Source organism: Sesamum indicum, linkage group LG13 (genome assembly GCF_026168435.1).
Source record: "Sesamum indicum cultivar Baizhima isolate 11 linkage group LG13, ASM2616843v1, whole genome shotgun sequence".
NCBI lineage: Eukaryota > Viridiplantae > Streptophyta > Magnoliopsida > Lamiales > Pedaliaceae > Sesamum > Sesamum indicum.
In genome coordinates, this window is record NC_142669.1 from 19185956 (window position 1) to 19324843 (window position 138888).

Here is a 138888-nt window from a genome sequence, read left to right on the forward strand (position 1 = left end):
ATCAAACGAGTCTGATCACGATGATGATGATGATAAAAAGGGCTTCCGGGGGTTTGATCGTATGACGGGGATCATCGCAGGTATGCTCATACAGTTGTTTGGAGATGAAGATATTGATCAGACGACGGCCAATGCTGCAAACCACTCCAATATCTCCATCAACAAGAAGAGAAAGATTCCTAATTGCATTGAAATTTCGTTAGAAGAGAGAAGCTTGAAGAAGCGCAGGTATAGGAGTATTCATAATCTCTACTTGGCTACAAACCCAATAAATTTCTTGCAAGGGAAGAAATAATATAGCTAGTTTCATGTAAGAAACTAACTCTAGCTTGTTCTCTTAATTAGTTGTTTGGATGGCCAACATGAAATTTGCTGCGTGGTTTTTAAGGTTCTAATGGACGCATTTCATCTTGTTTTGCTTTTGTTCATCTGTTCTGGGCTTATTCTAATGATGGTATAAAACGACTTGAGGGTGTTTGCAATAACTTTTATTTTTGTGATTAAGACGTACTAAAAGTTCAAAGTGTTTGAAAACAAAAGTTAAAAGTGAAAAAAGTTAGAAATGTTTGAAAAACCAACTTAATATTTACAATTTTCTCAAAAAAATTATAGGGAGCTCTTTAGAACTTTTGAATTAAATCAACTTAATTTTAGTAGTTCAAAAGCAAAATTTGTAAAATAAAAATACTCTTTTCATTTCATTTTCAGTAATAAGTTTATAATTGCTTATTTTAAGCCCTTCCAAACACCCCCTTAACATAAATAGAGTAGATAGTGAATTAAGCAGCCTCCTGCTGATTTTATCTAGTGCTTGCAATTTTTACTGCCTCATAACAGACATCTGTCTGGGTGTGGTTTCAATGTGCACGTGAGCTTTGGGCCTTCTGTTGAAGCTGCCTTTTTTGGCACTTCAATTACAATTTCACAACATTGGATTCTACATGTTGATTTCTATGTACTTTCCAATCGGCAGTTAGTAAACTATCAAAAACGGCCTCTTATTTCTATGGAATTTTATATTGCCATGGAGAAACAAGGAACTCGTTTTCATCTCCAAGACAGGAGTGCTAGGGAATCACTTAAACGCCAAGGTTGAGTCACGACAAGAGTTCCTCGGGAGCTAACAAATCTATTTCATCTTTTAGCTGCAGGACTAAGCAATCCAAAGTCTCAAATATTTGCAACCCTTCAGAAAGTAAACGAACGAAATTTGCCATCAACTTGTATGACACTTTGCCCAGGGGATTTGTCACCTGTTTGCTCTTTATTTTCTTATACGCATTACAGCAACCCCGTTCCAGTCTCTTGCTGATGCATATATATTAGCCATTTCTACGTAAGGAGCCGCAGCATGTGGTTCTAGTTGAAGAAGATGGTATGCTGCATGCTCAGCAATCTCTAAGTTGTGATGAATTTTGCAGGCACTGAGCAAAGTACCCCAAATCCCAGAATCTGGTTTGATGGGCATGTCTTGAATAAACTCCAATGCTTCTTTCAGCTTTCCTCGATGTCCAAGGAGGTCAGTTATGCAAGCGTAATGATCAAGTCCGGGATCTATGCTATATGTATTACTCATCAAATTGAAAACTTCCCATCCTTTCTCCAACAGACCAGCATGAGTGCAGCAGGCTTGAAACCCAAACAAAATGATCCAACGCTGCTTGAAACTTCCCATTGACCTGGAGTTTACAAGAACATGATACTATAATTTCAGCACATTGAACTGGGCGTCGATGGTTCCTAAAAAGAATGCTAAGGAGAAAAGATTCACAGCAAGAAGCTAGCACTGTCAACTGGCACAGCAGACGGCACCAAGTTACTAGAAGATGTAGTAGTAGTGGCAGAACAGTTAAATGCATGGTAAATAGATCAGACCAGAAAGCCACATACCTTTTAAGCTGAAATTGTGTCATGTTGAAATGTAAATTGCCAACATAAAGCTTCCTATCTGTTGCACCATATCGTCCAGCAACTCCTGCACCACCAGCAGAAGTATTTGATTGAACAAGATTCTTTTCTGCCTCTGAAGGTTTTACCATTACAGGTTGTCCAAGGAATAGGGGCCGGATAGAGCTATAGCCATTGGTACGGACATGGCACCATAAAATTCAATTACCTATCATCAGTGTACACAGGTTCAATCACAATAGAACACAAGACCAAAGAATCATAATGTTGTCCAGAGTTTTAGATCGATTGGAGAGATCCACTGTTTCCTTGATAATAATAGGTTTGATATAGCTCGAGAGAATATATTGAATTAACTTGGGAAAAACCTTAGTGTATGAAAACATTGCTTGCTAGATTAATTTGTGAATTTTGCATTCATTGGATCAATTAAGTAGACCAATAGCCTTCGCATCTTTCTCACTCCTAAATCTTTTCCAACACATTCTTTTAGCTTATTTTCGTTAGTAATTATTTTTAGTAATAGTAGTAGTAGTCTATCACCTGCTTTACGAATCATCCAGATAATTGTAGATTATCATAATTTTGGTAATTATTTCGTTTAAATTATCGTGGGAACGATATTTATTATACTACTTGATAGATAGTGCACTTGCTAATGACCGACACATATTTTAGCAATCAAGCATCAATGACTCAAGCTACCTAACATACTCACACATAGCATGAGAGGATATCCCTCACCTGATGCAAACTCACTATGTTTACTGCAAATTACCTAAATTGGAAGCATTTCCAGTCCTTTAACTCCTTGGGCTTGTCGAATTTCTGTGGATTGAATTAAGGAAAATTGGCTCTTGCTAAATTTATCAGTCATGTCATTCTGAGGTTGAGCTCTGTTTCCAGCAGCTCAACTCCGCTCCTTTTCAATAGCCATCCAAAACAGAAGCAGTAACCGGAAACAAGAAGCCATTTTTCACGTTGCTTTGGACCCAGGAAGCTAAGTGAGAGTGTGGAACTGATTCATTTCCATATATATACTAGGTTGAGCGGTTGCTTATGGAATACTTCCCAAGTGGGACTTGCAGTTCTTTACTTTGTAATCTTACTTTGGGTGATCGGATGGAGAAAAAATCATATCAGTTAACACTTATATTTCATATGAAACTCCACCCTGGTTCCTTCTTTGTTACTCCTGTTTCCTTCATTGAACCTCTGATTTTCAGAACATGTTCCCACTCTCCTGCTTCAGCCCACATATTTGAAACTGAAACATATGTTCCAGCACCAGAGGGCTGCAATTCCTTAATCTTCTCAGCAGCTAGCTTTCCAACCTCATGATTACCATGCACTTTGCAAGCAGCAAGTAGAGTTTCCCACACTAAAGTATTAGGTTCTATAGGCATGTTGACAATAAACCTTTGAGCCTCTTCTAGTCTTCCTGCACGGCCAAGAAGATCCACCATACACATGTAATGCTTGTAACCAGGCTCAATTCCATAGTCTCTGATCATTGAATTTAGATGAAGATACCCTTCTCCAACCAAACCAGTGTGACTACAGGCGGATAGAACACCAACAAAAGTAACATCATCAGGCTCTATTCCTGATTTCTTCATAAGGTCAAATAATTGTAAGGCCTCCAATCCTTTTCCATGATGTGCATAGCTAGTGATCATCGTTGTCCAGCTAACTAAATCAGGATATTTAATCTGCTGAAACACTTTACTGCAATCACCAATACTTCCACATTTTGAATACATCATGATAAGTGAACTTCCTATGGAAGCTTCTAATTCTATACCCTTTTTAATGATATATGCGTGCAACAGAGTACCAATGCCTGGTGTACTTAAAATTGCAAGAGCCCCAAGCACCGACGAGATTGTGAAGGCATCAACTGTAATAATACCAGACAGAAGCATGTCGTGGAAAAGCTGAAGAGCCTCCTCAATGTACCCCCTTTGGGCAAATCCTGAAATTAGAGAGGACCAAGAAACCTGGTCCTTGAAAGGCATTGCGTGAAAAACTATCTTGGCTGAATTGAGATCACCACATTTTGAATACATATTCACAAGTGCATCATCGATGATGGTATGCTTGGCAAACCCACATCGAAGAGCAAATCCATGAATTTCTCTACCTAGCTTCAAGGAATGAAGAGCAGAACATGAATTTAGAATAGTAGCTAGAATTTTTTCGTCAGGAACCAAATTCTCAAATTCCATCTGTCTAAACATTTGAACAGCCTTATCTGCACACCCATGTTCTGCAAGACCGGCAATCATAGAGGTCCATGAAATATTGTCTTTCGTTTCAAGTTGCTCAAATGCTTTTAAAGACTCCTCCAAGTCACCACATTTTGAATACATAGTGAAAATTGAACTGCCAACAGAAACTTCAGACACCATACCCACTTTCAGAGCAAATCCATGTACTTGTCTCCCTAGAATTAAGCTGTCGATTAGGCTTAAGATACTGGAAGCAATGAATTTATCGGGTGTAATACCTTCTTTTAGCATTCTTTCAAACAAAGTGATTGCTTTTTCATAATTTCCACTATGAACAAATGCAGAAATCATATTAGCCCAGACACCTACTTGTTTCAGGTCCTGAGCCTCTGCAAATGCTATTTCAGATAAGTCAATGGCACCAATTTTTGAGTATGTGTTTATTAGAGATGCTTTTACTACTGGGTTCAAATGGAGCCCAATCTTGAAAATCCAACAATGGACCTGTAGTGCGTCTTTAAACATAGAAGGATTTGCACAGGCTGCAAGAACACTTGAGACTGTCAAGGTGTTTATCTCCTCTCCTGTCTTACGCATGTCCTTAAGGACCCCAAGAGCAGAAGCTGAATCACCCTTCTGAACAAACCCAGAGATGATGGAAGTCCAAGAGACAACATTGCGCACCGGCATTAGCCTAAATTGCTTAATAGCATCAGACATAGCCCCAGATTTGGCATATAAATCAACAACAGCAGTTCCCACAAAAACATCTGCTCCGGCACCACCTTTGATCACCTGTCCATGAATACTTTTACCCAATTCAAGCTCCTTAACTGCAGCACATGCAGTCAAAACACTCGAAAATGTAAAAGCATTTGGGGTCATGGAGCCTTGGCGGAACATTTGGCTGAAAATTCCCAAAGCAACCCAATTATCCTTATTCTTGACTGCTCCAGATACTACAGCATTCCAACAAACCACATTCTTGCAGTGAACATCATACAATACCCTCAAAGCATCCTCAACCCTACAACTCCTTGAGAACAAATCAATCATTCCAGCCCTCACATACCCGTTTGTAAAGAACCCGTTTTTCAGAACGAACCCATAAACCTGCTTCCCACTTGTTATATGCTCCAAAGAACCACAAGCAGACAGAACACTGCCATAAGTAAACTCATCCATACCCACTCCCATTTTATGCATTCGGCAATAAACTTGCCACGCGTCATCGAAAAGGAAGTTTTTATTACACCCCAAAATCATCAAATTCCACGTTACTACATTCCGTAATGGAATTTCCTCAAACAGCTTAAATGCATAATCCATGTGACAGAACTCCGAGTAAGCATCAAGCAAATTGTTTGCAGCGTAAATGTCAGAGTATATTACGCCGCATCTCAGTAGAAGGGCATGCGCTGCTTTGCTTTCTATGAATGTCAATCCTCTCAAATTTGAGGGGTTGCTGACCAAGTGAAGTGCTTCGAGCTTTCCCTGATTTTCACCATATTCAACTGCCGGGCCTTCGAGCAATGCAGCGGAGGACGTGAATTTGCGGCATACACACACTAATTTCTGGTGCTTTAAGGTGCGGATCATGATGCCATTCATTTGGATTCTCGATGAAAGATATTATGGGAGACGAAAATTTGAAATTCAGGTTCTTGTAGACTTCAACGGGTTAAAATTCAACTTTAAAAATCAACTTCTTGAAGTGACTGAGAAAAACAGCCGACTTTTTTGGAATATTTAGGGGAGCAGAAGCCGCGGAGGGTTGAATTGATGTTTCCATGATAAACTAAGGCAGCTGCTCATGGAAAAGTGGATTTATAGCAATGGATCCAGCTGTTGAATCGAGAGCTTGGATCCCTTCTCACCTCCTTTACTAGAAATCGTCGTTATTTTTCACGCTAAAGTTCATGTGTTTTTCATAAACGTGCCAATTATGTATCAGATTTTTTGCCAAACTACAAAGTTCAAAATTTTTAAGAAAATTTTAAAATTATAAGAGTACTAATCCTGTAAAAAAGTACACTCCATGCTAAATCAATAATGATTTATGATGGTGTCTTCTGATACACATAACATATAAGCTACATTCCAATGAATATTGAAAATGCGTGGGGAGATTTGATCGAATTCACTCGGTGGTCGAAGTTTTGATCCGCGATCCGACCTCGGCTCCCGAAACGCGATCCCTGAGAACAAAAGAAACGGTTAAGCCGGCCGGGTGTAGTCCCGGCTATGGCTCTCCGACGCTCAAGTCAGTCCCTAGATCAGAGATATCCGTTGATAGTGAATAGAATGCGTCTGTTAGCAAGTGAAAAACTTCCCTTCTCAGGCCTTCATTTGCTGTTCTTATATGTCTCCAAAAGATATTTTTGGTGAGTGCCAATATCCGGGTCTGAGAGCTCAAGTTATGCCCAAAATCGTAGCTAACCACTGTTATGGCAGCCGTAAATTTCTCCATTTGAGCATTATGTGGGATCCTGGAATCTTTCCATAGAGGTTCCCCAATTAATGTGAGGGGCATATTCGTCCAAAGATAAAAAACCCCCTCATCAAATATCTTGCTTAAAAATAAAATACGTGGTGTTAGTGGTTCTCCTTATGACAATGTTTTTTGACAACACAAGTAAGTATTATTTGGTAGATGCGGCTTTCGCAAACTACCAATATTTCCTGACTCTTTATCGAGAAACAATGTATCACCTACCTGAGTAGAAGGGACATGGTCGTCGATATCATATCCCACAGGACATATTTAACCATGCACATTCAAGGTTGTGAAATGTAATTGAATGATATTTCGGTGTAATGAAAAAACGTTTCCAATACTACAGTAGGGGATGCCGAGCTACCTTCAAAATCACCAGATCAATATAGTAATTGCATGTTGCACACTTCATAACTTCATCTGTAGATATAGCAACGATGACATCATATTCAACAAACTGGATGAAGACACTCCTCTTGACATAGATTCATTTTACCATATAGGACATCCAACCGCTTCTGAGTTAGTAGCTCAACGCACCCTTCGAGATAGCATAGCGATGCAAATATGGGCAGTCCACCATCCGAACTAGGAATGAAAGTATTGAACACAGTTGATTCATATCTAAACTATTAAAACCTTTTCCGATTTTCACTTTGGATCAAATTATTACGTTATAAGATTATTTAGTAGTAATCAAGAGTAGAATGTATGACAGTTCTAAAAATTTATGACATAGTAATTCAAGCAAAATGAGATTTTCTACATTTGCAACCCTCCATGTGATACGATGTTGCACATTACGATTTTCTAACCATAATTCTGTGCAGCCATGACATATCCCATATATCTGGAGAGTGTTGAATTTCCATAGGAGGACCACTGGACTTTAAATATTGAGCAACATTTCATGTGGATGGTATTGGACGACAACACCCGAACGTCGATGAGAGATGATACACGTGCGGAGGCATACATTGGTCATTGGGCACGTGCATTACAAAGATATTTTGGATATCCCTATACCTGAAACCAGGTCCGTGATAAATTCTACGAGCTTAAAAGTCGATTTCGCCAGTTTTACGACATCACTTAGATACTAGGGATTTATTATGATATTGAAATACTTGTTATGGTGTTTCCCTCCGAACTACGACCACGTACGTCATGGGTGCGTCATGTTATTTCGAATATGATGACATCCACTTAACAATTGCCATTTCAAATTACATATATTAATTTGTAACGCAATCAAATCTTCCATTGGGCCAGCATTTCTCATTGGCTAGACGGTACTATCAGTACCTAGAGCCACATTATCCCATCATGCTAGAGGTGAGGGGCCCAATCATGTTGCCGAGTGTCCTACTGAGGCCTAGGGTGATGCACTGAATAGCGAGAGTAGTAACATCCGTGCATATTTTACTGAGAGGAGGGGAGGATGCACCGATTGTCATATCGGATTCTACTACCCAATTGGTGCAGACGCGTACACACATCGCTAGTTGGGATGTAGTGGAACATGTAGTGTGAGGTGATGGTGGCCCATTGTTGGTACGCAGTACCTCATTAGCCTCACGTTGCAATCTCGACATGGGATCGAAAGTGGGGGAGATTGGATCGTGGACTGACTACATTCGTTGATTTGGCGTGCAGTCTGATCAAGATGCCCGGACGTATAGTGAGGGAGACAACATAGCGCGCTCACGCCAACCACAAGGACTTCCACCACAGCGGCATGACGGTCCTTAGAAATACAATGGCCGAATATGAAAATTTTGAGTCAAATACTAATTTAATCAGTAAAAATGGAACAACTACTCGAGCATTTTGTGAGTGTCAAACGCATTCGTTTCTTATATGTCGTGCAAATGTGCAATTAGAATTAGACAACCTTAGAAATTGACAGCCTTATATGGTATGAGTAAAAATATTCACTCTGTTCTGTTTTAAACTAATCAATACTAATTCACTCAACTTTAACTATTTAAATATTTTGGACTCAATATATCATTCTCTACTTGAACGAAATATTTGAAAAATTTTGGACAATATACCATTACTACATGCATGGTGCAAACTGTTTATTGTTCGATTTATCAAATAAATATTTTCACCACGAATATAAACACCAATGAAATCATTTTCAACACACCGATGTAGTGCATGTACTTATTTATTAAATTTATAATTATTATTTAATATAAACAAATAAATTCCACACCAAAGCAAATGAGATTTATTTGTTTTTTTAAAAATTATTTGTATTATATGTATCATATATTATTTAACATATAATATATGTAAAATCTCATCAATAATTACTACTAAAGTATAATTATAAACTTATGGAACCATTGATATTAAACATATTTACTATCATTGCTACTTAGTAAAAATATTTAAAAATTTTCTACCTCACTGAAATACTTTAGTAGTTTGGTATGTTGAGGACAATATACCATTACTATATACCTAATTTGTATTTTTTGTTACTTTAATTATCTATTAAAATTTATCAGTTTGAATATAAAAGTCTAACGAATGTATTTTCAACACATTACTATAGTGCATTTAACTCTTAATTACAAATTTTTTCAACTTAGACTATTTAATCTTTTGCACTGAAATTTTTTTCTATTTTAATGAAATATTTGAGAAATTTGAAAATTGAGGACAATATACCAACAATACATACTTAATTCTAATATTTTTATTTGAATTTTATCTATTATATTTTTTTAGTCTAAATATTAAGTGTAACAAAATTATTTTGGAGACAATACTACAATGCATTTAATTATTCATTCAAATTATAATTATTATTTAAAATATAAAAGAAATTCCTCAACAAAGAAAATTACTTAACATATATATATATATATTATATTTCACTATAAACAAAATACTATATACATACACATTGATATTAATAAATATATATTCAAAGACATGATTTGACAATGAGTAGTTACTCCTGTCTCTCAAATCCCAACATCAAACCTACACCACTTATTTTAAACTATTTTATATTATATCAAAACACAAATCCAAACATACAATCTACTCAAACACATATTACTTATTTCTATTTTTTTTTCTCTATCTCCAAAACACTCAAAATACTAATCCAAATGTTATGTAAATAAAGGGCGTTTTGATTTCTAATAGATCATCATATTAAAATTTTTGACAAAAACAATGATAAAAGAATTGATCACTATATTTGATTTTATTTTTGACTTATTTTGGTGTGTTTTGTGGAGATAGAGAGAGAAAAATAAAGATAAATAAGGATGCGTTAGAGATAGTGATTATGTTTGGATTTATTTTTGGATAAAATAAATATGGTATATTTGATGTTGTTCAGTGAGAGACAAAAACTAATGTCCATTGTCAAATCATGCCTCTTTTATATATATCTTTATATATATATATGAGTATGTATATAATTTTTTAGTTGTAGGGCCTATAATTAGTATAGACTTATTTGGACAAAATATAAATGAGGCATTATTTTAAAAAATTTCAAAACACTATTAGAATTTCCAAAACAAATCAAGTCAAACATTTATCATGTCTTGGCCCATCTTTGAGATGGATCAAAAATGAAACCAAACACTATGGATATTTGTTAAAATCCAAACAATATAAAGCAATATGGGCCCTGAGAATAAAATTATTTTGGTCTGATGAAAGGCCCTAATCGGGCCTCAAGATGGCCCACCTTTTGATCTCAGCCCTTTTTGTCTCAAAAGGCCCAAGAGCCCACCCAATAAACTGCCGAGTGTAACGCCAAATGCAATTTACATTCCCATCCTTTGCCATTGTGTGCACTTCTCCTCCCCAAAACCCTAAAGATAATCTCAGCGAGCTAGGGTTCCGATAAGATAATCCAATAGCTTCCAGTGTCCTGCGCTGACGCATCATTTTCTGTAGCTTCTAATCTCGGAATTGAATGGATTTCGACGAGTACGATTACCTCGAGAAGGCCGTGGAAGAAACCAACGGCCCGTCGAAGAAGGAAACTCCGGACAAGGAGAAGGATAGAGAGAAGAGCGAGAAGGGGTACAGAAGAAGAGATAGGAGCGACGACGATGAATTTGATGAAGAAGAGAAGGAGAGGAAGAGCAGCAGCAAGAAATCGCGGAGTGAAGAAAACGGGCGCGATAGGGAGAAGGAGAGGGATCGGGATAGGGATAGAGAGAGGGAGAGGGATAGGGACAGGGATAGAGATAGGGATAGGGATAGGGAGAGGAGCTCCAGGCATCGGAGTCGAGAGCGGGATTCTGATAGGGAGAGACGCAGCTCGAGGGATAAGGAGAAGGAGAGGGATAGAGAGAGGGAAAGGGATAAGGACAAGGATAGAGAGAGGAGAGAGAGGGATAGAGAGAAGGAGAGGGAGAGAGAGAGGAGAGAGAGGGATAAGGAAAAGGAGAAGGAGAGGGAGAAGGAGCGAGAGAGGGAGAGGAGGAGTAGGAGCCGATCGAGGCTGGACCGTGAAAGAGAGAGGGAATTGATGAGAGAAAGGGAGCGTGAAGAGAGCAGGTGATGTCAAGCACCTTTGTTTCCTTATTGAAACTTTATTTTTTCTGTCTATACTGCATAGCCTGAGCAAAAATTATTTTACTTCATGCTTGGTTTGCACTTGATCGCCTATGAAGTTTGATATCTAATGCGAACCTCAAAATAATATTTGGAAGTTGATTTGCACTAATATCCTTAAATGAGTGGGGTGGCACTTCTTGTTTTTTGTTTTTGTTTTGCTCTGTGCAAAGTTTTAAGGGTTTATATTGGTGTAAGAAAGTGTCATTCAGTTGGAAGCTATTGATGGCTGTCTCTTTTTTTGTTTTTCCCCTTCTCTAAGGTCGTTCATATTGTACTATAATAAACTTCGGATTTGCCCTCTAAATTTTCTCTGGTTTTGAGATACAAGTACGATGCTTCATTTAAATTTGACCTGAGTGTATGTTCTATCACCTTGGTCTTGTCGGTAGAGTTGAAGCATGAAGGAAATGCATAAAAAGGGTCTAAGTGCAGAAAAAGTGTAAGTTTATACTTGGAGGATATAGTATTCTAACTTGGGTTGAAATCGTAGATGGATGTTTGCACATCTTAATGGGCTAATAATGCGGAAACCCCTTGATGGCTTCTCCATGGAAGAAAGTGGATTTCCACATATTGAGTTTGATAAGGTCTGTCGTGTTTCTTTGTTATAGGCTTTTTGAGTTGGCTCACTCTTCCATCCTTCTAATGTTTTTGCATGGCTGGATTTAAGGTTACTTTCTTACCTCTGAGCTGAGATGTTGACCAATGGTGTATTCGATTTTTAGGTCGGCAACGCTTGTGGTGAAGCTGTATCAGTTTTCCAACATTTTCTTCACTTCCAAGACGAAAATGCTTTAGCTCCATAATTGTGGCCTTCCCTCTGCTTTGAACAGGGATCTTAAATAGCAAATGTTTTATATGTGGGGCCCAAATATAAGATATTGTGATTAGGTTTAGTGTTTAACTTGACCTTGAAATTGCAATACAGTTAATAATGCATATTAATTCATGAATTTACAGGGGAAAAAATTGAAGATGTCCAAATTTTGCTTGCTGGTCTTTTGAAATGTGGAATGGAGATTGGCTTCCCAAATTTCCCCTAGCTGTAACATCAAGAGAGACTTTCTCCCTACAGTCACTTTTAGTATAGATGATGAAGGACTTTTTAATGTGTGCAGCATAGGTTCAGAGCTGTAGTTTAAAATTCATGTAAAGGTGTTCCTTGGTAACAAATGATGGCCAAAGGCTATATATTTTACTTTTTGTAGGCAACTAGAATACTAGATTATAAAGCTTGAGGACAGTCTGGTATACTTCACCAACTGGATTTCGAAATAATTGGTCATTTATAGATAACATCAATTTTGTTGCTCATGTTCACTAGGTATTCTTATTGTTTGTGGTCCAGCTAGTATTTTGGTTTTCGTTGCTCAATGGTTATAATATATGTCTGTGACTGGTGATAACTATTAAGGGCTTGTTGTGACCGATATAAATGTATATATGCAAGTATCTTTTCTTGTTTTACTTGTGATTAAATCCACTGTTCTGGTTTAGGATTAGCCTTGTAATTGGGCCCAAACAAGGTGCTGGCAGGAGTTTGTGGGGGTGAAAGTACATGAACTCCGGGGGAGTATGAGAAGGGGTTTGAGATTATATATCGTACAAGTTACAACAAGTCTCTAGCAGACTGATAAGGCTGCATTTATTGCAATGCCACCTGTTCCTACCATTGGATTTGTTCTTATTTTACTTTGAGTTATGTATGCAGGAGATTTAAGGATAAAAAGGAAGCCGTGGAGCCTGAAGCTGATCCAGAAAGGGACCAGAGAACTGTTTTTGCATATCAAGTATGAGTTTGAACCTTAGATGCCTGTATTCAGTGATCCTCTAAAACTTGAACTTTTTGAAGTCCTACATCTCTAACAACATGATTCACTAATTTTTGTTTATTGCAGATGCCACTTAAGGCTACGGAGAGAGATGTTTTTGAATTCTTTTCACAAGCTGGAAAGGTTGGTGGTGATTATTTTCCTTTGTTGATTTACTTCATCTTTTTAATTCACCTTTTCTTCATTTTGCATCTTCAGGTAAGGGATGTAAAACTCATTATGGATAGGAACTCGAGGCGATCAAAAGGAGTTGGGTATGTTTCTTTGTGCTTACCTTCCTCGACCGCCCTCCCCCCCCCCCCCCACATAAAAAAAAGGAAGAAGAAATAAAGGAGAGAAAGAATTGATTGCTTTATCGTTCCACATTATCTCTGTTTGGTATTCATGAAATTATGTTTTAGGTTCAATGCATTTATTTTCGAATTAGGATGAGGTTGTCGGTGCAAATATATCTTCCAGATCTGGGCTGGCTTTCATTGCTGTAGCTTCTATATCGTTTAACAGTGGTATGATACATCTCATGGAGATAATGAGGTTATAGATTAGTGTCTTACTGTGATCAAATCCTGGTGTTCATCTGCTTACTATGATAAAGTCAAGGTGGAAATTGATGTCTAAATGTCCTCCAGATCCCTCGATGCAGGATATTTCTCAGCTGATGTATTAATTGTGGGAAATTTGTGACTTGACGACTGTTGATCTGCTTCATTTTGCTAGAAAGCCAGTGTGACGTTATGTGTTAGGATTTTATGGGCTTTCTGTAACCCTAGTCTTGCTGTATGATTTTTTGGTGTTCTGTTCTATTGTGATTGAACCTGTGTACACTATTACAGGTATATTGAATTTTATGATGCCATGTCTGTACCAATGGCTATAGCTCTATCCGGCCACCTATTCCTCGGACAACCTGTAATGGTAAAACCTTCAGAGGCAGAAAAGAATCTTGTTCAATCAAATACTTCCGCTGGTGGTGCAGGAGTTGCTGGACCATATGGTGCAACAGATAGGAAGCTTTATGTTGGCAATTTACATTTCAACATGACAGAATTTCAGCTTAAACAGGTATGGGACTTTTTGGTCTGATCTATTTAGCATGCATTTAACTGTTCTGCCATTACTACTACATCTTCTAGTAAGTTGGTGCATTCTGCTGTTCCAGTTGACAGTGCTAGCTTCTTGCCGTGAAGCTTTTCTCCTTAGCATTCATTTTAGGAATCATTGACTCCCAGTTCAATGTGCTGGAATTATAGCATCGTGTTCTTGTGAACTCAAGTTCATTATGATATAATGGTGGATGTTAATTTTTTTTGGGAGTGGGTGTTGAGGCTGTAATTAGTATCGTTATTGTTTTTTCACGGTGGTTTATACTTTATTGTTTTTCTTGGTGTCATTTGCCTTTGAAGAATTGGTTCGACGGCATCATGCTTTGGCAGTAGCAAGTTAATTGCTGAACCTTCTGTATAATTATGTCTGAGAACCATGAGTCGTAGGATTGTTACTTATTGCTTGGGGTGTTTGTTTTGTTCTTTAATTACCGGTTTGGGGAATTATCAATTGATCTGTTCATTAGGTTGCCATAAATGAGGGGCAATATGTATTTTATCCTTTGATTACCTCTTCATTCGCTACTAGCCACAGTGCATTATATGGCTTGAAATTATTTTCATTTACTATGCAGCTTGTCAAATTTATCATATGAGATTAGGCTATTGATTTCTTATTTGTTATTGTTAGTGTACTATATTATTTGTGTTTTTATGTTATTTTTAGCTTCAAATGTTCGAAAGTTAACTTTGATACTTCTCTAGATTTTTGAAGCGTTTGGTCCAGTTGAACTTGTCCAACTTCCTACAGATCCAGAGACGGGACATTGCAAAGGGTTTGGGTTTGTTCAAGTCAGTATTTTCTGAATGTTAATTGTTTCAATAGTTATAAATATTTCAATCTCAAGGAGTCTTGCTTTTCGCTTTCTGACCCTAGAAACTTTATATTTAATAAACATCATTGCAGTTTGCACAACTTGAACATGCAAAGGCAGCACAAAGTTTGAATGGGAAATTGGAAATTGCTGGTCGGACCATTAAGGTATTGTGCTCTGGTTTACAACTGAGCTCTCCTATTCCTGAAAATGGTTTCTCTTGCTTTCTGATCCATAAGTTGCATTATTACAACTTCTGCGTGCGGTTTTATTATCTTGACTTTCCACTTTATGTTTTGACTTCAGGTTTCCTCTGTTACTGATCATGTTGGAGTACAAGATTCAGGGGCAAAAACTGCAGATTTTGATGATGATGATGGAGGCGGTTTGGTGAGTAAAACTTTTGAATTGCATTACTAGGTTAATCAGCTATAATTATTGTTTAAACTGTGATTATTTATGTCGCAGGGGCAGTAATTGCTTTGTAAAATGTTTAGTTGTTGGTTACATGATTTAGGGGGTGTTTCCAAAAACTTGTGCTTGTAGAGAAGTGATTTTTGTGGAATAAAGTGGGAAGTTATAGCACAATCAGAATCAAAAGTGGGTAATGATTGTAAAAAAAGTGAAAAACATATAAAAGTTAAAATTGGATAATGGTCGGGGGAAAAAGCAATTCTAAACAAGCTTAATGATTAAAGACTGTTTTGTCTGTATGTGTTAAATAGCCTATTTTCACTTAATATTTGCATTTGTCTTTTGTCAATAGCAATTATTTTATCTCATAAAATCATAAATTTTATTTCAATTAGTATATTTTATATTTAATCTTTTACATATATTTGTCATTTGTATTGTTAAAATATTGAATACTAAAGAAAAACTGAATATTTAATTCGATAATGCTTCTACTAAATAATATAATTGTTCATTCAAACACAATAAATAAACTTGCATGATTGCCAAAATAATATTTATTTTATTAATTAATTATAGCAATTCAATTTATGATACAGGAAAATATCAGATGATATAGCAATTATAATATAAAATCCTAAGACATTAAAATGTGAGTGTAAATTTTATTATTGTTAATTTTTTTGAAAACTCTATATCAGCCTCAGATGTGTAATTTGGGAAATAAATTGGAAAAGGTAAATTTGAATTAAGATTATTGTAATAAGGGTAATATAGCCCAAATAAAAAGTTTGAATTTATTTACAAAAAGGCCGAAGCATCTAGAAGCACTTGAGGGAGCGCTTTTTTGGTAGTCCCAGAATCAGAAGTTGGCATCCGAAACCCCGAAGCTACAAAGCTGAAAAGTACTTTTCCGATGCGCTAGAAAACACTCTCATAGAGTCCTGATATCTGCTGGGTTGAGTTTTTTAATTGTTTCAACCACCAACATGGCTAAATGATCGTCTTCGTTTCATCTATTCTTATGACAAGAAGTTTCTTCAGTCATTCACAATTGGTGTCAATATAAGCATAAAATCTTGACTAAGAGGACAGGCGTGACAGTGGTCAATGGCGTGGATGGCAGTCCAACTAGGTTGCTGAACTCTGAATATAAGATTGACATTTGATCCTGATTCAATTCATTGATGACTTTTCTTTGAGAGGAGTTTATTGGTTTCTTTAATATGTACTTTATTGTGTCATTATATTTCTCATGTCCGTTTCAGCACACACGTTTTTGGGACTGGCTTGTCAGATTAGAGACCTTTTAACTTGTCCTATTCCATGGTAATTGGCGACTGTTAAAACTGAAGCATGAGTGTGATTGCAGAAGTTAAGTTTAGAGTGTATTACAAATTTTTAGCGCTGATCCTCTTCTGGAGGAAAGTTGCTTGTTTTCTCGTATGGTCATGTTCAAGCAAACACAAAGTAGCCTGTAGATTTGAAGGTAGTGGGTTTTTTTGCTTCTTTATGGAGTGGAATGTGGTAGAATGAGAACCATTACATTATTGTTTCTTCTTTTCCCCATTGTTGAGACTAAAATACCCAAGCATAGAATATTCATCATTTATTATTTCTTTTTAATAATGTCTCATCTAATAATGTTCTGCCTCTTCTCATCTAATAATTGTCTGCAACCTTTGCAGGCTTTAAATGCTCAGTCAAGAGCAATGCTCATGGCAAAGCTGGATCGCAGTGGTATAGCTTCAAGGTCTGTATGTAGGATCTTATTAGATCAATAGTTTTCTCATGGTTGGATCATAGTAGTCATAGGTACATGCTGAAGGCGCGGCCTCTTTGCCATTTAGAGTTTGTGGCGAAGGGGCTTTGTCCTAGCGCTGCCCTGCCATGCACTTGGTCGCAATCTGGGCTGTTGCCCAGGTGCGCTTCTTACACTTTGGCAATGGTGCGCGTGCCTCTTGGACTTCGGTGACTCTTCGACTTCAGCACTGCTTTTGCTCTGGACCTTCTCGGTTACAGAATCTGTTTTCTTTCTTCTCATTCTTCCTCAACAGTTTAATGCATTAATTTCTAAAATCTGGAAAATTTAGAGCAAGTATTATATATTTTAATTTCTTACAAATAGTAGAAATTTGTTTCTTTAAGGCTTTAACATTAGTTTTTTTTAAACGTTCAATTTGTTGTTTAACCTTTATATTAACTTCTTTTACATTATTCTCATTGAAAAATATTTAATATACAAACATACAAATTATTTTGGTGCATTAGCGCCGTCCTTCGAAAAGGTGCGTACTGCACTGTTTGTGGCTTCAGGAGCCCTTGCCATCATGGATCCAGGAACCCTTTGCGTCATGGTGCGCCATGAGTCATTGACTACTATGGGGTTGCATCATGAATGCAGAGAATGCAGAGAATGATAGGATGATCTTTTGTGCAGTGTTGTAGGGCCACTTGGAGTGCCTGCGCTGAATGGATCAGTTCCTTCACAACAAGCTATTGCTATGCCCATTAACCCAACATCAGTCCTTCCAACTCCAGTTCTTCCGGCACAGGTTGTTTCCATGGCTCCAGAACCTATTGGAACCCCCAGTGAATGTTTATTGTTAAAGAATATGTTTGATCCGACCACTGAGGTTAGTGTTTTCTGCTTGTTGGTGCTCGCAATGGGAGGAAAGCTATTTTTCTCCTTTCTCTTCCCCTTTAGTTACATTTCTATAAAACATTGCAGACGGATCCAGAGTTTGATCTAGACATTAGAGATGATGTACAAGAAGAATGTTCCAAGTATGGCCGGGTGAAGCATATCCATGTTGACAAGTAAGGCTATATCCTTTTGGCTGTTTTTGTTAAATTGATATATGAGGATCATTGTACTGGGTCCCATTAATATCTAATTACCATTGGGTAACCCTCAAACAATCCACCCAGCAAGAAAAATACAAAATAATCTAATTTCCTATCAGATTATGACTTTTTAACCTCTGAATTACAGTTGATTAAGCTTTTCGATTTTCCTATCTTCGATGGTTAATCATGGCACGCTAACTATATTTGTTTGTTTGACATGGATGCATTATCTTTCCCTCTCGTCAATGATTCTTCAATGTTATGCTAATAAACTAAATATATAAAATAGGAAACCTTAATTAAATCCTCATAAAAGTGCAGAACTTCATGGTGACGTCCAAATCTTTATTCTACTGAATTCCAGGAACAGCGCTGGCTATGTATATTTGAGGTTCGAAAGTGTGGAAGCAGCATCACGTGCTCAACAAGCAATGCACAAAAGATGGTTTGCTCGTAGATTGATCTCCGCTATATTCTTGGTATTGTACTTCTGTGACTCCCTTTCTCCCTGATAGATATTTGACTAGGATATAAATTGCTAGTGTCTATTTGCAACTAGATTCAGGTGAGTACAGAGATTTGGTTAATGTATCACGAACGCAGCCATATTGATGGCACGAGTCTTATGGATGAGATGTCCTAGTTGTCATGTCCCAAGATCTGCTACACTAATAAAGACACTAAGCAACAGTTAAATTATGTATTGCAAAACTTCTAGAAAATAAACTCCTTCACCTCATTTTGTGCACTGTTCTCTAAGCAACAGTTAGATTATGAATTGCAAACTTCTAGAAAATAAACTCCACCTTATTTTGTGCACTGTTCTCGATTTGCAAGCAAGTTATTAACTTCTTGGCTCATTTGCTATCCCCTATTTATATGCTTTTACTTGTACATCTTCAAAGGAATTTTTAAAGTGTGATTTCTTTCTTTCTGGAAAAATTGAAAATATGGTCTTAGTGAAAAGAATTTTTGTTTGTCAGATTTTTAGTTGGTAACATCTGTTGAGCGTCGACTGTGTCCCTGATGTTTGTTTCTTGCAGCAACCTTACGAGTATGATGCCAAATTCAAAGGCACAGCCTGAACGAGGTCTCCTGCAGACAAAGCATGAAAGGTCAGTGGCGCCTCTGCCAGGGAATGACTCCGCTTCTAGTTGGATTGTCTGGAAATCTTTAGCAGTAGTATGAATGTATTGAGTAAATGTTGAATTCTCAAGTGTTTGTAATTGTGTCAAACTATTTTGTAGTTTGAAATTTCAATGATGCTTGGAGGTTTGTTGCAGTCCTTATATGGATCGGTACTATTATTATATCTGCACCTTTATGGTGATTATATTCAAATTTCCTGTACTACCTTCGTCTACGATATATTAATAGAGGCTCCCTTGGTTGTGGGTGTATCGTCTACTGAGAAAGTGTGAAACTGGGGTATACAACACATGTAATGAGAAGATTCAATTGGAAGCCTGAGAATCCGCACTTGTACGTTTTAGTCGTATTTTGAGGAGTGGCTGTATATTGTGTATGGTACCTTCGCTGTAGAGGAATTTTATGACATCCATTTGGGCAGATGTGTAAACAACGAATGATTGGATGAGGATATTAAATGTTTAATGATATTTCGACCCACCATACAGTAAGGTCTGAGGGTTTGATAATAAAAGTTGGTTTGAATTTGTTTTGTTAAATTTAATAAATTAATTTTTTTTGTTTGATAAATTTTTAAATTTTACTTGATTCTGATTCGATTAATGAAAAAAGAATAACAAATATTTAAAAATATTAAATTATTGATCTTAATTTATATTTGATTCAATTAAAATTTATTTGACCTTGGATTAGAATATTTATCAATTATATTCAAATATAAAATTTTAAGTTCCATAACAATTTAAACAATTTTGACCATTCTTCTCATTCGTGTGTGGGTATTTTATTTATGTGAGACAGTTGGATAGATGTGTAAAACTATTACAACTGTTGCATCTCGTATTTGGAGTAGCAGCGCAGTATTGGTAAATAGCAGAAGCGCAATTAAAGAAAAAGAAACAAAGTAGAAGAGCGCGCACCAAAAATGGGTGATGGTGATGTGATGGTTTTAGGTCATAGGTACGGTGTCAGTCTCCGCATTGTGAGCAGATTAGTTGGCTGTCCACGTTGTCTCCTTAAGTGATGAAAATCATTGTTCAGTGGTCCAAGAACAATGAGACATGGTATCATCCGCAGCTATTCCGATTCTGGAACGAGTTTGAGCTGCTGCTTGAAATTCCAGCATAAGGCGAGCGGTCAACCATGGCGACGCTCAAAACGTCCTCCTTTTTCGCCAAATGAAACAACAGTCTCATGCAAAAGCATGTGCGAAACTCTCAGACCTCAGATTCTTGATAATAATCCATGCCACGTTCTCCTATATGTCACAGATTGAACGCAGAAGAAGAAAGAGATGGAAAAGAGGTGATGAAAGGTAACAGAAATCTGGATAAAATTTTCATTAACCTCAAAATGTATTACAACCCCATTAATATCCAGCAAAGTTTGAACAAAGGATCAGAAAATAACAATTCCCAAAATAGACATAAAAGCCTCGGATTGGTTTTTCTTCAAGAGCTGGAACTCTAGACACAGCTGCATACGGAGTGTCTTTGTCTCCAGTTCTCTGCCTGCCGCGTGTCCTCGCGTCGTTATCCCAGCTGCTCCCCCAAAATGTCACTTTCTTTCCCCAAATTACAGCTCGTTAGGTTCAAGACCCAAATTTGGCTTCAACAACATCGTTTTTGTGTTCTCATTCAGTTTGGCCCCCAATCTTATCATAACCCTTGACCAAACAGCTGAGATTTTCCTTTTCCATCCAACGATCAGTTAATAGAGCGTGTTTTCCCCTGAAATCATTACATTCCCTTCATCCTTTTTTTGAGCTTTGTCCCTAAGGATCAAAGCCTGGAAATTTTGAGGCAACAACATGATAATCCTCCCAAGTTGCATGGTCTGGAGAAGCATGAGACCACTGAATCAAAACATGATAAACACCAACATTGTTTCTGGGTATTAGTCTTCTTGCTAGGATGGCCACCGGGTAAACTTTGAAGATTTCATCTTCAAAGTAAGTTTACAGAGGGAAAGTACTTGGCTCCTATCTTCTTTTTCAGTAGGAGACATGGAAGACAAGATGTATTTTTGTTTCAGGAGGTAAAGCAAGCTTGTAGGCAACCTTTCCTACCTTCTCTATTACCTTATAAGAGCCAAAATACTTAGTTGACAGCTTCAGTTGCTTCATAAGAGCTGTGGTGGTTTTTTTGTAAGGCTGCAGCTCTAGGAACACCTCATCTCCTACTTCAAACACCCTCTCAAATCTCTTCTTGTCTATGTAAAGCTTCATCCTCTTTTGGGCAAGATGTAAGTTCTCCTTTAGCAGCTAAATCAGCTTGATCTCTCTTGCATCAGCTCCTCTACGTCACTATGGTGGTTCTAAGTAAGGGCCAATGGACAGTTGATGTGGGGGATATCCAGACAAGGCTTGGAAGGGGGTAGCCTTTAACCCAGAATGAAAACGTGTTGAATCAGAACTCAACAAGGGTCAACCATTGTGCCCAACTTTTTGGTTTTTGATGAAACATACACCTCAAGTAATTCTACAAACATTGATTAACCCCGTTCTATTTGCCCATCACTTTGTGGATGGTAAGCTGAGGACATATTCAATGACACACCAGACAAAGAAAATAACTCCGTTCAGAATTTCTTAGTGAATATCTCATCTCTGTCTGTGACAATGCTGATAGGGAGGCCATGCAATTTGTAAATATTATCAAACAACACCTTAGCAACAGAGATTGTAGTGTACGGATGTTTGAGGGGTAAAAAGTGAGAATACTTTGTCAGCGATCCACAACCACCAGGATAGTATCTTTCCCTTCTAAGTTAGGCAATCCTTCAACAAAGTCCATGGATATATATGACGAAGCCTGAAATGGGATTGGTAGTGGCTGCAACAAACTAGGATAAGGGTTATTATCATGTTTTGACCTTTGGCAAACATCACACTCCTTCACCCAAGTTTGAACCTCCTCCTTCAGTGTAGGCTAATAAAAAAGAGATTTGACCATTTGATAAGTTCCATTCATCCCAAAATGTCCTCCAAGAGCTGAATAATGTAAGGATTGGATAATTTTTTTTCCTGATGTCTTCATGACCACCCACACATATTTTGTCTCCCCTCTTTAGCATGCTTGAATTGTAGCTATAATCTGGATAAGACTGAGTATCTACAACTTTAGCTTGGATGATGGTCTGGAACAAAGTGTTCCTCATAGCTACTTTGCAATTCCTACACCCATAAGGGTACCTGAGAAGTGGTGATATTGGACTGAGTCTCAACTCTGTCATGATCCATTCCGGACAGTGCATCAACAACTCTGTTCTCATTCCCTTTTTTGTATTGAACTTCATAATTGAGGCCTAATAATTTTGTCATCCATTTGTCATGCAGCATGGAGTCAACCCTTTGATCAAGTATATGTTTTAAACTCCTTTGGTCAGTTCTGATAGTTCTCTTGTACGTAGTGCCTCCACTTAGTGACAACAAGGAACAATGTAAGGAATTCCTTTTCATAAGCAGACAAACCCATGTTCTTGGCTGCTAGGGTGTTATCGAGGTAAGCAATAGGCCTATCCCCTTGCATGAGCACAACTCCTATTCCCTTTTTATAAACTTTCTGTAATATCCCCTAGGATTTGACAGTAGTGCTATCCCTCTTTCTTTGATTATGTGCCGAGATATTCTACTTGCAGCTGAGCAAAGGAACATTTACTCATTTTAGCATAAAATTTGTGTTTCCTCAGTAATTCAAGTACCTTCCTCAAGTGCTGTAAATGTGTCCCCCAATCCTTTATATATCAATATATCATCAAAGAAGACCAATGCAAATTTCTTGAGTTAAGGCTCAAACACTTGATTCATGAGTGCTTGAAAAGTAGAAGTTGCATTACACAATCCAAAAGGCATAACCAGAAATTCATAGTGACCCAATGTGGGTGATAAGCTAGTTTTTGGTATATCCTCCTTTTTCATTCTAATTTGGAAGAAACCATACCTCAAATCTATTTTTGAGAAATACTTGGAGCCATGCAACTAATCGAACATTTCATCTATAACAGGTATAGGGAAATTGTGTTTGACAATAAGTTTATTGAGATACCTGTAGTCAACGCATAGTCTCCATTCTCCATCTTTCTTTTTCACTAACAAAACTGGTGATGCAAAAGAGCTTTGGCTACCTCTAGTGACCACTCTCCAATAGACCTCTAACTATATCTCAAACTCAGTTTTCTACCCATAAGCATACCTATAAAGATGTTGCTTCTTGGGTATAACATCAGGTATGAGATCAATGCTATGTTCAATAGCTCTCTTAGGGTGTAAAGTGTGAGGTTCTTGATAAGTATCTTCAAATTGCTGGAGTATGGCAAGTATGTTTGGGTCCTTTTCTTCCTGGTTCTCCTTTTTGCTAATTGAAAACAACTGACCATCAAACTCATAAGCTTCTTTTCTCAAAAGTTTGCTTAGTGAATAAGCTGAATTAGCCCTAGGGTCTGTCTTGTTAGGAAGAGCCTTTAGAATTACCTCCTTCCCTAATTGATTAATGGTGACTTGCTATTGATGAAAATCCAGCTTCATAGGATTATTAGCACTAAGCCAATCACAACCCAAAACAAAACCACATCCCTATAACTTCAAAACTTTGACTGGATGAGAGAATTGATGCCCTTGTATCTCATTACATAGTTTAGGGTAGTGAAGGCTGCTCAACACCTTACTGCCATCTGCTACTCTCACCTCCATATGTGTGGTGTGCTCTACCTTGCATCCCGTGACTCCCACCACTTTCTCATCAATAAAATAGTGGGTGCTGCACTATCAATGAGTATGTGAACCTCCTTGCCATTTCTTCAAAAGCTGGAACTCCAAACACAGCTGTATACGATGCGTTTTTGTCTCCTATTCTTTGCCTACCACGTGTCCTCGCATCGTTGTCCCAGCTGGTCCCCCATACGAGTGTAAATGAGCGAGCTCGAGCTTGACTTTGAGTGATTTGGCACGAGCTTGAGCTCAACGAGCTCTCATAATTCGAGCTCAAGCTCGAGCTCGAATCTTACCTGATGAGCTCTAGTTCGATCTGACGAACTCGAGTTAATTTTTATTATTATTGATGGGTATGGCCCAAAAACGATTGGTCCAAGAAGAAATGTTAAACCTGAGTCAGGTCTGCCAGCCCAGGAGAAAGTCGGCTCGCTCAGGGTTGCTGGGATTAGCCCAATAAGGAAGCACCCTGCAACATGGTTCGGCCCAAAAGGGAAACCCAATAGGCTCAACCTAAGAGGGAAGCCCACTAGACTCAGCCCAAGAGGGAGCCCCCCACACCAGAGTCTGTCCAAGGATAAAGCCTGCCTCATCAAAGGTTGGCCCAAAAAGGAAGCCCAGTACGAAGGCCTGGTGAGCTCAGCCCGAGGGATGGAAGGTGCCCTAAAAAAACTGGACTCCTCACCTGAAGAGGACTCCTTGCGAGGCAAGAGTCTTCACGAATAAGGGGCCCTTCCTCATCCAAAGACTTACTGCTCAAGGAGCGGATAAGGTACGACCTTATCCATCATAATCCTGCCTTCCTTGCCAGACACGCAGCTCCATAGAGTCCCTGCGAAGAGGGTTTCCTCCTCTATAAATATGGAGGGTACCCATTAGCAGATTCCCCCTTCCACCTTCGAAAAACTCTCTCACTGCTACTCTGTTATTCTAAAATTTGTGTCTTGCTTACGAAGTTCTTATTTCTCTCACAATTTGTCGTTATAATCGATCTTTATATTTATTTATTCTTAAATCCAGGACTAACTTAATCATCAGAGTGCAAATGTGTTGTTTAACAGGTCCTTTTTCTAAAGAGCTTTCACTCAATTAGCCCAAATTCGATATCAGGATCCAAAGCCTTGCAGGTTGTTGCGGGAGCATCCCTAGCACCAGTAGGAGGGCCAGCCCCAGTTTTGCCCGCTCCAATGGTCCCCTCAGGTAATGGATCCATTGGTTGACCCTCCAAGGCGAAGCACCTCCTCGGACACTACATCAGGCGAACTTTCCTTAGCCTTGCTTGGCGCAATTCAATAAGTAGTTACAGTGGCCATTCAGGAGCAGATGGCGATATTGGTTCCTGCCCGCTTAGCCCTTGTGGTGGAACCAGGCATCCCCATTAAAAAAAAAAAAAAAATCCTTCACTAGAGGGGCACCCTGTTAGAAAATAAACCCTGCTCCCAAGCAAGCATCCTTCACGGAATAAGCTTTGCCCCTAAGCAAGCATCCCCCTCAGCAAATAAATCTTTACGTACCTGCTTCCCTCAAGGAATATTTTTTATTTTAATAATTTTAGAGATTTATTTTAACCCCTTCAATGTGTTAACAATTCTTGTAATCCTTCAAGGATTATGAATTATAACTTACTTATTTTCTAGTTTTTTTGAAATACTTTTATAAACTAAATAGACAATTTTTTTTATAACTTTTCAAAATTTTCATCCACTTCATCCTTTTTTCAAATAAAAAATACAATAAGAATAAAGTGAAGTGGACAATCCGGGCCTCTCTTTAAGGATCATATAATTTATCACCTCAAAATTATTGATAAATTTTCAAACAACAATACAATATTCATAATCATATTCAAACCAACAATACAATATTCATAGTCATACAATGTTTGGAAATAGCAGAAAGACTGTTATTCCTTGTTTGGATTAATAGATTTGAAACCAATAATTTCAAATACTCATTTAAGACTAATTTGTTGAGTTATCATTGTGGATTTACAATCCATCTCTAATATATAATTATTTGAAATCTAAAGTTACTCTTTTACCACTCTGCCATGGTAGTTTGATCTTCCTTGATCTTCAAATGTAAGTTGTAAGGACATACAAAAAGGGTCCTACTCAAACTACTCTCTTCCGAGAAACGCTAAACAAATTTTACCAACAAAAGAATTGAAGGAACCAAATTCAGACAAGCATCAATGAGTCAGTTCCGGCGGCTACCTATCTACAAAGCTCTTGTGGTGGAGTAATGTTTATGTTCTTCCTACCTTAGGGACATCCAATGAGAGCAAAAATGTTTCCAGAAAAATGTCTGGCAAATAATATTAATCATCACAGTCGAGGCCGCAGATTTCGAGTATTGGACCGTCTCTGGAAACAAACGGGTTGACTCGTACCCATACAAGGGTCATGATGGATGCAAGTAGAATCGACCAGATCACAATTACGGTTGGCACTCTGTCTTGCTTCCCTGTCAAACCCTTGAGGAATGGGTAGAGGTGCATGATGACCCAAATGGCAAAGAATAGTTTACCAAACAATGGACCCCAAGAATCGTACCCGTTATTAACAGCATCTGCAATGCCAACCACGACCCCAACGATGTTTATTATGAGCAATGTCGTTGGGGGAATCAACAACGTTGTCCACTTGATGACATATAGCTCGGAAAATTCTCCATCGTCGCCTCCTTTTGAGGTAACTGTGAAACTTGTGCTGACACCGGCAAGAACCTTGAGTAGTCCTTGGAGGAGAGCAAAGAGGTGTGAGGAAACACCTCCAATAACCCAGAATTGTTCGTTCCTCCACCAGTCGTCAATTCCGACACCACCCCATTGCATTTCAAGGATACCGGTTGCGGCAATGGAGATGAAAAGGGCCATGAATATGATGCTTGCATAATTACTAATCTGTCAGTTGTGAATTTGGATGATGCATTATTAGGTAAAGCCTTTAGAAACAAAAAGTGACGTTCAATAATGCTATGGTATCACATACCTCAGGGACAATAAATTTCCCAGTTAGCAGGCAGATAGCAGGCAATGTACAGTATACGAGCAATGGAATGGAAGTCCAGGGATATACAACAGAATTTATATAAGAAAATCGTTCCAACCACTTCAATCCACCTCCATACCCATACCAGATTGGGCAATGTTTGCTTAGAAAAATCTCCACTGATCCAAGAGCCCAACGAAGAACCTGATGAAGACGATCTGAGAGGTTAATAGGAGCTGATCCCTTAAATGCAGGCCTCTTAGGTATGCAATAAACGGACCGCCAGCCGTGGCAGTGCATTTTGAACCCCGTCAATATATCTTCTGTGACGGAGCCATATATCCAGCCAACCTGGTTTAGCACTCAAACTTTTAGAAGGTGGCTAGAAAAATCATAGATTAAAGTAATGTAAAGCACACGACCAAACAGCTGGTTTACCTCCTTTCCCCATTCGGTCTTGTCTTCATAACCACAGCTGATAAGATGCATGGCCTCTTTCAAGGGTGATGTTAAACTCACTTTGTCAGGAATGCCACCATTTTCTTGTAGGGTTGAAGCCACAAATACGGGCGACTGCCCAAACCTCTTCTCGAGTTTCTCTTGGGAGACAGGAGGTGAGCTGACAATATTTGTCTCTGCAAATGAAGAAATGTAACTGATCTCAGTCAGATGTTAAGGGTGTTTTTGCTTACTCTTGTTTCTTTCTTTGGTGTAAAGACAGTAAATTTTTGGTTTTCTCAAACAAAAGTTTTACCTTTTTCTATTCCTTCTTCAATGGTTTCAAGAGCATGTATCTGCTTGGAGGCCTCTCTGTGCTTTGACTTCTTTTTCTTATCTTTCTTTGTTTTTTCTCCTTTCTTCTTTCTAGAACCACAACACAAACAGCACCATTTTGGCCAGCAGTTACAGGTCTTGCTAGGTGGCTTCTTCCTAGCCGGAGCATCATATCCGTAGAGAGCTTGCCTTCTAAAGACACATCCAGTTCCAACATATATAGGTCCTTGAAGACCATCCAAACCCTTCATATTGATCTGTTTAAAGTTAAAGATGTCATTTCCTGCACAACGATGAGGAGATAAAACCAGCAAATGTGAAATGAAACCACACATACATCAAAAAACACAACGTTACGGTTAGAGTATCGATCATGACGATCGATCCCATCAAATCTTTGTGGGAACTGCACGTAGCATACTTTCTTCCCTGAAGTAGGATCCATCATGAAACACATAGCTTCTCTCAGCGCCTTGCTGTTGTTTATGTAGTGATCACAGTCGACATTCAGAAGATACGGAGCATTCGACAGAACAGCAGAAACCCGGACCTTAACATTTTGCAGATAATATATAATGAGCTAAAGTGAAGTTGAATTCAAATGGAGGCCCTAAGGAAGGCGGGGTTGGGGGGGTGACAGGAAGGACTTTCAAGGGAATATACTGTCCAATCAATACTTACCAGAGCATTCATCGCTCCAGCTTTCTTGTGGTGCTCAAAGCCGGGTCTCTTTTCACGGGAAACATAAACCAGGCGAGGCAGTTCATTTCCATCAACATCACGAAGACCATCATGACCTAGGAATACCTGTTTTCACAACTCGGGAAATCAGAACCGAATGAACTAGAAAGATGGTAAGAAACTACAGTTATCCAAATGGGACTACACTACAAGCTTAATTGGACAAATTGCATGCAATCATCAAGAGAAGTATGACTAACCTGGATCATACCAGGGTGGTCCCTAACATTGTTTCCTGGCCAGGGGGTTCCATCCTGCATTGTCCAGCCATCCTCAGGAACCTTTTGTGCCATGGCCACCAAACGGTTGACCCGAACTTTGAACTCATCATATTCTCTCTGTAACCCAGCAAACAAAAATATTAATAACTCGCAGCCAAAGGCAATTTGCGACATATAGGTTATCTCCCAATCTTTCTTCTGCACATAATATGTTCTTTTTGTGGGTTTTTGTATATCCGAAGAAATCAGAATACATGATACAGACCTTCATTTCACGCCTTTCCCTCACGAATGCCGGATGAAATTTGTTTTTCAAATAGTCCATTTTCTGCAAAAAATACCATTCTGGAGCTCGAGGTTCAATGTTGAACTTCTTACAGAATGGAACCCATTTTCGAGCAAATTCAGATGTCTCTGAAAGTGCTTCAAAAGTAAGCATGGCTGCACCATCATCTGACACATAGCATGAGACTTTGTCAACTGGATAATCCACGGCAAGGATGGAGAGAACTGTGTTTGCAGTAATCAATGGAGGTTCTTTCATGGGATCAACTGTACTGACAAAGATGTCTACCTCTGCCAATTCAGATGGCTTTCCTTCTCTTTCATACCTAAAACGTGAAAGCAACACTAAGAGTCATTGAATAGTCAGTAAATGACTTGAACTATATCTCATAGACGGTCAAAAATTCAAAGCAAGTGACTACAATAAACTCTTTTTTTTTTTCAAGGTGTGAATCCATGGATATGGAGTAGTACAGAGAATTGACATTTTGATCCACAGAGAGCGAGCGAGCGAGAGAGAGAGAGAGAGAGAAAGATGGTTCTGATGAACATAAGATTCACAAATTAAACTGGTAGAGTGGCTTGAGTCCAGCTAATCACCATTTACAAGTTTCAGAAAAGAGATTAAAAGGCAATATACCTAAGGGAAAGCCGATCAAGGTATGTTTCTCGCTCAATCGGATACCATTTTGGAAACTGATCGAGTATCCATGATACAGCAAACCATATTTCACAAATAACTGATGTCATCCACAAGCCATATGCATTGGGAACTGGATGGAGAATCCTATAGTGAAAAAAGAAGCCAAGAACCACAAGACGGAGTATAATTATCAATCTGTATGGGCTTATCTTGCTTGAAGATATGGGTAATTTCCTTGACAGTGGTTGCCTCCCTTCATCCATCCTACCAGGATTTGAAAAGAGACAAATGAGCTGGAAATCATAGAAAAGAAAAGAAAAGCTAGTGCCACATACCATTCAGATTGTGAAACAGAAACACAAAATACAACTACACGCAGGCAACTCGATACGATCATAAAGTTTTGGCATGAAAAGAAGTCTTCTACAAACATCTTAAAGCTTATACCACAATTTATGAGCATAAAAGTTATCAACCATAGGGTAAATTCCAGGAATACACACCAAATGAAGTCACAATCTCATATAAAAGTATCTTCCCGATGGTGGCAAACGATCATGTGTCGTTCAATACCAAGCAGTTGCTCTTATTTATGTGTAAGTTAGTCTCCTTACTACATTAATTTATGAGATTAGGTTTATTTCCAATAGCTCATTAGTTTACTTAGTCCACTGAGCATGTTCATATCCATTTATTGTTTTGTATCTTTTGTTTGATGTTATTTACATCTAATCCAGTTAAAAATTTCTGTTGAGAGCAGAATACTAGCATTCCCGTTAACTTTTTTCCTAAAAGAACTAATTCTACCGCATCATAATCAGGTTTCCGTGACTTAAATTTACTACAACTACTACTGTGCACTCCGGTCCTCAACAACAAAGCATTGTGCCACATCAAGAATTTTGGAACTGTGATTGAAGTATAAGAGACATTTGATGTCAAGTTACGAGCAACTTGACTTATGATTTCCATTGTGAGATTAAATATGGTCATGTCATGTCATGACCATGTGAAGCAAGCTCCTTTCTTTAGAAAGCCATTTACAGATCATTATGGAGGCCATCACTTACATTGGCAAATCAGGGTCCAGTTCACCATCATTATCCCCTTGATGCTTGACCACTTGAAGTTTGTCATTTTGCCTTTTTCTCCACTCCTCCATCCGTTCCTTCCATGCAATACTTCCATAGCCATATAATGCAATGTCTTTCTCAGGAACCATAGATCGGGGTTGCACTGTACATCAAAGTACACCTATTAAAAGCTGTGTTCAAATTAGAAAACAGTCTAAAAGACAGAGCTGCCACAGAAACAGCATACAAGGTGCTGATGTCCCAGCAAGAATCTGATGAATCCCATTCCCTTGACTGGCAAATGGAGGTACTATGATAGCATGTTGGTCATAAGAAATCTGAACATCCTAGAAATAATCAGAAGACAAGGAAGTTAGAGACTATGCGGCAAAAAGATACACACATCACAAAGAGTTAACAAGTGCGCAAGTGGGAGAGAGAGAGGGAGAAGGATAATTCTTGTCTTACCTCTTCACCATACGTCAAGAGAGGGAATTCAAGACCTTGCGAAGAATCATTCTTTGAGCTTGTGGCCGATCCAATTGAACCAGCATGACCACCACGGCCAGAGGGTATTGCACCTATACCTTGTGTGAAGCTGGAAGCCTCAATGTTTCCATAATCAAACTCATGTTCTAAATCGTCAATTTCATCTTCTTCCTCGTCACCCTCTACTCTAGGACTACCTGCAATATAGATGCATCTTTCAATACATTCACCCAGCAAACCAAAGTCTCGGGTGTTTAACCATGAGCATTTTTATACAATTAAGAACACTGTCAAACTCACCTTTGATGCGCTTGTATCTGGTTTTGCACTGAGGACAAGCTTGACTTCCCTCCTTCCTCTCATACTCATAGCAAATTCTACAGACAGGGAAAGCGCATTCGTTGCATGCAACAAAGAGTTCCCCATCCACAGTTATCTCCACTTCATCCCCACAAATTTGGCATGTTTGTCCACTTAGTTCTTGAACAGACTTGATCTAGAGAATAACAAAACATCACGAGTCTCATTTCCATTAGCTTCTCAACCACGAGTCATACAACAAACAATGTGGATTTTGTTCTCCATCATATAGAAATAAGATGATGATAATTTCATCACAGACTTCATGCATAAAAATCAAGGAAACCATTTAAGTTAATATATCAACAAATATATATAATATAAATAAACAAACATCGAATTTGACAATCTCAACCCTAAAACTCTAGCCATAAGCAGAGATATCAAATACAACTCCTTAATTAGATAAATCAAAATAATGAACAAGGAAGTACTCCACAGTTTATCTACAGTACTTATATTGGTAGTCAGAATGCCAGATAAAGAAGACAGGAACAAGGAAAAGCAAAAACTAAGAAACCTGAAACTAGAACCAACATGAGAGCGATTTGGAAGCTTACCTTTTCGGTTTCATCAGCATTAATGAGCACAAACTCATTTCTATTGTGAGAACCAGCAACAAGCCTGCCTCCTGTATTCATCACCTTCCACTAAGAAAAATCCAGCAAAAAATCCCAACTTTTTTGAATCCCACAAACAATCCCACCTCAAGTTTCTACTGCATTCAACGAAACTGGATGGGCTTAAAGGCCAATACTTTGAGGCAAAAATAAATTCTTCAATTCATACAGAAAAACCCACTTAGGGTAAGTCTTGAAATGAAGAACAACAGCAGCAATGGCTTAAAAAAGCCAACAGTCTTTGCAGAAAATCAGAACTCTTCTACTCATAGTAAACTAATCAAGATTTAACCCTCCGTCAATGCACATAAACAGCTCTAACTATCCAGCTTCCAGTCCCAGAAATCTCCACCAGATACACAAAACCCAGCTCAAGATTGAACCTTTCACTCCAATGCCTGAAGAAAGAAGCCAGGTTTTACGCTAAAAACTGTCTTGGAGCACCGAGTGTAAACCCCATTACAAGACACCAGCCACACCAAATTGCCAGAATGAAAAAGCACTCTGTTAGAGAAAAGAAGAAAATGAGAAGAAATGAATACAATATTCTGGAAAGTCGAGAAATCCAAAAGGTGTTTTCGTTTCTTGAAAATGTCGAGGAACTTAATAAATGAAGATGTATGGATATTTGATCATATTTCACCACAAGCTAATGCTCACTTTAATATGGCTGGGCTAAATGGACTTTTTAGAGGACTCTTGTTTGATTGATTGAGACAGAGAGAGAGAGAGAGAGAGAAGAGAGGGAGATGAAATTGCTGTTTACAAATAAGAGAAAACGCAAAGGCAAAGGTAGGTGGAGTTGGGTTGTATTAGATGGTTAATTTATGCATCAAAACTAACAAAATATCTGTAACAGTAATGTGGAAACGGGAAATTCTGAATTCTGTGTGTGTGTGGAAAGAATGGGCCCAAAATGCGGTGATGGAGGTGGGGGCTGTTAGCTTTACGCTGTCCCTACTGTGGTTGGTATAGTAATAAAAGCCATATGTATATATAATAATTGTTGTGTATGTACATACATGTAATGAAAGAGAGAGAGAGAGAAGAGAGATTGAAAAACAAGAACAACGGGCCTTTGCAATCTCAGCTAACACCAAAATTTTGTTGTCCTTTTTCTAGTATGGATGACGTTCTTGATGTGGTATTTCTGTTGTGTGTGTGTGTGTGCATATGTAGCTGTTTGTATTGAGGGATTGCTCCCGTTCCTTTTATTGGGGTGGTTCTCTTTAAATTTTGGGACAGGGATTGGGTCACACTATTCATCAGAGTCTTGATCATGTGTGATTTTTGATGAGTCTTGTTTCTTGCGGATAGATACACCAGTTAGATATAGAGAGAGAAGACAAAAAGAACAAGAGAGAGAGAGAGTAAAGGCAGTGGGGAGATAGGTCCTACATAGCAACAGAGTTTTGTGTGTGTGTGAAATTGGTTGGTAATAAGGAATGTCACATGGGAGAGTACACTGTACATCCGTATTTGTACTATTAACTGTTGTTAATTATGGTCAGACTCAGACTACATTTATACGGATTTGACTATTTTGACTCTACCTCTTTGGGTAAAATTTATTTGAATTTAGTCCTTGTCTTTTCAACTCGTTTCAAATTAATTTTTTTAATGGGTGAATTTTCTACTTTACTCTTATAATTTTTTTTATTTTTTACAAAAAAATATTTTAATCCCTAACTTTTCATTTTCAATTGCAATTTCATACCTTGCATATAATTTTTTTTAAAAAAATATAACTATGTTTAATAAAAAAAAACTTATAATTGGGTATTATTTAAAAGGATAAGGACTATTTTGAAGTTGAAATCAAATGTTGGGGAATAAAATAAAATTTATCCCTACACCATTTCTTTTCTAAAAAAAAAAAAAAACAAAATTGTTAAATTCTTGTACAAAGTTGTTTTAGGGTTTTGGAGTAGGGGCAAAATGGACAAACATAGGTTCACGGGTCTAAATTTCTAGAATATAAATATATATAGAAAGTACAAAGTTGTCTTGTACTCCACCCAACTTTGTAAAATTTTAAAAAAAAATATGTCTATATTCTCTAACTAATTATAATTACAATAGACTCCTTAAACGTCTGTTCATATAATTTATTTTTAAGGCATACTCGTGAAATTTTGCTTTTAAACAGGGAATATATTTGTAATTATAACTATAATTTAGAAAATATAATTGCATGAAATATTTTGTAGTTAGATATAATCTTAGAAGGTTTCCACATAATCTATACAAATATATAAGATAAGTAGAATGATGCCCGTTTTATATCCATCATTGTAATGTGAATTAGTGGATAATTATATAATAAATAGTGGTGATAAATGGGTAGTAGTAGTGGGATGATGGTATTGAAGAAGAAAATGTACAATTGTTATGACCATAATCATCCACTAACCTTAACATAAATTGATGGAATATAAAAAGACATATATTATAATTTAAATATTAAATGCAATATATATACTAACATATGCACGTGGCATTTTCACGGAATATATATGGATGTTCTATTAAATATTTGTTTTTGGGTGTTGAAATTTGTCGACTAATATAAAATTGGAATTAAATTCAATGCATTGACCCAACAATTCAATTACTATGGATTGGCATATTGTAGGTTTTGCATTATTATTCAATAACTGTTCATTTTTTAAAAAAATAATATTGTATTTTCATCAAAATTAGAAAACAAGAAGATGTTTCTTTCTTTAATGAAAAAAGTATTTGTAGGGAGTTGGGTAGTTTAGGAGCATTTGATGTGGCAAAATAGGGCAGCAAATAGATAAAATTGATTGTGAACATGACTTTCATCACCCCCTACCTTTCTTGGGATTAATATAATATACATCACATAAATATTTAATTTTATTTTTTTTTATTATTACTATCATTATTTATTTATGCAATTAACAATTGGTGTTCTATATCTCTTACCTACTCTTCTTTTGATGCATCCAAATATAATGCTTCTTGTGGATTGATGTATATATAAAATAAAATATTATTAAATAAAAATCAATCAAATAGCAAATATGATTATATTTAATTTATTATCAATTATTTTTTTAAATAGTAAAATTTTACAAGACAATTGTAATTACTGCTTAATAATTAATATATATTTTAATTCCACAACACAAAATTATCCACTAATAAATAAAATAATCATATACTCCTAAAACAACAACAACAATAATGATAATAATAAAAATATGTGAAAATAAAAATAAAAAGAATCCAAGAAATTACAAATTTGGAGGCAGCCCCTTCTCACCTAACCTCACCTCTATATTTGTATGCATCAACAACCAACTTTTAATAATTGATTCTTGAAATAACAAATATATCACGTAAATTAAGTTGCAGGAATAATCTTCATGTAGCGTTATCATTCTTTGGTGAATCGAAAATAGTTGAGATATTTTAGAAAAATAAAAAAGAATGATAATTCATCAGATTGGTTGAGTAAATTAAAAATATATAAAATGGTAGAACCAAACATGTGTTTTTGCATAATTCATACTAAGTCAGTATAGGCAGCCAGGCAGCCAGCACAAATATCTGGATAACGGTTTCCAACAAGCTGTGAAGCCATTCCAACCATGCCCTTAAAGTTCTACGGCAAGGGCAATGCCATTTCATCGCTTCCTTGGCCGCTCTGATATATTTGGTTTGATAAACAACACTAAAGACATTTGAGCTAATCATGTTGTCGTTGTACCTGGACGATTGCATGTAGTAATGCAATCGCCAAGAAAACAGAAGCCGGATATAAAGAGAAAATATGAAGTTGAAAGTCCACAAAACCTTGCTTCTCAGGCTTTCCAGACCCCAATTGTTCCATCAACTGAAGCAGAAATCATACAATCATCCTTTGGGTGATAACTTACACTAGTTACCTGTCAACCAAAAGAGGGAGAGAAACAAATAAGGTTAAGCGCACAAGTAGTTAGAATGCTTAACACAAGTTTTAACATTTCTTGCATCAATGTAACGTGATCATCGGTTCGGTTTAACAAAGAGGGGAAATGGCAACCATAGGAGTAAAGAAAATGGTCTCAGATAGCTTTTATTTATGCTAAATTGGTTGACATCTGGGTATTTTGTCCTCAGTTCACATATTCACATCAAACTTCTAATCACTTTGATGGAATAAGAATATAAGGAGACAAGGGCAAATATTTCATGATTAAATGTGACTTTACCACTGATGAATGAGCTCGAAACCTGGATACGACATTTGCATCTACAAGATCCCAGAAGTAAATATAGCCGTCTTCTGAACCACCAGTCACATGGGCGTCCGTGTTTGTTAGGCAGCAGTCCATCTTGAAAGACTGATGCAGAAGGCAACATTAACAAAGTTAAGAGTTAAGCCCAGGACAATGATAAATGGACAAGGGTAAGTGCTACTACAACACTATAAGTGACAATGAAAAAGTAGGAAAGAGGGAAAAGACAGTCAAAAGAGCAGAGATGTCTATTTCATAAGACAGACACATGCGAGTGAACAAGGAAAGTAGTTAAGAATATATTTTATTGATTGCATGACGGATTATCTTAATAAGGAAAAAGAATAAACATAGTCTTAAGTTCCAGGGGGAAACCTTGCAAGTGTGGCCTTTATATTCTTGTAATAATTCACCAGTTGATCTGCCACAGAAAACGGAACCTATTTGAGAAAGATACCAAAGATTTATTGATGTTTCCCTGAGTAGACCCCGGGAAAAGAATTTACCTGTCCAAAAGCCTTAGAGTAGAATCAAGACAACTGGCTAGTACACAGTTGCCATCGTTTGACAATGAAATACAGTTGACAGGCTGCCCGAGATCATCAGATATTTCTCTGGTAACAATTATGAAGTCAGAGGTGAGAGTTTAAGATTCATAAGAACCATAAAGTAACCGTTTGAGTTTAGCACTATGCTTTTTTAAAGACAAAAATAAAATAAATGAAGAAATCCCATACAGTTATCGTCATTTTCAGAGCCACATACCTACCAATTCGAATATCAAATGTTCGAACTGTTCCATCAACACTTCCAGCAATTATCTCAGTTTTTGTTAAACAAATGGACATGACACTATCTGAAAAGGTGTAGATGATCTGCAAAGTATCCTAATCTCTATTAAGTAAAGCCAAATTCTTAAGAAAACATAGCAAAGATCGTAAATCAACAAAACAAAAACTTCTTGGTCGTCAAAATCTTTCTGCAATCAGCACCAGAAAGACAAGGAAAGCTTTTTCTGCCTAAAGTTCCTATTCACATAAAACTCCTGGGTGGAGCAGTACCCTGAACTCAACTTCAGTAAGGTAACAACAAGAAATAACCTGAATAGGCTCAGTGCTGTGAGATCTACAGTCCCAAGCACGGACTGAGCGGTCATAGCCAGCTGATGCCACCACTGATGCATACTCATTAAACTTCACAGCATTCACCTGGTAACAAAGAAGACTAATATCAACAAATAATTACTTTGAGAAAAAAACCGACACAAAATGCCCGTATAGGGTGAAGGTAAGCAAATATTATTTCTCAAATTTGCTAGTGAAAGATACTAATATGAAGAAAGCTAAGCTTCAGAGTGCCATGAGAAATCAGTGGATAAAATGCCAAGGATATCACTTTTTAAAATCATACAATTGACGTTACTCCAATACTTTATAATACAATATACATGATCCAGCACAGATTATACAAAAAACCAAAATTTTCAAAAATCTCATTGAGCTTCCGAGTAGAAGGCATCCTTAACGGAACGTTGAAGTAGAACGAGAATTCTAAATGTTGCAGCAGGAGAAATGGAATAATTAATCCTTCAGGCCCCGCAGGTTACATAATCAGAAAACAGATAGATCAGCATTACGATCCTGATCAACTGAACGGCTTAGTAGTTGATATAAGACTCATTAAAGTAATCAGAATCACTAGTTCCAAATCCAAGAAAAAGCTCCACTCCACAAGCCCTCGTGAGTATGAAAAGGGATACTACAGATGCTCCAATAAGCATAATAATGATTTATATCAGTCCACATGACGAGGTAGAGGAATGCGGTCAGCAAACACCTTGCTGCAACAAAGAGGAACCTAGGTCCACTGCTCCAAGGTACAAGTTTAGGACTTGGAACTTTTTTTCTACAAATACTGTTTTTCATGAAAAGATGAAATTTTTTCATCTAGTACTACAATATAATGCAGCTATTTTGATCTTCTTCTTACATGCCAATATATGTCAAAATGAAGACTATAACTCATATTCACAGTCAATCTTCTGTCAAAGAAGAATCTAATTTTTAACATGAGTTTGCAATATCAACATTCCACCAGCAACTGAAGCTCCAAGACTAGATTTTTATTCAGAATCTTTTACCTAAAAATCCACAAAAACTGCGACACTTAAGACACCTAATGTCACATCTTTCCAACCATTCATATCCAACAGCTAATCTCATGCAATTTAACAAAATCAATTCCACCAACAGTACAGACCTCACTATCATGACCACGAAATTTCCGAATTACACGACCAGTCGCCACGTCCCAGTAGAAGACTTGCCGATCGCCTCCACACGAACACAGCTTCGAATTATCCCTACAACAAAAGAAGAAAGAAAATAAAAAAAAAAAAAGTAACAAAACAATTCAAGAGTTAGGGGAAGTGCCAGCATGAAACTTTAGGCTTGTACAGCGTGACATGGACATCGCGAACTTCGCGACCATGCGATTTGTAGGTCTTGATATGCAATCCACGGTGAGGATTCCAGAGGCGTATGGTGCGATCTTTGCCGCAGCTGAGGCAATACTCGCCGTTGGCGTTGAAGCGGGCGGCCAGAACAGCACCTTCGTGGGCCCGGAGCACATTAGCCTCCGTGCGTGGTAGATTCGCTGCGCTCATTTTGGAGGAGCTTGAGAATGAGGTTTTGAGGGGCGGAATGGTATTGTGATGGTGAGGTCCAAATTGGATGGGCCCTCCTCCTTTGTTTTTTATTTTTCTCTTTAAGAAAATGCAGAAATTTTAATTTAATATTTATCTATAAGTTTTCGACTTGAGTGTTTGATAAAATTTATAGAAAATGATATTATAACATCAAATCCATATATAAAGATTTTATAAACTTTTTAGGCAAAGTAAGGAGTTTTGACTTTGTTTTTATTTTTTTAGTAAATTACTTGTATTTTAATCATATAAATTATTACTACAAGATTTATAATTTTACTTTATCCACATACTTTAAAATTTTAATTTTACAAAATGAAATAGAACAATTTTGAAACATCTTATAACATAATATTTGAAAACATAAAGTATTTTAAATAAGTTTAATCAACTATACCCTCCTAATTGAACATCAATTGTATTATTAGATAGATACAAAGATTGAAGTATATATTTCACACTGGATATAGTGATATATATATATATATATATACATAAGACGAATTATATATAAATTTAATACGAAGAAATCCAACTATATATATATATATATATTCCAAAAAATTAATATTATTGTGAAATTAAAAGTATATAATAATTTGGTGTGAAGGGGAAGAGTTGCAGAAACTAATTATAATTAGTTTATAACGGATGCATGGATTGTGAAACATTAAGTGTGTGTATTGTATTGATTGAGTGATGCCTCTCCCCCTCCCCCTGCACATCCACTATATATAAGTGAGCGCTACTTCAACAACAAACAAACACGCACTAGTGATGGCCGATTCCACGTTCAAACTACTCCCCATAGCTCTGCTGCTGTGTGTTTCAGCATCAGGCAGCCTGCAGGACATGTCCCTCTCCAGCCGCTTAAAGTTGGATGAGCAGGAAGGGTCATCCAATAGTGGTTGTTGGGAGTCTTTGTTTCAACTACAATCTTGCACAGCTGAAGTTGTACTCTTCTTTCTCAACGGGGAAACCTATCTGGGACCAGGCTGTTGCCGTGCCATATGGATCATCCAGCACCATTGTTGGCCTCAAATGCTGACCTCCCTCGGCTACACTCCTGAAGAAGCCGACATTCTACATGGCTATTGCGACGCTAGTGAGTCTCCCCGCCCAAACTGAATACTGTATATTGTATGGTGGAATACTTTGTCATTTTTATGAGTAACAAGAGCTTGTTTAGTAAATTTGCTTTGATTTGTAATTGATAAGGTGGATGATCAAGAATTCATGATGAGCAACCACCTTTAATTTCTAAATTCACCATATGCATGTCAAATTTCTTCCAATCATATCTAAATTAGATATAGACAATTGTATTTCAAAGCAAAATATATATAACCATAAAGCTATCTTTTTTCCCATCCACAAGAAATACCATATACAGTTACAAGCTAAAAATACCATACTTTAATTAACCCTTTCCAATTATATATTAATTAATATAGTTATTCTCATAGGTAACAAGAAAATTAATTTCAAACAATATTATTCTATTTTAGTAGTAGTAGTAGTAGTTGTTGATTTATTCAAATAATAGTAATTAATATTTTTCACTTCAAAAAAATAAATAAATAAGCACGATATATATATATATAAAAGCGCAATTTTCCAATGAAATGTATATGGTTCAAAACAGCAATTTTTTGGCGCAAATTTCAGTGAAAATGATATTCAACTCAACTGCATTAAAATCCATCTCCCTTCTCTCATGATAGCAATGTTTACTCTAGAAACCATCAACTTCAAACTGCTTTTGATGAATTGACATATTTGTCCCGTTGTTACCTCAAATATTACACTAATGGCCCTTAGCTAGCCATGTATGCCCATCAATTCATCTATACATCATCCGGGTGATGACCATGAAATACCCTATGCCTCCGGCTCCGCTCTTGGTCTTCGGCGGTGCCGTCTCGCTCTCTTCTTTTTCCTCACATTCTTCACTCTCTCCCCCTCATCCTGCAAAATTTCCGGCGCCGGGGCCACCCGAATATTCCCGTCATTATGCCAACCAAACTGATCAGACGACAACGAAGGCGGAGATTCTGCCCGAGGGAAACTCTCCCGCTCTTTATCATTGCCATCCAAATCTCGGTACATGTTCAGTCCGATCACTAGAATTCCGTCGATCCCGTGAACTGCAATTCTCGGCCCGAGAAAGAGATCCGGGTCCGACAAGCTCACTCCATCCACCATTACGCCAACTGTAGCATTGCCGGACAAAGCGTCGCTGTCTTGAATTTTGCCGATCAAAACTGAGTAGTGGGGCAGGAGGGTGTCGAGGAAAGGGGAGGAGAGGTTTTGGAGGTCGGTGAAGGTGTGGCGGTGATCGGGGATGACGTGGTACCAGAGAGTGCTGATGTAAGCGGGGGCGTCCAAGTCCATGCAAAGTGCGCGGAGCAGCGAATTTTTTGGTGCAAACAGAGTGAATGGGGAAGTGGTGGTGGAGAGAAGCTGATATTGGATGTCGGAGGTGGTGATGGCGTTGGTAAAGAGTGGATAACCGTGGTTTCGGAGTGCTTCCAGCATGGTTTCAAGTTCGCGGAAAGTGGTGGAGAAGCTGGTGGTGGCATTGGCGGTGGTTATGAGGGGGAGGAGGAGGAGGAGGAGGAGGAGGGTGGAGGGTGGTGATGGTGGGGAAGGATACGCCATTGGTTGAATTGAAGTAAGGTTGTAGAGAGAGGGGGGCAGTGTGAGAGGCTGTTATTTCAGTTGTAGTTTGGCGCGCCCGTTTCAGATTTCTTGAAAATGTCTCTAATGCAGTTGAAATGCAACCTCCAATCTTTTCTTTTTCTTTTCCCCATTTTCTTCTTAAAAAGAATTCTTGTTCATCTCTTAATTATTTCTACTTTCATGTTATATATTTATCTTTTTGTTCTCCAAACTTAACTATTTTACACGAAAAAAAATAATTATTGCGTATTAATTGAAGTGAATTATAAAATTTAGCGTAAATTACAGTGGATTTTTCTAAAATTTGTCATAGATACAAAAGCTACCTCATTTTAAAAAAATACAAATAACTTTGAATTTATAAATACCGTAACAAATACTCCATATAATAGACTGTTACAAGGAATATTTGCAATTTCAAAAGATATTTATAGTTTTTCAAAAAATAAAGGGGTATTTATAATTACAGCATATCCGAGGAGAACATGTTGTAATTTATCTTAATATTTGTTAAAATTTTTAGAGGAGTCAGAACACAATGTTCTCCCTAAACAAACTGGAGATTTCTTTTAGCTCAACTCAATCATCTCAACTTGCAGAGATCAAACATTGTTAAAGTCTTCAATTAGCTGAATACTAAGACCTGTGAAAATGTTTCAAACATAGTTCTGTAGAGATAGCAGCAGCTAAACATGATATTGCTACTCAAAGACTAGCCAAGGAGTTGCCCACATCGATCACAAATCGATACCTGACATCAGATTTGGAGACACGTTCCAGGGCAGTGTTTATGTAATCCATCCGTATCAGTTCAATGTCTGCAGTTATGCCGTGCTTCCCGCAGAAATCCAGCATCTCTTGCGTCTCCTTCATGCCTCCAATGTCACTTCCACCAACAAGCTTCCGACCTGTGAAATGGGAACAGGGTAGGATACTACCAGAACTCAGCTGACAGCAGATCAAGCTCTCTAGGAAGTTCTCATGTCATGAGCAGGTTTAAATTTTGTTCAATTACAATGGGCGCCCTCCTTTAAAGAGTTACTATAATTACCGATTCTTCCCCTTCCCCTTAAAATTATGAAACATACCCTCTAAGTTTTCATATTAAAAGAACCTTACAGTTAGGTCCATTATGGAATCTTGTGTAGTATGTAAGCATTATAAACTTGGAGGGGGAAATTTTTGGTGAGATTTTGAAGAGGGAGAGCTGTAGTCTGTAATTATACTAACTCCAAAGAGTAAGTCGTTGTAATTAACCCTTAAATATTCCAAGTAATGAGATTCATTCAATTGCCTCAGGCCTCAGCCACATTTTCTTCAAGTTCAATGTAGTAGACAAAAATTATTTGCAGCATTGCAATAATAGAAATCCACCAAAGCCAATTTACACATCAACTTCTTCTTACCTAATACTAGGGGAAAAATAGGTAGCTCCAGTGGTTTATCTGGCAAGCCAACTGTAACTAGTTTCCCGTTCATCTTCAGCAGATCAAGCAATGGGGCCAAGGGATGGACCGCAGCAATGGTATCAATGATGAAGTCCATTGTGCCCATAGCAGCCTGCAAGAATAAGCTACTTTTAGATAAATGACAGTCAAAACTCTACTTTAACATCATAACAGCCTCAAATGACACCATCTAACTGCCTCTAGTCGAACATATGATAGTATTTTTGGGTTAATCATCATCTTAGAGTTGATCTTTCACCAAGCTCTTACACCATTTATAGAGCTTACCAGCAGAGCTATAAAATTAAGTCCTTTGTGATTAAACTGCATCAGACAAAATGTTAGCAATTTAAATGCCAGTACAGTAAAAACTTACTGTATCGAAGGTTGCTTTCACCTACCTTCAACTGAACAGGATCAGAACTAACAAGGAAAGCATCAGCACCAAGCTTGTTGATGGCTTCAGCTTCTTTTTTGGGGGAAGTGCTGATGACAGTAACTTTCAACCCGAAAGCCTTTCCAAACTTAACGGCAACATGGCCAAGTCCACCAAGTCCAGCCACGCCCAAATGCTTCCCCGGCTCAGTCATTCCATAGTATTTCATTGGGCTGTAGACGGTGATCCCAGCACACAATAAGGGTGCACCAGCATCTGATGGAAGGTTATCAGGAAAACGAAGCACAAAGTGCTGGTCAACAACGATTATATCAGAATAACCACCATATGTCCTTGTGCCATCTTTATCGGTGGAATTGTATGTGAATATCATTTTACGACAGTAGTTCTCCAGGTCTTGCTGGCAGATGTCACATGTTCTGCAGGAGCCCACTAACACTCCAACCCCAACTCTGTCACCAACCTTGAAACTCTCAACATTGCTCCCAGTTTTAGTCACAAGCCCAACAATTTCATGTCTGCAAACAAGAATATTTTTTAACTTTCCAATATGAAGATCATCATCAGTAGCCAAACTAATGCAAATAGCAATGATGTAATTGAAAATTAACTATAAAACCATGAATATTACTTCCAATCTGGTTCTAGAAGCTCTAATCTAGAGGAAGGCATGTTAATCTGGTTATGAGATTCAAGTGATTATCTTTTGCAATATGCTACAATCTACAGTAAGATAACAGAAAGAGAAACAATTCTATGTTTCCTCAAACATAGAAGTTGAAAACAAGTATCGTACAATTATGAATTACAACATATTTATGAAAACTTTAGGATCTTAAACCATACCCGGGGACTACAGGGTACTTCGTGAAGCCCCATTCATTCTTTGCAGTGTGCAAATCAGAGTGGCAAATTCCACAGTACAGTATTTTGATTGTAACATCATCAGCACCGTTTTCCCTGTCAATCACAATATCTTTTATGTGTTGGTTGCTGATAATACATCACATCTACGTTGTGGTTAGCATAGTTGAGGAGCAAAAACATGTCTCGATATCATGTAGCATTCAACCAAAATATGGGAATATCCATCAATGGAGGAAAAAAGCAAATAAAGGGCAGCCCTGTATAGATCATTTAGCTGCAATTTTGCTACTTGTACTAAAAAGACTGGCCTTCTAAACATGTTTTTTTCAGGTTTTGCAAGATATTTTATTTGCAGAATTGTGATAGTCAACACAAGAGATAAATTCTGCAGTAAAGGTAAATCACTAAGTAAACCATACCTATAATTTTCCTTTCATCAATCCAGAAACTCATTACTGCAAACTTTTCATTTGAAAAGCCCCAATTTTAATATAACTGATGTTATCAAGATGTGATAATTTTTTGACAAATAACCGGGCTTCTTAGATAAAGAAATGCATTTAATTGATGATATTTTAAGTAAAATATTTTTCTTTTGGTATGTACAATTGATCAATTTGTATCAATATAATTATTTTACTAAACGAAACTTTTCAAGTAATATTCTCTTTAGATATTTAAATTATAATGGAGAAAATTTTAAATTTTGGAGTTGAATGAATAAACAAAAAGATTAAACTTTTCAAATTTAAAAAAAATATATTAAAAACTTTCACAATTAAGTTGTGTAAAAAATAAATGAATATAGTTAACAAGAGAAATTCTACAAAAAAAAAAGAATTTGTTAATATGAAATTCATAATTTCATCCAAAAATCACAATCTTATTGGTTAAAGAGTTAACCATTGAGATGAAACATTGCTGGTAACGGATTAGGAGTAAAAGACATTTCATGGATCTTCTTAGATATAAATAATTGTTTCATGGGAATTTTAGATCGAATAAAATAATAAATCCATAAAAAAATAGACAAGAACTTTCAAAAGAGAAAGAAATACGGATCGTACTCCCTACTCTCCATCTACACTTTCTCAAAATTCAGCAAAATAGGTGCATAATTACACATAACCTCAAACAGATGGAGAGTCAGAAGACATCTCGGTTGAATCTCATGCAAAAACGCCTCTTATATGTGCCCATGTATCTCTCTAAACAACCGTACAACCAGCTCCAAATAGAGTATGTGAATATCTACATCTACCTTGTGTGTGTGTGTATACATATACATACCTTCGAGAAAAGTGGAAAGGAGAGAGAACCCCGGAGGTATCAGTCGCCGCCCACCCAAAAGCCTTTTGCGAGAGATTCGCCATTGCTGTTCTACGCTTAGGCAACTTGTAACGTACATGACGTGTTTATAGATAGAGGTCTAGTCGATTATGGGATATTCCAGTTTCACCCCTCTACTTATAATATCTTTCTTTTCGCCCCTCGAGTTTCTTTTTTTTTTTGACTTTTTAGGTATGACCAAATGTCATGCTATAACAATTAACAAATTCTTGTTTTGTGGTAGCGAGTCGGATATTAAGACGAATTTTTATTAATAAAACTTTAGAATTATATTTATTCTTAACATGATTAGTTTTATTTTAATATGGGATGACGATGCTTGTCGTTAACAAAAAAACATTTATTATTTATTATCTATTAGTCGTCGTAATACATTATTTTTATGTGTATATAATAAATAATATTTTATATTTTATAATATATTATGAATAAGAAAATATATAAGCCAAAACACATCATATTTTTAAAAAAATAAAAATAAAGAAAAGATTGAAAAAAAGAAAGCAACAAAGTGGAAAAAAAAACTTTAGGGGTATTATTGGCATAATAATAAATTGATGTCGCGGTGTCATAACCGCCGCTTGTGAAAGAGAAATGCCTTCTCTTATATATTAGTATAGATTATATATTATATTTGAAAGAGGTCTTTTGACCCAAGTCTTTCAATTTTGACCAAATGATAAATGTATAGAATTTTATTTTTTAAATTGTAAAAATACTTTAAAAATGGTAGGTAATGATTAATGGCAATGTTAATAGTATGAATATTCAGGAGTGGAAAATGCATTTCACATTTATATTTATCAATATTATTTATCTCAAATTGGGGAATGGGGTTGGCGTGACACGTTGTAATATTTTTAGAAGGGGTGGGTTTTGGTGAATAAAAAGGGACCTTTCCATGTAATATAATGAGTAAAAAGAAAATGAAAGAATCTGTTAACAGAAAATGAAATACACCTATTGATTGTGGGTTGTTTCTGTATTTCTTTTATTTTTATTTTTTGGTTGAAGCTTCAAAGGTTTGAATTCTTTTCTTTTTCAGATTATACTTCTCAAGGGTCTTTTCTTGTTACAATTAAAATCATTCTATTTTTTTAATGTTGCTGTCAAGTAATGGTCCAGATTGAGAAATAGGTAGCAAAATTTTGATGGTTAGGGACAGAATCTTTGACGAGATAAGGATCAAAATTATTAACCGTATACGATTATGATTCAAAAGTGGGAAAGTGTGTTTTATTTTTACCCCTTATTTTATTGTATAAATAAATACCTCACGCTACAGAAAATAAATTGTGATTTTGCTTTTCTCCTAAAATGACATAATTACTAGTGGAGAAATCTCTAATTCAATATAGGCAATGATTGCAGTTTTAGACTTTACAACTATTGGACACATATCCTTAAATGTTTGCCATTGCAACTTGTACACATTTATTAACATAACTAAGAAAAGGAATGACCAAATCTTTTTTGGTTTTTCAAATAACAACTTATTTCGTCAATTACTAATTAAAAATAATGATATACAACTCCATGTCCATGTTGGATCAGGTTGTGACCCTACCAACTTTCCGCACAATCCTTGCAACTAATTAAATTGAACAAATCTCTAAATAATAAAACACAGAGATTCATTAACTATTATTAGATGCTAGACAGCCTCATCTTTGTCCAAGTAATTTCAAAGAATATTTATATGAATTTATTTTCCCAATTGACCAAACCAACAAATGGAATCGCAACTAATCCAAAAAGACTTCTAAATAGCAAGAGTTTGAGGACAAGCCAAGGTCTAAATAACAGCCAGAAAACAAATAGTACTAACGGTAACCTGTAATATTTGCAAATACCCAAATACTGCTTCTAAAGCCTCAACACTATCTTCTCTGGCCTTCTAATAAATTCACTAACATAAGAAGCCAAAAGAAAAAAAGCAACTCAGCCAGTTATGCATTTTGCAGTAGATTTGAGGCACTAGTGGCAAAAATTACTCAGTAGTATAAATTTAAACCACAGATTAACATTAGTTCTATACTTCAATTCATGCATAAAGACAAAGTGTAAAAAGCAGGCTAAGCCAACTGCTTTGTGGAAAGGCCCTTTTCAGAAACAAAGTTGGATGCAATAATGGGGTAGAAACCTAAAACAAAATATGTCAATCACCGATGGTGCCTCCCTTGAAAGCCGCCTTTGTTCTTGGCAAAGAAGGCGTTCTTTGGTTTGGGAATCTCATGAATATCCATCACTTGAATCGTCCGTTGCTTTTTGGCTACACCATGCAGAAGTATACCAAAAACAAATAAACAAATCCAATCAGCATAAAAGAACATAACACCATAGTGGAGCTTCTAGTATAGCAACAAGTTCCAAATATCAAAAGCAGACCGTTCTGAGCTTCTTGGTAGTTCTCTTGAAGCCGCCTTCTTGCTGAATTCAGCCTCTCATCATCTATGACTGGTTCTCTTTGTGCTCTCTGCATAATCACATTACGGTAGTTAAAGGCCTCTACAGTAAAATTGAACCAAATCTCTAAACACAGTTCACAAAAAAAAGGCAAAAAATGATTGGCCATCTCCACAAGAAATGCAGAGTAATAATGTGCAGAGAACTGGTTGAAACTCACCATCCAAACTTGATAGCTAATGCGCTTGGCGTTGATATATAACATCAATATATCAATGCATGAATTCCATTACGACAAATATAAGCGGTACAAAAACACATGCAACCAAACCCCTTCAAACAAAATAGAATAAGAGAAGTATGCTCGGCAGTCAAGTACATTTGGTGGAGCAGAAGCAGATTTAGGAACTGATTGTGGTGGTTTTGATGGAGCTTCTCTTCGAGGAGCAAACTGTGGTTGTCTGGGCTTTGTTTCATGTTCTGCATAATTCCTTTCCACACTAGACCTCCCATCTAACACGCATAGAGAGAGAAGATTGAAATGTTAATCTAATGACAAAACCAGCTAGAAATGGCCAGCTCCAAATTGAATATCTGATTCAACACTCACTCTGTGGATTCGGGGAGTACCCAAAATCTGGAACCTGCAAAAACCAAAACTTCAGAAGGCCACAACAACATTCTAATGTCCGTGTTCCCTTGTTGTGATCTTATGTTCTTTCCAGATCTTTTATTCTTTTTCCTTTTTTTCCTGAAAATGTAACTGACTGGAACAACTTTCAATTCACCTGGTGATGGCCATTTTCTTGATTTTTGGGTATGCTCTGCTGAGGTGAGTCCCCATCAGCTGCCACCACCAATATTAACACATGAATTCTTCTTTACTTAAAATTATTCATTCTTTTTCCACGTAAGCTGCTTTTAGCTAACCTATCAAGCAAAGTTAAGAGAGCAGTTTCTAATGTTGAAACAATATTTTACCAATGAGGTTTGAAGTTCCTTGTGGTTGGTTCACCTTAACCCATTCATCCACAGTTTCCTTCCATTTTCTGCAATCCCAAATAACAAAAATCCAAATCGAAAAACAGAAGTCAGTTTATATACCATGATCGAAATTCAATGGGAAAAGAATCCAACCGTTTCCAAAATTTGAAAGAGAAATAACGGGAAAAGTGAAAACCTGACAAGCTGCTTCACCAATCTGCGAACTTCATTTGATGGATGCTTTCGCAATCGATTCACATGCCTTCCTATATCAGTTTCCTACACAATAACCTCAATTCTTTTCAACAAAGATATATAGAAAGAAACTTCGTTAAAATCATCATATTTTTCACTTCGACCAGGTAAATATATAACTTTCACCTTCAGAGCTTGAAACGTGATATCCATATCTGCCAGGTTTTGGAGCAATTCCACCACAGCATCTTCACTCTGGACCAAAGAAATTTTCCTTTTTATAGTAAGAAAATGGATAAAGAAAATAATCTACTCAACTAGGAAAATTGTAGCCAAAAGTAAATAAGCGAAAGTAAACGTAAACCTGGTTTGGATCTTCCAGCTGCTCTTTGATGGTGACAATTTTGGTCTGCTCATCATCAAACAACCCTCCGTAGGGGTCCAAATCCTCTTCGGCTTCTCCACCACTAAAATCCCGATGGTTTGACTCCGGAGTCGACGGACTCTTACTAAAATCCTCATTCGAATTCATATTGTTATTATCATCATCATTATTATACTTCTTACTAATATTGTTATCAATATCATCACTATTATTATAAACGGTACTAATATTTTGCGGATAATACTGCTCGTCCTGAGCGACGTTCTGGTGGACGTCCCCGTTGCAGCTCCGACAGAGCTGCGCCGCCGGCGCGTAAAGCGACTCGACAATTTTATCGCGGCGGCGGCGCAACTCCTCGCCGTAGTCTGAGCTGGCGACTCTAATCGCCGCCTCAATCATCGCCCAAATTCCGACTCCCGATCTCGACAAAATCGCCCGAAATTCTTCCGGATCCATCGTAGAGCTCCCTTTTTCCGACACGAAAAAAAAAAAAAAAACAGGGAAAAACTCGAAAGAGGAAATCAGCGAGGGTTACATCAGCGGATCCAAGGATTAGGGTATGGCACGTGGAAACGATTTTTTCCTGGAGAGATTGGATTCAGCAAAGGTGAAGAAGAATAAGATCTGATTGTCTGTCTCAGAATGAGATTGAGAGCAGAAGATGGACAAAATTATTTCACTTGTTAATTTTTATCGCTTTATTAATTTTAATTTTGTTGAGACGAAAAAGGGCATGGAATCGGGCAGTATTTACGGATAACTTGTGCTAGCAATAGTATAAAGAAAGATGTGTAGCTTGGAAGGACATATCTGGAATAAAACTTGTTATTTTGCCCTTTTCTTTTGTTTCAGTGGGCAGAAGGGTATTGGTGAGGTGTGAAGCAGCAGCACGAATGAATTGGGTGCTTCTATCTTTTACCTATTATTATAAAATTGGGATAATCGATGGGGGCTGGGGTGTGTGTGGAGAGGGCTGAAGGGGTTAATCTTTTTATAAATATTTTTAACCTTTGATATAAAAATAATTCATTGATACTTTTAAATATAATTAAAGAAAACTTTTGAATTTTAGTTTAATTTAATTATATAATTACAAGAATTCTTTAAATTTAAATATTTTAACTGATTAATAATTTAAATTATTAATATTATATAATTTTTATAATTATTAAACATTTGTATTATTTAAGATATTTTAAATTTAAAATAATTTACTATTAATTTTTATACTATGAATTTAATTTAATATTTCAATTCAAATTATAAAATTTCAAAAATTATATAATTTTTTTCATATTTTAAGTAAATGTATTTAAAAAATAATTTATTTTTAGTAGATGAAATGTAGAAAAAAAAAATCACTCAAAATAAGTAAAAGATGTACATGCAAAATATATAAATATCATGAGTGTATTTTAGTCAAAAGCACTAAAAAATAATGTCAAAATAGTTTTAAAAAAAAACCAAATGCACACGGAGCGTGTGCAATTCACTTTTTGTTAATTGCTAATAGAGTGGGTGTTTTTTTTATTATTGAGTTTACAAAACATAGATGGATTTTTAGTACAATACTACAGAGCTTTTAGCTATTTCAACAAAAATACAGACGATAAAATGCATTTTAGCCCAACAAAAAAGGAGTTAGTTGTGTCAATTAAAGGCATTTTGACACTTTCTGTTAAGTATTGACTGAAAATTGAAAATATACCATTGTTTCAACTATTTTAACTTTTTTGGACTAAAAATAAAATCCCGTAAATCACTGGACCAAAAATGATACTGACCCTTTTTTATGGAACCAATATGCAATTTAGCCAAATAAAAATTTACCAAAATTTATTAACAAAGAAATCAAATAGAAATAAATATTTACCTACGGATGACTTATTACGAATTTATTACACGTTAAATAATTTTTTTATAACCAAATTATTCTTGTATAATTTCAAATATTAATGCATGTAATAAAATATATTTGTACTATTATAAGAGTAATTTAGTCAGAAAAAAATTGATTTTCAATAAATCAATAATTGAGGGTAAATATTAATTTTTATCCCTAAAGATTATTGGGGGATTAATGACAAGGCATGCTTGTCAGATTCCATCCATTGTAGTTAATGAAGAGAAAGGTGTGTGTATATATGCGCAATCATTGTCATTAATTAAGACTGCACTCATCTCTAACGCCTATCATATTATTTTACTTTTATTTTTTGTATTTTATACTCTTTTCTTTTATATATATATCTTTCTCTGTAATCAATCCTTAAATTAAATACACTATAAAAAGTATCAAATTAGAGGGTGTTTAGTCAAAATATTAAGATGCTACTTTTAGAATTTATAAAATATTAAATCTTATTTTAAAAATTAATATTTTAAAGGATTTAGATAAAATAATATATATGAAATTTTTAAAATATTAGTAATAATAAATCTATACTTACTTGGATACAGTTTGTTAAAATTTTAAAAAGAAGTCAGAATTTTCTTTTTTCTTAAAACAAATAAATAACATACGCCGAGCTCTTGAGAAAAATTAAATAATTATATACTTATATAAGTTTAAATAAAAATTAAAGATAATTTCTCAGGAATAAAATGATAAGTTGATTTCTTTTAAGAAAAAGGCATAAATCACTTATATGACAAAATAAAATGCAAAAATGACATTCCATATCAAGTATAGATGCCGCTTTCTTAATACTAACTGAATATTTGGCCATTTCTTGATGCAAAAATCAAGAGGGTATTTGGCCATTTTACAATAAAAAATGGCTGCAAATTTAATTGAGACTAACTGAATAGAGGAATGGTACAATTAGAAGGGTATTATAATTTTCTAAATAAATAAAAAAGTATTTATAATTATATTAAATTTGATGAGAGGGGTTGTAAATTGTAATCTAGCCTAGATATAAATAATGTCATCTCTATCTTCACTTTCACATCCTTTTTCCTTTTGTAGGGCTATGCTTTGATGGAATAAATTATAAAAGAAATGGACAGTTGGGCCTGAAATTGGGGCAAGAGCAATGGACCACAGACATGACAATTCTATACTTAATTAACCATAAAACTAAGTATAAATTTTCTGAACCCTCTAATTCTTATGGCGATGGATGGAATGAAGATAGTTGAGTTATGAGTTAAAAATGATGAATTAATAGCTGATGAAAAGGTAGGGTAGAGGCGATTGTGAGAAGCAGAATCATTTGAATTTGTTGATGAAGATGGGATGTTGGGTAGATTAGATAGGCAGTAGGCAGTAGTCAAGTTGATCAACTTTTAGGGCAATATGTGCACATGCCCTAAACTTTAACTACTTGTCAAAAGTAGCCAATATTAATAATAATGTATCAATCCACAATATCTTTATTGCTTGTTGAAATAGTTTAGCAATCTTGTTATTGTTGTTCCTTGTTTCAACATTTCATTATATTACTACTAAAAATTCATCATAAACTTGTTCATTTATTATTGTTTTAGATAATTTTTTTAAAAGTTGATTATTATTGTTTTTCTTAGCTTGTGTGTTATGTATATCACATTAATTAAAAGACTTGTAAGTTATAAGAAATGGTGATATTAATTTTAAAAGGGTATGAGGTAATCTTCCAATAATAATCTACCTTAGCCAAGAAGGACTCTCCAATTATATAACATGCGAAAGTTACGTTAATTCACAGTCTGAATCCTACTTTTTTTTACGAGTGGCTATCAGCAACTATCACGTCAGACTCAATAACACGCAAATACTTTTAAGATTTTTAGTCTAAATTTTAGTTACCTTTTTCAAACAACTCCGAAAACATGGATCTTTTGCTTATATTCCTCCCCCCTCCCCTCCATTTTTTAAATAATTTGATTTTTCTTCCTCCGATTTAAGTTGTATATATCACATTAACTTAAAACTTTGAAATTATAATGGTGGCGGTACGTAATAATAAAGGGGCATGAAGCAATTTGCTGATTCGAATAGTTTATCCAAGTGTAAATAAACATTCAAATCATATAAACATGTTTTTATCTATATTAAGATGAGCTACGATGATTCACAGTCAAAATCTTACTTTTCTACGAGTGGTTGATAGGTTAGAATCGCGAATACGCAATTACTTTTAACATGCGTACATGATTGAGGGCATGTCACTTCCACCAACCCAAAGAGAAAACTCAAAGCAAATGTATCTTTCGTATCCCCTCTTGAAACAACTCAAGAAGGGTAGAAATGGAGAAAGGAGGGTCATGTTATCAACCTCTCATTTCTTTTGACGCTATGATCCCCAAAACTAAAGCTGTTGTGTAGCTTTCAAAGTCTTGGACTTTAATGGGCAAAGGGCTTTTGATTGATTGGTTAATTATCTGAATATTGAGTGATGTTGTATGAGGTATTATCTGCTTTAATTTCATAAAAATTTGGATCACAAATTTATTGAATAAAGTTAAATTTTAATTTTGAAGGATTCATGAGGTCCCCATACCATATATTAAAAAGAAGTGAATAGATTGAAAGGCGAGGAATCACGTGTTGTTTCAAGTTTCGTTTGTTTCTGTTTTTATTAGGGTAATGCATGATTGATGATTGATGATTGGGTGGAATTCTTAGATAATGCAATGATCACAAAACACCAAAAGAGCCCTCCAATTAAACAAACTTCGTCATCTGTTTTCTTTAAAACAACTCTTTGTTTAGATCAACTATGTATATATATATATATATATAGTGCAATTTCTTATTGTACCCATTTTTTGTGGATTAATTTCTATTGAAATGGAATCAGGTAATGCGGACCAAATTACGTTATCAGAACCACATCGAAAAGGAATCACTGAAAACTAGATTAAATCCCCTATATATTGGAATTTGTGAAGGAATTGAATAACTTTCCGACCATAATTAAACACATGATGGATGATATTGAAGGGTGCTTGATTTCGAATTATATTCCAATAACTTTTAATTTATAAACTAAATAAAAGTAAATAATATATAAAAGAATCTAAAAACACCAACCACAAAAATCAATTATCATCACCCTCTTCATTTAATTTGATTTACCTCCGAATAAGGAAAAAGATAAAAATTATACTCTTATGCTGGATTAACATTTCGTTGTTTCGTTATTTTAGAGGTCATTAATTTATACTCATATGATGGCATACATTTATCCGTCTCGATCTAACACCTTCATATGATCGAGGTATATTTAATTTGTCCTTTTTAATCTAAATTTCATGAATTTAATTTTGAAAACACAACTCCATACAAAAAGAGGAATTATTATAAAACTTATATATTCACATCAAAAAAACATAAACAAACCATTTCTTATATTATAAACTACTACGACTTAAATTTTTTTTGATAAACATCAATATTACTAGAAAACATAAGATTTACCATGGTTTTTTCTTTTTATAGCCCTGACATGCAGAAACAATGACTATATAATAATATATATTTGTGCAATCATGATTTATTAATAGTTATCGTGATTTTTTTAAAAATTATATATATATATATCTTAGTCCTTTATCTTTATTTAATATGAAATGAAAGTACATATTTACCATTAAAAAAATTAATCTCATAATTGAAAACTGATGTAACATGCAATTATATATATGTAGTCAACAGTCATTGTTTTTCTTTTTCCCTGAATAAAAGCCTTTAATTAAGACACTTGTTATCGTGCTATAACATTTGATTGACACTTTTTCATTAATCTCCTCATAACATGAATAAAAGTAATTAATTTTAAAGCTGTCAATGATCACATCATTTTGATTGTGAAAAACAGGTAACCGAAATAGGGAAAATAAAATTAAAAAAAAAAAGGGGTGGGGAATCAAGAATATTTAATCTTTACTTTACCTAAATTATGCACCATTTAAATACATAAAATATTTAGGAAAAAGTTAGAACCTGCTGGAGGGAAAACAATAGTCCATAGCATAAGATATCGTGCCTTGGAATCAAATTAATTAAAGAAGAAAGCATCTTCACACCATACTATATTAATTATTCAATAATGTAAAGGAAAAATTAAATAATAATAATAAAGTTTGATAATATTAAGTGCAATACAAATTTTTTGTAGCCGCTATCTCTAGGCGCACGTATGTGTGATGATTAATTTTGGGCTTAAGTTATAGCAAATATTAGGAAAAGATACAAGCAAATCCTGTGATACTGTAAATGAGACAATTATGTTCATACGAGAAAAAAGAAATAGCAATTTACCTTTACGTATTTTTTAAAATGCATCAATTTTTTACCTTCTGTAGTTTTTAAAATGAAGCAATTTAATTACATTTCTATATAAAGAGATAAATTGCTTCATATTAGAAAACACATGGGGTTAAATTGCTATTCTTTTTTCATAGGAAAGTGATTTATTCATATACAATTTTTTCATAAGAAGATAATTTGTTCATTTGAAATATTATAGAAAATATATGGCATTAAACCCAACTTAAGGGGAATATAGATTGAGGATGGATCATGTTTTTCGCGTGAAATGTGGGCTGATTGCAGCAATTAATTAATGTTGAATGAATATTTTTTAAGGGGGAACATTTGATTTTATGGGAAAGAATGTGTATATTCTTGTTTTTGGTTGGATTGAATTTGGAGCAGAATTGTCAAGATTTTTGTACACCTGAAATTCGATTTAAATGCAGCATGCCGACTAATTTTAATATATTGTTATTTACCCATTAGGTTCTCTCTATAATTAATAATTTTAAAAATAGTAAAAGAATAATTTTTTCAATTTAAATAATATATCCAAATTTTACTAAATTGTGTAAATTATAATTTATAAATGCATTTTAATAAAGTTTGAATCATTGTCTAATAATTTGTTTTTCCCTAATTAATAAATAGGCATAACAAATTTAGTGATAGCAAAATGGTGTTTATAGATATGAATTTATAGGACCCACATTCCGAAAATATGCATGGAATGATTTTCAAATTTTGACTCTTTTTCTTAAAAAGAAAAAGTATATATATAGAAGATGTGGAAAAGCTAGAGATTAAGGCAGCCCACAAATGACTCTAAATTATTATTATAAAATATTATTTTATTAATTGTAGTGGTTAAGCATCAATTAATTAATAATGAAAAAAAGAAGACAAAAAATGGATGAATAAAGCAAAAGAGGAGAAAAAGAATATTTACTCAACTTTGAGAAGGGTAAAAAATTTAAAAGCAGTTAAAGAAGGCAGCATACCTTTCTTGGACTTTGTTTTTGTGTATCCCCCTTAATAATCATCACTTCCCCATTCTTCATTAGGGAGAAATAGTTATCTACTCTCTCACAATCATATTATTATATAGTATAGGTTAGTAGTAGCTGTATAAACCTATGATTTTCCTTTTGGAAGATATGTTTGATCCTACATACACAAAAATTAACATTATTTCATATATTTTCTTTATGAATGTAAATAAATTTTATACATAATGTAGAGCAACAGAGAAGATCCCAAGTGCTTTTAGGTAGGGCCCAGAACCAAATAACCTCTTTATTAATCATACTACTGTTCCTCCTTCACACACCTCACTAGTAGGCTAGTAGCTTCAGCTTCTATATGTATATATCCCCCAATTTTGCAGCCATTTTTCTCCACACACAGCGCAGACAGAGAGAGATGAAGACGTTAGTGGCAGTTGTAGCAATACAGTTGATATATGCTGGTTATTTCGTGCTGACGAAGGTGGCCTTCGACGTTGGGATGAACACTTTTGTTTTTGTTTTCTACAGACAGGCTGTTGCTTCCCTTTTCTTGGCTCCTATTGCCATCTTCTTCGAATGGTATTGCTACCTACTCTCTCTCTCTCTCTCTCTATTCTTTTCCTTATATCTTTTTTCACACAGTTACATTCTCAGTGTATGTATATTTTATGCAGGAAAACAGCTCCACGCCTTTCATTCTCTATTTTCATCAAGATTTTCATGCTATCTCTTTTCGGGTACGTCTCACTCTCTCTCTCTCTCTCTTTATGTGTGTATGTGTGTATATATATATATACATATTTCTCTCTCACACTCTCTCTCTCTCTTTAGTTTTATTTTTTGGTGGTGAATGAATTTGCAGAATCACGATGAGCTTGGATATGGTAGGTATAGGTTTGAAGTATACATGTGCGTCTCTGGGGGCAGCAGCCACCAATACTCTTCCAGTTATTACTTTCTTTCTTGCACTTGTATTGAGGATGGAGAAGGTGAATATAAGGAGAAGGGAAGGAATGATGAAGGTGGGAGGAGTTGTTGTGTGCATAGCAGGCGCAGCCACCATAGCTTTCTACAGAGGCCCTTATTTGAAACCACTGCTGCATCATCACTTGATCAACACCCAACTCCCTTCCACCAACCCCAACACTGCTACTTGGATTCAGGGTGTCGCTCTCATCCTCCTTTCCAACTTCACTTGGGCTTTCTGGCTCCTCTTACAGGTCTCTCTCTCTCTTCATTTATTTTCTGTGTTTTGTTATGCTGAATGCTGATTTATATCAAAATAATAGGGGCGAGTACTAAAAGCCTATCCTTCCAAGCTGCTCTTCACAACCCTGCAGTGCTTTACCAGCACAATACAGTCCTTCCTAGTTGCTCTTATCTTTGCAAGAGATCCTGCTCAATGGAAGCTTGGCTGGAGCATAAGCCTTCTCTCTGTAGCCTACTGCGTACGTTCACTACCCTTTTGTTCATTACCATAAATTAGGAGGTCTTCTCTTAAAATTCGTTATAATTATAAATAATTCTCTTATTATTTTAAAAAATTAATTATAAATATCTTTTGAAATCAATAGTTATTTAACAAATATATTTCTCATTATTGTAAGGGAATATTTTATTTGTTACAAGAGAGTATATATTTGTAATTTTTCAAGTAACAATAAATTATTTGTAATATTGTTACAATTTACGTACAGGGAATAGTGGTGACTGGTGTTGCATTTTACCTGCAAGCAATGGTGGTTGAGAAGAAAGGTCCAGTCTTCCTATCCATGACCACTCCACTCATCTTCCTCTTTACCATCATCATTTCAGCTTTCATCTTGGGAGAAATTATTAGTCTCGGAAGGTGATTGATTCTTTATTTAATTCCACATAAATATTTTTTTATAAAAAATATATTCCAGATCGAATCTAGTTTGATCAAACAAATGAAGCCGATTGCTATGTTGTATATGGTATTAATTAATTAGGTCAGCACTTGAATATCTTTAGTGTAATTATATATTTAATAATCCTAATATAACTAGTACTTTTGAATTTTAATAATTTCATATTGATTGGATTATGAATTAATTTTTTGTTGAATATGTGATAGTGTGGTGGGAGCAGTTGTACTAGTTGGAGGGCTTTATTTTGTGCTATGGGGAAAGACAAAGGAGGAAGAGAGATCAAAAATGAGACTCCAACCAAATGGCGATGTTGAGAAAGCATCTCAACTCTCAAACCCACACATCACATTACCCTCTTCAAATCTAAAATAATTCTACTTATTATGTATGAGATTTTGTTTTTGTCCACCAAATTGGTGTTTTCTTTTTTATTTTTTCCCATATATATATATATATATATATATAACTACGTAACAATGAGTAGCTAGTGTTACCATGTTGTAGAATGCCAAAGATACGTATTATGGAAATTAAGTATGATGCCTATCAAAATCCCGACAATATGTACAATGGTTAAATTTTTTTGTTAAACAAAATTCTAAAATCAACGATGGATTAACCTACAAAATAAGGATTAATACCCCAATACTTAAATCAATAAATTGATTTATCAAAAAATAAATAAGGAAACACTTGGAAAATAAAATAAGATGTAGTGTAATAATTGAAGTGGAGTAACAATATATTAAAATATAAGACGAAACATGCTTGTGGAGTGCAAAAAAATGAGTAGGGAGGTCGTAGCTGTGCTGTTGACCGAGAGCAACAAGTGTGAATGAATGAAGTTACTGTTATGATTGCATTATAATCTCTATTTGTAGGCTGCTTTAGAGTAGAATTCAGAGGCTAGCTAATTAACAGAAAAAATAGAATGAAATTTGGACTTATCTAGATATAAATATATTTATTTGAATGAGTCATACCCAATTAATCAAGAATCTAGGGAATCTATTTACCTGTTTTTGGCAGATCGACCGCTGTTGATTTAAGAAGAGTTTGTTGGAGATTTTTTAATGTGTTGGGAATATGTATGATATGGAATCTCTATTGTTTGATTAATCGTCCTGTTGTATTGGGCTCAATTTTTGTCCTACCAAATTAGTATTAATATTATACCTTGCTTCGGGCTAATAGAATCAAGTCCGCTGAGCTGATCAATGGGGCCCACTTCTTTTGCTTTGGGCTTTAGAAAAAATAATTGAAAAGATATCATCCAAAATATAAAGATGAACATATTTGATGAAAATCATTATATTTGAAGAATGATGATAATAATTATTAATGAAATTAGAGAGTGAAACTATAGAATATACTTTTTCTTTATGAAAAATAGATAATTCAAATGTTCAGAGTGTTGTTATTTCAATCCATCCATATACAAAAATTAAATTCATGAATAATTAGAGGAGAATCATCTACATTTTCTTCACAAATTGGGCCCTGCTTTCACGAGAGTGGACCTAAAAGAAAGCCCCTCCCTCTAATGAAATGGAATGGATTCCATTCCACTCATATAATACTCCATTACACCTTCAATTAAACTATCCATAATACATTAAAATTGATCGGTGTTTAAATTAGATTTATTAAAGTTGACAAATCAAATTCAACAATTCTTTTTTTTTTTTCAATAAGCTATCAAGCTTGGGTTGAATGCGGTTTGCTTTGTACAAACGTAATAAAGTATACTAAAAAAATATCAAATTACTTAAATTGAACTCGTATTTGATGCAATTAAAACTTATTCGAACTCGATTAGATTAATAATCACTTTATATTCAAACACAATTTTTTAAACTTTAAATAAGAAATATTAAAGTATTTCACACACATATTGACAACTAATGATAGTTACTATAAACACACATGACACACTCTATATGTAAAAATATCTGAAATATTTAACTCCACGCATATATATATATGTAAAATAAAATATGATTTACAATTAAAGATTGAATTACTTAATTAGGTATGATGAAATAGGTAAATTATTAATGCAAATTAAATTGTGTTACATACGCTTATTATTGACTTAACGCCTACACTTTTTGATGTTACATTATTTGTAACGTCATTATTATTAATAACATGTGATTATCATTAACTTGGTTCTCACTAATCACATATGAATTTACCATAATTACTAACAATTATTTTTAATCAAATCAACCAAATTAATTATTTTTAAAAAGGAATAATTACATTGCTTTTTCATGAGGTTTGGTGTAATTACACGTACAAGTCATGTGATTGAAAAATTAAATTTAATACCATTGATGTTTATTTTTCGTCTAACAAATAGATCTCCATGTTAGTAAAAATTCATCGAATTTATTTATAATAGTAAAAAAATTAAATAAAAATTCATGTTTATCCCAATTGACTTATTACATATCAAATCAATATTTTCCTAATCAAACTATTTTTACTTTTTCACATGTTAATAAATGTAAAGAGGTATGTCTTCACATTTATAAAGGTTATTTGACTAAAAAAAATTATTTAACTTACAATAAATTAAGAGTAAATATGAATTTTCATTCGATTTTTTCTGCTAACATCAACACATTCAATATATACGTATAATGAAAAGACGAAAATTAACTTCAAAAATATTAAATAAAATTTTGCAGATTATATGTATAATTACACCAAATCATAGTAGGGTTGCGTGCAATGTGATTATCCATTTTAGAAAAAGGTGAATTTTGATGGTGGGGCCAAGAAGAAGAAGAAGGTGTGAAGTGAGAAGAACATGGCCAACTCAGACATGTATGGCTGTCCTTTTCTATTATGTCTAAAATTAGGGTGGTATTTTTTATTGCATTAATTCTCATTTATTGCTACAATTTTGAATGAAACAGAGAGTTGTGTGTGTGTGTGTGTGTGTCGTGCAGGCACGAAATATATGTTATAACGTACCCCCAACCCAAAAAACCTTCGGTTACGTGCGTTTATATCTCTACACGTTATACTTTTCTGAGGAAATAAATTAATAACTACCAATTTTGTACAATAATACTAATAATTTATTTGCTGTCTGTCGTCATAAAATAATTCATTTATTTCTAATAATTAACGTAATATATCTATAATCTATAATTAGTTGATTTTTTTATATTATTTTATTTCGAGATGGTAATATTATTTAAGAAAATGAAACATAATTTCACATATTAAATTGGAAAAATATATGTTTTGCCTGCTCCAATTAAGAAAATAAATCATAATAATATAATTTTATTCCCTCTCACTATGATTAAAATAAATATAATTATTTTGAAAAAAGGGGATAAAAATAGAAAAATATGTGTATATATTAATATTAGTAGGTGAATTTGTTGTTTTTGTTTGGGGGAAAATGAAAATATTTGTCCAAGTATGGGTCAAAGTATGAGTTTATGTAGGGAGGGGTCAAACCAGTGGAAATCATAGAATGTATGTCGGAGCAAAATATGAGGGTGGACCTGCATCCTCCTCTTGCCGCTGCCCCTGGCCCCCTATAAATACTCTTCTATTCTCTGTTTCTCTCTCATCTCTCTTCTTCTCTCTACAAACGCTCCTTAGCTTTCTTGCATTCTTCGCGCCAACAGGGAAGCCAACTAGTACGCATTTAGTTCCTACTCGGAGAAGTTCAAAGTCCACTGGAAATGGGAGCGTGTGCGAGCAAGTTCAAGGTGTTGAAGGACGCACCAGACGCTCCGCCGCCGGAGGAGTTGGTGCCGAGGGAGGTGAACTTGCCGGAGGAAATTGTCAAGAAGGATGACGTACCGGCGGATGATGAAGACAAGCGTCCTTCGCTCGGCCATTTGTTCAAAGAGGTAACAATCTTTGTAAATTGCATTTAAAAGTTTAGTGCTTTAGAGAAAAAACTGAATTAGTACCAATAATGTCTGATAATGCCGGAATGTTAGCTGCTATGGATTTGCTCACTTTCTCGTTTTCTTTCTACTTTTTTCTTCTACTAACTTGTGGCTTATTTCTTCATCAATCTTGACATGAATTATTGTTCTGCTTTTTGATGTGTGAAGTTTTCTTTTTCCTTCTGATTACGGAATATGTTGTGTTTTCAGGAGGTTTTGGAATTCTATAAAATTCTTGATTCAATCATTGATGCGTGAATTTATGACGAATAGATATTTGTAACTGCACGGTATTCTAAATCCGGACCTCCTAAGATGCTACACGGAATTTGCGGAGACAACTGAACAAGTAGAAAAAGGGACTTCATCCAAAGGCATTTTGCTTTCTGCACCTTTTATTGGTTTTATAGACAACTGCAAGTATTCGCATCCCACTTAACCCTTTTCTTTATGGTCTCTGGATGCTAAAGATACTCAGATGATTAAAAACGGGCAGGCCAAGAGTGTATTCCTTGGAATTTTGTACTAATGATTTCAAGTTTAAATTACGCCAACATGAAGTGAAATTTAAGTTCTGGATCAAAGTTTAAAAAAACATGTTTTGGCTGCTCCGTCTTGTTATTTTACTCTGAAAATGTAAAAAGAGGTCCCAAGATTCTCATGATGTGTCCAACTCAAAGGTGCTCTTTCTAGCTGTTTACTTTTGACCTTGCCTTGCTTGGTTATGAGAGGGATGATGCAGCATTTGTATATTGATTGTTGAAAAGAATTTTCTCTCATTTACGGCTGAAGGACAAACAAAAAGGTTACAAATTCATCCATCATATAATATATTTACCTCTCTGTTTTTGTTTGTCTCCATCACAATTGATCTACTAATGAAGTGGTGCTTGGAACTGCCTGCCTTTCCGCGTCATTTCGTTCTGTCACTAGTCTTTGCTAGGAGTGGGAATGTTTTCTGTATGTTCATGGGTGTAGCAGCATTAGGTGTATGTACTGGAGTAAGCAATTGATAGACCAGGGTGTATAAAACTTGAGATAACTGCCCATTCATGATTTATGTAAGTGGATTGATATATGTCTTCTCTCAAAGACTTCCAGTGTATCACTGATGATTAAGCTGAAGGCATCATCGCGCCATTTCTAATCATTTATGCATTTGGTATATGTTTTCCTTTGGAGCTCTTCTTACTATGATGCATCTAATATTATTTGCAAACTTTTATAGAATGAAGGGGAGAAGGGCAAAGCATCTGAGGAAGTAAAACAAGCAGATGATGCAACTGAGAATAAGCCTCTAGAAAATGAAAATGTCAAATCTCCCAAACAAGTTGCTGATGCTCCAGTAAATGATGAAACAGAGAAAGCACCAGCAACTGATGGCCTAGAGACCAAAACGTCAGAGGGCGTAGATGTAAAACCAGCAAGCAAAAATGTAGAAGCTGATGCATCACAGAAGAAAGCAGGAGAGGGACTGGCTGAGGCTACCGAGCTTGAAACATCAGAGAAAGTAGAGACCCATAAGACAGGAAAACCTGAGGAAAACAAACCAGATGAGAAATATGAGGATAAGAAACCTGAAACACCAGAGACTAAGAAAACCGAGGAGCAGAAACCAGCTTCTGATGCAGAAAAAAAAATAGAAGAGAAAGTGACCGAGACTCCGAAGCTTGAAATCGCAGGAACGAAGAGAACCGAAGAGCAGAAACCAGGTTCAGATGTGGAAAAGAAGAAAACAGAAGAGAAACCGGCTGAGATTACAAAGACTACCACACCAGAAAAAGTAGAAGATAAACAAGTTTTGGAGCCCCCAAAGCAGGACAAACCTGCAGAAGAGAAACCAGATGATAAATCTGAAACACCAGAGATGAAAGCCAAGGGGCAGAAACCAGCTTCAGATGTAGAAAAGCCTAAAGCTGGAGAAGAGAAGCCAAAGAAGTGATGATAAGAGGACTTGTTGCAAAGAATGCCGTTATCCAACATAGAATCAGCTGGAGTTCATGGGTGATAAATGCAGAAGAAATTAAGCTGGTTAAGTGGGAGAGTGAGTGTAGTTCCGATGTGTGACGAGTGTATTCTTGACCTTTTCTTTTCGCAAAATTATTTCGTCTGTTTCCATTGTTCAATTCTTCCCCTCATCTGAAACAATGTTTTATTAATACCGTATAAGCTGCCTACCTTCCATTGTTTCCAATGTGTTCCCAGGTAGCGTAAACTCCTGCCCTGTAAGACTTATAACGTTGTTCAAGGAAACGATTGGTATTATTACAACTACATTCGGTTTCTTTCAATTGTTCTAAAGCTATTTTTATGAATCAAAACAGTCTGAAAAATCAAACATAATAGTTGAAGACTTGCCAGCCTTCTGCTGCAAGTAATTCTTATACCCCAACTATACATATCTGAAATCTTACAACTTTGACTGATAATCTGGAGACCAATGAGCCCTGAAATCTTGCATGTCACTGAGGAGGTGTATTATTTAGTGCGGATATAGAGGAGTAGAGGACACTAATCATTATACCATTTTTTCAGATGCTCACGGTGATTAGCGAAAAATATAATGCTCGAGTATATTTATATTGACAGACTCATTAATAGCTCTTTATACTTGTTATTTCATGTTGTACATTACAGGAGAGGAGAAAATGGATACCAACTTAAACCATTTCACCCCACCACTCTGAAAATATGAACTCCCTCGGGTCCCTACAATAAATTACAACTGAAATGCAAAAAGAAAAGGGAATCCATGTCCCCAAAATTATAATGACGAAAGAGCTAGTTAAACACATTACACTATCTACATGTATCTACATGTCAATGGCCTGGACTCAACATCAAAAGAGAGATACCAGGCTGCGTTTGAAACTACAGACTCCGGTCGAGCCCTTTGGTGCAAAATTTAGGCCAAACATCTCTTTCTTAGGAGCCTGCCCTGGTTCGATAAAACCAACCAGCTTTGCAACAAGGAATGCACTATTGGCAATGTGGTTAATATCTTCTGTCTTCGTCCAGACGAGATTAGCCAGCTGTTGTCTTCTCAGTTTAGTGTTGAGACCAATGCCCCACTCGAGGAAGAGGTTTTCTCTTTCTTGTTCTGAGAACTTCTTTGACATCTGCTCAGTCAACATTCGTCTTTCCCGGCGAAGAGTCTTTGCACTGTTTGTGTTAAGAAACATATCAGTAGAATGCATGACAAGTATTTACATATTCTATAAGCACTGGGGACTGGTAAGTTTGTGGTTAAAGGAAACAAAATGAATGCATATATAATAAATGTCATCAAAAGTTATTGATATCCTCGCCTACAGCATCAGAGTCAACAGAAATCATCATGCTTTTGTTTATGTCATATATTAGATGATCTGAGTCAAAGCAGCAAACTACGAGCTCTACAACTTGTGTAAGCAAAAACAATAATTCTCAGCAAATCTCAGACATAAAGAAAAGAAAATTTAGTGCATGCTAGGAGTCAACACAGTAGGCAAGGGCCAAAGATCTGAACAAAAATAAGTTTGGATATAATTTCTAATTTCTAAGAATAGAAGATAAGTATACTACAGAAGGATTGAGAGGTTGGGAGAAGGCAAAGCCTCCTCTAGAGAAGAGATCCATTGTGTACATGACTGTACTCGAGAAGGGAAATCATGGTGAACCAAAATCCATCTCTAGAATGTAACTCTCACCTACCTACAAGGTGTGCCATGCAGCATGTGGAGTTTAGAGGCATGCCGTTCTAGTCTTTAATGATTATTAATTCCCTGGGATGGAAACACTTCATTCTACTATCTGGAGTTCACAAAAGCGATCATGGATCTGGATGAATTCATACTACAAGGTGAACCATCAGCTCATAATATGATGATATCATATACTGAAATGTTGATGTCATTATATATATTCTGACAGTCTACACCATGTTGAGCTGCCAGCCACCTAGGTAGCATCTAAATTCTCCATGCATCCATCCAGTGTATCATCAACTAGAATTACTAGCAGTCATTTGCAAGTCTCATAAGTACATGTATTCTTCACCTCCCCAATTCAAGAGGAGAAGTGGACGAATGCCCATCAGAAAACATTCATTAGTTAAATGGACAAGAAACACAGATATCCTTGCAGCCAAACTTGGAATCGACTTGGCAATCTCACCTTGAAGAAAGTGTTAGACGTTTTCCATACACAGTGGCCTTTTCTCCCCTAGAGAATTTTTCCTTCAAGAATTTCATCCTCCTCATCTCTATCTCCAGATATATAGCATCGGAAGGATCGCCTTGGAAAAGCAGGAAGAAGTAAGTTCTATGCGCTAGTGAGATGTTGCAAGCATGCCAAAGGTTGATTATTTCTCTTTGAAGCCTCTTGAATTCCACAGGCCAACTTGTAAGACCTTTATATTTATCCTCAATTGGATTTAATCCAACACCTTTGACATCCTTCTTCGTAGATTCATTGACCTTTGGTGCAATCTCCATCCCCTTCCCCTGCAAACACATCAGATGTCAAGACATCAAAACAGCTACATTTCAGAAGCTATCGAACTTCTTAATTGTAAGTTTTGTTTAGCTAAATTACGTCCAGAAGCTATAGAACATCTCAAAGGTAAGTGTTATTTGGTTAAACTAAACCATCATGCAATAGGCTTAAGTCCAATCCAGAGAGGCACTCCTCTTATTTGAGTAATTAGAGCGACCTCCCTGTCAGTGACGAAGTTTAGAAAAAGTTAATGTGCACTTGGCACTGAAATGACATGCTTCGACTTTACTTCGTAATGTGTATAAACAAGAGAAGGTTGTTGTTCTTAGTTCTATATAACAGAAGCATGTATATGTAATACTGTTGGTTTTATGCTAATCAAGTTTTACTACGCTAAATTCAGGGATACTAGATCCAAATATTGACTCAATCTACAAATACTAACAAAAAGGTAGAAGAAGATGCATATCTGTCTCTATAGATATACTTATATGATATTTGAAATGCAATAGTAGAGAAAAGTTCAAGACAAACAATTTCCTGAATTTGGCATAAAGAAACTAATTGCACTTCTAAAGCAAAAAAGATTAGTTCTCGATTACTGCATGCTATCAGCAGATTGATAACCATGGATGTCTTAAACCAACTGGAGATGCGCATGACATGACTGAATGGATGAGGAGAACCATAGAAGATACAAATCTTGGAGAAGATATAGTAATAAGAGAAAGAAAATGTTTAACTCACTGATTTTATAGTAGTTTCTTGTTCAGTTGCGAGCTCAGCTTTTTCTATCAAGTCAGAAGTGCTGCCACCACCATCTTCAACAGTTGAAATTTTTACAGATGGGGTGTCACTCTCAATATCAAGAGCATCTTCTCTAGGAAACTGAAAATCTGTTCTAGATAAATTTTTCACACATGTGCTAAAGTTTAATGTATATATTTTCCCTCCACCACCAGCCTCAGATTCTCTTTCTGAACCAAAAGACGATGTATTACCACTGTATTCCATCATTTTTAACCATGGAGAAGCTGAGATAGTAATATTACTTGCTTTGCAACTTCTACTTCTGTCTAAGTTCAAGCTCCTGGATCCAAATGAATCTTTAGCTAGATGATGTGTCATGGATATATTTTCAAGAGATGAAATATCAAGAAATTGAATGGAGCTAAAATCTTTCTCTTCCTTGAGCATTGTTGAAATTGATTCATTGTCTGCTATCATTGATGAAGAAATCAGTTCTTCGACTTCCTTTGAGGCCATGACTCCAGACGCTATATCTTCCCTCCCTTCATTATCATCCTTCAAATGAGACGATGTAAATCCTAGATCTTTAACCGCCAGATGTGATTCCAATTCCATATATTGATCCTCTCTATTTATATGCACTTTGAACGCAGGGAATTCAGCATTGTCTTCCGAAGATGTGTAATTGGATCCTATTAGCCCCCTATAACTCAAATCTTCCGACTCAATGCAACGAACTTTCTTCTCGAAAACTCCATTACTTTGTTTCTCAATCTCCTCCCAAACATGATACGGATCCCTCTCACTAGAGTTTGAACTGCTCATTAAGATCCTTGGAGATACAGTATTGTTCAGAAAATTCTCATCAAAATATGGAACTTTCACAAAATGATCCTCCGAACTGCTCCTACTGTATCCATGAGAATATGCTTCGATATCAACATCAAAAAATTGAGGGTCTGGTGATATAGGAGTCTCCTCTTCTTCGATTTCAGCATCTGGCGGCGATATTTGCACTCGCAAATGAGGGTAGTTTCCCAATCCTACCTAGAGAAAAATCAAAGAAAGAATTAAACATTAAAAAAAGAAAAAGAAAATATAAGGGTTCAATTTCATAAATGTTACCTGTGCCATGGAACTTGCATCTTCTCCAAGCATTTGTAGAAGTTCTTTAACTTGTGCTTGAGCGATATCTCTTTGCAGAATTAGATCTTTGATCTCCTTCTCAAGCTACATTGAAAGGTAAACATAAATGAAAGCTCCAAGTTGCAAAAGTCTAGCAATCAACTTTTGTAGTAAAATCTCAGGTTGATGTCATGTAATTTGAACTATAGACGAATATAGCATTCAGAGAAGGTGACTTTGAGTTTATGCATTCCACTATATATTTGGTTAAGTTTTTTATTCCTTAGAATTTTCCTGATCAACCAAACAACCAAAACTATTTTCCCTAAGATTTCTTTTCCTTTCCTCACCAAAATCGTTGTACCAAATAGACTGGAACAGCTTTAGCCCCCATCTTCATTTATTACCTTTTCAATCTGAGAATCTTTCTCTCTCAGTATTGCAGGATAATTTGACGGGGGAAAATTGAACTGGCTACTTCTCAACTCACTTTCTAGTCTTGTAAGCTCCTTCTGCAAATGCTTTATCAATGCTTTGTCAGACATGACAACATTAACTTGGGCATTTGTGGTTACTTCCTTGGCACAGCTTGCAAAGAGAAGAGTGTTTCTTGATTGCTCGGCATGACTGCGTGCAGGGCTCATTGTGCAGATAATGGCTGTTCTGGCATTTCCTCTCAGTGATGTTTGTAGAATTCGAGTTAGCTTAGAATCTCTATAAGGAATGTGGCCGTTCCGTTCTTTGCTGTATAAGGTAATGAAACAATAGAGATAAGTTACAGAGAACTTGTCAGTATACAGGCATCTTAGTACTCTTATAATCACAGGTTCATTCCATAAAGGTATAAATCTATAGCTTCACTGACTAGTTTGCAAACTGAAGACAATCAAAGTATAAAGTTTCAACCCTAAACTTTAAATGACAGAAAGTCAAGATGAGTAGATTGAGTGGCTGCAGATTCTCTGTTCCACAACTCTTCTATTTAACAAGAAAACAAGCTCTCAAAGATCCTCAGTTCGTTCTTACAGAAAATTAGAAAGAAGGACGGCAAAGTACCCTTTCCAAGGATAAGTACACAATGATGAATATGAAGAGTAGTGAAGGCTGTCTCTAACTTGCATTCCCCAAAAACAACATAATCAACAGAATTAACCTGGAACGATGATATTACATCGACTAACTACCTCAGCTTGCGAATAACGGTCCCCAGTGTCAGCAAACTACGATTTATGTGGCAGCCTTCTTTTAACCTTGTGCCAGCTGATAGTGATTGGGATGTTCGTTCACTTCCAGCTAGATCAACGAAGTTCTGCATTACAATGAGAAATTAACTCTCCATAAAACACCACATATGGAAATACTGAAATCAAGTCCCAAATAAAGTTATCATTATATGTATCTCCATACCACAGCAGCTTCAAGAGTGCTTGCGTTTTCCCTGCCTAAAGACTCATGGGAAGAGCTTTCAATTGTCTGCAAAAACACAGTGAATGTTTACAGAAATGATCAACATAAACTTTTGCAAGACACTGATGAAATAATGAGAACTGGTAAAATACTTGTCATTGCTGATGGTGAAGAATGAGGGTACAATGTAATTATACTGCATGGTGCAAAAATAGGTAAATTGAGAAGCTCTTATAGGCTAAGGACTCAATGGATGATCAGAATTACAACTGAGTTTTATGCAGCTTGAGTTGATGCAATCATATTTTGACAGATTAGTTCCAGGTCTGAAGGCAATAAATAGAAATTCAAGAAATAGTAAATACCAGTCTAATAATGTGGTGAGATCTGGAGCTCATTTGGTTGAGAGATGTCTCTCCGATTTGCCTTTGAGCTGAAACCATAGACAGAAACCGCAGAATCTAAAGTTGTGTGCATTCTAAGAATCTAGCAGGTATTTGATTAGGAATCGAACTTAATGATTTCATTTTCATCGTAACATAAACACTCTTCCCATTGCTCAGTACTATAGTACGAAAACAGAGGGCCCCCATCCTTAAACCAAAAGTTTAGCCTATTTCGACATGAAAATTGAAACAACATGGACTTGAAACCCTCCCCTGGTCAAACTCCTCCTCACATCCAAATACATTGATTCAAATGCAACTCAACAGAAAATAGTCTCCTTACCTTCACAGACAGAAAGGAGTTGAGTCGCGTGATTCCTGTCTGTCAAAATTTCCTCCGTGAGTTTTTCTACTATGGTTCCTCTCTACCAAATAACTATCCATCAGATAATTGAAAAGTATTTCTAGGGGCAAGTAGTATGTTAGGAAAAAGGATTCACCTCAGGATCATCTAGAAGTCTCAAGGGAGTGCTGTCTGCACTGAGCAGGTCCCTGACAGATTCATTGTAGATCTCCATAGCTGAGAACTTCAAAATAAAATCTCTTTCTGGATGCTGAAAACCACCCAGTTATTAGAATAAATGAGCAAGTGAAATTATTTCCACAATGATGCATTAGCACTTAATAGTTACCGTCTGTATATACTCATATATATCTGCAATCGCGTAGTTGGTAATTCCAGTCATCGTATATGTCTTTCCACTGCTTGTTTGTCCATATGCAAAAATAGTTGCTACAGAAGAAAAAAAAAAATCAGACTTTGGCATATAGCTATAGATAACCTAATGATCACCCAAACAGATTCAAAAGAGATAAAACAAGCATAAAACTGAAATGTGAATAAGAAAAGAAACAAGAAATATTAGACTCACAGTTCATCCCATGGACAACTGAAAGAGCGACGTCTTTGGCTCCTTGCTGGTAGACCTCTCTTGTAGAGCAATCACTCCCGAATACTCTATCTACACAAAATAAAAAAATAAATAAATAAAAGAATGTTCCATGAAATGTTTTGAAAAATCAGTAATTGATGGCATGTACTTAACATTTGAAATACTTAAGCACGTATTCTCTGACAAGGGCTTTAAGAAGAAAGTCCCAGTGTTCTCTTTCACGATAACTGAAAAACAGAGCTTTTTTTATACCATATCATTGTCTTGCCATGCACATCATGATCATATTTCCAGCAAAACTGAGCATAAAATACCAAACAAGAGTGTCCAAAAATTGCAGTTTCATAACTTCCTTACCAACTGTATAGGCAGTGAGCTGCATTGACCTCTCTGAGGCAAGAAGACTAGCATTCTTGTAAACAATAGTATCATCACTGACGGATTCCCAGTCTGAGACATCGTTGCTCGAAATTTCAGTATCATTCAACGGCCTTAACCTCACTGACACGTAAATCCTTTCCTCATTGCCTCTACTCAACTCCCTTCCACTCTCCATTATCTCCATTTCCACCCCCAAACTTATGATAATTATACAATCAAACTATCAAGATTCTTAAGGAAACCTACAGGGATCATCCACCCACAAGCTTCCCTCCTCTTCTTGGAAGACAACACCAGAGGGTCTCGATATCTTGCAGCAAACAATGATGATCACCTGCGAAAAAACAGACTAATGTGTGAGTCCGCCGCAATATATTAATGAATCCCAACAATACATGTTTTAGTTGCTCTTTTTGTCCCATGCATTCATGAGGGATTTCTATGCTTTTCTCTGCGGCTCATGGAGAGACTGTCAAAATGTCATGATTCTCATTAATGTTTTCTAAATCACGGCTGAAACTTTCAAAAAGTAATGTGGGATTAGGTTGAAACTGTGCTAACAAACAATAATTTGTTGTACCGCAAAACTTTGAAAAATTCTGGTTTAATGGGTCATTTTCTTGGAATGTTGGATTGCGATTGTTGTCAAGAATCTATCTCTTTTCTTGCCAAAGACTCCTCTGCTTTTTACCTCAATGAAAATGTGATTTCAGAGAGGTTAAAAACAGAGAACCCTTGATTTCGAATACAAACTCAACACAGGAATTGGGTTCTTTTTTTGTGGATTTGAAATAAAAAGTCGATCTTTTTCCCGTTCCAGGCAGTTGTACTAGTTTGATTATTTTGTCGAGGCTCTCGCTCTGGTTCTCAAGACAATCACGTCTTATTATGTCGCCCTATATTTTACATGTATAAATTATAATATACCATTATTAAATTTATTATAATTATTTAAAAAATTATAAATATCTTTTACAATTAAAATCTATCTAACAAACGCTTGTTACAATAAACAATTAATATTCAGTAGACGATCGTCAATTTCAGAAAAATAATTGTAATTTTGCTAACAACGAGATGCCTATATTTTATTTATATGCAAAAATTGTTTCTTTTTTAATGTAACTTAATTTATTTATTGAATTATTCTTTAATCCATACATCTCTTGGAGTAGCAAGGCCAATTTAAACTATTTTTAATATTTTATTTAATGTGATGTACAATCTATGTGAGCATATTATGAGGAATTGGGTTTACAAGACTCTCGCGGTTTCATTTTAAAATAAAAGAAAGAAAGTTTTGTAGCTTATAAACACTGAAATTCTTGGTTTCTAGTTGATGCAACAACATTGACATTTTTTTAAAGTAGTAATTAATTTTGATTAGTTACTATAAAACAAAAAGATTTTGTAATAGAAATTGTCTATATAATGGTAAAATTGTCATTTAATTTGTAAGAATGAAGTATTCTTAGTCAAGTTGAGTTGTCAAAGTTATGTTGAACTCAATGCTAATTGTCATTAACATTCCTAAATCCTAATGTTTAATCACCACACACTTACCAATAAATAATTATATGAGGCTCCAAGAAAATAACGGGTTGTTTGCAAAAATTTATATTTTTCCAAAAAAAGGCTTCATATTTAAAAAAAAAAAAAAAGTGGATAAGTGATTAAATTCTAAAAATCAAAAGTGTTTAGAATAATAGTTATAAGTAGAAGAAAAGTTAATGTATTTGGTAAAAGATTTAGGGGATGATTGGAATGGTAGCTATTAAGTGAAAATGACATGAATTTAAGAATGGAAAGAAGTCGAATTTGAATAACATTTATGTGATTGATATACACAATAGAAGATAATAGAATTATCATATTCCTTAGTTGATTCCATTAACATAATTGATAATTAGAAAATAAAGATTAGTAATAAAATAAAATCATTTTTATTACAAATTTGTTCTTTTCTTTTTTTTTTAAAAAAAATATTTATTTATATTTTATTGGGTATGTTGAATTTAATTATATAATAATTAATAGTGTTTTTAAAATTATTTACAGAAGGTTATAAGCAATTTATAATATATTTATATATAAAAATTATTTATTTATGTAATAAATAATTTATTGACTCATTAAACATATAAATAATATTTTTTTGCCAAAATATAAAATAATTACTTCGAAGAATCAAATGGAGTAATATATTTAATCAATGCATCTACCAGTATTTATTCAGTACTCAGCTAAAGAAATTTTTTAAATTAATAAAATAATTAAATGCCAAAATAATATCACTTTTTTCTTACCATGCATACATAATTATTTCTCAATACTAGATTCAAAAAATACTCAAACTTAATAACATTTAAACCTAAATATTAAACTAATACAAGAAAAAAAGTTTCATTTTCTGGATGTTAGGAATAGCTAATACCATGGTCAGGGGATGGAATGACCAGTCCCTTACATAAGAGAATAAGAATTCCCATCAGAATAGATATTCCTAAACTTAGAGCATATTAGTCAAGATGTAAAAATGGACTTAAGAATGATAATTTTATTTCTACTGCATTCTTACGTACCGGTCACGCTCTTAGTGTATTACCAGATTATTTGTGAAATTACATATTATCATAATAATGGATAAATTAGAGGTTGATTAAAAAAATATAAGCTGAAGCATTTTCAAATATGTTCATTTAGCTTAGTTAAGTTATACTAAGAAAAATACTTAATTTTTAGAAACATATTAATAACCAAAGAAACAAGAAAAAGTGATAATGATGATGAGTTGAAGGGCATGTTGCATGCATGTATGGTTACTCAAAGTGAGACAGAAAGAAAGGTGCAAAAAGGGTAGTTGCAGATAGATAGGACCCATTTTGACCTTGAAATCATACACATACATACATGTCATATGCATATGCATGACCTTTCAACATTGGATTTGATCACCCCTCCAAACCCAATCATGCTATATATACACACAAATACATGACAAATGCATCGACGCGCATTGGGTTTTGTTTTCCATAAGATTAACGAGCATCATCCAACATGCAACATGCATGCTTACGATTAACAAGCATCATCCAACATGCATGCATGTACCAAACATATGTCCAATGTACCAATTTATCATTGTTTGTTGACTTTGCATGAATTATTACATAATTTTTATTTGTAAAAAGAATAAAAATAAACTCAAATATACTATTCCCACATGGGAATTAATTATTTAAATATAGCAATTAATTACAAATGAGAATTCTCTTAAATAACCTTGGGCCAGTTTTATATCTTTTCTTTTGGGCCAATTGCAAATGTGGGCTTCGTAAGTTGGGCCCTTTTGAGAAAAATGGTATGTTGTGTATTAATAATAATGTTCTTGGAGGCCCAAGAACAAGAATCACCTTCACAGTTGTCTGAAATTTGTATTATACATTAAAATGATATTTAAAAAATAATATAAATTGTATATTATTAAATAATGTATAAAATACAACGTTAGTATGTAATAAAGCATTCGAATTGCTTGAATGCTACATTAGTCAAACTTCCACTTTTATCCTTCTTCTACTTTTTTTTTTTAAAGAAAGGAAAAGACAAAAAAGAAAGAAAGAAAGAAAGAATTACTAGATTTTTATTTTTTTTTATAATTTTTCCAAGATTTTTCTAAGTCATTAAATTGTTTAAATGTATATTAACAATGTCCCATCAAACAATGAATTTGAGTTGGCATCTCTGGTCCTCCACATATATTGTCCCCAAACTCCCACCCCATTGTGCTTAAAAAAGAAAGGCAGGAAGAACATTAATTCCAAGGTGGAGTTATAGAGATGGTGAGAGTTGAAGGGCAATATGTAAATTTGAGAAAGAAGGAAAAACCCTGATGAGGGATGAACAGGGAAAGGTGGGTAGTGATCTGGGCCAGGGCTGAGATATTCAACTAGTGGGTAAGAATCAAAGTTTTCAAGTTTCAACCCCACCACCTGCTTTAAACTTGTGGCTTTCAAACTACCTCAAGGAGTTGGTCACAATAGCCTCTTATTTCCTTCAAGAACCACTACTAAACTATTTTGTAACTATCCACATTGTCCCACTAACTTATCCTTCTCCATCACTATTCTTCTTCTTCTCATCAAATCAACTACTGTGTGTGTGATTCTGTTTGTATGTGTGTGAGAGAGAGAGAGAGTAGTTGCTGATTTCTTGGACTAATAAGTCATTAGTAGAAGTGTTGTTGGATGATAGTATTATATATGCAGAGTTGTGTGATTGGAGAAATGAAGTATGCGGACGCTTTGTGACGTTTGTGAGAGTGCTGCTGCTGTTCTTTTCTGCGCCGCTGATGAGGCCGCTCTTTGCCGTGCCTGCGATGATAAGGTTCTTTTGAGTTTAGTCATCTCTCTGCGTTTGATGCATATGTATGCATATATATATATATATGTGTGTGTGTGTGTTCTACAGATACGTGTTGCTCCATCTGTTTATTTTGATAATCTTTTCTTTTCATCTTCTGGGATGTTAATAAATAATGTCTTGTTTAATGAATTGGTATTATTGTTTAAAGATTATACTGTTTATGAATTTTTTGAGAGAAAAAGATTGTAAAAGGTCTCTCTTGGTTTAAAAATTTGAACTTTCTTGTTAGATGGAGCATTGTGGCAGTAAATGAATGTTATTTAGTCTAAAAGATCTAAATTTTCTGTTGCCTATAGCAGAAAATAAGAAGATCTTATAATTTCTCTTTATGGTTTGGACATTTTGGTTCACTCAATAAGTGAACGATGATGTAAAGCCTTGGAGAGGAGTGATGCTCATTACTTGATAGTTATCTCAACTGAATGTTTTGAGCGGCCCTTTTGTTTTTGTACTTAAAGATGAATTGTCTTCAGCCTCTCAAGTATTCAAACATTTTCTTGAATAAGTCAGGTTGCCTTGTCTTGATATTTCCGTAAATGCTTGTAATATATAACGTTCAAATCTGGGATGCAGGTTCACATGTGTAACAAGTTAGCTAGTAGACATGTAAGAGTTGGGCTTGACGAACCTGTTGATGTGCCTCGATGTGATATATGTGAAAATTCACCCGGTATGCACGCATTCATTCGTCTACTATTTTTGCTTTATTAGCTACCTTTTTTTCATATTGTTATATATATACACCATTTCGATCAGGATGTTCTTATTAATAGCTTAACGTAAAATTATTCAAATGTTCAGCATTCTTCTACTGTGAAGTGGATGGTAGTTCTCTCTGTCTGCAATGTGACATGATGGTACATGTTGGAGGAAAAAGAACTCATCGGAGATATCTCTTGCTAAGACAGAGAGTTAAGGTTTGTTTCTAGAGACTTTTTATTATGTTTGTCTTCACCCTTCATGTCTTTAATAAGATTTGGTATTGCCTGGGTCTACAGTTTCCAGGAGATAAACCAGGCCTGACAGGAGATCCTGCCATGAAACCCCTGGATACAGCTGAAAACAAGAGGGAAAATAGTCAGTCGAGAAAACCAATGATTGAAGATGATCAGCTGAATCACACCGTCTCTCCTGTTGCCAAATCAGATACAGATGCTGATGTACCTGTGAAGATGGACTCTGGGATGATTGATTTGAACATAAAGCCACATCAGCTCCACGGTCAAGCTTCAAACAAGCAGCCAGGCTAACTCTCTTGCAAAATACAATCTTCAATTCGGCTATCAAGATATGTTTGTGGAGGGCTTTAGTTTCCAGCCATTTTTCTTTCGTCAACTCCGATATAAACAATGAATCTTGAAAGAATTGTGCCATTTGTTATGATGGTGTGATACTTATTCAAGTCCTGGCTGAGTACTAGAATGCATTGAGATTTCATCTTTTTAGTGATCAGTTGAGCAGAGAGTCCTAAGTTTTCTCCTGTCGACAAGTTCCGATAGTTTGAAAGTGGATGTAATGCCCGTAGAAGGTCTGGAAAGGGGTGGAGTTATTTCTTGAAGAAATGGAGACATTGTTGTATAGTCGCGAAAAATAAAGTCGTACTTGGTGTTTGTTTTAATCTATATAAGGAATGGTGATTGCCTTGTAAGAAACTCTGACCATGTCTTAACTCTCTTGTAATTTATACAAGCTTCTATGCCAACATCACGGCTATCACTAAGCCCATGTTAATCCAATATTTCTTGAAATTTTTGATGATCCTTTAGAGATGTTCTGAGAAGCAGTAGAAATGTAGCAGTTATGCTACATCTCTACTGTTGAAAGATTATCCATAAGCTGCAACTTCCAAGGAAGCTGGAGTGTCAGAGTTGCACAAAATTTATGGTAAAAGAAAAGGTAGATATAAACAAAATATTCTACAAGTGCTAGGAGCAGAATTCAGTTTATCTTGGTTGCATCATAAGCTACAATCAAACATCTGATGATTTTTGTTGGTTCAGACAACTTAGTAACTGTATCCCTTGACAAACATTCCTTTCTTGGCTTCCTCAGACTCACCCTCGGCACTGTATTTGCCAAGCTGCGCGAGAGAGTTAGCCTTTGCTCTAATAAGCAGAACTTCCTGAGCTGCCTTTACATTCTCTGGCCTTCCTCCCCAAGTCTTGAGGCATGTGTTCTGGAGGGCTCGTGCATACGAGAAAGAAACATGCCACGGGTTTGGTGCTTGGTTCATTGCATTCAAGTTAAGAGTGGCCTCAACTTCAGATTGTCCACCCGACAAAAACTGTTCATGGGAATTCAGAGAAGCAATTAAGGTTGTACAAATTTTTACAATCTTGAAAACTTTGATGTTTCATGTAGATCCTTACCATGATCCCAGGGACGGCAGGAGGGATTCTTCTTTTGAGGAGCTTTAGGGTATAGTCAGCAACCTCTTCTGGTGTGGCCTTGTCTTTGCTCTCGGCTCCAGGAGTAACCATGCTAGGCTTCAGGAGAATACCTTCAAACATGACATTGTTCTCAGCAAGGTAGAAGAAAACCTCAGCCCAGACCTTTTGTGCCACTTCAAATGTCCTCTCTATCCCATGGTCACCATCAAGTAGGATCTCAGGCTCAACAATGGGAACCAATCCATTGTCCTGACATATTCAAATGACACTATTATGCAGACATGGAAACAGGCTAACAAAAATTGTAGGAGCTCAAGAAAGTCCGGAGTTCATCATACCTGAGATATAGCAGCATATCGAGCAAGACCCCATGCTGCTTCTTTCACTGCAAGAGAAGATGGACCATTGGGAATGCTCACAACTGTGCGCCTGCAAAAATATTGCAGTGAAACTGTGAACTTCATTACATACTTCTGCAATTGTTTGTGTCCATCAAAACTGATTGCACGACTAGTTTTGTCAATTTTCATTGTGACTCATTACTCGCTCCGATGCCTGAACTATTCATATGACACTTTAAATCTACTCATCCACTTATTGATTCCTATGATGAATGCAACCTACTCTAGGTTTTACTAGTATAAATATGTACCATTTGGCAAAGCGGGCACCCTGTTGGTAGTAAGCAGCAGAGCGAGAGTCCAATCCATCAAGCCCTTGGCACCAGGACTCATTGTTGGAGCCGGCCAAGGGAACAAGACCCTATCACACGTAGAAAATAGCACTAATGGTTAGTTTATTTCTGTATATGCATGACCTTAAATCATCATGCACGAAAAATCTCCTATGTTTAATGATGAAACATACTTTGTCGACTTTAATTCCAGGGACAATGCCCTGATCAACAAGTACATCGACTATCTTCTTTCCATCGGTGGTGGACTGGTAGAGTGTTTCCTCAAACAGGATAGCACCTGAGATGTATTGGCCGAGCCCTGGAGCTGTAACGAGAAGGGTCCGGTAAGCTTGGCGGTTGGCCTCGGTGTTTTCCAGCCCAATGGAGTCTAGACGCTTCCCGCAGGTGGCATTCGATTCATCCATGGCCAAGATTCCCCGGCCAGGAGATGCAATTGTTTTCTGGAATCAGCAAAATCACAGTTTCTGTGAGTGAAGAACTTAAAACATTTTCTCTTTGGAGACAAGTTTCACATCATCTGTAATAATAGTAAGTTCGTAGGTTTTGGCTACTGTAAGATGTTTAACATAAATTTAATAGAAAGAATTCACATTGGTGCAAATAAGTAATATCATTGCGGAGAAAGAGATATCGAGATTAAAAAAAAGGCAAAAATAAGTGTTACTATGGGAAGAGGTAATATGTCACAAGTGATATTTCAGACTCAGTTTGAATAGTGCCTAGTGCTCCTTTGAGGGTGTCATTTCTGTTAGATACATCTCATGTTCCTTATCATGAAGTTATGGTACATCCAAGAAAAGTTATCCAGAGAATCGTACGAGAACAACTTAACAATGAATGTCAATCTAGAACCAGTCTCACACTCCTAGGTCCAAGAAGAATAAGATACTGTCGTAACATTATATTTCAGTAAGAAATGTCATTCTACGAGGTAGAAGTTTATCACAAGTGTTTTACGGTGTGACACTGCAAAATCATGTGCGAACATACCGCAGTCTTGACAAGTTCATCGGCATAGGAGGAGGCACGGACAGTGAGGGCAGAGGAGGAGACAGGGCGGCATGGCACTGCAGCCACAGCAGGCTGGCGGAGGAGGGGCTGCCCTTTGACAAACTCAGACTTGTCAAAGACTGGTGATGACTTGAGGAGGGATGCTGAAGCCATTCGTGTTCGTGTTTTATGATATGATAACAATGTATATCTTAAGCCCTTGCACCCTCCCACAATTTACCATTGTTGATACAACAGTAGTGCAGCTTATATAGTTCCAGAGAGATATATGGTTTGAGGCCATAAAACACTAACCAATCAGCATTACACACGTGGGATGATAACTTGCTGACTTGGCAAAATGCCACACAAACACAAGAAAGAAAAAAGGAACAAATTAGCCCAGAGTTTGGAGTTGCCTAATGTTTAGTAAGTTCGTGGTTAATAAGTCTTCCTTGCCCAAAACATCTTTTCTTTTTAATATTCTTTGGCTACAAGTAGGAGACTCTTTTCAAAGCAAAGCAACGTCGGAAAAAATATGAAAATCTTGAACCTTTTTCCTAACAAATTGGATATGTAAGTATAAAATGATGTAATGAAGCAGAGACCCCAGCAAATTTGAGGCTCTGCTTAGAAGTTGATCATTTGCTTAGCAATGCATCCATTACAGGTCTGCCTAAACATTCACTGCAACTTGACAAGTGCTCTTGTGTCTTGTGCTATTCTTCTAGCAGAAGAGCTGGAGAACATCTTCGGCCATGGCCCTCCAAGTGGGCCCCGTTATGTTTGAAGCATTGTCATATGGTCCATGGTGTTAAAAATCTATGGCTGATAGACACATATACACAGAAATACATATATGTCTCTCTCTGTGTGTGTGTGTGTGGACAGGATTGTAATTGAAAATGGCCCATAACATTTCAAAGCAATGTCTTCACCACTAAAAACAGGTGAAAACCAGTTGAGGTCTGATGGGATGCAGGAAAACAAAGCAATGAACTCTTCTCCCACAACCATCCTTTTCTTCCTTGTTTTTTCCTTTTGCAGTCTGTGGAAGAGGCGATTTTCAGACAAAGAGAGCCACCAGCTCAGAACTATCTACCAATATATCAAATGTTGCTGCAACCACTTTGGTCATAGTTTCTGAAATGCAGTGTGAAGAACCAAAACACTTTGCAGGTCAACAGATACATAGTAGATTGAAGTTAACATATATGTATCCCACCATTACCATATGCTTGAAGGAGAAATACGAGCAAAACTCTTACAAGCTTTAGCGTGAAAATATCAAATCTTGATTACAAGCTACATCAGCAATGGAACCAATATTCTGTTGATGTCGCATGCTCCACACCATTTGGTGTTTCCTGACTGGAGTATATAAGGATTTTCCAGGAGAAAAGAGGGGATGCTGTAGAGATGATTCTATCACAGCAAGTTGGCGACTCTAGTTGTACTTGCCACAGAACACCCTCACAGTCAAAATAATCTCTTCGATGACGGTAAATTCGTAAGCGCAACAATAAATTCACAATGTATGTTGGCCATCTCCAACCAACTCATAAACCTTTTATGCCAATTACCATTTAGCTTGCAATCTGTTACTAGAAAATTCTCAATTGATATCTTGAAATTTTCAAAGAATGACACAGAAGTCGGTGTCTATTAATCTGTATTGCTATCCCGTAACAGTAAAAATAGCAACTGGAGGCATATAAAACACTGGAAACTTTTCCATTACCACTAGAAGAAGCTACTGTTAATCTAACAAAACTGGGACATGTATAGAAACAGATTATCGAAGATAAGTAGAAGAAACCCAGAGGATAATGTAGCTTATCAATGAAGTTGTCACTTCCAAGCTTCTTGGCCCCTTGAGTATTGGTGGCATCACAGACACCATCAGAAATGTTCCTAGAAGCCATGAAAGAATAAAACTTCCAGCCCTGAATAAATATAGCAACAAGTTTAGCAAAAAGTTTTCAAAGTGCAACAGAGACTAAACAGTTATTTTAGAACAAAAAAACACTTCTCGATCTTGAATTGGTATCTCTTGCTAATACTGATTCATTAGTTATAAACATGAGGTAGAACCATTCGTGAAAGAAGGGATTCTCTCACTGGAGAATTAAAGAACTTACCCGTAAAGAAAAGCTCGTAATTTGCTCTTCAGCCGATCATAAATAAAATACACAGTAATAATCAAGGAAATAGCAACTTGAAGAGTCGGGCCTTCTTCCGTTGGAAAGAGAACAGTGAGCAGTCCGAGAGCTATGAAAGCGATTGAAGTTTTTATGATGACACTTGTGGATGGGGTTCTAAACCTGCTTGCGACAGCCTGCACATAGCGCGACTGGGTTACTTCTCTAACCTTTTTCTTGATGTTGATCTTAGGGTTTTTCCTTTCGTAGAACTTTTGCATTATAATTTTATCATGAGCTGATTCAATTGCATCCACGCTAGGCTTGTGCCCTCCATAGGTTTGTATTAGGAAGTTCCTAGCAGCTTGAATTTCATCTTCAGAAGCTTCCCGACTGATTCCTAGTCGCTTGTAAGGGTCGTTAACATTAATTCTAGGAAAGATAGCTGTACCAAGAAGAATAAAGAGAGATGAAAATTCAGAAGTAACAGACTGACAATGTCTATTTGAGACTATGGGCAAATAAATGAGTCAAGTGCAGAACAAGAAGTCACAACAAAGGCCATTTCATGAAACTATGAACATGAGCATGTCAAGTGTCATCAATCTGGACGCCATTATCCATCATAGAAACATTTACCAACCTAAATGACTAAAAAAGACATCTTTTAATATTGGGGTAAAATATGCCTGATTCTCCACCAAGATATTAATTATAATTAATCCATCTTCTACTGCCTGAACCTCAATGATCATAACTCACAACAACGTACAACTGCCATTGCCACACAAAGAAGAACCCTCTCAAGCACCACACCAAACAAAGATCAGAACTCACATCTCAGATCAGACAAAGTACATGAGAATGGGCCAACAATAAACAAATAAATCTACAAAATTTACCAGTTGAGTCATTAGTAGCATCTCCGAAGGTTGCATCCATTGCACACTTAAGGGAAGGAGTCCGCCTTTTATATCTCCAAGTTGATGCAGCCAAACCATTTCTACACGATTGTCGTAGTGAGAAACGGTGGAAACAAAATTGTGCATGCCAACACTTAAACATGAATTAAGAAAAATTTACCTTGGCAGATAGAGCAAATCCTTAGAGGTCCTGAAATCAGGAAAGAAAGCGACGTGTTTCTTATGTGATCCTGGCCCTCTTGTGGGCGAGCCAAGGCTATATCTCAAGGGGCAGTATGTTAATCCAGACGACATCATTACTAAGAAAGTAAAAACTGTGGCTAATCTCTGTCACCCTGGAACTAATTTATGTGACAAGTGAAAGTCTGCATACACCAAAAAGAAAATAAGAAAAGGAGAGCCTAAATTAGGCACTTAGGATACAACCAAAGCCATTGAGAAAAATACAAGTATACTGCATATCATGAATGGCCTTTCCTTGAATATGTTGATCTACAAAAACATCTGCTTGTTGAACCACATAAAGAAAAAACAACCAATAGCAAAAAGATACATGAAAAACTGAGAAAAGAAGATTTAAAAAAAAAAAAAAAGTGGGAAAAAAGAAATGCCACAGCAATATGCATCAGAAGCATGTCGACAGATCATCTAATTAGCGGCGAAACCAACTTCATTAAGGAAGAGGTCAAAGAGCTTTACCTAAACCCCTTAAACTATATTCTCACTCAATACTAACTACTGGGTCATTAAAAATGTAGAATATTAAGTACCCCTGCTATCTAGACATTAATATTCTTCACTTTCAAAATCCCCTTTATCCTGTCCACACACATGCACTGCTTAACACATCGCCACCAAAATACAATGTATGTAAAGGTTAATTGACCAAGAAAAAGAATGCAAATCCCCTCACTCTAACTCCAATAACAAGAAACAGAAAAGAAAGAAAACAAAAACATGATTCACAATTCCATTCGTTTGGACAAGCTAAAAGTACGACGGCACACTTTCCATTCTCCAACTTTGTACATTTTGCTTCCAGGAGATCGGGAAGCATAAAGCTAAAAGGAAAAAAAGAAATACAACTTTACTCCACAAGTCCAAGCACAGTTCTCTTGTGTCTTCTTTCTTGATCACAATAAGCATACACTTGGGGAAAAAAAAACATCTAATTGTACCCATTCAGTCATTCACTTAACTCAAAATATAAGTTCGCACACAACCAACAGTTACGCAGAATGCAGTACTGTCACCCACACTAATTGCAAAGAATAAGCTATCCTGAAAATATTCAACAATTCAGCTCAAGTTTTTAAATCACTACTGGCATTTAGCGTAAGCCCATAGCTCCAGAACTTGCAAAAATTTCCAATGCTGCATAGAGATGAAATTTAGGTTCAATTTCCTCAACTACCTTCAGCTGCTTAAATTTAGTAATCACACCAGAAATGCAACGCGATGGAAGTCTTGGGGGGTAAAACACTTGAAAGGAAAAGAAAGCATATCAAGAAGAAACATACAAGTACCTGAAGCAGAGAAGAATTCACAGTGGATAGGAGTCGATTAGAGCTACAATGGAGTGGGAAGAAGGGTTTTTCTCTCGTGTTTCGAAATATAGGTCAATATTTTATATTCTGATATGCATTTACAAATCCGTTGTAGTCTAGATGGTTAGGATACTCGGCTCTCACCCGAGAGACCCGGGTTCGAGTCCCGGCAACGGAAGTGTTATTTTTGAAGTTGTCAATAATTAATGGGTTGTAGGCCCATGCTAGGTTGGGCCTGGGTCCAATAAGAATTTTTTTTTAAGGAAATGGAGTAGCAAACATAAAGAAAGTTTGGTACCTTCATCTCCATCTTTGGTTGCGCTATTCATAATTCTTTGCTTTCTCCTTACCATATAATTGTAAGATCCAAAAATGACATTTGTTTCACATTAGTCCGATTCTTTTATTATTAGAGTTTGAGGGCAAAATTATATTTTTTAGTCCTATCTTTAAATTGTTGGTGGAGTGAAGAGTATATGAATGAGATGTTTTGCAACATTATTCATACCTTACAGAAAGACAATTCCTTGTATTAAGGTTATGTCATTTCTTGGCTAGTGTGCACTGACGCCTGTAAGTAATGATCCATGATGGAATTGAATCCTTTTATACTTAATAAAAAAAGAATGTTGGTGATGTACTTAATTGGAATAAGAAGAATGAATATGTTACATATCCAGGAATACAAAGAATTTTCGTGCTCTGCTGCATGTTTAATATTATATATATACTTGTTTTTATTTATTTAGAGTGAATTAGCCATATATATTGCTGAAAATAAGACATCTAAATAATGTTTATTTGCCCAATGTAGTACTACAGATTTCTGTTTTCTTTTGTATGCAATGGTTATGGTCCCCTTTTAATTTTAACTGTGGGTATGGGAGTATATATGTGTTATTTGTCAACTCTCTTGCTGTACAAATCATGTCCCTATGGCTATGGCTGCACCACCACCATCCATGAATGACATGATAAGGTAGAAATTTGGCTCTCTACCTGTGGATGGATGGTAAAAATACGAGCGAGAGAGAGAGAGAGGGTGTGTGTGTGAGAGAGAGAGAGAGAGAGAGAGAGAGAATGAGAGTGACTCTGATCCTCAGAGCTGCTCAAGCAGACAAAAACGGACACTATAAAACACGGGTTGACAGATGGATTGAGATAATTACAGATAGCATATACATACATACGCCATTCTCTCACACACAATTCTTCTTGTCGATCGGAAAAATGGGCAAGGATTGTAGCACATTATTAATGGGAATGAAGCTCTTGGGGGCAACAACATTAATAATCTTGTTGTTGACAAGTAGTACTACAAGTGCAAGTTCCATCAAAAACAATGAAGAAAGCTACTTGAATTGGGTGAGAAGAATGAGTTCCCGCAACCACTCCAACTTCCTCGACGCCAAGAACAAATTCCACCCCTGCAAAACTATTAAGGTCAACAAGAACCCTAAACTAGCACACTTCACCACCCTCGACGCCGCCATTTCCTCTATCCCTCTCTTCAATCCTTGTCGCCTACTTATTTCCGTTGGTCCAGGAACTTACAGGTAAATATGCATCACTGTTAGTTCCAACATATTACAAGTTTGTTTTTGTCACATTTTGGGTTGAATGTATGTATACTGACAGGGAAAAGATAGAAATTCCGATGACAATGGCTTATGTTACGTTGGAAGGAGCTGGCGCCGGCAAGACTATAATCCGATGGGATGACACAGCTGATCGTGTCGGCCCAAATGGACAGCCTTTGGGTACTTATGGCTCGGCAACATTTGCTGTCAATGCTCCGTATTTTGTTGCAAAGAACATCACCTTTAAGGTTGCCGGACTTTCAAATATACATTTGCGCTGTGAATATCTTTTTATGTGTGTTTCGCATGTTAGCATATTCGCAATTAAAGATTAATCAACTTCAATTGCATGTTTCCCTAGTAAAACATGTCATGTTTCTCAGCATTAGTCATGTCCAAAAAATGAGGATTACTAAGATGGTTCATGGACAGAACAAAGCACCACCTCCACCTGCCGGAGCCACCGGAAAGCAGGCGGTGGCGCTGCGGATATCAGCTGACATGGCGGCGTTCATAAACTGCAAGTTTATTGGAGCCCAAGACACTCTATATGACCACAAGGGCAGGCACTATTTCAAGAACTGCCACATTCAAGGTTCTGTGGATTTCATATTTGGAGATGGACTGTCGCTATATCAAGACTGTCACCTCCATGCAAAGACCAAGAGCTATGGGGCCTTAACAGCCCAGAAAAGGGAGAGTATGCTGGAGGAAACTGGATTCTCTTTTGTGAACTGCAAGGTCACTGGATCTGGTGCACTGTATTTGGGCCGGGCCTGGGGCACTTTTTCAAGAGTGGTATTTGCTTATACATATATGGATAAGATTATTACCCCAAGAGGATGGTATGACTGGGGTGATAAGCAGAGACAAATGTAAGTTTTTCACACTCTGAAATTTCCATAATGAATCAGGCAATGTCTTGTATGAAAATTCTGATCCAAATTCGATTTGGCCAAAATCTAAACCAATTATAAAATAGGTATAATACACTTATCTTATAATTAGCATTCAGTTCAAAGAAATGAATAATCAAATGACAAATATATTATACTTACTTTATGATTGATTTAATTTGATCACAATAATTTGATATTATTTATTTATTTACGTATGTTGGAAAAGGACGGTGTTCTACGGGCAATTCAAGTGTTCGGGACCAGGGGCGGATTATGGAGGCAGGGTGTCATGGGCAAGGGAGCTCACCAAACAGGAGGCTGAGCCATTTATATCACTTAGCTTCATTGATGGACACCAATGGCTCACCAATTTCTAATTATTTACTTCTACGTATTACAACATATTCTACTGAGGACAATGTAACACAATTATCATTCAAGAATTGAAGGAGAACTGTATTTAAGTACATCGACAAGAAGGCTACCTTGTATGTCCAACTTTAATAAAATTTGTACACTTTTCCACCAGAAAATCTCAGTTGCTTTCTTCTTGAATAAGATGGTTAACTTTTATCTGAAAGCAAAATGTGATGGTATCTTTCGCCTTCCCCTCGCTAGACTCCTACGTCCAAACCGAGATTTTAAGGATTTTTTGGACTAAAGAAACTAATATCTTCATATGAGTTAACCACACAACAAAAAAAAAAAAAAACAACACTGATGCGATTTTCACAGAACTTTTATTAAATAACCATTTTTGTGTACGAGATGATAATTTACAGAACTATACAAGTTGTAGGAATTGTACATGTTCAAACCTTCCATCAGATATAATGTAATACATACTCGTTCAGCCACCATTTGTCCGTACAAACTGCCCTTGATCCTGCCAAAACAAGAAAACCGAAAAGACGATAAATCATAAATCTATGTCAGCCCAAATTCTGTATTAAAGGGAACGAACAGGGGTTCTACGCAGCACAAATTTTTACACGTGGCTCAAAACAGAGTTTAAACTATCATCAGCCAACAGTCATAATAACTCACCTGCGTGTGAGGTTCGACGGAAAATTAAAAAGAGACTTCATGTTATCCATAGTTCCAGGAAAAGCTTAGTTACAGATATATTCATAATGTTTCATATTTTACATCATAATTCTGTTGGATTAACATAGTCAAATAAGGTGCATTTCCATCACGCAGTTCAGTTGAAAGGTAGGGAAGATAACGATACCAAATATCACTGATCAAAATGGGGCATTAAAGGAAGTGTTTCATACCATGTCTACATGTAAAACATTACGACTGGAAAAGAGTCACAGTTGCAACGTAACCATTCTTCATGACCTGTGAACGTCATATTTGTGCCTGATCAGCAAACTTGAAGAAACTTTCGAGAGATAAGCACAAAGGAAAGCTTAAGAGTTTGCAATAAAAAGATCCACCTCGAAGGCAATATTTGGGTAACCATACACAAATGTAGATCCAAAAGGATTGCTGGTAGAGCCTTGAGTTTGAATGGCAGCTCGACCGCAGTCGCCAAGGATTTCCTGCGGAATGTTGTATATTTATATTCCTAAAAACTGCATCATGGGCATGGAATAGACAAGTTCACTACAACTGGACATGAAAAAAACCATCATCTGTACAGCTTAGTCTAACCATCAGTTGTAGTGAACTTGTCTAAGTCATATTGTGAAAAATGACAATAGGCTTGAACAAGTAGGAAAATTTGCAGAATTTTTTAATTCAACATCAAGGATTAAACGTTCAACAATCAAAATGAACTCCATTTTTGTTTAATCCAAAGAAGCTTAAATATATCACCTTAACTTGTTCCCACTTTGTACTAGGCGTTATTGCACACTTAGAGGCATTCACATCCTGATGACATGACCCACCAACTGAAACAATTTAAACCCAAAAACTGATGATCAGATTGTTGATTTTCTTCACTGTAAAAGAAAATTTATGGAAAGGGTCAACAACTCACAATCAGAACTGTATATCAGAAAATTGCATTTCATGTATGAGTTGAAATCTGCATGCCCAGGATAGTTGGTATGCAGAACAAACTTTTTTATTTTATGGCTCTGCAAAACAGGTCAGATAAAGTCAAAATTTCATATGATTATAATTCATGCGACCAATAATGAAATTTTATGACAAAAAAGGAGGGTACCTGCCCATCAAACAAGATGTCCAAGCCACGTGTGAAATAATTATAGAAGTAATCTCCACAAAGGGTTGTTCGTGGCCGAGGATCTGAAGCAGAGTGGATTACCATTTGGTCCACCTGTGTCACTCACAAAAACTCAATTACCCCCTTATTTTAACAACTAGAAACCCAAGGAAATATTGCAGAAAGTATGTATTGTTAATATTCATGAGTTTGTAACTTGACGAGATCCTACACTAGGTAATACCTGTTTTTGATGAATTCCGCAGGGTCTTCCCAATTCAGTCCATACATCCTGCATATGGATAACGAAGAGAAAGCGGAACTTCATGACTATTTGTCAGCAAAACATCATTAAGAGGAAGAAAACAAAAGACTTTTATTTTGTTATTCTAGATGCCAGAAGCCAAAGTTAATGCAAAGAAACTCATGTCTTTATTCTTCTTGGAGGGGGGGAAAAAAAGGAGATCAAGTTCAATGAAATTGGATGTCACAGTGTATTGAGGTCAGATGAAAGGCCAAAATTTGTTAAGGAAGGATTTGATGAATTTAAAGTGAATGATAGAGGCAAATAACTGAAAAATGACTGACCGTCACTTCAAAAGGTTCATATACCTGTGGTGATGCGCCAAAAGGGATATGCTGCCCCCCAACTGTAAACCACAATTCTTCCCCTAACTAAACAATACATAAGATAAATGAGGTTAAGTAAAGATTCTGAAACTTCACTTTTTCCGTATGTATAAAGAAGAATTGCTAGTATAATGTTAACCTGGAGATAGTACAGTGGAAACTATACGCATTTCAAAGGTTAAAATGTCCGTCAGAAGGAAAATTAATGTATATGGAAACTACATATGACAGACAGTAAAATATCTGACCTTCACTTGCACTTCTTCCATGTAAAGGCTGCCAGCAGGCAGTGGAGGTACACATGCCTTGGCCAGTGAAGTGCCTACACCAACCTTACTGTCTGTAGAAGAATCATATACTGAGACACGACAACTAACTGGAGTTGTGCCATCAGGAAACTCCAAGGGCAGTTCAGCTTGCAAAGATGCAGTAAGGACCATTTAGCACCAGGAGTAGAGGATTTTGTCAATTGCGAAGAGGTTATTAAAAAATGAATACCTTCACGGTTACGGCAACACTCTGCATATTGTGAGGGTATCGGGAACGCAAAGGACAAGCCCTGCAAAATACAACCGTGAACCATTGCCAATAGATAAGATAGGTAGAAGAAATTGCAAAGACTAATTGTTCCAGATAAGTTGATATCAACAAACATACTGGGTAAAACAGAGTGTAAACGCCCCTTTCTTTGTCATAAATTCCAGGATATGTTGGCCCAAAAAGAGCATAGACAGCTACAAATGTTGCAAGAGTAGATGGTCCACTGGAAGTACGACGGCTTGTGAGGAACCAATTCTTTAACATAAAAGATAAAGTTTCAATGGTACAGGCACAAGATCCTACCCGATCAAGGCAGTAGCATACCGCATCTGAAGCCGTTTGACATCAAAAATTTCTATAAGGCGCAGCCTCTGTTATAAAGAAAAACTAAAATTAAGAATTCATATTATGAGAAAACAGCCAATTTTATTGATTGCGCATGAATGTTTGTGCATTTGCAGCAATAGCACAACCGAAAATTCATGTTCGCAAGATATTCAATTTTGATTTTTATAAACGAATAATCTTTAAAATAAAATCCTCGAATCATAAGTACCTGCGACCAAGGATCAAACCTAAGATGAAAGCCATGGTCAGGGAAGCTAATAACCATGTCAAGTTTCAGAGGCTCCTGCAGATCACAGGAATAAGCATAAGAATGTGCATAATTCTTTCACGAGGCACAGTGAGCATTGACATGTAGGCATAGGATACACCAAGAAATGTGAAAATTCTGACTTTGCTAAGTTGAGAAGTCACACTCCCTGCATTAACAAGCTTACACAACACACACAACAGTCCAAGATCTTTATGTTATGAAAAAAATGTAAAACTTGTTAAACAAATTTTAGACCTTGAATTAGAAATGGCAAAAGGCCAAAAAGATCAAAACACGTGTACGACATACAAGCATCCCTGAAAGGTCGGACAGCACACGGTTCCATTAAGTGTGAAGATTCATTAGGTAGAAAGCCAGCAAAAGCTAATCAATAAGGCGACGATATGACAACCTAGCCAATCGAAAGAAGCAACAATATGACGACAGCCTAGCCAATTGATAGAAGCAACAACATGACGACAACCAAAGGCTAGGACACAATCAAGAATGTGAAAAAGCCCATCTTCGAGAAACACAAACTCCAAAAGTGGAGTTTATTCAGGATCCAAATGTTATTACCAGTCAAGTATGGTAATCATATCCACAATTTGGCGAATAGAAGAATGAGACAATTTTCAAAAGGTCATGCATGCTGAGACTGATGAACCCTAAAGAACATAATATGACCTAGAACGCCGATTTAAGCTAAATGAACCCTATCCATACGGACCATACCTCGTCATAGTACTTGACATGAACAACATCATAAACGTTGGGCTGCTGCTCTATGTGAGCAAAAGCTTCGCATATCGGCATCCCTGAATGTCAACGTAAACAAAATTATCAACACGATACCATACACAATTTCCCCTAAATTAATTACATTTATGAATAACAAAAATCATCGATAATCTTAATTAGTTCATTAAATTCTAAACCAATCCAAAAAGGAATGCACCCATGATTGGAGGATCAACAGAGGCGGAAACCCAAAAGAGTGGTAAATTTAACTCAAATCCTTAATTCCAATCAATTCATAATTCTAGTTCAATGTCAAAAAAACAAATTCCACTCACACACAATCCAAACAATGCAAAATAATGGACTAAATAGGGTTTACCGAGAGAGAAAGGGCCGAGGCCGAGGCCAGGACGAAGATCGAGTACGATGCAGCCCATGGCAGTGCCCTCGCACCTACGTCTACTTCTCTGCATCTTATAAAAGCTCTTCAAATCAAATTGGGATCGGATTGAACTGCTGATGGGATTAAGATGACAGGGAATTCCCAAGGAAAATGGGTTTAAACTAAAAATTGAAAATTTTATTATTGAACGAAGGAATGATGGAGTTATGGAATCGGTGGATTCGAATGTGAAGGTGGAGTTATTTTGCTGTAGAAGCAAAGATTGAATTTTTATCTCCCTTTATATTGCCCACTTGAGCACACAAGATGGCGGAGACAAAATTGCCCCTATGAAATATGCTTTTTGTTGCCCCTATGGAATATGTGAGGGATATAAAAATGTCCTAAATTAAGAGACCTAAATACAAAAAGTACTTTTGTATTTGGCAGATTGTTTTGAAATACTTTTTCTGCTTATACAAAATTACCCTTATCTGAACAAATGTTTAATTCCTAACATTTGTTAATTACCAAGGGAAAATATTATAGTATGAATTTATTATATTATTTAATATATTATATATTTCAAAGTCAAAACTATAATAAATAAATACATAAAAACAAATTATAAAAGTGAAAATATATTTATATTTATGAGACCCAAACCCACAATCTTATCGATAGGAACATTCATTTTTACCACTTAAATAGGACATTATCGATTCAAATGAATTCTTATAATAATTAAAGGAGATTGAAAATGAATATTTTTTTAAAGTTGTAAACTAAGCATTAGGGAAAATTGCGAATATTTGAAAATCAAGATGAAAAGTAGAAAAAACAAAGTTGAAGACGAATTATTTGCCAAAAAGCTTAATATTCATAATTTTATCAAGCATAATTGATAAAAACTTATTTATAATTTTTAATTTAAATAGATTAAAAATAGAAATCAGAAAAATGATTTTCAAATTATTTTAACAATTAGCGGATGATGGGTTGCAAAGATCCCAACTATATAGGTGCATTTAGAATAAAATTATAGTATGATTAAGGTGTATTGACTTTGTTATTTGAGAGGAAAACACATATATTGGAGTAGTGCCAAAGTCCACCGTACCAATAAAGCTAAGGGAGATTTGAGCAACAAGTTCCCTGTCTTCCGGCCAAAACAGTGCAGAGATCAACTCGTCATTCCATACCCTCGTATCCTCCAAAATGAGGTCATTGCAACAAGGGGCAATGAAGGGGCTTTGGAGTGATAAGTCGAAACGTGGAAGTACGAGGAAGCTCCAAATGTTCACCAAATGGCCCGTGCCGATGCTCCATCTACAACCCGCCCGAAAGAGCTCCATCCCTGCCATGATGCTTCTCCATGTATATGACGGCTTGGGATGCTCTTATTTGGGTAGGCCGGGCTTCTCTGCTTGCTTTTGAGGCATTTCCAATTCATGCTCTGTTTTGTCCTATTCTGCATGTCCACGCTTAGTGCTATTTTCGGGTTGTAACTCTTTTTCATGCTCTGTTTTGTCCTATTCTGCATGTCCACGCTTAGTGCTATTTTCGGGTTGTAACTCTTTTTCACTGCACAAGGTAATAGCACTAACGCTTTGCTTAGAATTAATGATAGTTTGGGAGGGCAACTTATCTTGAGATTTTAGACGACTGGCTGTAGCACCCCCTTCGCTATAAGGGCTATATCTACCCTAAACGTCATACTTATAGTAATCCCTGTGTTTATAAATATAAATGCGCATAATAATTTAACCCATTTGAATACGTAACCCCAACGTCATAACAAGCGTAATCAACCTACAATATTATATATGCACATCAAACACCACAAGTAATCCATCATCAGTAATCTCCATGCTTACGTTCTCTCTATATAACAAAATGTGTTTTGTACTCTAATTGACAAAGAGGAGAAAACAACATACTGGCCCTACCTGCCTGGGTATAGCGCGTAGACCTATTCTTCAACAGCCAGACATCTCAAAGTTTACTCCTGAAAGAAAATATCAGCAGAGGGATGAGCCTGCCACTCAGTAAGTAAATAACCAGCCCTATCTATATATGCATATCAAACACAGCACAAACAAGATAAACAGGCAACATGCATGGAATACAATCAATTTAATTCCAACATAATCAGCTTTATTACACCACATGACTATCTCATAATAAGACAATCAATCAAACTCCATTTTTCCTAGTTTTCTTACCAGAAAGTGATATTGTGTTTTCCCATCAACTCAATCTCACCGTTATATAAATTCAAGTGAATCCCCTTGACAGCCGGCTCAATAATCTCATTTCGCACATAGCTCTTTTCATATCATGTTTTCGTCTTATAGGCTTTTCAACACATCAAGGGGTATTCACACCACAATTATATTCAATTTCCACCGCTCCCTCATTTCCACATATCACCATTCTTGTAAGCAACTAGTAACGTAAAACAATATATCGACATATTCTCATTCCAGACATCCACAACGCATCAAACAACAAACATAATATTTTAACTCATTTCCTCATTCTACGTACACAATGTCATCAATCAATCAAATCATTTCATCACTCATATACTTTCAGATAAATCAATGTCAGCATGAACCACAAATTCATATAACAGTAAAACCACAAATAAAGGGGACATATATAGATAATACTAATTATTTACTTACCTCGACCTTACAACGCCTTTATCTATTCAATAGGTGGTGGGTCGGTTTTTTCACTTTACCCCCGTATCCTATAATGAGTTATACCACATACAGTTAATATATCGAGAATATCATAATTTCTTTTAAATACAATATCAAATATTTTTCGTACAATTTCTAATAATTCTTTAATATTCTACTTTTATCGAAGTACAAATCTTCGTTTTTCCTCTTTATTAACATACCATTTATTAAATATAATTCTCGGAATATTTCTATGAATTTTCTATCGATTTCTCGCTGCTATACAATTTAATTAAGCAATAATACATATAATTACATATTTGGTTAATCATTCCAATGGAATTGTGTAAATTAGCTATAGTAATAATTAAATCTAACAAATCTAATATTTTAATTAGCAAATGTGATATTTAATTCGACACTAATTTAAATAGCCAAAATCATAAAGTACTCCGATTAAATAATATATCGCTCAATATAAATTATATTTAGTAAAAAAACTAATTAAATAATATAATTATATAAATTAATATAAATTAAAACATAAATTCTTACCTTTCTGTTTCTTCTTGGCCTGCATTGAGAAATTGCAAATTTCTGAAGTAGAAATCTACATATGTGTATATTATATATATGTGTAATGAGAGAGAGGAGAGAGAAGTGAGGTGGGCTTGGCCGCCACTCTCATCCGCTCCCTCTTTTCTCATAATTTTATATGTATATATCTATATACATATTATTATATATATGTTTATATGTATATAGTCATCGACTTCCGGGAAAGGGTAGAAGAATGGGACCTATTATGGGACATACAATGCATTACAAACGTATGATCATTACGCTTCAATCGGGTTATTCTATTCCACCTCTTATTAATATCCACGGGCTTATTAGCTAAATGGCAATTGACACATACAATACGCCCAGTCGCTTCTCGTGGATTTTCATAACCCTGCTGCGCAAAAATGGGATACGCACTTGAAATGGATGGAACTTCTCCAACTACTGTCGCTTATTCATTTTCTTTTTCAATAGATATAGATATCTGAAATAGAATTATGCAAATTCCTTTACCCACAAAAGACGGCCCACTTAAAACTTCTTTTTTCCTTTCTTGCTGGAGTGAGATAGCCCTTCCCAGTACTTATAGCCCTTCCTTATGGGGCTCGGGACTAAAAGAATGGTTGGGACAACAAACATCCATCTCATTCGTACTTTGGATACCAATATAACCATCGAAGGCTGTTGAAGTGATTCAATCAAATTAAAAAATATTACTATGGTTCGAGAGACATAACAGAAGAGAACAAGAGATTTCTAGTTCTTTGTTGATCAGACGACACCCGGATTTGAACTGGGGAAAAAGGATTTGCAGTCCCCTGCCCACCCTTGGGGTAATGCGCCAGGTGCCGTAGCTAACCGAGTAGCTCTAGAAGCATGTGTAAAAGCTCGTAATGAAGGACGTGATTTTGCTGCTGAGGGTAATGCAATTATCCGTGAGGCTAGCAAATGGAGTCCTGAACTAGCTGCCGCTTGTGAGGTATGGAAAGAGATCAGATTTGAGTTTAAAGCAGAATCGTTTCGATTGCTCGTTCGAGAACTACAATCTTTAGCTCTGGAACTAAATCATTTCCTTTCTTTTCGATTCTTTTATTAACCGATTTATGTATCGGATTTCATTCACCCCACGGTTGGGAACTAATGATTGGTTCTGTCATGAGACAAGTTGTGAAGATAGAATATTCTATTCCTTTACAGTGAAAGAAGTTGGGACGAAGTTGTTAATAATAGATTACCTAGAGAAATAGGTAAAAGAAATTTCCATCCAAGATTTAATAATAATATATATAATATTATTATTATTTTATTTATTTAATTAATTTTTTCTCAAAATACCCATTACGTCCTTCCTACATTTCTTAATTGATATAACTTGCCCCCAAATATTATAACGAACTCCAATTTATTCCATTCAAATTTTATTATATTTCAATTATGACCTATAATTATTAACCAACTAACTAAGTTTCATAAAATTTACCAATTAATCCCCTAATTATATAATATAATCTTTGGGGCGTCACACTGGCGGATAATGCCAATTGACTCATTTGAGACTCCAAATTCTAGATGCTTGCCCGAGTTTCTTGTTGGAATTATTGAGTATTCAAGGTGAGTGTTTTCACGATATCCTCTAGGGGCATACCAGAATTAGGGTTGGTTTGAGAAGGTGCTGCTTGTTGTTGGTATGAAGGTCTTTGGAAATTTTGAGGTTGATTCCAAATCTCAAATTTGGATGATCTCTCTATCCGGGGTTATATATAAAGGGATCATGTCCCCTTTGTGATGGTCCAGAGAATCCTCCTAACATTGGCATGCATGGTGGATTCTTCTTGGAGTGTAGGACAAGCATCGGTAAAGTAACCCGAAGATGTGTATATGCCACAAGCTTTTACTTGTTGAGTGCCTCTTACTATAAATTTTTTTACAAGAGAAGTGAGTTCATCTAAGTGTTCATCAATGGAAGTACGTACCTCGTTCACTCTTTGTGGTGGGTTGTCGTTTCTACTGCCGAATTGCTGATTATTAGTTGCCATGCTTGTAATCAGTTTGCGTGGTTGTAGTGTTTTATCATACAAAGCACCTCCACTAGCCACGTCTACCAAGCTCCTATTCGTTTCAGACAGTCCTTCGTAGAAATATTGAATCAAGAGGTGGTCGAAAATTTGGTGATGAGGACAACTCTTCACTAACTGCTCGAATCTTCCCCAATACTCATGAAAATTTTCTCCAAAAATTGACTTATTCCACTTATTTCCTTCCCGATAGTTATGGTTCGTGAGGCGGGGAAGTAATTTTCAAGAAATTGCTTTTCGCACTAGTTCCAACTAATGATGGATCCCAAATATAGAGAATAGAGCCAATCTTTGCTCTATCACCCAAATAGAATGGAAAAGCTCGCAGTTTGACTTGCTCTTCGGTGATCTCTTGAGGTCTCATGCCGGAACATACCATATGAAATTCCTTGAAATGTTTGTGTGGGTCTTCACCTACAAGGCCACGAAAAGTAGGAAGTAAGTGAATAAGACTAGATTTAAATTCAAAGTCAGCATTTAAGGTAGGGTATTCAATGCAAAGAGGTTGTTGATTTAAGTCAAGAAAAGTTATCTCTTTGATCGTCCGTTCCAGATTTTGGCCATTATTTCATCTTAAGAGTTGCTAGACGTGGGACGTATAGTTCAGAAGAGGTAGAAGCCTTTCCCTTATGTTGTTGAGTTTCTTTTTGGAGTCTACGTGTGATCTTCTTGATCTCAGGATCAAATTCAATGTCACCTATACGAGAAGAATTTGGCATAAAAACCAAGTAGCAAGAATAAATAACAAAAAAAATTAATTTAAAGACACTAATCCCCGACAACGGCCCCAAAATTTGATGAGTACCGAATCCACCAAAAATATTTTCCTACTAGGACTTGCGAAAGTAGTGAGTAGGATCAAATCCACAGATTTTGGTTTTAAATTAATTCCTTGAAGAGTAGAAGTAAAAATAAAAAGAAGAGGGGATTTTGTTTTAAAATCTAAATCTAAAGTAAAATTAAAAATAGGATAAATATGAGAAAAATATTCCAGTTAAAAACAAGATGATGCTCAATTCTACGGTTTATCATAGATGCAAAGATGACAATCATAAATTGTCTATAATCATTGGTACGACATAACAACCTCACATTTTCTTACCTTGTCCATATAGTCAAAAAACGTCTGTCGACTAAATCTCTAATCAGTAAACAACCTTGGGAACGTCCTCAAGATTTAATCTACCAACAATAATAAGAACTAAAAAGGTCCAACTCTAACCAATAAATTCCTACCAAGATTTTTTTTAAATTAGATTGTGCATTCCATAACATGATCAAAAACTACGGCATAACCAATTACGTTGTGTTACCACTAGTTATTAAATTAAACAAACAATTACAAAATTACAAGTTCAATTAGCTAGGCAAATATTATTGACAATAAATAATGGTACCCATCATTCATAAATCTGATTATTTGTGATAAAAACACATAGAGCAATACAAATACCTATATGAATGAAAGTAGAAAGCACAAGTTAGATCTCACAACATATTGAAATTTTAACTAGAAATAAAAGAACTAGCCTAGCATGTTAATGGGAGAACAAATAAAAGGAGAAGAGAAAATACTATCGAAAAACGTAGAGATTATCCCAAAAATGAGAGATCCAATAGATGTTTATATGGTGAATTATATCACTTATTACTAACTAGTTATCTAATCTTATTAGAATTTAAAAAGTAGATTTTTTAATAAAACTAAAAAACCTAAGTAATAGAAATTATTATCCCAAAGAGTTTCCTTCAATAAGGAGAGTTTTCAATCAGTCAAAAGTATTCCAATCATCTTCAAATCTTTTAAAAAATCATGTTTTGAACCATCATTTTGCAGCCACATTCTTGCAGGTTTAGACGTAGGCGCGCCTAACTCCTCCTTCTAATTTGTTCACATATTTATTTTGACTTATTTATTTTTCATCCTATTCATCTTTTATAAGCTAATGGTGCAATATGACATTTGATTATAAATATTTTAGTCACAAAGGATTGCAATCACTTTAAATTAACACAAAATGCACTCCTATCACATATATAGTTGGGACCGAGGTGGGTAGATGTTGGTAGGTCAACCTGAACGACTCCAAGAGAGTGATAACAGAGAAGTTCAACAGAGGCCAAGAAATTACTGAGAAGAAATCAACTGGTAGGCATGGGCTTCAAAATAAAACTAGTAACTGCTTTGACCTGATTCAATTAAATAGGATGGAGTCAGAATATGCATGGACCCCCGGCTGGGGAACGGTATCAAATGGGAATTGGGTGGTGAGAAGTGAGAAAAGATGCTAAAAATTTGTTTATGGAAAACAAACATGTTCATAATCGTTTGGTGGGAGTCAAAGAAGACTATGATCATGATAAATATGTTAAGGAGAGAAATGTTAAAATTGAGGTGTGATCAATTGGTTTGAGCCTTGTAAGATGTGAGTATTTAGTTTATGTTATGTTAATATATATTTTATTTTATGTGAATTATTATAATTTTTTTATTATACTACACTTACATTACATATTTGATTTTCTATATAGTTTGATATTTGAATTTTAGTTCTATATATATATAAGGCATTTGCGCGAACGTGCATATATACGGCGTCGTAGCTCACTTCTTGTTTCAGCTGAAACCAACCGCCACTAGAATTGAACCGAGAGGAAAAGCTAAAAAGAAGAAGAAGGGTGATCTGTGATCATGGCTTCATCTCTCTGAATTCTTCACACAACTACCAAATTTTATCATTTTTATCATCTTTGTAGACGCTCCCAACCTTTCCTTGCTAATTTGAACTGTAAAAGGTGGAAAACAATGTCATCATCAACGTCGATGCTGACGCCGAAGCAAAAATACGCGGCGGGGGCACTCTTTGCCTTGGCCCTGCACCAGGTCCAGATCCACCAGACTCTCCCTTTGGGCTTTCTCCCCTCCGCCCCCGACCAACGCGTCTTCAGTGCCATTGATAGCTCCACCGACTCCGTATCCGAAGATCCTCACCTCTGGGCGCATCAATCCTCCGGCCTCCTTCGCCCCGTCTTCAAGTACTAATCATTCCTTTTTGTATGCATGTGTCTCTAGTCACGTAAATATGTAAGACAGAATTATGTTGATTCATCGTTTATAATTTTAGGTTTCTAGAGATTGATAACAAAGAGTGGGCTGGATTAGAGGAAACTGCCACACATTCATCTGCGGACCGGCGTCATGTTGGAGCGGTTGTTCTTTTAGCTTCTTGGTTTTTGTCTTTGCTTTCTTTTTCCTTCGAAGGATTTGATGAATGATTTGCTTTCAGCTACTATATATAACTTACCGGGAAATGGCCTATGTCCAACTTAGGTTCATTTGGGTGTTGTCACATAAAGTTTTATCCTTTCGGAAACTTAATCTGAGCAAATGTAATGAATGCTTTCTGTTTAAAATTCTAGGCTGCGCATGGCTTTTCTTGACACATCTCAGTGTTCATATTGTCCTTTATTAGCTCTTGTAGAGTTTTGAGGTTATGGAGTATTCTGCAGTTCCAGTATCTTCTCCATGCTAGGGATCCATTGCAGCTAATGGATATGATCTCTAATTATGTGGATCCTTCTTCTTTTTCAGTTCCTAAGGCAACTTATGGATGAAAGTGGAGACATGTCATCAGAAGCTGCTGAAAAAGAAGTTTCTGTGGCAAATGGTATTGATGCTATGTCTTTGGGCATGCAAAAAACTCCTGCTGAGTTTGACTCCAAGAAGGAAAAACAACGGGAATATGAGCAGGCCTGTCGGGAGAAGTTTCCCGCTCCTGAGACGATTTCGGAAGCAAAATCTGAAGAACGGAATATACCTGATAATTCTCAGCAGGAAACTAAAACTACTAAGTCTATTGCTGAGCAAGCCCAGGGAACACCCATGTTGGAATCAGTTGGAAAACAAATGGAAGAGGCACCAATGCTTAGTTACCCGAGAAGAGTGACAGTTCTGTATCAGCTTCTTTCAGCTTGTCTTGCAGATACCCCCGAAGACAATAAGAAATCTACCAAGAGAAGAAAGGGGTATGATGCCAGACATCGTGTGGCATTGAGGTTGCTAGCAGCCTGGTTTGATATAAAGTGGATGAAAATGGTACAAATATGCATATGTTTGAGTTTCTTTTGGAACATTTTCTAGCAATAAGATCTTTGAGGGTCATTGCTTTATGGATAACTGTTATAACCTGAGAAATTTATGATTCTATTCGCATTTTTCCCCATATAAAAATATCGTTGCAGCTGACGTTGCTGGTGTGTAATCTCTCTTGTCCCCTCCCATTGTTCTGGGACTAAAACAGAAGTCCATGCTCATTGTGAAAATTCTGCTGGATAAGGAAAGAATGTCTTAATGTATTTTCTCTTTGTATTGTATCCTATAGTTTCTTTCCAAGGATGTGTTTGTTGTATGGTCTTTTGGTATTATGATCTCCCGTTTGAAGACAGAGAACATTGATCCCTTGCAATTTGATCTTGGGAACTAACACCTATTTCCTGTAGATTTCTTTATCTCCAAGCAAGAGCAGTATATGCATTTGAGGTGGTCATGGATTTGCCAACTTTCTTGAAATCTCATGAATAGCATCATAGATCTTCTGAAAAGATATACTTTTGCAGGAAGCCATTGAAACGGTGGTTGCTTGTTCTGCAATGGCTCTTTTGAAGGAGGAGGAATCCAAAGAGCAAGGTGGATCTCCAGAAAGCACATGGGGTAAGTGGAAACGTGGAGGTATTATTGGTGCTGCTGCGTTAACTGGAGGTACCTTGATGGCAATTACTGGAGGTATGCCACTCTTTATTGGTTGCTGTTGTGTTACATTAATGGGTATGTTTGCAAACAAGTTTTTGCAAATGTTGGGTTTTCTTGGTAGGATGGTATTTTGATTTTTGGGTTTGTTTGTCTTAACCAGGTTTAGCTGCTCCAGCAATAGCTGCTGGATTTGGTGCTTTAGCACCTACACTGGGGACTATTATTCCTGTTATTGGAGCAAGTGGCTTTGCTGCTGTTGCTAGTGCTGCTGGAAGTGTTGCAGGTTCGGTTGCAGTTGCAGCTTCTTTTGGTGGTAAGTACAAGGTGCATTATGGGATATATGTTCATAGCGTAAACAGATTTTGGAAGTCCATCTTCCTCGTATACAGAAATAGCTACACAGTTGTGCTTTTATGCTATTGAATAATAAATCTAATTAGATCTTTACATTTGCCAATAATTTTCTATTCAAATGTTGTTCATCCATCTTGAAATCCCACTGACTCGACAATTGACACAGCCGCTGGAGCTGGACTTTCCGGGACCAAAATGGCTAGGAGAATTGGTGGTGTTGATGAATTTGAGTTCAAGGCTATAGGGGAAAATCATAACCAAGGAGTGAGTTTCTGGGCTTTCCATAGTTTACAAGTAAAGAAAAATAAAGTAAAGGGCTTAGTGATTTCGTACTAATTCTGTTGTCTTGTTACATGAGTTTGTTGATACGCCAGTCCCTTATCTTGACCTTCATATAGAAGCTGAAACATTTGCTTTTCACTGTTTGCCCTTTGTGCTGTAGCTCCCCTCATTATAATTTTCTTGTCAGCGGCTCGCTGTTGAGATCTCTGTATCAGGGTTCATTTTTGAGGAAGAAGATTTTATTAGACCTTGGGAAGAACAACATGATAAATTGGAAAGGTAGTGAACTTCTCTCAGGTTTTATGATTTCACTGCGAGTGAAGGAAGTGGTTTTGCTGCTCTCCTGAACTGTTTCATGCTGTTAAGCTTACCTTTAACATTTGTTTAGGTATGCACTGCAGTGGGAATCCCAGCATCTAATTGCTGTAAGCACTGCTATTCAAGACTGGCTTACTTCAAGTAAAGGATTTGTTTATGAAACTGAATATAACGCAATCAGCTATATGAACTCGAACTTGTTCAGTGACATAGATATGATACTTTTTTTCTGCAGGCATTGCCAGGGAAGTGATGAAGCGAGGTGCTATGATGACTGTATTAGGCACTCTTACGGCGGCACTGGCTTGGCCAGCAACATTACTTTCTCTTACTGATTTTATTGATAGCAAATGGACAATTGCAATTGACAGGTTCTCCCTTTTCTCTTGTCTCTGAGAAATATGTCAATAGCGAGAACTTTGTAGAAGCTCTCCGCAAGAAAACATTTACAGAACCTGAATATTCGTCCTAGTAAGAAAAGAATATTTATGCTGAATATCTTTCCAGATGGATTATCCTGTCAGCTGTAGTGGGTGCGGTTGGGGGGTGTGCACTTGGGCCCAAGCTCATGTGTGTATGGTGTTTGGTAAAGTTACACGTCCTCTGTTTGGAAATGAAAGCTCTCTTTTCTCTTTTCATGACATCTCAAAATACGATTCTATTTCCTAAAATTAAAATTTTATTTTTAGATGCCCCAGCGCACTTAAAGAAGTTACTCTCAACCTCTATTTTTAAGGAGAAGTGTAAATTACACAAAAGCTTGAACTTTTTCGACGTTCATCTAAAACTTCAATTCCGTGCCTGGTCAATTGTATACTTCAATTGGGAATGAGGGAATAGATGAACAACATCATCCTTCTATTGTTACGATCCTATTTCAGAAAAGGCTTATGTTTGTGGCGGCTGCTACTCTGTAGGTCTGATAAGGCAGGAAAACTGCTTGCAGAAGCATTACTGAAAGGGTTGCAAGGGCATAGGTAACCTACTAAATTTCTATATCATATACTTTATTGCATTCAGCAGAGTTGTAGTTTATTAACTCCTTCCAATTCTTATTTATTGGTGTCTGTGTATTTCCAAGGCCTGTGACTCTCGTAGGTTTCTCACTTGGAGCAAGGGTGATCTTCAGGTGCCTCCAGTTTTTGGCTGAAAGTGAAGCTAATGGTAAGGTTACCCTTTCAGAGGATGCTAAAAAGGAAAAGTGAATCTGGGAAGACATTCATTTATTTCATTATGCCGTGATGGTTGACCTGATTATCTTCTGTTAACTTAGATTCATATTCAGGCATTCATTAGTTTTCTTATTTTATGTTTCAAACTTCAGACTTATGATAGCTACTATAGCTACATTCTTTGATTTTTATCTATTCCAACTTTCTGTTAAGCAGTCTCTTCATTGGTGACCTTGCTGTCAACCATTCTAATTGAATCTCTAGGGATTAAGCTATTTATGCATTTATATCAGTTACTATGGAGGCTGTAAACCTTTGACTCCGACTATAGTCTAGGGGTTTCTTCTAATTTATGACTCCACACAGTTGAACTACAGGCAGCCTTTTTTTGTTTTTATTTCCGGCTATCGCTCATTTTCTCTATAGAAAAGTTACTTTAGTTTTTCTGGGTACAAGTTATAAGGTTGTCCGTAACAACTATTCACTTTCTTGATTTTCGGCAGCTGGAATTGTGGAAAGAGTGGTTCTTCTTGGAGCTCCTGTGGCAATTGAAGATGAGAACTGGGGAGCTACTCGAAAGGTAGTTGTATGCCACCTTTTCTACTGAATGAATTTTGCTACTGGAAATCTATCGCCATTGTGTCTGAATATAGTTTCAAGTTAACCACATATTTTCTGCAGGTAGTAGCTGGGAGATACGTGAATGCCTATTCTACAAAGGATTGGATGCTTGGAATTGCATTTCGTGCCAGGTATCAACTCTTAACACCACCATCCAATGTTTTACGATGCTTGAGTCGAAATCCAGTCTTATTTTAGTTTGTAATATGTGCTTATGATGGTATCTCTGATTCCACTATTCAAAAAGTAAACTCTCACATCTTTCCCCTTGATTTTTTATATAACACCACGACGTCTTATATTTGAACAGTCTTCTCACCAAAGGATTGGCAGGAATTCAGCCAGTCGAAGTGCCTGGGATTGAAAACGTAAATGTGTTTGCAACTCCGATCAACACTTTGTAGTTTCTTTTAAATCTTGTGTTTCTAAAGAATGTAGGCCTGCTAAACATAGCTACATATGCCAACTTCTGAGGCATTTCCTTTTTGCTCCTCTTGAATCTCTAACAGGTTGACGTGACTGATATTATTGAGGGTCATTCCTCTTACCTCTGGGGCAGCCAACTCATCCTAGATCAGCTTGAGCTGGATACTCATTATCCTGTTTTCAAACAAGAAGTAGCCAGATCATAGATTATCACCCAGTTGCTGCCTTGATGCAAAATCAAAGAAGATGGCGACGCTTGAAATCGAATCTTGCATGAGGGACGGTCTCAACTGGATACACGTGGTCTTGGTGTTAGTATCAATCTATATGTGGCCAAAAACAATAAATTTTGGAGATCACAACATTCTTAATTTGTAGCTCCTTTTGTCTTGAAAACAGAGAGATGTCTATGTTTGCTCATCTTGTACAAAAGTTGTCTTCTCTCAATTAAAAGACAACAAAAGGAGGAATTAAGGAATATAGCTTTATCAAAATGTTTTAGTCAATTAACTTATAATTATTATTGCGTATAACATATATATAGACAGAGCAGAGAAATGCCTAAATTTGAAGGGTGTTTTTAAAAAGTATTTTATCTGTTCTTTTATTGAAACTAAATTAAAAAAAGTTTTGAACACACGACTTGTGGACAAAAGATATAAAAATTCTTCCCACTTAATTAAACACATAACTCACATTGAACGCATGATTATGGAAGTATTTTTCATTAATTGTTTAATATTATTAAAAATAACATTTGATTGACTAAACATAACAAAATATATTGGATACCGTATAAAACCCGTAGTATAGTTAATTATTCTAAATTCAACTCAAATAAAAATTGTTAAACTCAATCCAATTGAAAATTAGATGGAGTGGATTAGAGCCATGGGTATTGCCATAACTATAACAGGCTTAACAGCCCAATTGTGCAGATGGATAGTGTTTTTCAAAATTACCTACCTTTAATTGAAATTAAAAACAAAATAGCACCAGGCATCAACTGCCCGTCTAGCTCAGTCGGTAGAGCGCAAGGCTCTTAACCTTGTGGTCGTGGGTTCGAGCCCCACGGTGGGCGTACGTTTTAACTTTTTCAATTTGCAATATCTTTTTGACTCTTCAGAGTTAATTGTCATTTTCGTCTTTGAATTGGGCAATCCATACAACAGTAATATAAAATCCAGTTCCGTTTCTTGATTGGCCGCAAACACAGACCCCACCCAGCTGTCCAAACGGGATTCCTTGTTCCCATTTTATTCAAAGATCGATTATATAGTAACATCTGATGGCCGCCGCGACTCGTCGGCTGGCCGTGCTGTTCGGAATCCAGTTGTGTGCCCCCAACCGCTTCGTCTCCAGACCCATCTCCGACCTCGCTAATTCCAACGGCAAACGCCTCTTCCTCGTCGACACTTTGGCCCTTGTAATCACTTTGCATTTGAACTGGTATTCCACTCCCATTCATTGTTTGTTGCTTAATTAATAATGACGTTGACTTTGTTAATCAATTAGGTGAGAAGATTAGAAGCGCATGGCGTGCCGTCGAAGCAAGCCGAGGCCATAACGGCTGCTTTGACGGAAGTTTTGAATGACAGCTTGGAGAATGTTTCTTATTCCTTTGTTTCCAAAGCTGAAATGCAGAAAGTGAGTCTTCTTTGTCTCTTTATTGTTTATCTCAATGTTTGGGCATCAATTGGTTGTATAGATTTTGAAATGTTTCGTTGAAAGGGACATTACTTTTCCTTTTTTCTTTTGGGTAGAGTGAGATGACACAGGAATCCAATTTGTCGAAATTCAAAACTGAAGTTAAAAGTTCTCAGGTATGGAATAACTCACGTTCTTTGTTTTAGCCTTTGCTTCTTGTTTGGAGATTGTGTCATTCTTGAGGTACTTTAGCATGCGTATCTATTCGTTACATGTTCAGGTTATTTTGTAGTGTTAGCTGGAATTGGTTTAAGCTCAAAATGTATTAAGGGCAGCTGATTTTTTGATGAATGTTATTATGCTTTAGGGACTGAATAATTATGAAGAAGTACTGTTTTCCTCTACAGTACTGGGATTATTTATGGAGTTACAGAATGCATTCAAATTTTGTTCATATAAATTCGACTACTACAGACTTACTAGAAGAATGTATTTAAAAAGTGTCATTAATTTTGGAATATGTTCGAGAGAGATGGAACAGGTTTAGAATTTCGGATGGTGAGATTACATTCCAAAGCTTATTCTTGCTTTCTACTTGTTCCATCCTACTCTTTCTTTCTTTTTCCTTGACCATTTACTTAGGAATTAGGATATTACCAAAAAAAAGAAAAGTTAAAAACAAAAATAACAATAGATCGTCTTCTTAGTCTGCTCTAACCTGATCTGGCCATCGTACAATTGAATCTTTTGAGAATTGAAAAAAGAAAAAGAGGGGCTCGGCAGAAAGAGGACCAAAGAGGAACAAGGAAAAAGAAAAGTGGGAAGGAGGAGGAGAAAAGGATGAAAAGAGGGGCTCGGGAGAAAGAGGAACAAAGAAAAAGAAAAAGGACCAAGGAGGAGGAGAAAAGAAAAAAGAACAAGATAAAAGAATTGAATTTTTTCCGAAGAAATGAGGAATGGAGGTTTGGTTTCTCTCTTTTGGGTTTCTCTTCTTTTTCGACTTTCTCTGATCTTTTTTATTTGATTTTTGTCAATTTTAGACATAAGACATGTAATTCTCCCTTTGGGGACAAAATGGTAAAAATCAATTTGTCTTTGAATATAGTTTCTTGCATTATTGGCTATCTATCTTATTGATATCCCAGTTGGAAATATTCATCTCCATGCTTATTACATGTCATAAAATTCCTCAAGAAGTAAGTTTAGGGGAACCATTCATTTTAGGAGTCCCAGATAATGAATGATCTTTGGTTTCCTTTTGGGAAATCTATTGATCAAAGACCTATTCTTTCTTTTGATTCTTTCCAATCGAGTGAAGATGTGCAAATGTGGCATTTGCTCTTACCATTTTATGAGTATCTTCCTCTTTGCATGTCATCCTAACTTTTGCAGAAAATTTTGAAGTTAATTGAAGACCACAACTTAACAGGGTTGATCAATTTCATTAGGAAAACTGAAAGAGAATATGTGTTTTCTTGCTTGCTATTATTTGTTTCTTCCAGACAGCAAAAATGCAGATGGCTGTTCATCCTTGCTATTTGCTTTCTAGTGTATGCTCTATTAGTTAATTATTTCTCTTAGTGCTCAAAATGTGGAGCCACTCGTTTTCTTGGTGAGAGTCATGCCAAGTTCATCTGACTACAAATGCAGGGGCACCATTTTTCTTTACTGCAACATGAGACAGAAAAACTCAAGAGTGACATAGAGAAGATGCGTAGTGAGCTAAGGTCTGTAAGAAATAAACTGCATGTCTCGTGCATTTGATGATTGTTTATTCTGAATGACTGAAACAAAATATCTAATGTTCAGGTATGAAATCGACAAAGTCACAGCAGGGCAGCGTCTGGATCTTAATCTTGAAAAGGGGTAAGTCGTCCCATGACTATCAGAAATTTATACAGAAAGAAGATGAATGTAATGCTTACAGACTAATAATTCTGCCATTTCTTTCTTCCCTCACCTTCAGGAGAATTAGGGATGAGCTTAACAATCAAAATCAAGAAACAACTAACCTCACTAACAAACTTGATCGAGTGAGTCTGTATATACATACGTATCCATCAAACTTGATAATAGTTAAACTTGTAGATTTGAAAATACATTTCATTAAATCTTTTGTTCTTATGCGATCTCAGGAAATTCATGAATTGCGGGCACAACTGGAAGCAGCAAAATACGATGTTATTAAGTATTGCATAGGTACGCTTGCCTCCGTTTCTGCTGTTGGTCTGGCGGCAATCCGCATTCTGATGTAAGCTGCACTCCAGATTTAGTTATTGTTTTTCCAGAAGAAAGGATTTTAGACTGATTTTTGTGTCTAAAATCCTTGACATCTGATCAGAGGAAACACAGAAACTAACATTAGCAACAGTACAACCAAGTCATGTAATTCATTGATCCCAACCTTACCTTGCATCAAGCATATAACAACTGAATTTCCATCTTCTATATTTTTACACTTAGTTGGAAATGGGTTGGTCTGTCTTGGTAGTTGCTTCCATTTTTCCAACATTGAATTGACGTAAGAATTCTGAAAATGGTACCTAATTTAGTCCACTGTTGAATCCTATTTAAATAAATAGTTATTCCTGTCACTTTCAACAAAGCACATTTCATAGTTATTGTCTGTCTACTCACGAGGGCCGTCTATTCTTGAGTTTGTATTTGTGATGATGAAGGTACTACCATCGTATCGTGCACTGCTCAATTAAGGCACGTAAAGTCTTTAACATGATTTGAGAATTAAAAATCCCAACCAACTCAGATTGTTTCCCTTGATAATTTCTTCAGACTTGTGGTCTTGGAATTTTATCACAACTACATTATGTGGGTACCATACAAAATATATGGTGCACTTTTTTAGCTGTTTACAGAATTCAGAGGTGATAACCTAAGAATGATTCGATTGGATTTTTTTATTATAATTTTTGTTGTATCTTATATTCTATTTTATATGTACGCATCTTGTATATAACATATTTTAAATAAAATTAATGCTATAATCTTTGCACACTTAGTGCGCACATGTAAAATATAATATGAATTACAATAGAAAAACCAATATGGAGAAGACAACATTTTAATTGTTTCTGCATAGTATCCTTGCACTATATGGATAAAAACCTAAATTCATTTAATAGTTACATGGATAATATTATAAGAAAGGAAGATACAATAAAATTTGAACTATAAAATTCATTTTGATTTTATGGTACTTAAAAGGTATTTGGTTGAGTTTATAAACTTTATTGATGTGACCAAAAGTGGTTAGTTGAATTCACAGTTCACATACAAGAACTCAATACAAATAAAAACAACCCAATAAACAGAAGGCCTTAAGAAGGCACCAAGGCCTCCCCCTCAACTAAGGCTCGAGGGGGATGAAACCCAAAGAGGAGATCTATCGACCCAAAGGGACAGGGAGCCCAATGCCACCCTATCTATCGGAACAATGTTCGTCTACATAATAAACTATTTAGGTAAAAAGATGATGACGACGCACACATGGCCTACCACCCGTAGGAAATCGGGATATGGCCAGCGGAACACCTGTCCCACCTTGATCTCCCCCAACCAGGTCAGACTCCCAAGAGGGACAAGACTCCATCCTAAGAAATTTTCATGAACACACAACAATTTATTAAAGGAATAATTACACTTTCATCCTATAAAATTTGATGTAATTATATATCAAATGTAATTTTTTAAACTATAAAAAATATTTAAATGTAATTACATCAAATATAAAGAGAGACGAGTGATTATCGGTTTGTTAAATGGTTCCGTTACAAATTGGTTGGCAGAAGGTTGTTTGAGGTATTTACAAATAAATTACTCATCCTCCTTAATAGTCATTTTTGTAGAGATGGTATGTAGAGCCATGCAAGTTGTATAGATAAATAAGGTTATAAATTTCGAATTGTACATCGATCGGAAGATGGGGTTTATAAAATGAAATATCCAATTTTTTAGACAGCTTTGGTGCTTAAAATCAAAGGACAAAAGGCATTGAATGGTTTGGTATGGGCCTAAGTGGGTTAATAAGTAGTAGTTGATTTGGATGAGAGATGGGGAGAAGCTGGTAATAATTGCAAACTCCATTCCTTTTCAATCAACTTTAGGTTAGTGAAAAATCAAGATTGTAGTGGTTGGAATATTAATTTATTTAGTAATGATGGGATGATTGACATCCCAATTTCTATATCTGATTGTTAGGTTAGGTAGATTAATAAACACACCTGAAATTAGCTATCCTCAATCGTAGCTTTGTCCCACTTGAATATGAGTTTTTATCATACTTAATCATTATGATAAAAAGTGAAAAAATTATAATGAATATTAATTAATTATGGTTCTGCAATGGTTATTAATCGTTATTTCTGTAACTTGTGTCAAAATATTTGTTACAATAAAAAACTCTTGCAAATATTTTAATCATAGGTAAAACCATGGCAAATATTAGGAGAAATTGTTATTTTAATCGTATAACTTAAGGGATGGCATTTTGGTCCTTTACAAATTGATTTTTACAATTTAGTCCTATAATTTTCTAATTTTGATAATTTTAGTCCTTTTCCAGCTAATTTGGCCGGAGAATTGCATGTGACTTGCACACAATAATCCAATTAATTAATTATAATTTTAGTCCTGTAAATTAATTTGTACATAATAATAAATGCCAAATCTGATAAGTTACAGGACTAAATGCCAATGCCCATAAGTTATTTGATTAAAATTACAATTTAATTGGAACGTGTGTAAGTCGCATGCAATTTTTTGACTAATAGATGAAAATTGCCAAAATTTTAAAATTGTAAGACTAACTTATAAAAATTAATTTTGTGTAGGACCAAAAATGCAACCCCATAAATTACAAGATTAAAAATTGCATTTTTCCTATAAATAATTAATCTAGCCAAAATTTAAATTTTCAGAATGATCATATTTAATTGTGATAGATACTGATTTACAAAGTATGAAAATAATTAATATTTTTTATTGTGTGTGAACGCAAATGCATCATGATGCCATTGTTTGAATTATCAAAGATAAAAGGTGAGCTATCTCTATCTATATCTCTATCTCCATCTCAACTTGTAAATAAATTCTCTGCCCAAACAAATATTCCTCCATTTCTAATGTCGAGTTTTCAAAATTTAAAAGATTGCGAGTATAAATATAGATTTATTTTTGGACAATTTTCATCAATACTATCCATCCACAAGTGGACCAATTTCATTAAATTCAATCCATCCACAAAAGTTCACCGCGAAATTAACACATTAACTTACAGTTGATATATGTTACTCCTGGAAATTTTAATTGAATCAGGTCTACTCAAACAGAAACTAATTATATATATATATATATATAATAAGTGTAACAATTATTATATAATTAATATAAATTATAAGAAAATAATCGTGTGATTATAAATATGATACATTTATTATATAAATAATTTGATTCAAAATATTTGATCTGACACTTGAAGCTTATTTGACATTTCGCTTTAAATTATGATACTGACAGTGCTTACTGTGGTGTAGCACTTGTCAATATATATATATTGACATGTAACCCATGTCAAAACTACAATTCATTGTTTCTTGTTGATATTACATGCATGTCCCCTTTACGTTATTATCATTTGGAAGTAATATTAAAGGGATGAAAAATAGTGTAGTGTGCAAAATATATGCTGAACATAGCATTACAATCCAGAGAGAATGAGGATACGAGTATAATAGTTTGTGTACCAAAATGACTGCATAATACCTCAATTTGTAGACATTCGGTGAGTAGAATCCTAAAGGTAGTTGAGGGTTTAATCTTTCATCAATTAAACTTATTTTAGAAGTGATTTTTCTCCAAACACTATTCAATTTAGCTTGTATTTGCTTTTTTTATTTTCACTTTTTTTTTAAAAATACTATCACTTTTGATTCTTCTATAAGTTCCAACTTTTTCTACAAAAATCACTTCTTTAAAAGTGAAGTTTTTGTAAACACTCCCGTATTAAGGTATCAGCAACCTGTATGACGTATTATCCCTATTGTATAATGAATCAGTTTGTTGGATTGGACTTAATTCTTGATCCCATCAAGTTAGTAAAACCAATGCAAGTTATTAGACTATGTTAGGGCAAAATATTTTTTTAGTCCCATAAAATAAGGGAAGAAGTTGTTTTAGTACCACAATTATGGCTGGTGGCTTTTAGTCCCATAAAACTCATAATTACATATTTTTAGTTCCAAAATGTCACGTGCGTTAAGGTAATTTGGAACTAAAAAGTCGTTGTTTGGGACTAAAAATGTATTGTAATTTTGGGACCAAAAGGGTCCAAAATCATATTTTTTTTTTTACTAAAAAATTATGATCTTGAATTTTATAAAACTAAAAGCGTCACTTGCCATAATTATGATATAAAAATAAATCCACTCTTATTTTATAGGACTAAAAAAATATTTTATCCTAGATTGTTACCTTACTAGTGGGTTGGTGGTGCTTTAAGGAAAGAATGTTTAAAAGGGTATCATTATTAATGTGTTATGCATTCTCCAATGCTAAATATAATAAAAACAGCCAAGAATCATCATACAATGGCACCCACCAAAAAATATATATATATCCCCAAAATAAATGAGAAAGAATATATATGAGATATAATTCCATCAATCTTTTGTTCAATTCATGAATCAATTATTTGTTCTGCTTTTCCATAATTGATATTTATGGACGACATAAAAATTTGGAACATGCATTAGAACACATACAAGAGAAAATAAGAGAGAAATCTTATACACGTAGTAATAGTAGTGAAAATTTGAACATTTCCGAGTGGTCGAAATTTTGAGCTCATGCCGCGTGTTTCGACGTGTCTCCCCCAACCTCTTCAGTAAAGTTGGCAGAGCAGCCGTGGCCTTGGCACCGCCACCAGCCTCTCCGCCCGCGGCGCGGTGAGCCCAAACACATCACTCATGTCCAACTCATTTGGTTTCATTCCATCGGGCAGTTCCCACGTAAAACAATGGAGAAGATGCGCCACCGCCATCTCCAGGGCATAGAGGCCCAGTTGCATGCCGGGGCAGGATCTCCGACCCGACCCGAATGGGATGAACTCGAAGTTGCTTCCCTTGAAATCGGGGACACCGTCTCTGAGAAAACGGGCGGGTTTGAATTCCTCGGCGTCTTCCCATGAGCTCTCGTCCCGGCCAATGGCCCACGCGTTAATCATGACGCGTGATTTGGCGGGGATGTGGTAGCCGGAGACGGTGGCGTCCTCGGCTGTCTCGTGGAGGAGGAGGGGGATGGGGGGGTGGAGGCGGAGGACCTCTTTGAGGCAGCAGCGGAGGTAAATTAGTTTGTCGAAGTCGGGCTCTTCGACATTGCGGGCCAGGCCGACTACATTGGTGAGCTCTTCTTGGACCTTCTTGAGGTCTTCTGGACTTCTCATCAGCTCCGCCATGGCCCACTCGATGGCGGATGCTACAGTCTCAGTACCACCAAACATTACGTCCTGACGACACATGTGTGATGTAAAATAAGATTTGAAAACAATAGGTGAAACTGACATGGAAATAAATCTCAAGTATATGGTAAAAACATGAAATGATATTGTGATAAATGCGGTGGGCGCGGGACAAAAGCTGGCTAGATTAATGTGGTATAGTGTCTAACCGACAAATTTAAAGCCGCCAACACGTAGAGATAAGTAGATAAAGAGAAGTTGAAAATTGTGGCTGAGAAAAGCTAGCTACGTACTAGTGGTTTGGATTGATGGTCAACAATCCACCTCTATAAGCCAACAATTCAATTTTATATTCATATTAATTTCAAATCCCTCTACATTCTTACCCTTCCCTTTTTTTCACTCTTGTAGCATTATTACCACTAGGAAAAACAAAAAACCTATAAAACATTTCCACTCATATATATTATGGTGGAGAACAAATTAAATTGACATTAAAGTATAATTTGTTGGCTGATCATATCATCTCATATATATACACATATATATCATCCAAGTGTATTTTTACTAATTACATGATGATGATGTTCTTGAGGAGCTACAATTAATTAAATTAACTACTAATCTATTACTTGATTTTATTTCTATATGTTTAATAGTTCACTAGCAACTTAGATAGATATACTCCCTTTTATACATAGAAATTTTAGTTCGAATCGAATTTGATCAAATATAAACCAATTATATGATAAGTAATCTAACACTCTTGTCGTGTGTGATTGATATAAAGTTAAAAAAAAGTGATCAATCACATAATAAATTTATTATATTTGACATATAATTAATTTAGTTCGATCAAATTTAGTTTTGATTATAATTTTTCGCCCTTTATTTGTGATCATCTAAGTTCTAACGGGCAATGTGATGAAATCCCAAATATAAGTGAATGACAAGGAATTAGTCCATAGTACGTGCAACCCAAGCAAGACGTTTCTTGGTTGTTCGTAATTAATTAATTGGTTCTTATTTCTACCACTAACCAACCACATGTAGAAATATAATTGTTTTATATCATTAATAAGAAGAAAGATAAGTTAGTTGAATTAACTAATTAATTAGTTTAGCTTACCATGATAATGGCTTTAATGTTATTCCTGGTGAGTTTGATGGAGTTGTGCAAATCCTCCGACTCCGAAACTTTGGCCTCATCACTATAAAAAGCCAACAGTTCATCCACCATATCTGCATCGACCACGACGGTCTCATCACTTGCTGACTTCTTTTTCTGCATATGATCATCTATAATGCTGTCAATGAATCCATCCAGCGAAGCCCGGGCCTTGGCCATCCTCTTATTCAGGCCCTGTGGATCCATCCAACCCAACCACGGTATGAAATCCGCAATGTTAAAAGCACCAAACAGCTTGGAAAACTCCTGCAAGATCCTGATGAACTCATCTTGGTCCTCGTGGGAGCTCGATCCGAAAGCGGCCCGGTATATGATGTTCTTAGTGAGCCCAAACACGAGTTCACCGATGTTCACCGCTCTGCCAGTGTTCTCCGTCACGGCCCGAATCATGCCGTCGACTTCATCCCTGACTGAGTCCCAGGATTCGGCCCGTTTGCGACTAAAGAGCTTCATGACGCAGAGCTTACGCATCTGGCGCCAGAAGGGCCCGTAATGAGCGAACGCCATATCAGCTCTGTCGTAGGTTAAGTAACTGATGGCAATATTTGCGGGCCTGTTGGAGAATATGTTGTCGTGGACTTGGAGAACCTGTCGGGCGGCGTCGGGGCTGGATATGGCGACCATGTGGAGGAAACCCATGCGGAGGTGGAAGACGCCGCCGTATTGCTTGGCGAGCTTGGCCAGGCCGCGGTGAGTTAGTTGATCCATTATCGGCATGTTGCCAATGACGGGCCATCCCTTGGGGCCCGGCGGATAGGGTTTACGTCGATATGATCTTCTGGATAGAACGAACAAGAAAAGTAGAGGGATTATGAAGAAGATCAAAAAGGGTTTAGCCTCGAGAGCTTGGAGTAGAGTTATCATTTTCTTGTCGATCATTCTTTTCTCATAAATGGTTAGACAAAAGCTATGCAATAACGCAACTCCAATCTTGTTGCTAGCTTTCGATAGGCATTCTGCCTGCTTTATATAAAAGTTTATAGCTAAGTCACGAGTTTGGTTTCCACCGCCTACAATTTTACAATGGATTATTTTTCTTAATCTGTAAATTCGATCACATTATAAGTGTATTGTATTTATTATATAATTCGTTTAGATTAATCAAATCTCATTTGAATTAGAATTTCCTCTAAAGGTAATTTAATTATCAACAAAAATTTTATTTTTTGTCCCACAGGATAATTATGTACTGATTTAATATATTTGATCTCATAAAATAAAAAACTGTAACACATTTGGTCCTATAGGTTAAAACATATTAATATTTGGGACCACAAATGTTATAATTTTTTATCCTATGGAATTAAATGCAATAAATTCGTAAATTATAGGACCAAAAGTGCAACACCCTCTATCGTCTAGGACAAAACTTATAATTTACCTTAATCGTCGTGTGCTAATTTTCAGTTTGAATCTTTTACAAAAGCTTCATATATATATATATATATATATATATATATATATGACATTTCATATATGTTGCACCTATATCTATCTATCTATCTATATATATATATATAGAATTTATGTGTTTAAAGTATTTGTTTAAAATATAGAAATGATGGATGTGAACTTTATATATATGTGCTGCGTCCATACATGATATATAACATGAGTGCTATAGTTGTAATAAAAATCTAGCGGTCCGCCACAAAAATTACCTTGCTATTGAAACTAGTGATTTTACACTAAATCACTTTTTAAAAATAATATTGAAAATTTATAAATAGCTTTAACCTTTTCAAGAAAGCTTAGGAGCACTTTAATTAAATATTTTATAAAATATTTGAAAGTTAGCTTATAAGATATTTATTAAAGTGTTTTGGAGGATTTGTTTAAGGAAAGAAAGAGGTGTAATTAATTATAGGATAAAAAGCAATAAATTAGAAATTTACAAGTAAGGAGTCCCTACCTAATTTATTATTAAGATCTTATAATCACAAACTAGCTACCTCCTTCCATTTTGGCAATATTAATTACAAGGTTTTTAATATGACGAAGAACATCTTAATTATAAGCTTATGCATGATTTCATTTTAATTATTTTTAATTATAAGTTATAATAAAAACATGCATAAACTTATATATCTTAATAAAGTTAGACAAAGAACCTTCGGCCCCGTTAAAATTTTAATTAAATTGTATATATGAATACCTAATTAGTAGTAGTCCTTTGGTATCCATGTAATGTTTGATGAAATTAGTGATACTCCATTTGATATCGGGACATGTTAATTAATGTCATAACATTGTTAGGTCAGTGTTAACAGAAATAGAAACATAAGCATCTTTATACTTTTTTATTTGTTATAAAATTTCGTTAATATTCTTGTCCGAATTAATTTAATTATATAAAAATTAAATTCTAGTTATGATGCAACTAATTATTGATTGAGTAATATAGTGATACCAATTACTTAATTATTTATTTATTTTATACCTCTGATGTGGGAAAATAGAAAATTAAAAGGGTAAATAGGAAATATTGAATAAATGTATAAATATCAATTATTAGTATTTTACGTGGAAGTGGGCTGACCTTATCCTGCTGATAGATTGCGAATCAAGATATATATGTATATATGTGTGTGTGTGTAAGTAGATCGAGAGAGATCAATGTAAATTGGTTGTTTCATTCAACAACCGTACATACAACATATCAACAAACTAATTGAAAAATAAACATTAAATAAAGTCTATTATGTAATTTTGTAGGGATATTAATATGGAAAATACAACAAATAATTTTGAAGGACAAATTTGTCCTTCAAAAATATTAAAAATACTTGAAGGATCTTCAAGTTGGGTTTTCGGCTCCAATTGACCCACTATATAGGCCATAAATCACTTGTCAGCTTATAGTTGGAGATGTGCCATGTGGCCCAGACAAGTAAATATATTTGGTCTTATAAATACATTCATTACACTTTATTTGTGGTAGGTTATATTTTTATTACAATCGTCTCTCGACTTAAGTATTGAAAGATCTTAACTAGAGATATCTCAACAAGCTTAATGATATTTTCTTTTCTTAAGTTCCAAACTTGATTTGGGATACTATTGGAGTGACCTCGACCTCCTACTCGAATTAATTTTTCTTGGATCAACTAGGCCTTATACCCAAATCAAATATATTAATAATGCTACTGAGTGGAAATCCACAATTCACAATGATAAGTAATACATTTAAGTCTATTAATAATTTCGAATCAATAAATAGAAAAAATAACTTTGAAGAAAAGCAAAAAAGAATATATACATATTAATAATTTAGTTGGAATTTGGTTTTCTTACAAGTGAGAAAACTTAATATTATCAACTGGATTTTTACATTTATTCTCATCCCATTGGTCCCTCAAACTTAACAAAAAATGACGGATTATTTTTATGCAAAATCTCATCGGCTTTTGTCGAGTCTTTTTCTTGTTTTGGACCCGATAACCATTGATGTTTTCAACCCACCTTTGCGACTTTGGCTGTTTTCACACCCAAAAATAAAATAAAATAATTATTTATTTAATTTTGATTAATTCGAGGAGATGTGAAAAAATCAAATGATTATACTTAATATCCAAGGTAAGATTAGAAATGTGTTAGCGTGTAATCTCATCATTAACTAGCACGTCAATTTTGAAAAATATGGTAATATGGCTTTTCTTGATGCCTGGAGACGGGACTTGACTATCTCAAATAATTACCCCCTTCACACCACCCCATATATTCGCCCAAATTTAATTTTACCATCAGTTATACAATAAATGTAATATATTTATTAAAAAATAATTAATTACATGACAATCATACTAAAGGTCATGACATTGTTATATGTAATAGATGTTTATTTGTTTTAATTTATGATGCATTAATTCTTAATAATTTATATGTTGATTTTTATAATGAATGAGTACTATACTTATATATTTTATAATTAAAAAATCGTAATGATGTATATATCAATTAAAAAAATGAAATAGAGAAGCAGACAATGGGAACAATTAAGCAAAATAAACCCACAAAGATTTTCATTATGTCCTATCAAAGTTTCGGATTTAGGACAGTAATTTTTGTTGTCCAACAGAAATATCTATATGAAAAAGTGTAAATAATTAGAAAGCAAACAGAATCATTGTGGAATCCATCACAATTTTGTACTACCTAAACACCATATTGATTAATAATTTTTTCCCTTATTATTTGATATACAAATTAAAAACGTCAACAGCAAAAGAAATAATATTGCAGAAATGAAATAGAAAAGAAAGGGAGAAGCAGACAGAAATTAATTAGAGTGGTTGAAAATTAAAAAGAGCTATTCTATATGTATGTATATTATATATTGCCGTCCAAATACGCAAAGTCCAACACTCAACATTTAATTTCTGGTCCCGACTTTCAGCTCCTCCACCTCTTAATTTGTTAAATCTTAATTCGGGTTTATTATATATATGAATTAATATAATTATGATGAATATAGATTAGGCCTTCAAGTTGAAAAACAAATAAATAAAATGGGTCAGATTATTTAATTATGACATGATTTCTGTTGTCAATTAACAATGTAGACCCTACTATAAATATAACATTTAGTCATGGTTATAGTCGTCATGATTAATAAGAAATAGCTGTAGAAATAATTTTTGGCTACAGCCACGCAACAATTGTTGGTCGTGTTTTATGTGAAGGTGGCTAAAACATCTGTCATAACTAAAAGCCATGACAAATATTTTTACCACTACTTTTAACTGTAGCAGATAATTTATCATTGTGAAAAAGGTAATTTTTTTATATCGATTTAATTTAGTCGTGATTAATAATAACTATTTACCATGATTTTGAGCTAATAATAATTTTTTTTTCAAGTGAGAGTTTGAGTGATATATAGTACGTAAATTGGTTTTGTTTGTGATTCTGAGTTTGACACGAATAAGGAATTGTATGGCTGCATGCAGCTTATAAAAGTCATATATAGAAGTTTTTCATTAATTAATGTAATTAATGAGGATTGACAAATTAATTAATCTGTTGCAAGGTTCAGACTCTGCCATGCAAGTTTTTGTTGTTGAATTAATTAATTAATTATATATTGCTGAAATATTAATTCATACGATTTCAAGTGACTTTTCTGTGTTTTCAAGCTCACGATTAATTACAACCAACAATTTACAATGAATAAATTTAAAATTATAGGTTGGAATCTCACTTATATAAATTATTATAATTTATTTATTGTTGTTACTCTTATTAATATATTGATGGAATTAAAATATTACTCAATATATTTAAATAAATTATTATCATTTATCTGCTGTTAATAATAATAATAATAATAATAATAATAATAATAATAACAACAACAACTAAAAAAGAGAATGTCGTTTTTTCCTCTAAGACCAAACTTATAAATCGGATCAATTGGCTGCTCTTTAGAAAAAGTATGTTGAAATAAAGGCATAATGTTGTTTTGGTACTATTAAAAAAGGCCAATTTTGTTTTTGGTGTCATATATAATGTTTGCGAGTTCAGGTTTAGGTACCATTAAAACAAAAAATAAGTATTTTTGGTCACATAACAACATGTGCGGTGTACATGACTGTTATGCTCCGTTGACTGCCGTTTACCCCATCATTTTGGCAGGAAAAGTCATGTGATTTTATGAGAAAGGAGGAAAAATTGCCCTTAAACATCCCATAGCATTTTGATACCATTAAACCTAAAAATAAGCCATGCACGGCTCAAAATAAGTAATACAATTCCAGAACAAAGATAGAATCCATAAACATGAAGCAAAATATATGGGTTATAAATAAACGATTTGAACTAATTGAAACCTGATTTGACAAAAATTTGATAAAACCCAATTGACAAAATATATGCATTGCGATGCACAATTTTTCGCTAATTGAAACCTGCCAAAAACTTCAACCTATACAAAAATTCTCTACTTTTTTGTCTATATCTTTCTATTTCCTTTATCCTTAGATTGTGCCTTCTGAGATGTCATTACATTGCGCAAGTTTGATAAAGTGATATTTTTTTGCCATCTTGTATAATGATATCTCCAATAGGACCTGTCATGTTCAGGTCAAGGCTGATTAAATACAAAATAGAATTATAACTGCAAGATATAAATTTAATGTGAAATTGTTTACTTTGTGTGGGATGAGAAACAAAGCTAGAAGGGTGTCCAACCATAGGTGGTGGTGCCCTAATGTTGACCCTTGTATGCATGAAACATAGTGGTGGTATTGATGTAGGAGATATGTTGTTTAGGGTTAGCATCATGGAAATGCATTGTTTGCGGCACAATTTCCTTGAGAAAAAAAAATTGGGGATTGGTTAGGTTGTGAATTACGTCATGTAAAAACAACAATGGTCATAATAAAAGACTAACTTCATGAATCCTATCATTAGCAGCTACTAATACAGGAACATCAATTTGATCTTGTCGCTGTAATAGGATAATACAACATTAACAACAACACCAGAATAGAAACAACAACAACACTAGCAATACTAGAATAGAAACATGAACGACAACATTAACAACAATACCAGAATAGAAACATGAACAACATTAACAACAACATTAGAACAGAAACATGAACAACAACATGAATAGTAACTACTTAGTTATGAAAACTTAACAACAACACTAGAAATATTAACAACAACATTTCTTCATCTTCTGTATATCAGAAAAAAATAAAATATCAGAACTTTATATTAATAGTAAACAAATGAAAATAGCTTCAGGTTGACTAACTACTTTAGGTTGGCTTACCAGAGGGGCAATCTTCATTCACATCTTGTTGTACAAGTGTTGTTACAATCGTCAGGCTCCAATCTCCTTGCCTTTGCAGGCCTTTCCTTTTTCCTCCCAAAATTCGGAGGCACAAGTGGAATGTAATCAACTTTTCCTCACATTTCTAGTCCATCAAGAAGCAGAAAGTGTCAACATGACAACACTTCTGCACAAAGTCATCAGGATCCAACACTTGTGCATATATTGCACTCACTGCATGGTTGCATGGGATACCTGTCAAATCCCATGATCTACAAGAACAAGTCTTTTGCTTCATGTTTATGGATTCTATCTTTTGTTTTGGAATGTGTTGTATTACTTATTTTGCATCGCACATGATTTTATGGGACAAAAAAGCTTATTTCTAGGTTTAATGGTACCAAAATATTATGGGATGTTGGAAGGCCAATTTTTCCTCAATTTTTATAAAATCACATGACTTTTCCAGCCATGGTGGGGTTAACAGCAGTTAACGGAGCATAACAATCATGCGTGCCGCACATGACTTTATGAGACCAAAACTACTTATTTTTTGGTTTAATGGTAACAAAATCTAAATTCACAAAAATTGTCGTACCAAAAACAAAACTCACCCTTTTTAATGGTACTAAAATAGGATTTTAGCCGTTGAAATTATATGAGAGAAGGCATGTACATATACGTTACATAACGTACATATGGCTTTGAAAAATTATAATTTGAAAAATTACTAATATCTTCCTAATTTTAATGGTTGTCTAACAATTAGTTCATTCCACTAGTCTCCATTAGTTTATCCATTTTTTGTGTTGAACTGACCAAAATATCCTTATGGACTAAGAATTATAATTTTATTTATTATTTAAATTTTTTTGATTTTTTTATTGACTAAGTGGATAATTTTTTTATAATTTGTCAAATTTTTTCATCCACTTCATTTGATTTTTTTTATAAATTTTTAATTTTTTTTAAAAAGAAAAAAATACAGTAATGGTATAATTGACAATTGCATACCTCCATTCAAGAATTATATAATTTCATCAAATATTATAAAATATTTGTAATTTTTTAAATAATGAGAAGATATTTATTATTATGCGAAATTTGAGAATTGACTCTAAAATGAATTGGATATAATTGTTTGTTGCCACAATCTTCACGTTCCTTCAATTTTTGAAGACAGACGTATAAGAATCAAGAATCCCCCACATCAAGCAAGGATATGGGATTTCATCAAACTCTAAATTAATATGCACGCTCCCTTACCTCCACTCAGCCCTCTCACGTGTTTAATTCAATTCAGATGAAAACAATAATCAAATTGTATATCATATATTGCAATAATTTCAATATTACTATCTACATTAATTCATATATAGTCAATTAGGTTCCGTACAAAATTCATAAGCCAGATATATATATATATATATATATTTCAAAATTACTATCTATAGATAGAAATATCTAGAGCTTATTTTTCTTTGGGGAGGAGACATTTGGAGCCCTAACAACCCACTATTGACTAATCCATCTTAGGATTATATCTAAGTCAAAATTATTACACTAGCTACCCAAAGACCAAATTTAACGTACGTAATCATGTATTTCACAAAAGCAAAACGTGTACATATGACAAATAAAATATATAAATAGCTTCTCGAGAAAGTCTTTAATTTGCCATGATTGTTTAGTTCAGTTAGTGAGGGTGGAGTCCCATGATTTTAGACACTCTGTCTTATAGTAGGATGTTGTGCCTACTAAATAGTATGTTAATTGTGTCTACCAAAGTAGATGTTGTTTCTACTATAATAGTAAGTGCTGATGAGAGTTTGTTTATTTGATATTACCGGTTACAGTATGATTGTTGTAATGATTGATATAAAATATGAATGGTTGTAATCAAGTTATTTCAATTAATAATAGTTCATCGCTCTTACTTAAAAAAGAAAAAGAAGTCTTTGATTAATGTTTTTGTTGCTTTCCTTTTATTCAACAAGAAAAATATTAAAACTATAATTAAAAGTATATATATTAAGTGATAGTAATTTTTTAATTTTGTTACAATGTATTATTAACAATAAAAATTATTTATATATAAAGTTAGAGGTGTACAAGTGAGCTTATAAGCTCTTTAAAAGATCCTAAATAGTGCTTGAAATTTACACTAGAAGAAAATTTAATATTGCCTATAAGCTTAAGTTGTGGTAATTAACTATTACTAATTAATGATTAGATAAAAACCTATAGAATTACTTAACTTATCTATTATGGAAACTACTTTTGTCATAATTATAAGTTATAGTAGATATTTTTATTATGATTCTTAATTATATCAAATATCTTAGTCATACTTGCAAAAATCAAGGCCAATAACCTTACTGTGGCTTTGGTCAATGATCAATCACAATTTATTATAATTATTTATTATTAATTATGACAATTAACTATAATTAGATGTTATATTTGTTCTAGTTAATGTATAAGATATTGGAAAGTATTTATAAGTAATTTGTAGAGGAAGAGCTTATAAGATTAAAATGGAAGATGTTAAGCTCTTGTAAAATAAGCAAGGACTTGCCAATTTATTTTAAGATTTTAACAAATTTTGATTATATTAACTACAAGTTGTCATTACAAATATTTTATAAGTTTCATAATTTTTTATTTTATTAAATATATTAACATTCTTAAAATATGATTTAAGCATAACTTGTAAGCTCTAAGTAATTTGATGTTTATGTTTTGAAAAGAAAGATAAAGATTATTATGTGGAAATATTAACATTAATTAATTAAAGAAAACAAAAATATTTAACTTTTTAAAAATATACAATAAAAAAGCATAAATAAGATACATATATATAGATTATTAATTTGTAATTAATAATGGGGAACTCAAGATTTGTTGAGAGTGTAATTTGGTTGTATTGAGGTTGAGAAGTGGAGAGGATGATATTATTTCAAAGACAATTGCTGATGGAAACTCATATCAATTACTCCACAAAAGTAGCTCTTCTAAAATATCCAATTCCAACTGTAACTCCACTACTCACTACACTCAATATCATTCGGAGTGGAGCCCAAATCACAAAACATTGGGCTTTTCTTCGTATATGTCAACCTTTACTTCATTGTTGGGCTTCATCTTTACCGCCCTCAACTTTTCGCCTATCAACTACATAGTCTGTGTGATTGAAATGGAAAAGGAAAAACATAAAAAAGTGTCTTCAAGTATATATATAAAATTGGTACTAAAACACATGATGAAAATTCCTATTTGTAGGTCATTATATATTTAACTTGTGTTTCGTCATTTAGCTCTTAAGATAATTAAGGCCAATAAAGATTATTGATGCTTATAAAAATGAATTCTTCTAAAAAGGTCTAATCAGTTCAAAAAAAAGAAAGGGTCCAAATGAGTAAAGCCCAAAGTGACCGAGGAGGCTCAGTTCAGTAAGGGCTCAAAGTGCTCCCAAGAAGCCCAGTCTGAGTAGAATTCCTAGGTAGTCTGGCAAGAGGCACCCGCAAGAAATAGATTGGACAAAAGAGGTCCAATGGACCCAAATTCGAAGAGACCCATATCCAAGAGAGCCTCATAGGCCCATAAGCAGGTGTTTAGGGATTTGGAATCCCTTAAACAAAGTCAAAGTCCATATAACATAGCATTCACATGTGGCTTAGGTGTATTCACGTAGGATCTCTGAATGCACACCACACAGAATTATAAAACGACCAACCACCTCAGCTGGGGCACGTGACAACTCCAGCGGGAAGTACCTTCAAAACATTAAAAGCTTGGTCTCCAATAGGAGGAAGACATCTCCTTAATACTTAGTCGAAAATCGGGGAGACATCCTTATCTCTCAAGATACCCTCATACACAACAAGCTTCAATCGCTCCCAAGCATCGCGAATCCTCCAACTGCCAATAAATACCCTTTACCAAATGACAGGGGATCCCAACGGCTGGAAGTCTTCAACTGAATTCCTGAGAGATTTAGCCTTATCCAAATATTTTGATATCATCTTTCACTAAATTTATGAGAATCCTCCACCAAATCTGCAGGGCATTGAGTCTTCTCTAACTAACTAATGACTACCTCTAAATTGAGACCTCATTTAGTGGGAGAAGACAAGTGCCACCAACTACAGTCTTACCTTGAAACTGTAATTTTTACTTTTATACTACAACTTTTAGCCAATCTCTCCTATATACACAAAAAAAGACTAATAACGCTCTCAACTTCGTTGGTTTATATGTTTTTTATTTCTTAGTATTTTATTTGATTACTTTTAATGTCTATTAGACCTAATTAAGAAATACTATTTTTTGTTCACATCATTTATATACGTACATCAAATATTCAGTGTGGAAATATCCATTTAATTTAATTATTGCACATAATAGATTAATTCAATATAATTTAATATTTTTACACCTGAATTGATTCACGAGATAAAATAAAATTCCTAATTAAAAAAAGAAAATGTGAAATAGTGATGTATGAGTTGTTGAAGAAGATTTTGGTTGCGATAGCTTGAAGAAAAAGGGAAAGGAATAATGAATTATACATAAATGGACCGTCACATGGGATGGGAGGGGAACAATTATTACTAGGGATAATTAAACTCATTTTTCATGAGATTTGGTTAAATTATACATAATTTTTTTATTATTTAAAAAATTATATTTAAAACTCTTGATATTTATTTTTATTTAATAATTAAATTTTATGATTATTTAAAACTAATCGAATTTGCTAATATTAACAAAAAAGATGGATAAAAAATGTATATTTATCGCTGATGGATTTATTACTGATTATTGTAGGTCAAATAATTTTTTTTTACGATCAAATTACCCGAATACGTCTTTACATGTTAATGCATGGGAGGAATTATTATATCCTTGACTATTATAAGGGTATAGTCAATCAAATATAAATATATATGAGTCAGGTATAAGAGATTAGTCAGAAAAAATTTATTTGACTTGCAATTAATCAGTAATAAGTTAATAAAGTGTAAATATATATATTTGTTAATATCAGCAAATTAAGAAAATTTTAACTAGTGGATAGACCTATTTGTTAGAAGGAAGAAAATTTCAAGTATAGTAGATGTGATTTTTCAAGCTATAGAAGATTTACATATAATTATACTAAATATCATAGGAGGGGAATACAATTATCTCTTATTAATATATATATATATATATATATATGTATATTGTATGTATTCTTTTCCTGGTTGGAGTTACCTGGAATGCACGCGAGAATCCACCCAGCCCACAATGCAAATGCCAATGCCACTGCCACCACCTTTATTCACTCTTTTCTTCTTCTCCAATTCCTTGATCAATTAGCACGTACAGCCGCAACATTATAGTAGTGGACCAAAACCTCCATCACATCACATGCGCCCTTACCACTTTTGCTCCTAACCCAACCGGCTTGGCCCCCTATTGCCTATCCTCATTTCTCAAGCAATTAAAACCCACTCCTTCGCCACCACCCCACTCTACCCCCATCATCGAAATAATAATCTTGTATTTTTGTAGGTGGGTATGAGCTAGTGAGGAGACTCAAACTATATACTGCAAATGCCAATATGCATGCGTTCATTAAGGAGAAGGTGAGTGGGGACAATATTCATAGATAAGTAAAAGAAAAGGAAATTGATCAGTTCACAAATTTAAGTCATCTACCAATTGGGTGGCTCTTCTTTTTGCAGCCTTTTGGTATAGACTGTGTAGTATATAAACTGCATGTTTGTGTGTGTGTGTGTTCATTAATTCGTTGAGACAAATCAGAAATCATGGGTTGTTTTAGAGTATACTTGTTTCTTCTTCTTCTTTGCATGGTGTTGAGCACTTACCTCAATATCTATGATGTCGTTGCCAACGAGTTGAGGGATGAAATTGATGCTACTGGAGTTGATCAGATTATAAATGGTCAAAGTTCTAATGCAATTAACGCAACTTTATTGGTTGATAGCAAGATGGATATGGGAAAGGGCGGTGGTGGAAGCGGTGGAGGAGGAGGAGGAGGTGGTGGTGGAGCAGGAAGTGGTGGTGGTGGTGGGAGTGGTCGTGGAAAACGAGGAAGGAAAGCCCATAACAGAAGACATGGTTCTGGAGGAGGTGGAGGAGGCGGAGGAGGTGGAGGAAACGGAAGCGGGCATGGATGGGGAGGGGGGAGTGGTGGTGGAGGCGGTGGGGGTGGTGGTGGTAATGGAGGAGGAGGTGGGGGTGGGGGAGGTGGTGGAAGTGGAGGAGGAGGAGGAGGAGGAGGAGGAGGGGGTGGTGGTCAAGGTGGAGGATGGGGATGGGGTGGCGGAGGAGGCGGTTGTTGGGTTTGGGGATGCGGTGGTCATCCTCCGCCATAAAGCTAGTTGCTTGCATGATTTTGCATGAAGTGAAGGCAAAGAGGGAGGTTGTTTTCCACCGTTTATTGTTCAGCGTTTTGGAATAAGGAAATTAGATGAGATCCTGTTTCTATACACAATGTATGATTGGGTTTCTTACAAGTGATTCACATTTTCTCATTCATTTAAGAAAAAAAAGGAATTTACATTTATGTTTGGTATTGGTGTGTTATGTTATGGGGTGCGCTTATTGGCTGTAATTGATATTGTTGTCATTTGTCATCAAATATTGTAATAGATTCTGTTTAATTAATTTCCTCACTAATTGATTTATCATAAATGTATGGTGATTCGTTACTTACAACCTCCTTTTGTGTTTTGGGTTTGTATGCATTAATTAGTTTGTGTAGGGTTGGGGAGTCCACTGATATTGTCTTAGGTTTATCATCTTTCAGTTTTATATTTTAATTTGTCTTGGCATTTGCACGCATCCCAATTCCCAATAACCATCCCATATATATAGATAGATAAGTGTAATCTGCATACATTTATATATATTTTAAATTTATGATGATATTATTGATGGAACAAAGTAATTAAAATTCCAATGTTCCAGGATACTCAGGATGGAAAGTCAAAATAATTTATTGCACAATGAATTTCTTAACAAAATTATTGATTATTTAAAAAAAAGTCCTAACATGCTTAGAACTGATTACAAGTTTAAAAGATAAATATAAAAAATAAGAAAAATACGTAAAATTTCACTAAAGAATAGAAAAGAAGAAAATAGAAATTTGCCCAAAAGGTGGTCGAAACGATGGAATTTCGCGACAATTAATTGACAGTCCCAAGGATTGGATTATATGATCGAAATGGTGGGTGATATGTCCCGTGACTCCAATCGAATAAAAAATTATAGACGTTTAAAATTTCACTATTACACCATACAACCAAAACACTAAATTTTTTATTTATGCCAATTCAAATGCTCCAAAAATACCCATCTTTTATTCTACAATAATTATACTAATTGATTGTGTATTTAATTTCTCTATAATTTTTAATTATAAATGGGATTTCAGTAGGATAATATTCATATATTACCAGCCCCACATTAATATCTCTACATATATAGCAGAACCAAGTTTGACTAAAATTTATGATAATTTTGATCAAATATTAATTTCTGATAATTTTGAATTTTTTTTTATTAAAATTGTTGGAATGATATTGAGCTTTTGAAATTATTTTAAATTATTTTTTATGGTCTATCTTTCTTTAGTTGTCCTTCTTATAACTTATTGAAGTAAGTTTTTATTCTTGATTTCTATTTTATATTATATTTTAAAAAGTAAGATCATTTTAGACGGATGGTGAATTATAAAAAGTAATGTATTTAATTAATTTTTTTGTTTTTTTATATTTTTCTATAGAGTTGGATATTTGTCAAAACAAAAAAAAAAAAAAGAAAACGTGATCTATATATTAAATAAAATGTAATAATTTTATAAAAGTAATCCTCATAAAATACAAATATATTGTAAGTGTAGAAAAATATAATTTTCAATGATAATCAAGATAGATTAAAAATTCAAAATTATTATGTTTTATCTATTAAAAGTGAGAAGTTTATTTTACGAAATCGATTCCTTTATTAAGTAATATTTTATTTAAGTTTTTAGAAAAATTTATATAATTGTACATAGCAGGAGTTGTACGTTAGTTCAGATGATGAATCAAAGTATGAATTATTAAATGAAGTGTTTCAAGTTTTATATTCATCTTTCCATATTGATGGATGAGTCCAAAATCCCTAAAAAAACTCTATATATACACATAGGTATTAGGATGTAATAAGGGGTGTTTGAAAGTGGTTGGAAACTTGGAATATATATATATAGTTGGAAGAGGGGCAGTGAGGAGATTGGAAGAGGAACTATTTTGATTGTCCCACATTCCTATCTATTATTCAATTCTTAATTATATGAGTTGTTTAGCAAATTATATATTTAATGAATTGGGGGGCGGCCGCATTGAGGATGTAAAGCACGTGCATGCTCATCATATGACCATATGAGACCCCTTGCACGCTTTTATATATTTTTATATAACTTTCACACACACTCAAATTAACCTTTGACTTAAGCACGCACTAATCATTGTTAAGTATGTAATTAAATACAGACGCCATATATATGTTTGTGTCAGACATTAATTAATCTCTTCTTAATTTGGTCTGCCATTCCCTCCAATATTGTTAAGGGTTGCTTATGCTGATTTGGATTATATTCTGATTAACAAGAAATGACCCAATCTACTAAATTGAGATGAATGGCATTTACGCTTTCAATAAATAATAGTAAAATAGTAATATTAGGATGAATGGTAGTGGTAGTGGGCACCCAGCAGCAGAAGCTGAGACTAATATCTGCTCTTGCTTTCACTCAACACCAACAGTGCTAGCAGTTGTGTTTGGAGACTGCACCTCTTTTTTCTTGTCTTTGTCTTTTCTTTTGTACCACACTCACAAACACATACAAATTCTAAAGGAGAAAAGGGCATTGCCTCCCTTTCTCTTACACATACATTCTATCATAATTAATTAATTGGTAACATCGAAATTTAAATTAAATTGAATTTGATTCCCCCTACTGTACGTCCTACCTACTGTCCAAACATCAACTATATATCCCCCTTTTTTTTATTTGCACTAGGTTTGGATATCCTACTCACCTCAAACCCCATATTCGTAGGTTGTCATCAAAGATACTCTTGTTTGAGGAGACACAAAGTGCCGGCTTATCCATCATTCAATTATTAATATAAAAGCTTATATGTAAATTGATAATTCGATTCGTATTTTATTGTGTTAAGTATTGTCCATTCTGACTTTTTATAAACATCAAAAAAGACGGTTTGTTGTGAAAATACAATAATTGGAGTATCCGCTATCCATCTCCATCGCTACCTACCTAATAATTGAAACTAGTATGTGTTTGAGTGAGTTGTATTAACTCCTAAATATTCAACTGTATATAGAATTATGAGTAAATCGCCTTGTTTTTATGTTGATTTAAGGGATTATTAGGTTGAGGCGCAATTTGGGTTGCTTTTATGGGAAATTGATTATTATGGTAAGAAGAACAGAAGAAGAAAAGTTGAGCGTGTGCGTGGGGGTGTCATAAAACCTTATCTATTCATATTTAAAACATTCCTATCCATCTTAAACTTGGCATCACAAACATTTATCCTGAAATTGTTCAATTAAACCATAAATATATATAAATCGGATGAATGATTAAACCGGAAAAAGAGGTGTAATCCCATCAAACTCAAAGTGCTTAGACTTCACGCCATCAACAACATGCTGGTGGTGTTGGCGTGCACCCACCACCTTATTACCCCCTCCCTCCTCGTAGCTTTTCAATTTCAACGCCCCCACACAATCGCCTTTTCAAGTTTAAACGCAATAACACAATTAAGGAAACATTAAGGATTTTAATTCTCTTACATTCAACATTACACTCCCTGCTGCTAACCTACCTCACCTAACCCTCCTTCAAAGAATGTACACGCCGGCCTAAGTCTAACAATCCTCACCCGGGTGGGCCTCAGTCACTCCGCTTCTTGTCTTCCTACATTTTCATCATCATACCCCTCCTAATTTAAACAACTCTTCCCCTAATAAAACTCCTTTTTCTTTTCCTACCTGCCTGCTGCCAAAATTAATAGAATGGCTCTTCAAAAACTCTGGACCGGTGGGGCCAGACCGGCTGCTTCCGTCTCCACTTCCTTTTTGCGCCGCATCTCCAAAACTTTCCGGTGGTTGTTTGAATGCAACTCGCTCGAGAAAGTCGGGCTGCAAGCGGGTCTGTATTCGGGTAGAAGCCGACCCGACTTATACCTCACCCCACAAGCATTACAAAGTGTTTTCGAACCCAGCGGCCCGGCCCGCCACTGCGGGGTCTTCGTCACTCCACAATGGCTGCATCTTCTAGGCTGCCCAGCCCCACCCCCGCTGCCGGCGGAGGCGTCAGCCGGTTTCTTTCTATGCTTCTTGTCCAGCGGCTTTCCCAGAAAGGACTCCCCGGTCTGGCTCTGAACCGCCCAGGGATTCTGCGGCGACAACGACGTCGTAGAGGAGGTTGAAGATGAGGATGAGGTGGAAGACTCGGCAAATGAAGGCGACAAAACCGGCCAAACCCGGACCCCTGTTCGGGCCCTCTTGGTTCGGGCCTTGGTTTGAATTGGAGTTGTGAAACAGGGTTGTACCTGGACCGTATTCTCCGGTTCCGGTCGCTTCTCCGCCGGTTTCGGTGGTAATTTTCCGGTGAGCGAGTAATCAGAAAATGAGTCTTCCACGAAATGAGATAACCACTCCAAACTCTCCAAGCCCTCCGCCTGTCAAAAATCTCATCTTTTCAGTTCTTTTCTGTTTCCCTCACAAATATACCTTCCAAAAACGTTTCCTTTTACACAACAAGAATAATAATTTCTTCCAAAACCCAACAAAAAAAAAAAGTTTGAAACTTGGGCTTACTGGAACGCTTAATTCACTTTCAGGAAGAGAGCCAAAATCGCCTTTTGCTGAAATAGCACTATTCTCCGGCGGTGATTGTTGTTCTTGTGAAACAGAGCAAGTCTTTTTCTTGTCCTGTTCGTTCTCCTCCGGTTCTTGCACTTGCTGCGTCTGTTCTTCCGTTTCGGAGAAGTCATTAGAGAAGTCGAGGAGTTGGTCAACAAACAAGTCCTCCCCGGAAGCGCCGGCGCTGGGGCCAGCAAAGAAGTCATCCATAAAGGCGACCGTCTTTGGTGTCATCTCGGACCCGAACCCGCTCACCCAAGCCCCCTGCACGCACTCCATTCCCTAGAAACAAAAACCCACATGCAAATAAGCAAAAAAGTAAGCAGAAAGATATGAATAAATGTATAAAAAAATATGAAGAGAGAAGCAGAACCTGAAGCTGAAGAGAAGAGGAAAGAGGATGAGAGGATAAAGAAGAGTGGGAAAAAGGGTTGAATGAGAAGAGAAAAGGGTGGTGGTGAGTTGGGTAAAGCATTGAATGAGAGGGGAAGAGGGGATTGGGGGAGAAGGATGATGGATTAATACAGACATACAATACACCCGACCGGGACTATTAATTAATATTTTATAAAAATAAATAAATAGGAGAGGGAAATTAAATGAAAAAAGTGGCGCGGTTATTTCTTCTTTTTATAGCCCAGTTATCCTTTTTTTCTTTTCAGTTTTGCTTTCCCCCTTTATTTGTTGTGTTCCATCCCTTGTTTTGTCCACCTTCACACACTGTACCGCTCTCTCTTTCTATCTACAAGACTACAACTACACTCCACATGCATTCATTCTTCTGTAATAAATAAATTTAAATGTTATTATTATGCTAATATGTATTTATAATCCTCTCCCTAACGCCTATGCTTTAATTAAAATTTTTATTTCACATCATACGAACTTATATTATTTGGAGTAAAATTGTTCCATAAATGGTCCACTTGAGGAGCCCTTTTTTTGGTCATATTTTATTTTTTTTTTCAATTATATGAAAAGAAAATACGTACTTTAGCCAATAAAAAAGAGAAAAGCAAAAAGTGATATTAGAGACCAAAAAAAAAAAAATTTTGAACAACATGGGATGGGCCATTTCCTTTGACAAATTTAGGGCGTATGTCGCCTCAAACCTACTACTACCTACCCAATTTAATCACCTCTTTAAAGATGGATGGATGGTAGTACCAGTGAATGTAATTTTTCTTGTAAAAATGACGTTATATTTATTTTATGAAAAAAAATTATGCAAATTAAGTTTGATCGAATCAAATCAATCACACAAAAAGTATGATATACTTATTATGTATTTTGTCACTTTTTTTCAACTGTACATCAATTACATTATAAGTATATTACACTTATTATATAATTAATTTTGATTTAACCAAACTCGAATTAAATTTGAATTTCTCTTATTTTATGTATAGATAATAGATCTAATTTCTATACTATTATAAAAGAAAATTCATGGGTGTATCAATTTTTTATTATCCCATTTTACCCTTTTATTCACATTATTCTTTTAAAAAAAATTTGCCCATAATAATAATTTTAATATTTCTTAATTATTTTATAATTATATTTTTTTCTCTCAACCCACTATTCCCTTTTTCTCTCTCATGTTCCCCATATTTTTTGCCCTCACAAATTTTCATATTTTTAATAAATTACCCTATTACAATTATTTTTTTATCTCACATTTTCCATATTTATTTTTTCTTACAAGCTTCCATATTTTTAATAAACTCACAATTATAATTTATTTATTTTTTCTTACTTTATCCCACATTTCTTTTTTCCCAAATACTTTTTTCTTTTTCATCACCTCACTCTGTTCCGTATATTTTTATAATTTTTTTCTTTTCATTTCACACTATAATTTTTTATATGCTTGCAAGGATAGCGTGCAACAACAACTCATATTTTTTCAAAAAATAAACGTAACATGACATTTTCCCGCTCTTGCATGTTTAAATTAGCAATGAAAATCCTGGGATTACTATCATGATTAGGCCGTGAAAAGGAAAACGGAGCAAATAATTATTTATCTTGCCCTCGCTTTTGTCCTCTTTTTGGTCTGAATACAAATCATATTATAGATTGTGTGACAGCTACAAATTAAAGTTGATCGATGCCAAAATAAACTAACTTTGCTTATTGTTATTATTGTAATGTTAATAAATAATTGTTGCCCTATTCTATATATATATATATATATATATATTATGTGGTTGAATTTAGGTAACTCAGTGCCGCCATGCCTATCTAATTAGCCCCATTATCTCAATGATTCAGACATAATGCGCACACAATAATTTCCAACCATTTTCTTTTTTCTTTTTTTTTGTAGAGAATACGTGGAGCTTTTAAATTTGAATGAAAATGAGCATACATCCAATGTGAAGTCTGCCAATAAATGAAGAAAATGTGCTTTGTACAGAAAAAAAAGTCAACCTACAATCTAATCACCGGTTAATTATCAAAATCATAACGTGTAACAAGCTTGTATTCAATCTATTACTTACAGTTGAGGTTGTATAATTCTACTTTGTTTGATGAGATTATGGGCTCCTCACATACTTAAAATATACGAGTTAAATTTGTTTATTTTTGTAATTTTGATAGTTGGTGATAGATATAGGGAACTCTTTATTGATCACTTTGATGTAATAATAAATTTATCATTTATGGGTAGAGTTATTGAAATAGGGATCGTTGCACTCTTCTCTTTTGAAATTTAGTGTAATTATCTGTAGATTTTCTGTGATTCGAGAAATTACATCTAGCAACAGTTCATTGAATTTGCTCATATTAACAAAAAAACTGAATGAAAATTGATATTTATTCTCAATTAACTTATTACTGATTTATTACAAATCAAACATTTTTTTCGGACAAAACAAGCCTTATAATGGCGAAAATATACCTCCTCACATGCATTAACGTGTGAAAATGTATGAGGATAATTTGATCGTAAAAAGATTTATTTGACATGCAATAGTAATAAGTCAATTGGGAGTGAATATTTTTTTTAATTTTTTTATTAATACTAGCAAATTTGGAGATTTTTTACTAACGTAGGAACTTATTTGTTAGACGAGAGCAAATCTCATTAGTGCTAGATGTAATTTTTCAAATTACAGACAATTTACAAGTAATTACACCAAAGTTTAGAAGAGAAGAATGTAATTATCCCTTGAAAATAATATTAGGATCGAGATGGCAAAAATTGTCATCCTTATCAGTGCCATTCAATGTTGTTTCTTGGATAAATCCATATGATCCATGCAAGCTTCTTTATGTAAACTTGTGGTAAATGTTGACTCGAAGAGCCTTTCTTTTGTTCTCCATTTTTACTCAAATAATTTCTACTCGGATTAGGAGAAATTTATTTGTTAGATAAAAGCAAATCTTAGGAGTATTAGATGTAATTTCCCAAACCATATGAAATCTAATTGTTATTACATCAAACTTCAAGGAAGAGAAATGTAATAATATTTGTGACGAGGGACAATCAATATATTATTATATTTCTTTTTAATCATTAGGTCTGTAAATAAGAAGTAAGAAGCAAGTTTCGGTAGAAAAAGATTAACAACACTTCAATTTTTGGCAGTTCATTCCTTGTAGGAGTCAATTAGCTAAAAGTAGCTATTCTCCCACCACCTCAACATCTATTTTTCATACCCTTTTCAATAGTTTCATAAATTTATTTAACTTAACCCAACCAAAGGCCAAACAAAAAATTATTTTTTATTTTTTACTCTATTTTTATTATTACACAAACCGCATTTTTGTTATATAGCTAAAATATTAATTATGCTTTTTTTAAAAAAAAAAAAACGTATTTTCATGTTTAATTCCTATGTATTATATATTTTATGGCTGTTTTTTTATTATTTTTCTTCCTTTGGCATGTGCGGACAAGAACTTTGTTTCTTTCTCCTCCCTAACTCTCAATTAAAATTCAATATCAAGATATACTAGCAAAATACATTTTGTGAAGTTTTATTTAATTTTTCTAGTTACCATAGCTAAGGATGACAATTGGCTTCGATCCTGATCTGGACCAGCGCGCCCCATTTGAGGCGAATTTGGGATGAAATTTCCCCGGTCGTTGCTGGCTTAGAAGGTTGCTTGGCAATGCCCCCAGACGGGGTACGGGTTTTGTTTCTTAACCTGCCCGCCGGCCCCGACCCCGACCTGCCCCACCCTTCCCGGATAATAAATTTTGTATTTTTTTAATATTTATTATTAATGTATAGTATATTATTAATAAAAATTTATAGTAATAATATATAAATCCTAAATAATTTTTGCATGTACCCAACTCTATATAATAAATACAAAAAATAAAAAATTATTTGATAAGAAAATTAATAATTTAGATGAACTGATGAACATATTTTTTTC

At 35.3% G+C, this 138888-nt stretch overlaps 19 protein-coding genes and 2 non-coding genes across 33 annotated transcripts; 9 read left to right on the forward strand and 12 right to left on the reverse strand.

The window, feature by feature from the left end:
* Positions 1–1109: 1109 nt before the first annotated feature.
* OTP87 (pentatricopeptide (PPR) repeat-containing protein) lies at positions 1110–6089 on the reverse strand. Of its 4 annotated transcripts, none has more exons than XM_088877042.1 (3): positions 2687–6089; positions 1891–1975; positions 1110–1679 (listed from the first exon to the last, which is right to left on the reverse strand). In XM_088877042.1, exon 1 carries the CDS (start codon positions 5748–5750, stop codon positions 3066–3068), a length of 2685 nt encoding a protein of 894 aa, XP_088733168.1. In that variant the 5' UTR covers positions 5751–6089; the 3' UTR covers positions 1110–1679; positions 1891–1975; positions 2687–3065. The 4 variants fall into 4 exon arrangements, with proteins under 4 accessions (XP_088733168.1, XP_011100928.1, XP_011100929.1 ...); XM_011102626.3 differs by having other exon boundaries at positions 1891–2116; XM_011102627.3 differs by having other exon boundaries at positions 1891–2116; positions 2653–6089.
* A 4346-nt stretch (positions 6090–10435) lies between these two features.
* LOC105179038 (Splicing factor, CC1-like protein) lies at positions 10436–19611 on the forward strand. 2 transcript variants are annotated; one of them, XM_011102629.3, is made up of 13 exons: positions 10436–11184; positions 12956–13034; positions 13143–13199; positions 13275–13330; positions 13910–14138; positions 14885–14971; positions 15087–15161; positions 15301–15384; positions 17097–17161; positions 17849–18044; positions 18140–18228; positions 18623–18737; positions 19302–19611. In XM_011102629.3, exons 1-13 carry the CDS (start codon positions 10595–10597, stop codon positions 19341–19343), a joined length of 1764 nt encoding a protein of 587 aa, XP_011100931.1. In that variant the 5' UTR covers positions 10436–10594; the 3' UTR covers positions 19344–19611. The 2 variants fall into 2 exon arrangements, with proteins under 2 accessions (XP_011100931.1, XP_020546870.1); XM_020691211.2 differs by having other exon boundaries at positions 13143–13330.
* Positions 19612–26144: 6533 nt separating this feature from the next.
* Positions 26145–33101, reverse strand: LOC105179039 (cellulose synthase A catalytic subunit 5 [UDP-forming]-like). The gene is made up of 14 exons (XM_088877017.1): positions 32255–33101; positions 31635–31830; positions 31314–31531; positions 31093–31192; positions 30843–31008; positions 29770–30036; positions 29110–29455; positions 28824–28961; positions 28564–28689; positions 28220–28432; positions 27863–28139; positions 27547–27743; positions 27109–27459; positions 26145–27020 (listed from the first exon to the last, which is right to left on the reverse strand). The coding sequence occupies exons 1-14, from the start codon at positions 32333–32335 to the stop codon at positions 26436–26438; spliced, it is 3261 nt and encodes a 1086-aa protein (XP_088733143.1). The 5' UTR covers positions 32336–33101; the 3' UTR covers positions 26145–26435.
* Positions 33102–35793: 2692 nt separating this feature from the next.
* Positions 35794–39291, reverse strand: LOC105179040 (Transducin/WD40 repeat-like superfamily protein). The gene is made up of 8 exons (XM_011102630.3): positions 39021–39291; positions 38824–38926; positions 37665–37772; positions 37330–37439; positions 37071–37178; positions 36940–36985; positions 36538–36669; positions 35794–36231 (listed from the first exon to the last, which is right to left on the reverse strand). The coding sequence occupies exons 1-8, from the start codon at positions 39227–39229 to the stop codon at positions 36148–36150; spliced, it is 900 nt and encodes a 299-aa protein (XP_011100932.2). The 5' UTR covers positions 39230–39291; the 3' UTR covers positions 35794–36147.
* A 1620-nt stretch (positions 39292–40911) lies between these two features.
* Positions 40912–42421, reverse strand: LOC105179041 (Fasciclin-like arabinogalactan family protein). Its single transcript, XM_011102631.3, has one exon. The coding sequence runs from the start codon at positions 41930–41932 to the stop codon at positions 41153–41155; it is 780 nt and encodes a 259-aa protein (XP_011100933.2). The 5' UTR covers positions 41933–42421; the 3' UTR covers positions 40912–41152.
* Positions 42422–42562: 141 nt separating this feature from the next.
* CAD9 (cinnamyl alcohol dehydrogenase 9) lies at positions 42563–46093 on the reverse strand. Of its 2 annotated transcripts, none has more exons than XM_011102632.3 (5): positions 45956–46093; positions 44645–44758; positions 43803–44316; positions 43360–43513; positions 42563–42861 (listed from the first exon to the last, which is right to left on the reverse strand). In XM_011102632.3, the coding sequence occupies exons 1-5, from the start codon at positions 46036–46038 to the stop codon at positions 42659–42661; spliced, it is 1068 nt and encodes a 355-aa protein (XP_011100934.1). In that variant the 5' UTR covers positions 46039–46093; the 3' UTR covers positions 42563–42658. The 2 variants fall into 2 exon arrangements, with proteins under 2 accessions (XP_011100934.1, XP_088733195.1); XM_088877069.1 differs by having other exon boundaries at positions 42683–42887.
* Positions 46094–47996: 1903 nt separating this feature from the next.
* Positions 47997–50666, reverse strand: LOC105179043 (putative mediator of RNA polymerase II transcription subunit 26c). Its single transcript, XM_011102633.3, has 9 exons — positions 49965–50666; positions 49787–49855; positions 49602–49684; positions 49403–49470; positions 49210–49268; positions 49032–49065; positions 48801–48934; positions 48404–48491; positions 47997–48287 (listed from the first exon to the last, which is right to left on the reverse strand). Exons 1-9 carry the CDS (start codon positions 50439–50441, stop codon positions 48178–48180), a joined length of 1122 nt encoding a protein of 373 aa, XP_011100935.1. The 5' UTR covers positions 50442–50666; the 3' UTR covers positions 47997–48177.
* Positions 50667–57564: 6898 nt separating this feature from the next.
* On the forward strand, positions 57565–59703 carry LOC105179074 (WAT1-related protein At5g64700). Its single transcript, XM_011102669.3, has 6 exons — positions 57565–57815; positions 57911–57973; positions 58099–58456; positions 58526–58684; positions 58934–59085; positions 59335–59703. Exons 1-6 carry the CDS (start codon positions 57592–57594, stop codon positions 59498–59500), a joined length of 1122 nt encoding a protein of 373 aa, XP_011100971.3. The 5' UTR covers positions 57565–57591; the 3' UTR covers positions 59501–59703.
* Positions 59704–62673: 2970 nt separating this feature from the next.
* On the forward strand, positions 62674–65328 carry LOC105179044 (uncharacterized). Its single transcript, XM_011102634.3, has 2 exons — positions 62674–63012; positions 64283–65328. Exons 1-2 carry the CDS (start codon positions 62842–62844, stop codon positions 64994–64996), a joined length of 885 nt encoding a protein of 294 aa, XP_011100936.1. The 5' UTR covers positions 62674–62841; the 3' UTR covers positions 64997–65328.
* A 274-nt stretch (positions 65329–65602) lies between these two features.
* On the reverse strand, positions 65603–73350 carry LOC105179046 (kinesin-like protein KIN-7E). The gene is made up of 13 exons (XM_020691212.2): positions 72509–73350; positions 72131–72220; positions 71891–71991; positions 71699–71812; positions 71542–71623; positions 71178–71245; positions 70813–70878; positions 70590–70714; positions 69813–70149; positions 69406–69510; positions 68278–69327; positions 67210–67538; positions 65603–66216 (listed from the first exon to the last, which is right to left on the reverse strand). Exons 1-13 carry the CDS (start codon positions 72714–72716, stop codon positions 65895–65897), a joined length of 2997 nt encoding a protein of 998 aa, XP_020546871.1. The 5' UTR covers positions 72717–73350; the 3' UTR covers positions 65603–65894.
* Positions 73351–76379: 3029 nt separating this feature from the next.
* LOC105179047 (B-box zinc finger protein 19) lies at positions 76380–78670 on the forward strand. The gene is made up of 4 exons (XM_011102637.3): positions 76380–76918; positions 77531–77627; positions 77759–77874; positions 77956–78670. Exons 1-4 carry the CDS (start codon positions 76826–76828, stop codon positions 78205–78207), a joined length of 558 nt encoding a protein of 185 aa, XP_011100939.1. The 5' UTR covers positions 76380–76825; the 3' UTR covers positions 78208–78670.
* A 165-nt stretch (positions 78671–78835) lies between these two features.
* On the reverse strand, positions 78836–81288 carry LOC105179048 (fructose-bisphosphate aldolase 1, chloroplastic). Its single transcript, XM_011102638.3, has 6 exons — positions 81035–81288; positions 80215–80484; positions 80000–80109; positions 79686–79776; positions 79327–79596; positions 78836–79241 (listed from the first exon to the last, which is right to left on the reverse strand). Exons 1-6 carry the CDS (start codon positions 81206–81208, stop codon positions 78963–78965), a joined length of 1194 nt encoding a protein of 397 aa, XP_011100940.1. The 5' UTR covers positions 81209–81288; the 3' UTR covers positions 78836–78962.
* A 1347-nt stretch (positions 81289–82635) lies between these two features.
* On the reverse strand, positions 82636–85783 carry LOC105179049 (DnaJ (DUF3353)). Of its 4 annotated transcripts, none has more exons than XM_011102640.3 (5): positions 85625–85783; positions 84259–84463; positions 84078–84178; positions 83176–83620; positions 82636–82980 (listed from the first exon to the last, which is right to left on the reverse strand). In XM_011102640.3, the coding sequence occupies exons 2-5, from the start codon at positions 84393–84395 to the stop codon at positions 82830–82832; spliced, it is 834 nt and encodes a 277-aa protein (XP_011100942.1). In that variant the 5' UTR covers positions 84396–84463; positions 85625–85783; the 3' UTR covers positions 82636–82829. The 4 variants fall into 4 exon arrangements, with proteins under 4 accessions (XP_011100942.1, XP_011100944.1, XP_011100945.1 ...); XM_011102642.3 differs by having other exon boundaries at positions 85619–85653; XM_011102643.3 differs by having other exon boundaries at positions 85513–85642.
* On the forward strand, positions 85751–85823 carry TRNAE-CUC (transfer RNA glutamic acid (anticodon CUC)). The gene has a single exon. It is a non-coding gene; the product is annotated as a tRNA-Glu (tRNA).
* Positions 85824–86774: 951 nt separating this feature from the next.
* Positions 86775–88647, forward strand: LOC105179050 (putative pectinesterase 53). Its single transcript, XM_011102644.3, has 4 exons — positions 86775–87201; positions 87284–87473; positions 87658–88100; positions 88351–88647. Exons 1-4 carry the CDS (start codon positions 86876–86878, stop codon positions 88499–88501), a joined length of 1110 nt encoding a protein of 369 aa, XP_011100946.1. The 5' UTR covers positions 86775–86875; the 3' UTR covers positions 88502–88647.
* Positions 88648–88845: 198 nt separating this feature from the next.
* LOC105179051 (PHAF1 protein At3g51130) lies at positions 88846–93482 on the reverse strand. Of its 2 annotated transcripts, XM_011102645.3 has the most exons (15): positions 93195–93481; positions 92810–92892; positions 92033–92107; positions 91780–91847; positions 91594–91699; positions 91435–91495; positions 91185–91351; positions 90919–90981; positions 90551–90598; positions 90307–90420; positions 90118–90217; positions 89952–90028; positions 89570–89674; positions 89405–89471; positions 88846–89010 (listed from the first exon to the last, which is right to left on the reverse strand). In XM_011102645.3, the coding sequence occupies exons 1-14, from the start codon at positions 93286–93288 to the stop codon at positions 89424–89426; spliced, it is 1209 nt and encodes a 402-aa protein (XP_011100947.1). In that variant the 5' UTR covers positions 93289–93481; the 3' UTR covers positions 88846–89010; positions 89405–89423. The 2 variants fall into 2 exon arrangements, with proteins under 2 accessions (XP_011100947.1, XP_011100948.1); XM_011102646.3 differs by lacking the exons at positions 88846–89010; positions 89405–89471 and having other exon boundaries at positions 89569–89707; positions 93195–93482.
* A 7630-nt stretch (positions 93483–101112) lies between these two features.
* Positions 101113–106930, forward strand: LOC105179052 (transmembrane and coiled-coil domain-containing protein STS1). Of its 3 annotated transcripts, XM_011102647.3 has the most exons (15): positions 101113–101565; positions 101655–101739; positions 102122–102625; positions 103147–103312; positions 103440–103592; positions 103800–103897; positions 104103–104194; positions 104304–104374; positions 104469–104604; positions 105151–105210; positions 105315–105397; positions 105909–105985; positions 106087–106157; positions 106337–106394; positions 106536–106930. In XM_011102647.3, the coding sequence occupies exons 1-15, from the start codon at positions 101336–101338 to the stop codon at positions 106656–106658; spliced, it is 2007 nt and encodes a 668-aa protein (XP_011100949.2). In that variant the 5' UTR covers positions 101113–101335; the 3' UTR covers positions 106659–106930. The 3 variants fall into 3 exon arrangements, 2 of the variants coding, with proteins under 2 accessions (XP_011100949.2, XP_088733454.1); XM_088877328.1 differs by lacking the exon at positions 106337–106394; XR_016063812.1 differs by lacking the exons at positions 105909–105985; positions 106087–106157; positions 106337–106394; positions 106536–106930 and adding an exon at positions 104741–104819.
* Positions 106931–107460: 530 nt separating this feature from the next.
* On the forward strand, positions 107461–107533 carry TRNAK-CUU (transfer RNA lysine (anticodon CUU)). Its single transcript has one exon. It is a non-coding gene; the product is annotated as a tRNA-Lys (tRNA).
* A 62-nt stretch (positions 107534–107595) lies between these two features.
* On the forward strand, positions 107596–110545 carry LOC105179053 (coiled-coil 90B-like protein (DUF1640)). 2 transcript variants are annotated; one of them, XM_011102648.3, is made up of 7 exons: positions 107601–107878; positions 107968–108099; positions 108216–108275; positions 109750–109826; positions 109909–109965; positions 110066–110132; positions 110235–110545. In XM_011102648.3, exons 1-7 carry the CDS (start codon positions 107741–107743, stop codon positions 110352–110354), a joined length of 651 nt encoding a protein of 216 aa, XP_011100950.1. In that variant the 5' UTR covers positions 107601–107740; the 3' UTR covers positions 110355–110545. The 2 variants fall into 2 exon arrangements, with proteins under 2 accessions (XP_020546869.1, XP_011100950.1); XM_020691210.2 differs by lacking the exon at positions 110066–110132 and having other exon boundaries at positions 107596–107878.
* A 4213-nt stretch (positions 110546–114758) lies between these two features.
* LOC105179054 (cytochrome P450 84A1) lies at positions 114759–117751 on the reverse strand. The gene is made up of 2 exons (XM_011102649.3): positions 116700–117751; positions 114759–115618 (listed from the first exon to the last, which is right to left on the reverse strand). Exons 1-2 carry the CDS (start codon positions 117636–117638, stop codon positions 114995–114997), a joined length of 1563 nt encoding a protein of 520 aa, XP_011100951.1. The 5' UTR covers positions 117639–117751; the 3' UTR covers positions 114759–114994.
* A 15635-nt stretch (positions 117752–133386) lies between these two features.
* Positions 133387–135025, reverse strand: LOC105179055 (GATA transcription factor 5). Its single transcript, XM_011102650.3, has 3 exons — positions 134867–135025; positions 134449–134775; positions 133387–134309 (listed from the first exon to the last, which is right to left on the reverse strand). The coding sequence occupies exons 1-3, from the start codon at positions 134966–134968 to the stop codon at positions 133650–133652; spliced, it is 1089 nt and encodes a 362-aa protein (XP_011100952.1). The 5' UTR covers positions 134969–135025; the 3' UTR covers positions 133387–133649.
* Between the last annotated feature and the right edge of the window lie 3863 nt (positions 135026–138888).

Bases quoted from the DNA above. Each gene is read 5' to 3' on its own strand.
- OTP87 (XM_088877042.1), bottom strand. From the start codon at position 5,750: ATGAATGGCATCATGATCCGCACCTTAAAGCACCAGAAATTAGTGTGT.
- LOC105179038 (XM_020691211.2), top strand. From the start codon at position 10,595: ATGGATTTCGACGAGTACGATTACCTCGAGAAGGCCGTGGAAGAAACC. The intron at 15,162-15,300 runs GTATTGTGCTCT...TTTTGACTTCAG, and splicing joins TTGCTGGTCGGACCATTAAG to GTTTCCTCTGTTACTGATCA. The intron at 18,045-18,139 runs GTTAGTGTTTTC...AAAACATTGCAG, and splicing joins TGTTTGATCCGACCACTGAG to ACGGATCCAGAGTTTGATCT.
- LOC105179039 (XM_088877017.1), bottom strand. From the start codon at position 32,335: ATGAATACAGGAGGCAGGCTTGTTGCTGGTTCTCACAATAGAAATGAG. The intron at 30,037-30,842 runs GTAAGTGATGGC...AAATCCTGGTAG, and splicing joins CTGGACCCTGATTTGCCAAT to GATGGATGAAGGGAGGCAAC. The intron at 28,962-29,109 runs GTCTGTATCATG...GCTGGGTTACAG, and splicing joins GGGAAAGGCGTGAAATGAAG to AGAGAATATGATGAGTTCAA.
- LOC105179040 (XM_011102630.3), bottom strand. From the start codon at position 39,229: ATGAGCGCAGCGAATCTACCACGCACGGAGGCTAATGTGCTCCGGGCC. The intron at 38,927-39,020 runs GTACAAGCCTAA...CTTTTGTTGTAG, and splicing joins CGCGATGTCCATGTCACGCT to GGATAATTCGAAGCTGTGTT. The intron at 36,232-36,537 runs GTAAAGTCACAT...TTTGGTTGACAG, and splicing joins TTCGAGCTCATTCATCAGTG to GTAACTAGTGTAAGTTATCA.
- LOC105179041 (XM_011102631.3), bottom strand. From the start codon at position 41,932: ATGGCGTATCCTTCCCCACCATCACCACCCTCCACCCTCCTCCTCCTC.
- CAD9 (XM_011102632.3), bottom strand. From the start codon at position 46,038: ATGGCGAATCTCTCGCAAAAGGCTTTTGGGTGGGCGGCGACTGATACC. The intron at 43,514-43,802 runs GTAGGTGAAAGC...TTATTCTTGCAG, and splicing joins CTGATCCTGTTCAGTTGAAG to GCTGCTATGGGCACAATGGA. The intron at 42,862-43,359 runs GTAAGAAGAAGT...CCCATTTCACAG, and splicing joins TATTTTTCCCCTAGTATTAG to GTCGGAAGCTTGTTGGTGGA.
- LOC105179043 (XM_011102633.3), bottom strand. From the start codon at position 50,441: ATGGATCCGGAAGAATTTCGGGCGATTTTGTCGAGATCGGGAGTCGGA. The intron at 48,935-49,031 runs GTGAGTGTTGAA...TATGCGTGTTAG, and splicing joins GTACTCCCCGAATCCACAGA to ATGGGAGGTCTAGTGTGGAA. The intron at 48,288-48,403 runs GTCTGCTTTTGA...TGCATGGTGTAG, and splicing joins CTACCAAGAAGCTCAGAACG to CCAAAAAGCAACGGACGATT.
- LOC105179074 (XM_011102669.3), top strand. From the start codon at position 57,592: ATGTATATATCCCCCAATTTTGCAGCCATTTTTCTCCACACACAGCGC. The intron at 57,816-57,910 runs GTATTGCTACCT...TATTTTATGCAG, and splicing joins ATTGCCATCTTCTTCGAATG to GAAAACAGCTCCACGCCTTT. The intron at 58,685-58,933 runs GTACGTTCACTA...ATTTACGTACAG, and splicing joins TTCTCTCTGTAGCCTACTGC to GGAATAGTGGTGACTGGTGT.
- LOC105179044 (XM_011102634.3), top strand. From the start codon at position 62,842: ATGGGAGCGTGTGCGAGCAAGTTCAAGGTGTTGAAGGACGCACCAGAC. The intron at 63,013-64,282 runs GTAACAATCTTT...AAACTTTTATAG, and splicing joins TCGGCCATTTGTTCAAAGAG to AATGAAGGGGAGAAGGGCAA.
- LOC105179046 (XM_020691212.2), bottom strand. From the start codon at position 72,716: ATGGAGATAATGGAGAGTGGAAGGGAGTTGAGTAGAGGCAATGAGGAA. The intron at 71,246-71,541 runs GTAAGGAGACTA...CTATGGTTTCAG, and splicing joins ACTCCTTTCTGTCTGTGAAG to CTCAAAGGCAAATCGGAGAG. The intron at 70,879-71,177 runs GTATTTACTATT...GTGTTTTTGCAG, and splicing joins CTCACCACATTATTAGACTG to ACAATTGAAAGCTCTTCCCA.
- LOC105179047 (XM_011102637.3), top strand. From the start codon at position 76,826: ATGCGGACGCTTTGTGACGTTTGTGAGAGTGCTGCTGCTGTTCTTTTC. The intron at 76,919-77,530 runs GTTCTTTTGAGT...TCTGGGATGCAG, and splicing joins GCCGTGCCTGCGATGATAAG to GTTCACATGTGTAACAAGTT. The intron at 77,875-77,955 runs GTTTGTTTCTAG...CTGGGTCTACAG, and splicing joins TGCTAAGACAGAGAGTTAAG to TTTCCAGGAGATAAACCAGG.
- LOC105179048 (XM_011102638.3), bottom strand. From the start codon at position 81,208: ATGGCTTCAGCATCCCTCCTCAAGTCATCACCAGTCTTTGACAAGTCT. The intron at 79,597-79,685 runs GTATGATGAACT...TGAATATGTCAG, and splicing joins GATATGCTGCTATATCTCAG to GACAATGGATTGGTTCCCAT. The intron at 79,242-79,326 runs GTAAGGATCTAC...TCCCATGAACAG, and splicing joins CTGCCGTCCCTGGGATCATG to TTTTTGTCGGGTGGACAATC.
- LOC105179049 (XM_011102640.3), bottom strand. From the start codon at position 84,395: ATGATGTCGTCTGGATTAACATACTGCCCCTTGAGATATAGCCTTGGC. The intron at 84,179-84,258 runs GTAAATTTTTCT...ACAATCGTGTAG, and splicing joins GATTTGCTCTATCTGCCAAG to AAATGGTTTGGCTGCATCAA. The intron at 83,621-84,077 runs GTAAATTTTGTA...TTCTTGGTACAG, and splicing joins TGCTACTAATGACTCAACTG to CTATCTTTCCTAGAATTAAT.
- LOC105179050 (XM_011102644.3), top strand. From the start codon at position 86,876: ATGGGCAAGGATTGTAGCACATTATTAATGGGAATGAAGCTCTTGGGG. The intron at 87,202-87,283 runs GTAAATATGCAT...GTATACTGACAG, and splicing joins GTTGGTCCAGGAACTTACAG to GGAAAAGATAGAAATTCCGA. The intron at 88,101-88,350 runs GTAAGTTTTTCA...ATGTTGGAAAAG, and splicing joins GGTGATAAGCAGAGACAAAT to GACGGTGTTCTACGGGCAAT.
- LOC105179051 (XM_011102645.3), bottom strand. From the start codon at position 93,288: ATGCAGAGAAGTAGACGTAGGTGCGAGGGCACTGCCATGGGCTGCATC. The intron at 91,848-92,032 runs GTACTTATGATT...TCTTTATAACAG, and splicing joins GGTTTGATCCTTGGTCGCAG to AGGCTGCGCCTTATAGAAAT. The intron at 89,675-89,951 runs GTGATATATTTA...AACATTCCGCAG, and splicing joins CAAAGTGGGAACAAGTTAAG to GAAATCCTTGGCGACTGCGG.
- LOC105179052 (XM_011102647.3), top strand. From the start codon at position 101,336: ATGTCATCATCAACGTCGATGCTGACGCCGAAGCAAAAATACGCGGCG. The intron at 101,566-101,654 runs GTACTAATCATT...TTATAATTTTAG, and splicing joins CTCCTTCGCCCCGTCTTCAA to GTTTCTAGAGATTGATAACA. The intron at 103,313-103,439 runs GTATGCCACTCT...TGTCTTAACCAG, and splicing joins CTTGATGGCAATTACTGGAG to GTTTAGCTGCTCCAGCAATA.
- LOC105179053 (XM_011102648.3), top strand. From the start codon at position 107,741: ATGGCCGCCGCGACTCGTCGGCTGGCCGTGCTGTTCGGAATCCAGTTG. The intron at 108,276-109,749 runs GTATGGAATAAC...CTACAAATGCAG, and splicing joins CTGAAGTTAAAAGTTCTCAG to GGGCACCATTTTTCTTTACT. The intron at 109,966-110,065 runs GTAAGTCGTCCC...CCTCACCTTCAG, and splicing joins GATCTTAATCTTGAAAAGGG to GAGAATTAGGGATGAGCTTA.
- LOC105179054 (XM_011102649.3), bottom strand. From the start codon at position 117,638: ATGATCGACAAGAAAATGATAACTCTACTCCAAGCTCTCGAGGCTAAA. The intron at 115,619-116,699 runs GTAAGCTAAACT...ATGTGTCGTCAG, and splicing joins ACATTAAAGCCATTATCATG to GACGTAATGTTTGGTGGTAC.
- LOC105179055 (XM_011102650.3), bottom strand. From the start codon at position 134,968: ATGCTTTACCCAACTCACCACCACCCTTTTCTCTTCTCATTCAACCCT. The intron at 134,776-134,866 runs GTTCTGCTTCTC...TTTTGTTTCTAG, and splicing joins CCTCTTCTCTTCAGCTTCAG to GGAATGGAGTGCGTGCAGGG. The intron at 134,310-134,448 runs GTAAGCCCAAGT...GATTTTTGACAG, and splicing joins AAAGTGAATTAAGCGTTCCA to GCGGAGGGCTTGGAGAGTTT.